General features: G+C 33.4%; 1 protein-coding gene across 2 annotated transcripts; it reads right to left on the reverse strand.

Annotated features, from left to right (window-relative positions):
* Positions 1-28,197: 28,197 nt before the first annotated feature.
* LOC145259935 (matrilin-1-like) lies at positions 28,198-94,484 on the reverse strand. Of its 2 annotated transcripts, none has more exons than XM_080117898.1 (8): positions 94,300-94,484; positions 58,029-58,059; positions 50,718-50,869; positions 48,046-48,484; positions 44,242-44,390; positions 40,074-40,512; positions 32,207-32,239; positions 28,198-28,843 (listed from the first exon to the last, which is right to left on the reverse strand). In XM_080117898.1, the coding sequence occupies exons 1-8, from the start codon at positions 94,366-94,368 to the stop codon at positions 28,305-28,307; spliced, it is 1,851 nt and encodes a 616-aa protein (XP_079974024.1). In that variant the 5' UTR covers positions 94,369-94,484; the 3' UTR covers positions 28,198-28,304. The 2 variants fall into 2 exon arrangements, with proteins under 2 accessions (XP_079974024.1, XP_079974023.1); XM_080117897.1 differs by having other exon boundaries at positions 44,242-44,393; positions 94,300-94,471.
* Between the last annotated feature and the right edge of the window lie 49,695 nt (positions 94,485-144,179).

Here is a 144,179-nt window from a genome sequence, read left to right on the forward strand (position 1 = left end):
CTGGAAAAGTCATTTCTCAAATGATTTGCAGCGATTTTAAATGGCACCTCTTCTTTTATCGTAAACTGAACTCATTAATAAGAAAGATTGAAATAAAATTGTGAGGTACACCTGGGATCGAATAGGGGATCGTTCGATTTGTAGTCGAATGCTTTACCACTAAGCTATATCTCCAGATTATAATAAATCTGTTTTTTAAGAAATGATTTGCTGAGGTTTTATTATCTTCCTTGGCCCGTATAACGTAAAATATTCCCCTGTAAAAATTCTACTTTTTATCTATAAGAGAGAAAAGCTATTTTTAAGATCGGATTTTTTTTTTCAATACGCATTGGATGAATTTCTGTACAAAACATTTGTAAGAACCCTGTCAGACATATAAATTAGCTTTGTGTACAATTTGCAAAAGCTGGGCCCAGCCGTTTCGGAACCTATAAGAAAGGAACTCACACACACAAAGTGACTTTTATATAATAGATTATATCTATGATAATAAGGTCGTCTGGTTGCTTGTTCAAAAGGCACACTGTTTAAAAAACTTCATTTTCATACTGTAAACAGACGTTTACAGACTTTCATTCCAGCATGATTTCTATATATACCAATTATTCAAATGATTTCTATATATACTAATTATTCAAATGATTTCTATATATACTAATTATTCAAATGATTTCTATATATACTAATTATTCAAATGATTTCTATATATACTAATTATTCAAATGGAAATCAACATTCAAAGCGGTACCTCATTTGCATATTAAATTAACGAAAATCTATTTTAATAATCAGCTCCATTTTGATAATTATAATTAATCAGAATTTTTTTAATACTTTCATGAGAAATATTAATTAAAGTTAATTTATTTAAATTATTGTTAATTCAATTTATATTTAATTTATTTTCAATAATTAGCTGACGCCAGTTGCGTTTAAAAACAAAAGTTTATTTATTTAATCTGTGACAGTTATTTGCACTTTAAGCTATGAGATTTTAAATTAATGTATTTTATAAAAAAAATTTTAATTATATTTTATAAATGTAATTTATAATCTATTTCGAATTTAAAACTATAGAAAAATATAATAATGTTAATAAACTAGGGAAATCACTTAGGATAAATAAATACTCACTTCCCCAAACCTTGAAAGATTGGGGGGGGTAAATAATTTTTAAACGTATTTCGAAATTTTTAAACGTGATTCGATATAATTAAAAAAAAAATTTTTTTTAAACTTTAAACGTATTTTTGGAAATTTTTAAATGTAATTCGATATAATTAAACGAATTTTTAAGTTTTTAAACGATACCAATACAGATTTTAAAGTTTTTTATACATAAGGAAAGATATTTTAAAATTAATTTGGGTTCAAATTAAAATCGATTTATATAAAGAAATTTTTTTTCGAAATTAGATCTTAAATTTTAATAATTCAAAGTTTAAAATTAGGTATTACATTATCCTATAAAAAAAGGGGGGATTAAACAAAACGAGATTTAAACGTGAATTCGCGAGGTACTTAACACTTCCGAAGATAGACGAATATTGGCTGAAGAGAGCTTGATAAGGATACCTTAAACGGGCCTTATTATCGGGCTTGAAACCGACGGTACCAATGATCTGTCTCAACAAACAACTTTCTGTACACAAAATATAAATACGCTCTTAAAATTTGGATTTTTTTTAATTGAGCACTCTGCTGGAATTCTTTTTCAAAAAAAACTAATCATATATATATATATATATATATATATATATATATATATATATATATATATATATATATATATATATAATTTAAAGGAGATTAGAACAATAGTCTAAAGAGCAGAGTGTATTTTAATGTAATAGTAAAATTACTAGTTTAATTAAAATATCAAAAATCAATCACATTACTAAATATATATATATATATATATATGTATGTATATATATATATATCATTTTTTTTGAGAGACAGACTGACTGAACTTAAAACTAATTATCTAATGGGACTAAATAAGAGGTGTATATATATATATATATATATATATATATATATATATATATATATATATATATATATATATGTATAAAACATAATAAAATTATTTTTAACCTTATTCCTAATTTTATTTTATGTATCAACATAAAATTAATAACTTCGTTTTCTTTATTTTGTTTTTTAAATATTTCCAGGAATATCTGCCTTACTCACAACTAAAATACTGTTTTATTTTCGTGTTTTCAACTTCTCCCCCCCCCTCCCATCTTTTTTTTTATTATTTTTTTTGCTGATTAGGAGACTATGTTTAAAGAACAAAACTTTTGTCAAATTATTGCCAATACTTATTGTCAATTTAAATAAAATGAACATCGTTTCCGAAACGATCGTACAATCGAGTTGATTTTGTTTGTTTTTTTCTTTAGAAACTGATTTTTAATTCACACTTATGAATCGTTTTACTCAATATTAATATAGCTCTAGGATACTTACACCTATTGAGCTCATTATATATCTACTGTACAATTGACACTGTTTTCTTTTAAAAGTATTAATACATTTACTATACATTGAAATGAACTCTGCTCGTTAGACTCCATGTCTAATTCCCTCAAAAATTATTTTATTATTTATATATATATGTGCACACACACACATATATATATATACACACCCCACACACACACATATATACACCCCACACACACATATCTATATTTATATATATATATATATATATATATATATATATATATATATATATATATATATATATAATATTATGTCTTTTAACATGTCTTTTAACATGTTTTATTAATTATTTGTTCATATACATATATATATATATATATATATATATATATATATATATATATATATATATTGATATATAGTACCCCTGTCTTTTGCGAAAAAATATTCTCAATATTTATTAGCTATTATTTCTTCTCTACTCTTTAATCACTTACTATTTGATTTAATGTTTTTGAATATTTTAAACATTTTTATCATTAAAATATGATCTATATTTTTCATCAGTCATTATCTTTCTCACCTCCAATTCTCAGGTGTATATCAAAACCTTAAGGAACTGAAATATTGTTATCTATTATATAAAGCTCAACTGTCTGTTTGTCTGTTTGTGAGTTTGCGTGTGTGCCTGTCAAAAACTTTCGACACACGCGACGAACACTGACAAAATCGGTATCGTTAGAAAGTCGAACTCTCGGACGACAAATATCCAAAAACATTATGTCAAAAACATTAATTCTGTGATGGTCAACTAAGCCGTTTTTTTCCAAGGAGGGGTCAGTTTTTAGCGTCGACATTTTTGCAAAGCCATTCACGCTTCGCAATCTCGACGTACACTTAAAAGAGGTTATTTCAACAGCCTGTTACGTCATGTTTTTGTTTTTTTTTAACTCCTTTTCCACTTTCGCGTTAGAGGTTCAAGCCTGTCTATTGCGGCTATTTTTTTCTTTTTTTTTTTTTTTGCTCGCATGGGTACTCGCGAGTATTTAATTATCTTTCGTTAGGATTTGGTTGCTTAATACCTATGCCCAAAAAGATTAATTATTTGACGGTCAACTGAGCCATTTTTCACAAGGAGGGGGTCACTTTTTTGTAGACATTTTTATAAAGTCATCATACGCCTTGCAATGACTAACCTTATTTCGAACGGCGGCGCCGTCGTATGTCACGTTGGGTGCGGCCACTAAACCGTTCGCTTTTATTTTTTTACTTCTTTTTCCTCTTAGCGTTACAGGTTCGAAAAAAGTTTTATTGAGCTATTTGAGGAAATGAAGATTGTTTGGAAAGTCATTAATTTATTTCATGCAGTTTTTTAGTTATTTACCGTATCTTTATTTATTTTCATTTCGTTTTTATCAATTTCCATTGTTTATTATTAATTAATGTTTTTTTTTTCAGTCTTCACTCGGTCATTTTAAGCTGGTTAATTAGGAATCAGTTTTCAGTCTGCATTTTGATGTAAGTTCTGCCCACTTGTTTAACACGTTTCTTTGTACTGGCTACGTGATTACATCTTATTTTGTTACATAACAAAATCAGCAAGTTTATGTAAAGCGATTGATTGACTGATTAGGGTTTAAGATATTGACCTTAGCGAGTGACTTGAAGTGAGGAAGTTACGTGATTTTCGGAGGAGGAGAATCTTGTTTTGTTCCATAATTTGTATTATAGTTAAATGTAATTTTACATGTTTTTGTGTTGTGCCGTTTAACTTCTTATATTTTTTACTAGTTGTATATAATCAACGTTACCCGGGATTCTGTAAAATCATTTCATTTTTTTTTTAATTAATGTTTTTATTTGCTTGTGCGTTTTAAAATTCATGGTATCTTACTCTTACTATATTCTTTGATTTAAAATTACTTACGCATTGCTGATTTTTTATTTTCCGTTATACTAAAACAATGTCAACATCGTCAGAGTTAGACGAAGATATTTTTTAGACAAATAGTCAATAACTCGATAAAAAACTTAATAAATTAAAATGCTTTAGTCAGAAGGAAAGTTAGATTTTTCAGCTTTAATGCTATTTGGGTCTGACTTCGAAAATCCGAAAAAACAAATTGATATGTTAGCTAACTCTTTATGTGCAAGTGTTAGTTACGTTTAAATGCGTCATTGCGCACCTTCTGCCACAAAAATTTCACGCGCAGGAACCCCTATGGACGGTGTGTATCCATAGTCTGTGAAAGACTGAAAGAGCCTTATATATATATATATATATATATATATATATATATATATATATATATATAAAATAAAACTAATGTTTATTTATGTGTTTTACTTATTCATCTCCATATTAATAAAATGGTACGATTCCCACCGGTAACTATCAACCTTATAGGAAAACAACGAAGCTATTCCACTGCAAATCTTTCACGTCATTCACCATCTCCAGTAAATACTGCAGCGTGTTTTCGCGTAAGAATACACACATTTCGTTGCAGTTTAATAAATGTTACAATTTACTCTCTCTGACTCACTCTCTCAAATACATAACCTCACATAGGTAGTAGAATTTTTTTTACCTCTTTAAACACTTTAAATTTAGTTCTTCCACGGAACCCGCAATCACCGGGTCTTTTTTTTATAGTCATACATAGTCATATGTCACGGAAAAAAGTTTTCGTCTTCTTACATTCAAACATTTACTAACGTTAGAATGAAACTTGAAATAACAAACAATGCACTTCATTCTTTGTTTTAACAGAATAACAGAATAGCCACCAATCAGCAGTTCTTCTTACACACTAAAATTAGAACCTGTCGTAATCTTGAATAGCAGTTTGTATTTTCGAACACGGAAATAAACATTCCCAGTGTCGATTCCAAATACACTTAAGCAAACAAAAATTTCTTACATTTCGTTTCATATTATTTCTAACTTTTATTTCAGTTTTATTTTTTTCAATATAAAACAACAACTTACGTTATTCATTTGAATTACTCATAAAAAACACATACACATTTGTTCGGTTACAAAACGCACAATTTCCCACTTCCACTTTGCGTCATTGATAGCTATGGAAGCACGAAACGGCAGAAACCTACATTTTTTTCTCTTTACATTTGGTTCATTACATTGAACGTTAAAACACGAATCTGTATCACTTCTTGTCATTCGTAGATAAACAATCACTATATTGTTTGCTGCCGCTATTTAGACTACTGCTATTAGTAGTATTGTTTCCCAATATCTCAGGAATTACCAAAACCAAGCAGTGTTTTGTGTGGTTGGTTTTAGTGGTTCTGGCGGTGGTTCTTATGATAGCAAAAAAAAAAAAAAAAAAAAAAAAAAACAACAGAAAAGCCATCGTTCATCTTTTATAAATTTTCTTGGCGGACCTGTAAAATCTTGCGACCTCTCTTTATTTTATTTTCATCTTTTCTTTTTAATTTTTTTTTTTTTTTTCAGCGGATTATTATCGAATAGACATCAGTCTACCAGATTATAAAAAAATGAAAATAAAACTCAATATTGAAATATTTGTAGGAGATATTTGGTTTTTATCAAACATTCTAGTGAGTCAGGCATCCATTTAAGAACTACTCGACGTTTTTAAGCCAAATTTCGAAAATCTAGCCATTTTTAAGCAGTTTAGCCTTTTTAAATAATTTAAAAATAATTTTTAAAAAATTTAAAAATTATTTTAAAATAATTCAAAAATAATTTTAAATTAATTTTAAAATAATTTAAAAATAATTTTTATAATTTAAAAATAATTTTAAAGTTATTTTAAAATAATTTTAAAAAGCGAAATTTAAATAATACATAATTTCCTCATCACCGTTCCCTGTTGATTGCGGTTGAATGATGGTTCTGTGCAGTTTTAGGAGGTTGACCCTCTCGGACTTTACATTCTCTCTTTGAGAAAGGGGTTAGTTTATCGCTAACAGCTCTTACCGGGAAATGCTGACGGGCTTCCCAGACACTTTTTGCAGGACATAGTGACCCTCCTCTGGGACAATGACTTCTCAATTCCACTTTCCGACCCTGGTGTTGCAGTTCTTGCTGGCAGGGGAAGAACTGAATCTTTCTATTCGTCGTATTTAGTAGGAATTTTGGGGTTAGCAAAAATATCATTTTTATGGTTTTATTCTGTTGCGCGGGAATGTTGCTTTAAAAGTGTTTCTAAATGCGTGTTTTGTCCATCGTATCCCGCGTTGAACGTTTTTGTTTTTGTTTTTGTTTTTTGTTTTGTTTTGCTTTGTTTATTTATATGTATGACCGCTTTTATTACTAGTGCTGATGTCAAGGTTCATGTGAGTGTTTGTATTGTGGGAAGACAAATGTCGGCAACCGAGAATGGGGCGATGGAAAAACAACATCATTTGCTGACGCATCTCCATTATTGCACTCGACTGATATTACCAATCTGTGTTCTAGTCGTTTAAAAAATAGTAAGAGAGTAGAAAGTCGATTTCTGGCTTCCTTTGTATTGTCATTTAGCCCTCACATTCCATGAGAGATGTTTTTGACAAAGAAGGAATAATTGCTGCTTTTTTTTTTTCGATCAAAATCTATCTATATATGATTTTTCTTTTTAGTTCCTTAAACCAGGCGGCTTCGTACCTTCTCTAAATAACTAAACAAATCGTAATCGTCCAGTGTGTAAGATTAGTTGATAAATAAAGAGCCTATAAATAATATATATATATATATATTATTTATATATATATATATTATTTATATATATATATTATTTATATATATATATTATTTATATATATATATATATATTATTTATATATATATATATTATTTATATATATATATATATTATTTATTTATATATATATTATTTATTTATATATATATTATTTATATATATATTATTTATATATATATATATATTATTTATTTATATATATATTATTTATTTATATATATATTATTTATTTATACATATATTATTTATTTATATATATTATTTATATATATATATATATTATTTATATATATATATTATTTATATATATATATATTATTTATATATATATTATTTATATATATATATTATTTATATATATATTATTTATATATATATATATTATTTATATATATATATTTTTTATATATATATATTATTTATATATATATATTATTCATATATATATATATTATTTATATATATATTATTTATATCTATATATGTTTACACTTGAAAATATCTGACGTAATAAAATGTGAATATTGTATTTTAAAAATAGATACGCAATTGTTCATTTTAATCCGTATACTAGAGGATGCGTTTGTCCTCATCTTTTTTTTTTTCGTGAATATGTAGGTGTGATAAAGAGATTAGATGAGATTCGTCCTCTTGGAAACTGCTTTTATTATGGATGCTCGTAAATGCGTCAAAGACCAGAAAGCGATAACTTTGTCATCTGTGATCCCACGATCATGTGAATCGTTTTAGATCGGACATCCTTCTTACGATAAGAGGACAAGGAAACACTTATCAGCAGACTTGTAGAGAGATCGCAAATTCCTATTTTAGAAAAAGTCGCCTTGTAACCGCATTTCTTATTACCAATCCCATAGTATCGTTTAAAATATATTGCCTTATTCATTGCCATCTGCATCCTGGCGTCTTTTGTTACTATCCGTCTTTAACAGAAAGCAATGAAACACGAGTGTGACGAGAAGTTAGGTGGTGGGCATTGAAAGAGACAATGTATGAAATAAAATAATACAGGGAGGTACGGTAAAATTGCAACCCTAAATAAAACAAAACTACAGTTTAATTTTAAAACTTTTATTAAAAAAATCAATTAGGTAACTTGATCATGTAGTAGAACTGACATCTATTCAATACAGCCGCCTTCAGCCTAATCACCGCCTCAATATAGGTCCAGAACTAGGAGCATGCTTTTTCCACGAGCGCCGGCGGAGTTCGGCGAATACTCGGCGATTAGGCTGATTTTTGTGTCGGTGATGTTCTCGACGTATGACCAAACGAAGTAATACAGCAAGTTCAGGTCGGAGGAAGAGGGGCCAGTGGGAGAAAGGTACAAAATCCCAACACTGCATCTGAAGCCAAGCCTAAATCTCTTAGAACTTGTGGGCCGGCGCCGAGTCCTGCTGCCACACTGGGGGTCTGCCAGCGACCACCTGGTTGCACCAGGTGATCACCACACCAGGTACACTTTGGTATTGACTTATGGTCCTGTTGTCATAACTTGGATCAGTAGAGAGCATGAGTTGTACAACGGCGCATCTCCTATCTCGCTTGTTAAACATTGTGTCACTTTCAGACATTATAAAAGGCTCCTATCGTTCTTGGGATTTGTACAAAACTCGCCAACTAGTAGATGGTCTGCAACAACCAAAGAAAACTGGTTTTCATTAAACGGAAATGGAATCGTGTATTTTTTTCTAAAGCGAATAATATTAGAGAAGGAATTGTTTATTATAGAGTTATTTTAATCTATCTATTTATCTATCTACCTATCTATTTATCTATCTATCTTCCTCTCTACCTCTCTTTCTACCTCTTTCTCTCTCACTATATATATATATATATATATATATATATATATATATATATATATATATATATATATATATATATGTTCAGTTTCTGTTCTGTCGCCTCTTGGATCTTCCGACCACTCTGTTGTATCAATTCAGATAAAAATGAAATGTAATAAGTCCCCAGACGTACCTCTCCATCGTACAGTATATCGATACACTAAGGCTGACTGGGATAGCTTCCGTACATTTATATCTGATCTACCTCTGCATTCCATGTTTAAAAAGGATGTGTCCTCTATAGTATTAGACCTGACGGAATGGTTAATTGTAGGTATTGACCGTTTCATACTCTCAAAAAAGTTTAAGCAAAAACCTAACAGCCAGCCATGGTTCTCTCCAGAATGTGCTGCTACCATTGCGCACAGAAATCACCTTTTCCACTGTTTCCAACGTAATAGATGTATGAAAACAAAAGCCGCTTTCAGGACTGCCAGCAACCATTGTAAGAAAGTAATAAAAAATGCAAGAGAGTTGTATGCTCAATCTGTTAAGTCCAAAGTAGCTGAACAGCGGCTTGGTTCCCACCAGTTTTGGCAAATAGCTAACAGAATCCTGAATAGAAGCGTGTGCTCCATCCCAACTATTATCAATGGACCTGAGGTAATCTCGTCAGCATCAGACAAAGCCAAACTCTTTGTCAAGAACTTTGCAGCTAATTCTACCCTTTGCGATCAAGGCCGCCAACCCCCAATATTTCCTCCTGTATCAGAAAACACGCTATGTGATATACGTATATCTGTACGTGGTGTTGCCAAGCTAATCAAAAACCTTGATTCCAGTAAAGCAACTGGCCCTGACGGTATTCCAATTATAGTACTCAAAAAACTTCAACCTGAACTAGCGCCCATACTTACAAAACTGTTTAAACGTTGTCTTAAGGAGAATAGTTTCCCATCTCCCTGGAAAATTTCATCAGTATGCCCTGTATTTAAGAATTCAGGTGATCGCTCATCCCCCTCTCAGTACAGGCCAATAAGTCTCCTGTGCGTCATGAGTAAGTTGCTGGAATCTGTGTTAAATACAGAAGTAATCAACCATCTCAACAAAAATAACCTTCTTAGTGACACTCAATATGGTTTCCGTTCTGCTAGATCTACAGCAGATGTACTTACAGTTATATCTCATAGGATTAGCAAATCTCTCGATGGAGGCAACCTTTCTAGGGCAATTGCTCTTGACATATCTAAGGCCTTTGATAGGGTATGGCATAAAGATCTCTTTCATAAGATCTCTAGCTATGGTATTGCTGGAAATGTCTTCTCAATTATTAAATCATTTCTTTCTGATAGGTTCATAAGAGTAGTAGTTGAGGGGCAAAAATAAAAAGCTCACAGTATTAATGCCGATGTCCCTCAGGGGTCCATCCTCGGTCCAACTCTCTTCCTGATCTACATTAATGATCTTCCAAATCACATCCTTACATCATTTGTAGACATCTATGCTGACGACACTACCATTTATGGTACCACATCTAAGACAGTAAACGACCAAGTTCTCTCCAATTCTCTCTCCTCTGATCTTGAGCACGTAGTACAATGGGGTAAGGAGTGGCTGGTTACTTTTAATGCATCTAAAACCAAGCTTCTCTCTTTACATCATCAACATTCTGATCCACATCTGGCATCAATTGAAAGGAATGGCTCTCGTGGTGGGATCTTTCTATCGATCCGGTAGATATCTCACTGCTGATGCTATTCTCTATCTATATAAGAGCCAGGTACGTCCAAGGATGGAATACTGTTGCCACATCTGGGCAGGAGCTGCTAGAAAGGACTTGGCCTGCCTTGATAGAGTTCAAAATAGACTTCGTAGCCTCGTAGGAGATGTCCTTTTCTCTTCCTTGCAACCTCTATCTCACAGAAGAGATGTTGCGAGTTTGTCTCTGATGTAGCGTTATTTTCATGGAAAGTGTTCGACTGAGCTTCAATCTATGGTCCCCCCCTCGCCAAACTTTCACAAGAACCACTCGTCTAGCTGTAAACACTATCAATAATTCCCCCCCACTCTTTATCTGTGCCTAAACCTAAACGTAGATTCCATGAACAAAGCTTCTTTCTTAGAACTGCACGCCTGTGGAATTGTCTTCCGTTTTCCTGCTTTCTGGCTGACTACAATATAGTTGTCTTCAAGTCTAACGTAAATAAGCTTTTGATGAGCCGTTCCATATAAGTTATCAAATTTACCAAAATTTTCATTACTAATGATTACTATATTGTCCAATTTTTACTGTACACTCTTTAACCCTTATCCTTGAGTGGCCTCTTGACCTTGATAATGTGGTGATGCCTATGTAAATATATATATATATATATATATATATATATATATATATATATATATATATATATATATACGAATGGGGAATAATAATCCGTGCATGAATATACGGGGAGAAAAAAAAAGGAGGAAGAAGGGAATGGGGAAACATTTAAATATCTCTACAATTTGCTTAACAGGTCCAGGGTGTTCACAAACCGTTTCTGCCTGCAGAGAGAGGGTTTAAGGCGTGCAATAGAGAGGATTCGAGAGTTTTCAAATGATTGCTCGGTCGGCCTCGAAATAAAATTGAAAAAAAAGTCGTCCTTATAAGCCTGCCCACATTTTGGGCTATCCAATAAATGATTTCCAATAGCGGAATCCAAATTATTGTGGGTGGAGTTGAAGATAATGTTATTTTTATTTTTATTTTTATTTCGAAAACCTGAAGGAACATGTCGTCGAATTCTTGTTTCAAAATGGACACTGGTTACTATTTGCTGCGATGCGCTCTATCGTAGTGAACTTATTCCTCCTTTTACCGGAAAAGTATTTTATTGAAATCCTTTCTCTCTACACTAAATCCGTCGAGTTTAGTTTCATTAACGCGATGTACCCACAAATTGATGGGGTCTCCATAAGCAGTCTCTTAGATCCTATCCTTACCGATATTTTCGTTGGGTTTTACGAATTAAAACTTTTCAATTCACTACATAGCAGCCCGGCTTTATATTTTCGTAATGTGGATGATACGTTTGCGGCTTTTCCTTCTCATAACGTTTAGATTTTTTTTAAACGTCTCAATGCCTTACACCACGCTTTATCTTTTACTATGGAGATAGAAAAGGACAAATCTTTCCCGTTTCTCGACGATTGAAAGGTCCAAAGGAGGTTTTCTTACTTCTATATATAGACCTACCTTTACCGGTCTATATACTAAATGTTGTTCTTTTACTCCTAAAACCACTAAGTTGACGTTAATGCATACGTTGGTACATAGGGCCTTGGTTATTTGTTCCTCCTGTAGACTAGATACTGAAATTACTAAAATTAAGGAAGTTCTAATCGATAATAGTTACCCAGAATTCTTGATTGATAAATGTATCAAATTCAAAATCAAGCAATTTAATACAGATGTAACCTTTGGTCCTTCAAAATGTCATGTTTATCTTAAGTTGCCGTGGGTTGGTGAAAAATGTGTCCCGCTAATTAATCAACTTAGACAGACTATTAGCAACTGTTTTCCGTCTGGTTTACCTAGAGTTGTCTTTAATACGAAACCTGCATTTTCTTCTTTCAAAAAGGACGGTTTGCCTTGTATTAAACTTAGTAATATTATATACAAATTCCAATGTCAGTGTGATGCTGTCTATGTCAAGCGAACCAGTGTCCATTTTGAAATAAGAATTGGACAACATGTTTCTTCAAGTTTCGAAATAAAAATAAGAATAAAAACAACATTATCTTCAAGTCCACCCACAATAATTTGGATTCCACTATTGGAAATCATTTATTGGATAGCCCAAAATGTGGGCAGGCTTATAAGGACGACTTTTTTTCAATTTTATTTCGAAGCCGACCGAGCAGTCATTTGAAAACTCTCGAATCCTCTCTATTGCACGCCTTAAACCCTCTCTCTGCAGGCAGAAACGGTTTGTGAACACTCTGGGCCTGTTTGGCAAATTGTAGAGATATTTTATATGTTTCCCCATTCCTTTTTTCCTCTTTTTTTTCTCCCCGTATATATATATATATATATATATATATATATATATATATATATATATATATATATATATATATAAAGGGCGAATGAACTCTTTTTCTGGGTCAACGGCCAACTAGCACCGTGTATATTTGTGTGTGTGTGTGTGTGTGTGTGTGTGTGTGTATATGTGTATTGGGGTGGAGAGGACTCCCGTAAGCCGTGATGAAGGCAACCTTTCTAGGAGAAGCAAATCTCTGATTTAAAAAACCATAAAGCGGGAGACCAGTACCCGCATTAAGCTGGTCTGCAGTTTAATTTGTTGCTGGCTATCTTGCTCTTGCTTGTTGCTGGATCTCAACATTTTGAACCGAGAGAGAGACTTAGCTGTCGTACAAAGCTAAGACTGTGACATCATCTTTGTATAGATACTCCCTCAGGCATTTGGGCTCATGGATTTTAAATGTCTGAGGGAGTGGAACTCGTCTGACAAGACGTTGCAATCATCATATATATATATATATATATATATATATATATATATATATATATATATATATATAAGTGACCTTGTCTGTCTGTGTGCGGAACTGTTTCTACCAGACTACTATGTCAATTTTTGGTCTAAAACTTGAAACTTGATATATGGGAGATTCAGACTCGTGGAACAAATTTGATTTTGTTTTAGCCGGTAAATATAGCTGCTAAGCGGTTAACTTGAATAAATCGAACTTGGCAGGCGTATTCCGACATAAAGTGCTTATTTTCGCGTGCGTAAATGTGCATTCATACTTTAAAATCTGTTAATTTCTAAATGTTATCATGCACATGTCGTTAACTCAGATAACAACGAATAACGTTAGAGTGCTGAATGTTTTGGTTTCGAATCTCGCAGACAGCACCCAAATCATATTTTAATTTAAAATTTTTGGAATCACTTCTATGTATTCGATACAATATGATAATCAATAAGTTAAAATAATAAATGCAAAATTGGAATAAATTTAAATACCATATTTAACCATATTTTATGACTGGGCTACGTCAGGCGTCGATCTAGTCTATAATATAAATGTCTGCGTATATGTTTGTATGTCTAGATAAAAGTAAAAAAGACAAAACAAATACTCACAATATTGTTTTCTTGATTGGCGTTTCTCCAGATGAATTATATAAAAACTTTAGAAAAAATATACATCATTTGACCCTAAACTGGTGCAGATTATGTTGGGGGCAGGTTTATTTTTCCATCTAGATTATTATTTACTTAAGCGAAGGCTCTCTGATTTCATAATCAATTATGCTGAGGAATCAATAAAATTGAGTCGCATGTATTTATGTATGTATGTATGTATGTCAAGAAAGAGGAGTGGGTTTGGCGGAGAAGAATGACAGAGTGAGTACAGGGCGGGGGAAACAGGTGAGGAAAATAGGAAAAAATAAAGACAGGAAAAAGTTTTACACTTTCGTCTTGGAAACTTCCTGTATACATAACCATATATATAAAGCAAAAATTAAATGTACATTAGACTTTGATCCAGTTACAAACGGACAAAGTTATATTTAGTGCTTTATGCCAAATTAATGAAAGATTGGAGCACTTGATATAAGGAGATAAAAAAACCACTGAAAGATCAAAAACTTGCCAACGATAAGTGATAGATGAATTGATTCCGACTTAGAAACCAGCAATTCTCTCCTCTTTGTCAGAAACCTCGCTCATTTGCGGGCGCCGCTCCTGTGGGTGGATAGGAAGAACTGCCGATTATCAACGCGATAGTTCTAGATTCAAGCATTGGCTAGGGAAAGGTGCTAGCCACACTGCTGCAACGAAACAGTACTGTATGTGGCGAAGTGGCGAAAGCTTGTACGTGAAAGCTGTGATGCTCTAGAGAAAGGAAGCAGGCCCACAGCAATCTGAAGCGAGAGCTTCGCAAAGGTTTAATTGATGGTCTTAACCATGACACACAGAGCTGGAAATGCCACACTTGTGAACGAGTGCTTTTGTCAACCACCTTGTTTGAGGTGAAGATTCAATAAAAAAAAAACTAAGGTCAACTTTGCACCTATTAGCCCGAACCAAACGATTTGTTTAACATGCAGCAAAGTTTGCAAGTCTACCGCTGGTTTGAGAAGACATGTGATTGTTCATAGGAATACCCTTCAACCTCCAGAGGAAGTCAACTCAGTGGAAATGGCTCAATTTGTATGTCACATCTGCTTCAAGATGTGCAAATCTGCGGCGGGAGTACAGAATCATCTAACATGGCATGGACGACAAAATTGGAAAGATGCAGCAATCATCATATATATATATATATATATATATATATATATATATATATATATATATATTAGCAAAAACAGCCTACAGAAAATGGACTCTGATTTATGAAAGTATAATAGGTTATGAAAAGGAAGGGTTGTAAATTTGAGTTGAATTTGGGGGTATCAAAACCAAAGCAAAATATGATGAAAGTAAAAATAAAATAGATAAACGCCATAATTTATTATACCATACCTGTTCACACTAAAACACTTATCACAATATTCTGTGGATCTATATTAAAAAAAAACCTTGTTAAACTGTGTGACATATTTCCATTCTATGAAGGTCAGGCGCGAACGAACACCCCATAATTTTATTATACCATATTTTTTCAAACTGAAACATAATTATCAAAGTATACTTACGCAGATAGATATGAAACGTCTTTATTAAAGTTTGCGCCTATTTCCATTCTATGAAGGCCAGGCGCGAACGCAGACCCCACAATTTTAATGAACCACCATTCTGCCAGATCAAACATACCCATTTCTGTGTCTCGATACATATTCTATCATTATATGTAATCAGTTTTTTTAAAATAGTTAACCACATAGGAGCCTATTCGTGACCAGACACACACATATTCAGCTTTATATATATATACTAGACCACCCGTGACCCGTTGGGTCAGTACGTTATATTAGCTATGGAATTCATGTATGAGCGTGACACTTGTGGCATAAAGAAAATAGTTTTTTTTTTACATAACAGAAGCATTTCTATGAAAGTATATTAAAATGAAAAAAGAATATAGATAGATTTCTATGAGTCATTCTGTTTATTATAATTGTTATTTTTTTTTAAATTACAGTTACTGAATTATAAGTGGTTGGTCATACTTATAGGTAAATATGCACTGAACAGGTATCATAATCCTTATTATAGTTAAATTCAAATTTTGATATATCATCTTTTAAATGAAACTGTTAGTTGAAAGTACAGAATAATAAAAAAAACACTCTCCACATGTTAATAATGGCTTTTTAAATAGAAAATGAAAATAAAATGTAACTTTTTTCATTTAATTTAAGCAAACATTCAGTACCCATTGTGTAAAATATTTAATTTGTATGTTAATAATAAGGTCAATAAAATTAAGACAATTCTTTTCTATTTACATTTTTTGTACTATTAATTTTTTTTAAAGAAAACTTTTGTTATCCTTTTGCTTAATTGAGACTTCTTATCAGGTTCTAACTCTCTTATATCCAGATTAATTATATTAATCAATTTATTTTATTGAATATGTATCGCTGAAAAGCACGGGTGCTTAAGCACTTATTGTACAGAAAATAAATATTGTATTCATATGCTAATAATAAGGTCACTAAAACTAAGACAATACTTTTCTATTTACAACATTTTTTGTACAATTTGAGTGTTTTAAAAAAAACTTTTATGTTTTCCTTTCGCTTAACTATCCAGTTTTACATCCCTCCCTTTTTCTCTCTCTCACACATACACGTAACTATTTCTCGCGTACGTAACGAAAACAGAGGGAGTAGGAGTGTTGAAATCTATGAGAGTGAAAGTGAGAGGTGTTTTCTTTCACCGCCGCTGTTTCTATTAATAATGAGTGTTGTTTTTTAAAAGGGAGAAGCTTTTTTGAAACTGCGACAGACTTTACGAAGTTGAATGTTTTTAGCCGTTAAAAAAAAAAACTACGGTTGATTTTATAAAATTATTTATTTATAATGACATGAATTAAAGATTTCTCGCGTACGTAACGAAAACAGAGGGAGTAGGAGTGTTGAAATCTATTAGAGGGAAAGTGAGAGGTGTTTTCTTTCACCGCCGCTGTTTCTATTAATAATGAGTGTTGTTTTTCTTGTTTGTTTACTTTTGTTTTTTTAAAAGGGAGAAGTTTTTTTGAAACTGCGACAGACTTTACGAAGTTGAATGTTTTTAGCCGTTAAAAAAAAAAAAAAACTATTTGATCAAATTAAATGAAATTGTTTGTATTAAAAGCGATATAAAAATTCCGGAATTGGAATAACGGATTGAAGACGTTGCTATTTACGCATGCGCAACCGGATGTTGAAAACCGGAAATCTGATTGCAAACATACAAGATCCATAGACTTTTAGTATTATATATATATATATATATATATATATATATATATATATATATATACTTGTAGGCATCTCAGCATTTTTCGGTCTTAAAATATGCTTAAATATTTTATACATATTTCGAATTAATTATCATAGATCCAATTTACTATCGATTATTATATTGCATCTAATATATAGTATGGATTTCAAAGCTAAAAGAAAAATTAATTGTGTAACGTCAGCTAGAATCGCAACCAAAACATATAGTACTCCAGCCTTATATATTACCGCATAACCTACACATATATAAAGAGTACAAAAAATAACGATGTTTAACCTATAATGTTTAATTGGCGTATGCACAGAAAAAATGTGTATTGTTGACTTACGCGAGGCCGTGGTCAATGCTTTTTGTCAATTTTGACTATTTTAGTAGCGATTTTATTGGCTAAATACCAAAGCGAACGAGTGCTTCAGGTGAAATACCCTATATGCCAAATTTCAACTCTGTTGACCAAATATTCAGTAAGGAGTTTGGTAGAAACTTTTCGAACATACACCGACAAGGGTACTTTTCTGTCTGTCTGTCTGTCTGTCTATCTCTCTCTCTCTCTCTCTCTCTCTCTCTCTCTCTCTCTCTCTCTCTCTCTCTCTCTGTATCTCTCTCTATCTGGCTCTCTCTCTCTCTCTCTCTCTCTCTCTCTCTCTCTATATATATATATATATATATATATATATATATATATATATATATATATATTCCCGTAGTCTATAACATTTTTATCTTAAATTCTACGCAATTGTATATACATCAGAAGTGCATTTTAAGAGGCTTTATCACTGCACAGCAGAAGGGGCCAGCATATAAAATCAACAGTAGATTCGTTGATTAGACAGTGTCACATTCGAAATTAATGTTTCTGTTTAGAGCACATTTTAACGATGATACTTGGCTTTTGCAATTTAAATTTTAATGCAAGCCATTATATAAAAATAATTTATAAAATAAACAGTAGGTTCTCTACAGGCCAATGTGGTCTTGAAGGTATTGTGTACTAAGTCACTGTGGAGAAGCATGTGTAGCTTTCTCCCGGTGCAGCTCAGTTGGTCCTTTACTAGAGCAGGTAATCAATCGATTTGATTGAAAATTGGCGATTTGGTAGATTTCGTTGTCCCGGGGCAATGTCAAGTTTGCTAGTATATATATAAAGGAAAAGAAAAATCCAAGCAGAAAGAAAGAGTTAGAGAGAGAGAAACACAACACCGGTGTGACCACAACCCAATAAAACAGTAATAAAAATTGAACATTCCAATGAATAGTAGACACTTACACGTTTCCATCCCTTGGAAACACTTCAAATGAACTACGAAAATGCTATTTTTACATCTCCAACACATTTTGAAAATAATTTCTGAAGAGGACGCTTCACAGAACGTCTGAAACGTGTTATAAACGATTTCAATGATTTAAAAACAATATTACAATGATCTAAACATAATTCTCAATGAAAAACCAAGACACGGAATAATAAAATAATGTTAAAAATACACATTGTTGGTGACTACCCCCTTATTTAAATATACATCTTTCTTTTGTTGGAATTTCTTAACCCATTATATATATATATATATATATATATATATATATAACTATTTCATTTATTCACATAAATTTACTATACGAAAGTATAGATTTATGCGTAAACTTTAAGTATTTACTTCAAAAGTACTCAATACGTAGGTAGAGCTAGTTAGTATTTTATAAATTACTATATATATATATATATATATATATATATATATATATATATATATATATATAATGGGTTATGTCAGCCCATTTAAGAAACTCGTTTCTTATCCTTGAAAACTTTCCGTTGAATTAAGGTCGGTCAATAGCTCTTAGCGCAGATCAACATACAATGATTAGATCACTCTGACAGACGTAAAAAAGCATTTAAAGAATAAATGTTCAAATTTCAACTATATTTCTCGCGGTTAACGGTAGCTGAATGGATTAGGACCTTGCTAATGAAGCCAGAGGTGGCTTATCTCACTAATGTTAATCTTCTATCGGCTTGTGTTAATCGTGACTGCTGATTCCCGAAAGGATGAAACACTAATGTCTGTAGATATTTAATAATTATTATAGTAAAAATATATATATATATATATATATATATATATATATATATATATAATGTTTTTAGTGTTTGAAAGCTTAAAATGAAATGAAATTAACGCCAAAACCTGATATTTGTCCAATGTAATGGCCATCCATTCACATCCATTGTCTTGATATCTATCGCTTCACACCAGCGATTCTAAGATATGTTCATCTTCAACTTCCAACCATTAAAAACAGCATATGTTAGGTTCATATTTGACGTCATAAACCACATCTCTAACGACATTTTCCTTTTTCATTCGTTTACCGAAAGAACACCAAGAAGCTTTGATATTCTTCGCTGCTCACCGGCACTTCCGAGGGATGTTCAAGTTTGGACGACTAAAACAACATAAAAAATGTCCCTGTTTTACATTCCGTGCGTTGTTTCTAACGGACTTTTCTATTGGCCAATTATAGTGATGCAAGAACAAATTGTTCTTATAGTCATTGCTCATCACTAGCGCTTCCAACGGTGTTTTATGTTTAAGTTTCCATCGCTGAAAGTAACAAGCGCATGTGTTACGATTGTCCTTAACATTGCCATTCGTTCACGTGGTGCCAGATCAAAACATTTTGATATTCTGTCGCTTTTGTGCAGCGCTTCTAACTGATGCTTATCTTCAACTTTCGATTATTAAAAACTAGCGGGGGTACCCGGCGTTGCCCGGGTGGAGAGAGGTGGTGTAGTAAGGATATTGAGCAACCTTCAACCGTAAAAACATCAAAAAATAGCAGCGAGCGCAAAATAAAAATAAAAAAGTAGACACAGTATGTAGCCCGAATAGAGAGAAGTGTTAAAAAGACGAAAAAAAAGTAGTAGGCAGGCTCGAACCTGTTACGCGTAAAAGGAAAAGAAGTTAGAAAAAAAGCCAACGGTTTAGCCGTCGTACTCACGGCGACTTACGACATTGTAAGCGTTCGAAGTAAGCTTAAGGATTGCAAGACGTATGATGATTATGCAAAAATGTCGACGTAAAAACTGACTCCTTGTAAAAAATGACACAGTTGACTCACACACAATCTTTTGGGCCAATTTTTACATATTTTTCATACGAGAGATTGCTCTTTCCAACGATACCAATTACATGGTGGTCCAATACTGATGACAAATGTTTTAGCAAGACATACAAACGTACATACAAACATAATATATACATAAATTCACACACACACACACACACACACACACACTAAAAGATTGGTGATATTTATATAATAGATAACACCAGACGTTTTTAATGTTATTTTTTCTTCAGCATTCCTTATATATATGAGTCCATCAGTGGTTCCGAAAAGTTTGGCTGGCTACAAAAAAGGTTTTTCTACCATAAACAGCTCATTTGTGTGCATTTAAAACTACTTAGTTGCTTAAACCTCCTACGTCGGTATTCGACGGGCGATTCCATTTTTATATGTTTATATACAAGGTGCATTTTAGAGGCTACGAAATTTAATTTGACAACTCTATTTTTTTTAATCGCCAACTAACCGTTAACTTTGAGTTTAGCTTGGTTTGGCAATTCATCATGTAGATCTGACACTCGAGCAGCGTTCGCAAATATTGCAAATTAATTTTGAAAATCATTTTGGAACTATTGATGAAGGAATAATTACACAAAATCGTGTAATTTGATTTTCTTTCTAGATATATAAAGTCCCATGTCTACGTTGATAAATCAGATACAATAGAATAAGTGGAAAACAACATTGGGAGTGTTATTGCTGAAATACAGTTTAATTTAATGCGTAGAGTTTGTGAAAATTGAACCCCTAGATTACACCATATACGCGCGAAATGCGAGAAGCATATGGCCGAAATTATATTTAAATTATGAATGCCAAGTATTAACCTTTGGAATAAGCAAAATATTTATATGATTAAAGTATTTTTCTGGAATTTATTATAATTTAAATTTCGCCATCTCTAAAATTATATATAGAGAGAGGAAATGAAATGCAGTTGTTGCCATTGTTGATATGAGCAATTGTTGAAAATCCATGGATTAAGGAAATTAAAATAACCCCTTCTATATATTCCTTTTGTCAAGCAATAAATTCTTAAATCGAATATATATCTCTATCTGTTGTTTTTTTTTTTTTTTCAGAATTAAAATTTCACCACAAAACTTATATATTGCTCTATTCTTAAATATTGAGCTTTTCCTTTTTGGCTAGGATCTCCTTGAAAATATTACTTCAAGTAATATCTATCAGGATTTTTCATCTGAATTCTATCAATGTCTTATCTCGCTTACACACACACACACACACACACACACATATATATATATATATATATAAAACAACCTTCATATCTATATGTTTAAAATGTAATAAAATAAATAATTTTAATCAATAAAATAAAATATGTATATGTATGCATATGTATTTGTGTGCATGCGCATGTGTTTATGTGTGTGCTTGTATGTATGTACGTATATATATACGTATGCGTGTATTCGTATAGATAGTGACGTAAACACTTTAGCAAGGGTTCCACTCTACGTACACATACAGTTATCTCCCTTAGATCATTCTCATTACCCAAGACGAATAAAAACACAACACAAACACAGTAGGCATTAACACTCCTATGCACACACTTATAAGTGTACGCAACAACTTACCATTTGTATACATAAAAGAAAGCTATCATAATTCCTAACAACACTTAATATTCATCACAGCAGTAAATTGATTTGATATCTCGACTAAAGAAAGACAGAAAGGAAAATAAATAAAATAGACAAAGGAAAGCCTCGCCGAACAGTTGCAGATGTTTCTTTGCTCCCCCTTATGAAGAGATTCTAATCACGAAAATTTAGGGATATCAACACCTACCATCTTGTACGACACTTTACAGTAGAAACCTGGGATACGACATTGATCCGTTCCAGGGTTGGGATCGTACGGTGAAATCGTCGTATGGCGGGGCCTAAGCAAAATTTTATACAGTGCATATAAAAAATTAGTAAAAAGATAAAAAAAAAAAAATACAGTGCAGTATATAATACACACGTATATAATAAAATAACACTTTTATACACTAATTTGTGCCTACGATTTTTCCCACAATCTGCATTGACATAACATTTACACACAGCTCCTTTCAATGCTTCAAGCAAACAACAAGATCCTTTATATATATATATATATATATATATATATATATATATACTAGACTACCCGTGACCCGTTGGGTCAGTATGTTATATTGGGTGTGGAATTAATGCATGAGCGTGACACTTGTGACGTAAAGAAAATAGGGTTTTTTTTTGACATAATAGAAACATTTCTATGAAAGTATATTAAAATGAAAAAAGAATATAGATAGATTTCTATGAGCCGTTCTGTTTATTATAATTGATTATTCTTGAATAAAAAAATTACAGTTACTGAATTATAAGTGGTTGGCTATACTTATAGGTAAATGTGCACTGAACAGATACTATAATCTATATAATACTAAAAGTCTATGGATCTTGTATGTTTGCAATCAGATTTCCGGTTTTCAACATCCGGTTGCGCATGCGTAAATAGCAACGTCTTCAATCCGTTATTCCAATTCCGGAATTTTTATATCGCTTTTAATACAAACAATTTCATTTAATTTGATCAAATAGTTATTTATATATACAAATAATACATAGATTCATAGATAATTATAATATATATTATAAAATCTATTTATCTATGAATCTATTAATAATATGAAATATTACCCTATACAATTTATGGAAAGAAAACACCTCTCACTTTCCCTCTAATAGATTTCAACACTCCTACTCCCTCTGTTTTCGTTACGTACGCGAGAAATAGTTACGTGTATGTGTGAGAGAAAGAAAAAGAGAGCGATGTAAAACTGGATAGAGTTATCCCCCTTAACTAATGCAGACCTTTTTACTAGAGGGCGTTATTACAAAAAAATTTCTTTTTCTTCTTCCCATGTTTTTAAAAGTCGTCTGCTTACATTTCCAAACGGAAAGCTGAATCGGTAAATGCACACATTTCTATTACATTAAATAGTGTTTTCCTTTACACAATGGGTACTGAATGTTTGCTTAAATTAAATGAAAAAAGTTACATTTTATTTTCATTTTCTATTTAAAAAGCCATTATTAACATGTGGAGAGTGTTTTTTTTATTATTCTGTACTTTCAACTAACAATTTCATTTAAAAGATGATATATCAAAATTTGAATTTAACTATAATAAGGATTATGATACCTGTTCAGTGCATATTTACCTATAAGTATGACCAACCACTTATAATTCAGTAACTGTAATTTAAAAAAAAATAACAATTATAATAAACAGAACGACTCATAGAAATCTATCTATATTCTTTTTTCATTTTAATATACTTTCATAGAAATGCTTCTGTTATGTAAAAAAAAACTATTTTCTTTATGCCACAAGTGTCACGCTCATACATGAATTCCATAGCTAATATAACGTACTGACCCAACGGGTCACGGGTGGTCTAGTACTTATTATAGTTAAATTCAAATATTGATATATCTGCTTTTTTTTTTTTTACATCGTTCATTTCTGTATTACGTTTAAGTTATTTTAAACCCCACTCTTCCCATGTTAAATAATAATTTCGAAATAATAACGTTAATATTTCAGCGTCCCAATTGTTCTTTTGTTTTTTGTTTATTTTAAAGCCCACTCTTCCCATTTTAAATAATAATTTCGAAATAATAACGTTATATTTCAGCGTCCCAATTGTTCTTTTTTTTCACGTTTAAATTATCCAAATAAATAATTATTAATACTGACTGCTTTTTTACATCGTTCATTTCTGTATTACGTTTAAGTCATTTTAACCCCCACTCTTCCCATGTTAAATAATAATTTCGAAATAATAACGTTAATATTTTAGTGCGTAGGTCATGCGTGCATGCGCAACCGGATATCGTAAATCGGAAAATAGGTTGCATACATCGTTACAATGTCATTTGAGTTATATATATATATATATATTACAAAGGAGTTCCCACTTATCAAGGCCCAGAGGCCACTCGAGGATAAGGGTTAGTAAGTGTACAGTGGTCAATGGAACAATGACGTGGTAATTGTTAGTAGTGGAAATTTGATAAATTGGATTACTTTAGGGTAACGGCTCATCAAGAACTTGTTTACATTGGACTTGAAAGCAACCTTTTTATAGTCAGCCGGAAAGCAGACAAATGGAAGAGGGTTCCACAGGTGTGCAGTTCTAAGAAAGAAGCTTTGTTCATGGAATCTACGTTTAAGTTTAGACACAGATAAAGAATATATATATATATATATATATATATATATAGAGAGAGAGAGAGAGAGAGAGAGAGAGAGAGAGAGATATTAATGTATACACAAACATATACAAATATATTTGCATATATGTTTGCATGCATGTGCCAACACTGCCATAAAAATATAAATAAAAACGATCAAAAACACAAGCTTTTTTATATACTTTATTTTATCTCGTGCGTTTACAAAAAAGAGTGGTAAGTCTCTTTTATTTAATTTGTTTGTTCATCATTCAATGGATGCTTATAATTTTGTTTAATAATAATTAATATAGCAATAAATATTCATGCAACAACGTGTTTTAATGTGAAATTATAAATCAACAAAACCAAATTATTGAAAAAATCTGTCTGTTGAAAAAAGCTGTTTATATGTGAAATGTGCGTTGGGGAAAAATATATATGATAATTCATGTAACAATGTCACTTTTTTATAGCATAGAATATAAATAAAAGCAATCGCTTTGACAGGAAACGTATAATTATGAACAATTTGTACGCATTGCAAATCACTTTAATTTATTCTTGATATTGCTAGCAATTAAAGTTTAACGCATCAAAACACTTAATTAAGCACGTGTTATGCTGCCACCGGTTTGTGAGCGAGGATGTCATCAGTTCTTGTCTAGTTTCCTATTTAATAAGTTATAATATCAAACGGTCAGTAACCTAAGGCGAACTATAGCTTAAAGATTTAATGAGGATGTAATCCTCTGCTTACTAAGGGCGTTATTTTTTTTTCAATAGAATAAGACCTTAATGCTATCTGAATACTAATGTAATATAAATACAACATTAGCACATTGCGAATGCATACTATTCTTTTGTTACTTTTATTATCGTTGCGGTGTATATAATTTCGTTATGATAATAAACATAATGTCAAGTTCCAAAGTATTTTTCTTTTTGTTTTCTAATTGTGTGTTAATTTTAATTGTATTTTAATTATTTACACAAAAAAAAAACAAAAGATAGACATACATATTTAAAATACAAATAAAAGCCAGTTGGATTCTGGGAATTAAATCAAAAAAGCATTTCATTTGAGAAATCGATATTTGATTCTGCCTGGTCAGTGATTTATGGATTATTGCAATCTGTGCGTTTTACAGAAAAATAAATTATAATCGCTTTCATCGAGTACATATTCTATCCGTGCTGATAATATCTCTATAATAGACGCGCCCTTATATTTAATAAGATGATTATCTAATGAAAATTGCAAATGACTGTCAAAATAGAATTCCTACTGTTTTTATTATTTTAAACACACCGTAAATTATCCTTTTGTACGTTTAAATGAATAGCAAATATTTTTTTTTAATTAACAAAATAACTTGCTCTTTATTTGGGGATTCAGAAATAAATAAAATAAAACATTAAAATATAAAAAAATCGATCTTTTGTTTGTTGTAGTTTAAAGAATTATAAGAAGTTTTTTATTATCTTAAGCACCAGATAACCACCAGGCACCCCACAGTAGCAGATAAATAAAAATAAACAAAAAAAAAGAGGCCAACAATTTCGTTTCACACCAGTTATTGCAATTAAATATGTGCGTCCTTTGAAACTGAACTTTTTGAAAACGGAATAGGCATTTTGATTGTGAAAATTTTATATAACATTAAATGCACTTGCTTGGTGTTCCCTGAGAGCTGTGTGGGCGTCCTTGTATTTCAGGGGTTTTTTTCGCAATTAATTATAGATATGATGTGTGAACTTGAAAAACTGTGGCTATGTCGTGTTGATCAATTGATATTCCCTGTTAATTAGGCTAATATCACACAATATATTACCGGTTCGTATAACTGTAATTGTTATACGAACCGGTAATATATTGTGTGATATTAGGCTAATTAACAGGGAATACACAGCATATATAAGTTAACTGTAATTGTTGTTAACTTATATATGCTGTGTATTTTTTTAGTAAGAAATAACATGTAATTAACTTTATCCTTCAACTTCTAAAATCTTGTCCATAACAGCTGTTTCAACAGTTCTAAAATTATTATTGAGGATGCACAAGTACAGTATGATCGTCAGAACATGTTTCGTGGAAGTACTTATAAAACATGCATATGGAAGCAAAATTGAGGTGACGAGACAAGGGTTGAAACTTGATAAACGCTGCAGAAATTTATAAGATTAGATATTCTACGACTTGCATCTAGTCGGTGCTTTCTACGATCCGCACTTAGCCAGTGTTTAGTGAAGGACTATTTTCTGTCAAATTTGTTTCACACATTAACCCCCTCCTCACAAGCACAGGGATGCAATCTGGAGGCTCTGAGACAATAACCGAATCCTTGATAAATATATATATATATATATATATATATATATATATATATATATATAAGAAAATCTATTACGTTTACACCTAGTCGATGTTTTCTAGGATATAGAGGTCCTTTGCTTTCAATTTTATTTCGTACATTAATTCCGCTAGGCTGTTAAAATTAGTGGTATGAATTTTCAGCTTCTATTTTCTGTGTATTTTCGAATGAAAGAAACTTTATATTAATTTTACTCTTTCATTTTCTGAAATCCGTTCAATAGTTGCAGTCTCTGAAGTTTAAAATCTACTTGATTTGTTTCGTACACTGTTTGAGACTGCAAGTGATTGAAGGTTTTAATTTTCTAAGATCCTGTCCGTAATTACAAAAAAATAAAAAGCGAACATTGCACTAATGGAGCGGCATCAGTAGCATGAACTTGATAAACAATGCGGGACTGTTAGATATTCTATGACCCACACTTAGCCAGTGTTTCCTGAAGGTCCATTTTCTGTCAATTATGTTTCACACATTAACTGTTAAATATATATTTTTTTTAATATAAGAAATTATTTACATTCGCATTATTCGTACTATTGTTTCCTATCTTGAGTATAATGTTCACATATTTTCGACCAATGAAACCTCCGGCCTTCTTCGGATGTATCTTGTCGAACTTGAAACTTTTCTATTGAATCTGCACGGAGTTCGACAGAGAGATTCCCTGTTCGACAGAAAGATTCCAGAGTTCGACAAGATAAGTTTGAAGTAGGTCGGAGGTTACATCGACCGAAACACTGTGAAAATAGCACTGAAGATGAGAATAGTAGTCCAAAGTATCCAAATAATAATAATAAATCCTAATCTAAAAAAAATCATATAATCAAAAATTCGAATTATAGATATAACTTGTCAAATTTATATTCTGAACATTTTTAAGGCATAAAATGTGTACTTATGTTTTGCCTTCATCTTCTAAAATCCTGTCCGTAATTACAAGTTTCGACGAGCATTTTTTTTTTATTGGTTTTAAACAACTAGTGTAAATCAAAACATGACCGTTTGTATTTCTTTTCTGAGTGTGTGGGGTGCCTGCTGGAGACCTGATCCAACAAGTCTCTTTAGATAGGAGACAAATATATGGTGTTTACTTTTTGCATACTGTTTCAATGAACATTGAAGGCAGGTACTTGCTGAGGTGATCGTAAGAAGCAATTCTCAACACGGGGTATTTCAACGACAGTGCAGCTTCAACATGAAACGTATCGATATCTCCAACGGCTACAACATAGAGATCGATAAGATTGAAGTTAATCCGACTTATTTCATCAGAGAGCTCGGGTGATTTTAGATCGATCGTATTATCCAGAAATAGCAGACCGATCCGTCGTACGTTATAAGACATATCCGAAAATGCATCGATCCGTAGTTTGTTCATCAGATCAACAATGGAACTAAAGTGGATCTTGGAAAGTTGTCTGTGGCTGGAGTGATGGGGTCTTATCATTGACGCGCCTGTTATGTCCTTGTTTAAGGGGCACTTGTCAAAGATTACTCCGAAGCGGAAATTATTGCTACGTCCAACCTTACTGATGACCTCATCGGATGCTTCTAGCAATAATTTTGTCTTCTTGGGACCGAAGTGGATATGATGAATCATGAAAAGCACTTCTACGTTGTTACATTCTGAAAAAACAAAAAAAAAAACAAATGGCGTCGAAATTATATAATTTTAAATTCAGTACATGTAAGCATTTTGATATTAGCGTTCTGGCAACACAACTTCCGGCCATGAGTGTGACACTATTATATCAATCAACCCCCCCAAATATATATATATATATATATATATATATATATATATATATATATATATATATAAGCGAAAATGTGTGTATGTATGTTCGCTTCTTGTGTATGTCCAAGAAAGGCTTTTTTCAGAGAAACGATCGGTCGGCTTGCAACTTATTAAAACTTTTTATATCACATACAAATTATAATATCTCCGAGTTAACAACGGAGCTCGCCTGTCTATTTAATTTGCTCGACTTCGGGAAGATAAATATTCAACAGTTTTCGCTCGCCGCGTGTAGATTCGGCTTTTTCCTATAATAACAGCGACACTAATTCTGGCGGTATTTTTTCCGGTGGCGATCGTCGGAAATGTCCAAAAGCAGTCAGCTTTGTGGACAAGGGGAGCTGGTCCCCCCCCCAACACACATCTTGGGAAAATAAAAATAAAAAACCCGCAGTCAAAGTTGACCTCATTAAGTCATTAAAACGTGCATCTGCCAAATCTAAGTAATTAAATAAATTCAAAAGTGTTTATGTTTGTATGTCGCGGTGGGCCAATGGTTAACATCGCACTTTTTTTTCACACTCATACTCACCTACCAAAACTTTTTTTATTTTACCCCCCCCCCCCGGAGTTTTGATTTACCTCCAAACACCCGGGCAACGCCGGGTACCCCTCGCTAGTGTAATTATAAAAGAAAAAAAAAAGAAAACAAAAGAAGGAAATAAGTGTATCAGCAGAACAAGGTTATAGGAAGTTTTTCACCAACACACACAAAAACAATTAAAATGGGATACTTAATCAGGATGTTGTAGCAAACAGGAAAAATAACCAAAAAGTTTTATGAGTGGAATGCGTTTTGCGACAGTTTACTACAGTTATGGACAATCTTGAGTTTGTTACAGTTTCGAATTTTGGCACAGTTGAACGCAAATTATGGATCGGAGCAGACCGAGATGGGCTGACGTCAACTGACGAACACGACAAAAGACGTAGAGGCGGACTTTACCGTCCAGAGGGACATTAACTGCATCGGTTTCGTCTATGACGGAAGTTGCTTCATTAAAATCTCACACCGTCAATATCTGCAACAGATGTTACATGAAAGACTTCCCTTATCATGTAAGTAAGAAGACATACTAGATAACTGAAAAGATATTAAGACAAGGTGATAATTGAACCCTGTAGGCAAGTGGTAAAGATAATAGAAAATGGAATGTTAAAAATTAATCCTATTGTAAATTCTATTAGAAATAGTTAAATATTGTTTATATCGGAAAAAAACTGTCAATTCTCCATTCTTTAAAAATCTACATATTAAATAATGTTAGTTAAATGTATGCACAATGCGAGTTAAATCATATTGTTTAAAAATAGGTTAGATTAGAATTGAGGATTCTTTTGTTTGTCAAAAGTGTGTTGGACAAACATATGTAAAGCCACGTGAAAATTAGTCACGTTTGGTAAACACACATCTGACGTGATAAACAAAGACTTTTTCTCAATATAGGAATCTGGGAGTTAGAAGTCAGTAGGCAGTTGATGAGTCGAGAGCTTTTTTTAAGGTATTCAAATATTATTGCTAAATTCATAACTTAAAAAGTAGTTTGCTAAAGCAGATACTGAAAATACGTGAGGCAGATTTTCAATTTGAAGACTTTTTTAATTAATATAATTTTTTATCTAATAAAAAGACATTCCCTAATTTTAAATACTAAAATTATCTGCTTTCTACGCTTATATTCAAGCAAATCTTGCAAAAGTGAGGAATTTTCAGTATATTTTTGTCTACGATCTTTGATGTCAAACGTTCCAAAAAACGGTTAATTTATTTGATCTATGTTTTTGCGTCAGTATTTAATAGGTCCATACACAACTTGCGGTAAGTGATATTTTGTAATATTTTGAGAAAAGTGAAAATCGACCTACCCTAATATATATATATATATATATATATATATATATATATATATATATATATATATATATATATATATATATATATATATATATATTAGACCCTATACACCTTTTTACATCTTACTATATATAATACGCTCCTCCTTTATTAAGAATTTGATTTTATTCCACATTTCCCGCATCGGCACGCGTTACATTCGGTATAAACAAAAAGCGAAACTCGACTCTAATTACTGGCCGAAAGCCAGTGGTCTCTAGAGAGCTAAGTAACGTTTGGTCAATGCCGACTTCATCATATCAGACGGTAGCTTTCATTTCGAGACGAGACGCTCCCCCTAATAAACAGGGGGCAGGTTTCTAAAAACAAACAAACCGATTTATTGACCTCATTAAAAACTGTCCCGCACAAAATGCTAACTGCTGAATACCTATCGCCGTCACGTCAATCAAAAACGCGCACCTGTTTTTTTTTCACACTTTACTATTTTCCAACTGCGCGTCGTAAAGGCTTCGTTTTTTTTCACGGGCACTTGTTTTCTTTTTCACACACACACCTACAAACACCCGGGCAACGCCGGGTACCCCTCGCTAGTCTATATATATATATATATATATATATATATATATATATATATAAGCGAAAATGTATGTATGTATGTACGTTTTTCCTCGATGTCCACAAAAGGCTTCTTTCAGAGAAGCGCTCGCTCGCTTCACAACTTCTTAAAACTTTTTATATCATCTATAAATTGTAATATTTCACACTTAACCACGGAGCTCACCTGTCTATTTAATTTTATTGACTTTCAAACGTTAATTATTCCACATTTCCCGCATCGGCACGCGTTACATTCGGTTTTCGGTATGAACAAAAAGCGAAACTCGACTCTAATCCCAGGTCCAGAGCCAGTGAACGTTTGGTCAATGTCGACTTCGTCATATCAGACGGGGGAGCGGGTTTTTAAACACAAACAAACCGATTTATTGACCTCATTAAAAACTGTCCCGCACAAAATGCTAACTGCTGAATACCTATCGCCGTTACGTCAATCAAAAACGCGCACCTGTTTTTTTTCACACTTTACTATTTTCCAACTGCGCGTCGTCAAGGCTTTGTTTTTTTTTTTCACGCGCACCTGTTTTTTTTCACACACACCTACAAACACCCGGGCAACGCCGGGTAACCCTCGATAGTTAATATATAAAACAGATATAATGCATTTGAATTTCTGTTTGAAAAAATTCCATAGAAACGCTTAAATATTCGTCCCCATTGTATGTATTTCGTTTTAATAACAATTTTGGCAATGTATAAATAAGAATTAAATACTTACGTGGATTTGTTGGTCCTGGGGGGCGAGGTGTAACTGCAAGATGTAAGAAAAAGAGGGCGTCAGTTTTAATAAAGAAAATTATCGAAACTCTGTGGACATTGCCGAGCTCGTCAGAAAGATTGCCGAGTTTGATAAGATACACCTGAAGAAGGTTGGAGGTAACATCGTTCGAAACGTTGTGCAAATAACCCTAGAGAATAATAGTCTGAATTATCCAAATAATACGAATTACACAGTAGTGACCCTTAATCAATCCCGAACAACGTCGAGTCTTCCTGCTAGTTCCTGATAAATACAGTATAAAATCTATATAAACTTCATACACTTATTAAGCTGTATTACCGCAAAAACCCATGTAATACATGTATATGTCGAAAATAAAATTCGCTTGTGGGTGTAATGTATAGATTTTAGTTTTACTGTTAGTTGATATTTAATATATATATATATATATATATATATATATATATATATATATATATATATATATATAGGGTGGGCCAAAATAAGGGTCCTATTTTTAAAAATTCATAAATTCATGTAAGTTCTAAGAAGTGTTTTTCGGCCAAAATTTGTTTTGTTTATTTCAAAAAAATCTCGGAAGGGTCAGTCTACACACACATAAAGTTTGATGAGTTTAACTTTTATTTTGTGGAAGTTATTCAAATTTAAAGATAGGACCCTTATTTTGACCCACCCTGTATATATATATATATATATATATATATATATATATATATATATATATATATATATATCCTGGCTTGAGGTAGTTGCTTGTCTAGCCGCACTGAGGAGCTGTGAAACAGCGAAACAGTACTATATGTGGATGACTAAGTCACTTCCAGTGATTTGGAAGAAAGATTTTTCATAGATATATTTATTTGTTTGTTTGTTTGTTTTTTCAAGTCGGTTTCTATTTAACCCATAGTTGGGATCCTAAACAGGTACTACCACTCCGGGTCAAAATGGACCTGGGAGCAATGGCAATTAAGGGGTGGTTCCAAACTTCCAAAAGCCCGCAAGCTGGGGCTTCATCATCGGATATAATTTTATGTCATATCCAGGACCTGTGTGTGTGTGTGTGAGAGAGAGAGAGAGAGATAGAGAGAGAGAGAGAGAGAGTTTCCAATAGGTTCCGAAACAGCTGCGCTTTTCTTTTTCAAATTTTATACTAAGGCAATTTATATGTCTGGCAGTGTTCTTAGATATGTTTTGTACAGAAATTAATCCGATAAGTATCGAAAATCGAAAAAAAATCCGACCTTAAGGTCGGATTTTTTTTCGATTTTCGATTTTTTTTTTCGATTTTCGATTTTTTCGATAGATAAAAAAAAAAATAATAATAATTTTTACAGAGGAATATTTTACGTTACTAAAAATAGGGAAATACTAAAATCTCAGCAAATTATTCATCTGGAGATATAATTGAGTGGTAGACCATTCGACTACAGATCGAATGATCCCTGTTCAAGAGCGGGTGTACCTCATCATTTTATCAAATTAATGAGCTCAATTTAGGATTTAAAAAAAAAGAGGTACCATTTTTAATTACCGCAAATTACTTTTTCGTTTGCATATTTAAAAACTAAACATTAATCAGAAGTGACTTTTCCAGGGCATTCATCGTCAAGCCCAAATATCAGCTGACAAGATATTGTAAACAAACACATACTTTCATGAACGACATTATCATTATTATTTTTATTTTTATTTTTATTTCGAATTAGTTCACCGAGCAAATTATTCCTCGTAATCTATCTATATATCTATAAAAGTGAACGTGTCTGTGTCTGTGTGTCTGTGTGTCTGTGTATCTGTCTGTCTGTGTACATTTCCCTACACAATAATTCTGTCATTTTTTTTCAGACACACACACACAGACACGTTCACTTTTATAGATATACTAGCATTTCAGCTCGGCGTTGCCTGGGTGTTTGGAGGTGTATGCTGAGCAAAAACAGCCAAAGAAAAAGTCTTATTTTTTTTTACTTTCACCCCTCCAATAAAGTTATTAAGTTAGATACATGTCCAAGGAACCTATATCTAAAATTTCAAGTGCCTTGGCCCAAAATTGTCGGTGGAGTTTGGTAGAGATCTCAAAGGTCAAATCGTTGAACTTTGGCCCCTTAATCGCCAAATCTCAGTATCCTGTATATCACATTTCGAGTCTGTAGACTAAAAATTGACAGAGTTATTGCGTAGGGAAATGTACACAGACACACAGACACACAGATACACAGACACACAGCCACTTTCACTTATATATATATATATATATATAGATAGATAGATAGATAGATAGATAGATAGAAAAACAAAAATATATACGTATAGATAAATATATATGGAAACAATTTTGTGTTTACTGCACACTTTTTACGCAAATATTACGCAAGTATAAATCATGTAGAATATCTGTATGAATATAATTACAGTTGACTAAAGATGATCATTCCATAAGAAAACCGAAAAAACTAATAGGGAATTAATTAAAATGAATGTTTAAAAGAATATGCAAATTAGCTAGATCTTTTGCTAGTGAATGCAATTCTACGACCCATATATAAGAACATTGTATTTTCTTTTTAAATAAATAGAAAAGAGGGGTTTTAATATGAATATCAATATACACAAAAGAGAAACGAATTTATAGGAATATATATATATATATATATATATATAGAGAGAGAGAGAGAGAGATTTCCGAAAAGATGAAACACTAGTGTTTGTAGGTATTTAATTATTATAGTAATAAAATAATTTATATATATATATATATATATATATATATATATATATATATATATATATATATATATAAATGTTTGTCTCATGTCCAGGTAACCTATATCTAAATTTCAAGTGTTTAGACCCAAAATTGGCGGAAGAGTTTGGTAGAGTCTGCAAAGATCAACTCTTTCAACTTTGACCTCTTGGCAGCCAAAGTTTCGCCCAAAAACTGATTAAAAAGCTTGTTGCATGTCTGAATACACTTTATGTAAAATTTCAAATGTTTAGATCCAAAATTTACAAACATTTTTAACTTTGGCCCCTTGGCAACCAAACTTCGGCCAAAATCAGATCAAAAAGCTTGCACTATGCTTGAATACACTTTATGTAAAATTTCAAATGTTTAGACCAAAAATTGGCTGAGTAATTTGGTAGAGACCGCAGAGGTCAATCTTTTTTCATTTTGATCCCTTAACATTTATTATTTTGGGCTCAAATTAAATTAAAAGTTTGATATATGTTCAAGTATTCTACATCTAAAATTTCAAGTGTTTAGACCCAAAATTTGCGGAGGAGTTTGCTAGTATCTGAAAAGGTAAAATCGTTGACCTTTGACCCCTTGACAGCCAAATTTCTGACCGAAAAAACGATTAAAACGATTTCCCCAAATCTCAATACCCCTTATGTCAAATCCCGAGTCTGTAGACTGAAAATTGACAGAGTAGTTTGGTAGGAAAATGTACATACACAGACACACACAGGCAGACAATTTCACTTTATACATATACGACGTCGCAGTTCACAGGAGCGATGAAAGCCAACAAACCGGAAGTTCAAGAATTGTGTTTCGCTGTCAGTTAGACACATCTGAACTCAGGTTTCGAATCCTGAGTTCGGATGTGTCCAACTGATCAGCCCACATGAGGGTGAAACTCGGTTCTTGGACCTTCGGTATGTTGGCTTTCATTGTTCTTTTGAGCTGCGACGTTGTTAGCCCGTGGAAATAATTCTATATTCTCTCACACATTCTAAAAATTATATATGTATATAACTTTTAAAATCTCCAACAAACATTCGAAAACCATTCAGTTTTAACAGTTCCATATGAACAAAATATCAACGTCTTAAGAAATTCTAATAATATTTATAAATATATTATATTGGCATCCATAACAAGTCTATTGACAATTTCAGCTTACTCAAATACTTTAGTGAATGTTCTCGAATACTAGATAAAATTACTACATATGAGAGGCCCTACGTAGATAGCGATTAAGTCAGCTAGTGTACATTTTTATAAGGGTAGTATGAGTACATGCCAGGATAATCTGCCCGCAAACAGAATTGTATTCAGTCGAATCATGTGAGGATATGATGACGTCACGTTTTTTGAGCGAGAGAGAAAAAACGATTTCAAATTAGTCTTTTCTTTTCGGCAATATTATCTACTGGATTCGTATTTATGATGTAGTTAACATTTTACTTTATTTTATATATGTTAAACACTCATATTTTAGAAACTGTAAAACATTTATAATTTATTAACTGCTGAATTAACAGTCATTAATTTCTTTTTGTAAAAATGTGCCCGTAAATTAATATATTAAAAAAAAATTGTAATAAACATTTATTTGAACAAAAGTTATACGCGAAAAATTCGTGAAAGTAAATAAACATATTTATTTACAAAAAGTTTCTGAATGTTCTTATTTATTATACTTAACGAAAATATCGAAATGAAACAAACAAGAAATCGTGAAACATTATTCAGTGGTGGCTTTGTAATGATATACGATGCTCTTTCGTATGAATAAGTTCTTATTACGGTGGAAAGATGCCGCCTTTGGCGATATTTTTAATATCACTAGTTTGAACACAAACATTAACTATTCATATAATAAGAAACACATATTCTAATTATAATAACTAGCAGGACCTGTGGAAATTCCACAGAGGGCTCATTCATATGTAATATATCGATATGGCATTCTGTGAATTATTGTAGGTATTTTATTAAAACTGTACAAGTATTTATCTAAGATAGCAGGGACGCTCGGCGTAGCCCGGTCGTAAAGTACGCTTAAATGTTCTGTGGTGTGAACATGGTTTCTCGCAACTCTCTGAGACTCTCTCCGATGTTGGTGCTTCCATATATTTGGGGGATCTGATCGATTTATTTTATTCATTTATTTTATTTTATTTTACTTAAGGCGAAGTTCTCATAATTCCAGTCCATCTACCTTAGGTGAACATTTGATCTCCATATGAGATGCATAGATATTCGAATATTCTATTAAAGCTCTATCCATTTCAAACATTGAGTTAGTAAAGAAGTTGAGAACATAATTTTGCTCAATTGACTATTTTAATATGTTTATCTTTCTTTTTTTTATGTCTTCGTCTTACTGGATTCCAGGACAAGAATTTATTTAATCTGGTGGAGTATCCAGTTTCATGTTTCTATTTAAGGTAACATCACTTGGAGAAGGGGCACCATTCCTCGCAAAAGGTAATGTGGGTTAGCCATATCGTGGAGATCTTATTTGTGCTACGAATACTATGTGATTTTGAATATTTGGTCGGGGTTTACTTCTAAGGAAAAGGATATTCATGCCAGGTTGTTCTGACAACCGCTTGTACAGAAAGAGCTTAGACACTCGAGGATAGTGTCTAGTAGACATTCAAGCTCCTCTCTTCTTCCATGTACTGTGACGTGTAAGGTAATATACCTCTCCTAACAATGGAGGTATATATAATACAAGGATTGTTTTTTATTATTATTATTATTATTATTATTATTATTATTATTATTATTATTATTACATCTTTTTCGGTCCACAGATCCATCATGTTGATGATTGTTTCGAACCATAAATGTTTCACTTCAAAGTGCTCTTTCAAACCTTTCTATACATTTCTTCCCTCAAGTCACCATTTAGGAGTACAATGGTCCTATACACTTGACGTAACTTTAGATCAAGATGCCATAACAGTTCACAAAAGATCTTGTAAATAAACTAATTAACATTGGCCTTTCTTTTCTTCTGTCGGGGAGGAGCCTAGATAGTTTGTTTAGTCGTACGATGATCAGTCAGACCCCAGTGTAGAGTAAACTTGACCAGAACTTTTAAGAACTCCATCCAGAGACTTCTATGGTTTCACAAGGGAATTAGAGATCTTCTATGCAGCCACAAACAAAGATCATTTTCCGCAACAGGGAGAAAGTATATATAACACTTACTCAACTAATTGTTTATCGTCTTAAAGCAAAGGAAGAAAATAAAACACATTTAACAGAGTTGTAGAATGTCACTATATAATAAATGACTTATGGGATCGGTCGGTGATATTTTTGGAGGGTACAGATCGTCAGAATACACCGGTTGCCATCACGCTTCCGAATCAGACTTAATAACAGAAGTGATAGCGAAAAAGCGGTACATTTGCTTATATTTGACTTTTTCATAATGATATAAATATATGATATAATCACGTTGACATCACCAGTTTCAGTTGGATATACAAACGCATATCGACAGATAAGTATCCTTTATATAATAGATTTCTTAAGAATTAGTACATAATAGCAGTGAAAAAAAGCGTCTCCAATAATGAAATCCGTCCTAGTTGACCGTCAGAGAATGAAGATTTTTTTTCCTAAATTTTAGACATTATACATATATCAATCAAAACAATTCGAACCTTGTGGTAGTCCATTTTGTATTTATTTACTTTGAGTTGGGCATACAAACACGCATACACACGGATGCTTATTTATTAGAGTAGCAGGGCTAACCGGCGTTTTCCGGGTTCATGAAAAACAAAATAGAAGTAAAATGTGTAACATTTCTTTTATTATACTTTCTCTCTTCCTGTTGATCCCCCCCCTCTCTCTCTCTCTCTCTCTCTCTCTCTCTCTCTCTCTTCAACCGTCTCTTTCTCAACTCCTTAGCTAATTCCTCTTTTAATTGTTGTTTAATATTTTCTAGATTTTTGTTCCAGCACACTTGTATGTCTACAATAATATAAATATAATATATGATTTTAGTAATGGCAAGAGTCCAAAGAGATTTTATATATACAACTTACCAAATATAATATTTAGTGATGGGACGATTCCAATATTTTTTCCGATTCCGATACAATTACTGATTCTGATATTGATCCTAAATATTTAACTATAAAGTGTTTACTTTTCACGATTACCGTAAAAGCAAATGTCCAGTGTTCAGATATTTTCTCAAACGTAAAAATCGTTTTTGGCATCGGAAATTTGGCACAAATTTTTCTGATTCCGATATCCTCAAAAGTTTCGATTTTTCGATTCCCGATTGCGATTCTGATTGATAGTCTCCACACTAGTAATACTGTAATCTTGTATGTAGATTGTGGTAATAGAATCAAGCCTATAGTTTTATAAAGTATTAAACTTCAAATACAACGTGTAAGCCCAATACTTTTATTAGTTTACGAATTACTGTTATTTAAATGAAACTGCTCTTGCAAGTTTCTAAAAGATTGAAAACATTTTAATTTTTGTGTATTAATAAAGTATTATCAACTCATTGTCAACAGCATATTCGGTTCAGAGTCGATCACCTCCACCCAGCCTAGTCCTCTCTCTTTTTTTAATGCATTGAAAATCATAACAATGTAAGTCAGTTATCTTTCCTTTATATATTAGGTAACATTAGAAATGGCTCACAAATCGCCCTCTAACAAAATCTGGCTCATATGACCCACGAAGAATGAATAATTATTATTGCTTTTTAGATTAATGTTATTCATCCAGTGCAATACAGATCAAGAGTATACCAGCTTTGTGAGTGTTTCTTATTTTTGTCTTTTAGTTGGACATACAAACATACATATAAAAAACTGTTCTTTATAAAATCGATAATATGTTATTGTGATAAGTAAGGCTATGACAACAGCATATTCTTTTCATTGTTTTGACACTCGTGTGTGTATCCGTGTATCTTTTATATGCTTTTATATAGAGTGATGTGGTTCTCCATTGATTAACTGTGTGTGTCAGATGTATACTCGAGAATCAAAACTGTGAAAATAATATGCTGTTGTCATAGCCCTAATTATAAGTAAATATTGGATGATATAGAAAAACAGGTGTTACCTGCTTCGCATGTCTTGTCGATAATATTCTGGCTGACCGAATTCAAGGTTGTGTAGGACGGTGCATAGAACACATGCTTCGACTTTGGTTTGCTAACGATTCCTCTCAGTTCTGACTTACTGATATAGTTGCCGATTCCAATGACCCACAGTTCGATATTGGCACTGCGACACTCCCTTGCCTCCCTTTGTGTATAGGAATGGTCTTGGGATGATCCGCCCGTTAGGATGATGGCAACATGTCTAACGTTGGGTCTTGCACCATTCTGTGGTGTGAACATGGTTTCTCGCAACTCTCTGAGACTCTCTCCGATGTTGGTGCTTCCATACATTTGAGGGATCTGATCGATTTTCCATTTTATGATGTGTTTCTCAAAGATGTTATTCAGGTTGATATAAACACTGGCATAGTCACTGAAGGCTTCGACACCAATTCGAACCTTAAATAAAGAATGAAACAAAATATTTCTATAATTTATTTAACTATTTGGACTATTATCCTCATCTTCTAGTGTTGTTTTCGCGACGTTTCGGCCAATTATTCTTCTGGCCTTCATCAGGTTATGGGATAGGAATGTCGAATTCTCCAACTACATCTACAGCAATTACTGCCTTCAATAGCCGTTGTCATCTCACCACGGTTTGATCAACTAATCCTCTGACCGGCTTTGGGTGGGATTGAAACCGCTACTGGAATCGTGAATATTCCGCATCTCTATCTACTGCGCCATGGGCCCAGGTGTGCATTGTCTGGGGGTAGCGGTTTCAATCCCACCTAAAGCCGATCAGAGGATTAGTTGACCAAACCGTGGTGAGATGACAACAACTATTGCTGTAGATGTAGTTGGAGGATTCGACATTCCTATCATGTCGCGGTTAACCTGACGAAGGCCAGAGGAATTATTGGCTGAAACGTTGTGAAAAAAAGCAACTAGAAGAGAAGGATAATATTTCAAATAATTAAATAAAAAATTATACAATTTAATCATCTCCAAAATAATTCCAAATTAATTCAATAAAATATTTCTATATGTTTTTATTTTTTTCTGAATTTTTTAGATGATGGTGGATTATTTTTATTATTGGGAATCTTCAGACTACTGTTTTGATCTCGAAAGTTATTTTCACGTTTCTCTCGATGTAATAACTTGTGACATGGTGCATAAAAGTATTTGGTATATTTCAATTTTTAAAGTTACACTCTTCTGTAGGTTAAAGGTTCAATCTCAGGTGCGAGAGACACTGAAAATACAATTGTGAATTATTTAGAACTTCTACCCGTCATGGTTAACGGAACCAGATCATGCTATCCTCCCCATAGATTAAATAAAGGGTTGCATTCTAAATTCCCTGTAGATTACCAATCTCGATCAGATACACTAAATGAAGGTCGGAAGTTACATCGACCGAAACGTTGTGAAAATAACAGTCAACATGGGAACAGTAGTTCGAAGAATTCAAATAAAAATATTGTTTTTATTTGTTATTTTTTTACTAATTATATACTACGTAGAAAGGCTAAAATTCCACTCTAGGATCCTTCAGTGGCTTTTTAGCCTATCAACATAGTAAATCATTAATAAAAGGTATATATAAGGTATCCATTACCAAAGCTAAAAGTGAAGCTAATAACAAAATTACTGACTTATTCCTAGCCTAACAGAATGGATTTCTCATTTCTGTCGAAACCGCCGGCTTTTTAAACTCTAAATCTTAAACTTTTTTTACTTTAAAGTTTTGCAATTAAATAGACCATTCGCGATGAACACCTCAGCGGATTACTAACCACGAAACTTGTTTTTTTTTAATCTCTATCGGAAAAATGATTAAGAAAAAAATGTTTTATTCATTTCACCAATCATTTTTTCAACATAAAAAATAAACTTTTTCCAGATCTGTTTCGTTAACTGGGAACAATAAATATTTTTTTTCAACATTGAATATTTCCATCCATAGACTGATCAGAAAGTAGGAAACTTCTGTTGGTTCTTTTAGGGTTTTTTTTCTCAATTTTCATCCTCATCTCCATACAAAGAACTTGACTAGACGAAATCCAACTGATTCTTAACTACGACTTAATCATGTCTGCAAACGTGTAGCAAAAAAAAAAAAACAACAAACATATTTAATGAAAAAAATTCACTTCTAGCAATTCTACTTCTGCGCAGGTGCTCGACGTAATTTCATTCCATGGTCACCCTATTCACAACAAATACTCGCATAACTATTAGGTGGACAAGAAATTTATAATTTTGATTTCAAATAATGTATTTTCAAATAATTTTCCGTTATTAAATCTTTACTTTATATATAATTTTGAAGAGAATTTTCGCTCGATCTAATCGTTTAAATTACAATCGTTTTAAAACAAGTATTCCTTCTTTTCATTACGTTGATGGGCAAAAAGAAAATTCGCACATTTTTCTTTTTTCAATTCAAGCTAGGCCGAAAAGCTGCTGAAACAGTTTGCGATATCAACGAAGCGTTTGGCCCAGGAACCACTACTAAACGCACAGCACAATGGTTGTTTAAGAAATTTTGTGGTGGCGACGAGGGTCTTAAAAATGATGAGGGCAATGGTCGGCAACCGGGTGTTGACAACGATCAATTAAGAGCCTTAGTCCAAACTAATGCACGCAAAGCTGTTCGAGAACTTGCTTCTGAATTAGACGTAACGTATACGACGATTTCCAACCACTTGAGAGATTGGAAAGACAAAATCTTGATAAAGGGGTGACTCATGAACTGAACGACAACTAAAACAAACGCTGTTATGAAGTGTTATCTTCCCTTCTTTTACGCAACAAGATCGACTCGTTTCTCGACAGGGTTGTGACTTGTGATGAAATGTGCGTTCTTTACGACAACCCGCGACACTCAGCTCAGTGGTTAGACGCCGACACTTTCCGAAGCCAGGGTTGCACTAAAAGAAGGTCATGCTGACTCTTCCGTGGTCTGTGACCGGTATCATCCATTACAGTTTTTTTTTTTTTTTTACTGCAGGCGAAACTTTTACGGCGAAGAACTACTGTCAACAAATGGATGAAATCCATCAGAAAATTGGCAACAACATCCAGCATTAGCCAACAAAAAAGGCCAAATTATCCTCAACGACAATGCTTGGCCACACGTTTCTAAACCGACCCGGCAGAAGCTGAACAGATTGTGATACGAAACTCTGCCTTATCCGCTATACTCTTCAGATCTGTCACCTACCGGCTTACCATTTTTTTCAAGCATCTCGACAACTTTCTGCGTGAGAAATGCTTTACAAATTTAAGCGATATCAAAAACACCTTCAGCGATTCCATCGCTACCAGAACGCAACATTTTTGCTTTACGTTACATAAATGCACTTGTTTTGATGATGATAATACTTATTTCAATCAATAGATTTTTGTTTGAGTCGAATTATGTTCATCCGAATTTAAAATTTAAAAACCGTAAGCACTTTCTTGTCAACCTAGAATTTCCCATTTGTGGAACCCAATACCGCGGAGTTGCTTCTCAGCTGACTAACGTGAGACACTAAGTCGCTAAACGTTTAGTGGTGTCCATTGTAATTGAGTCGGTGTTTGAAATACGATTCAGATAATTTGATCTTACATCGGTGAGAATGTGATATGCAAAGAAATAACTGAGAAATAAAACCCTGAAACGGTGCGTATCCTCTCTTGGTGCATAATATCGAAGCGACTGCATTACCGTTTGGTAAATAGAGCCTGGATCACGCAGTACCTGGTGGGAAATGTCAATACCATAGCTTTTCTTTCTTCAATAGTTTTCAAAGAGAATCTGTTTACTTATGTTCTGCATTCAACGCTTTCACATTTCCCAATTCCAATATGAATCATCTGGGAACAAAATACAAGCTTTAGTACCTCAACCCATAACGGGGGTCTCTACTAAATTTTCCAACATCAGGAGTCTGCGTTCCAATCTTTTAGAGATTGCAATCCATTTACAGGAGCCCGCTCTAACTTGATATTTCCATAAATAATAAAACAAAGTTCATACAATTGATCAATGGTGTTTCTCATCTTTCGGTTGACAATCATTCCGTCTCATTATCCCAAGTTTATCTTGGCCTTGATAAGTCGCGATCCTAATACTAATGAAAAAGAAAAATGGACCGTGTTTTTGCAATCAAACAATTAATCAATTCGTACCTGGTTTGGTCCGCTTCCGATGTCAAGGTAATCGACCATGTTTTTAACAAAATTCAACTGTTTCTGGAAGTCCTCTCTCAAAATACTCAATGACGTATCAAGGACAAACACCAAATCCATCGGTCTGTCTGTGCAAACTACGTCCGGTTCTGCTAAAATAAAAGTAAGATTGTTTAAAAAATAAAAATTAAAAAATAATAATAATAATAATAATAATAATAATAATAATAATAATAACAACAACTAGTGGGGCATGTGGAAATCTCACAGCGGCATATTTTATATATAATATATCGCTGCCAGGCATTCTGTGGACGTTCAGCGTGAATGAAAACCCCGTGATATTATTGTAACCCTTTTGTTAAAACTGTAAAATTATTTATCTAATTAATCTGGTTAATGTAGTGTCCGAATATATCTTGTTATTACGGTTTATCTCCTTTATAGGAGTCTGTGACATATTTCTATAGTATGGACGCCCGGCGCGAACAGTAATACCAGACTATCATTTTAACATCTTTAGACAGAACAGATACTACCTTTGTATCCTAGCCAGAAGACAAAGAAGGTATATTTTAGTTTCACGTACGGTTGAAAGTTACATAATTTTATTTATTGTTTATTTTTTTACATTGCGTTCTCGGTGATCGGGAGATCCTTTTTATTAAAAAGAGGATAAAAGGTTATCACATACTAAGAACATTAAATTAGCGCATCTATATACTAATAATTTAATGATCGTAATATTGTATCAACTATCCTCCTTTGTAATAAATAGGATCTCTCGATAGACTAATTTATAATCTGGAAACAGTGACACACGTACGTACGTACGTTAAAGATATTACCCTATTAATATATATAGATGATGATGATGATATGATGATGATGATGATGATGATGATGATGATGATGATGATGCTGATGATGATGATGATGATGATGATTATGATGATGATGATGATGATGATGACGACGACGACGACGACGACGACGACGACGACGACGACATGTACTGTAATTTATTAATTGTGAGAAACTGGATATGTTCATATAACAAATTTCAGCTCTCGTGATTTGAGCACGAATACGTGAAGTTTTAGCGTCGCAAGGGAGAAAGACAAGATGTTCTTTTTCCCTGTGAAACAATTGATAAGACCAGGCGCGTTACAGTGGTTCTCTCTAAACTACTATTGCGCATGTATGTAACGACTACATTTATAAAAAAAAAAAAAAAACATTTCGTGATTTGAGCACGAATATGTGTAACTCTGACGTCACACATATTCGTGCTCAAACGGAAAAAAATAGATGTTCAGCGCATGTCATCCATCATTCCTCTAGGATAATCAGATGACCCTCGTCATTCCTACGGAAAAACATTCTTATACTAGCAAATATATGCTCCCTCAAGTCGTATAGATAATTATTTTCGCTGACAGTCCGATATCATTACAATTTTATAATGTATTAGATTCTCGATGAGAAGAACTACGAGGTGCCTTCAAAAAGTTTCCAGATTTTTTTTTTTTTGTATGGGCACTTTAATTGATAGTATACACTTGAAACTGTAGTTCCCTTTGAAGTAATCTCCATCAACTACAATGTACTTGTTATGCTGTTCAAACAACTCCTGCAAAGCACCATGGACGTCCTTTTGTGTGAGCGTGTCAATGCCCCTTATCATAGCCTCTCTCATCTTCTCAATTGTCTCATAAAGACAGCCTATAAGCTTTTCCTTGGACTTGGAGAATAACCAAGAGTCACAAAGAGCAACGTCTAGACTATAGGGAGGGTGAGGAACTGTTTTGATGCTCATCTTGGTCACATAGTCTGTGATCTTCTCTGAGAACCCTTGGGACAATCTTTCGCATCTTCCGTTCCTCGCGAATAATTGTGTATACAGTTCCCACACTGACATCAAACTGTGCACTAATTGTCTCTGTAGACACACGACTATCCTTATCCATGAAATTCTTTATTTGACCAATCAGCTCTGATGTTCTGGCTTCCTTATGCCTCCCACAAATCTCACCATCCCTTACAGACTCCCTGTCTTCCTTGAATCTTTTATGCTACTCAAAGACTGATTCTCGATTCATGCAAGATGGTCCACAAGCAGTCTGTAGCATTCCATATGTTTCTATGTTATTTTGTCAAATTTAAAACAGAATTTTATTGCATATCGTTTTTCTTGGGTGTCTTCATGTCCAGATTTCAGCTTTGAAATTCACCCGCTGTGACAATCAGGCTTTAGTAGGGTGTATTCCAATTCCTGCTTTAGCTGTTTATTTGAACCTGAAATCATAAAAATTAGTCAGTCATCTCATAAGATGTATAGCAATAATTTTAAATGCCTGTACACAAAAAGTCTTGAAACTTATTGAAGGCACCTCGTACAACAGCAGATGAAACAAAGAATAAACTTAATGCACCCCTTAAATGCACCCCTTAAATGTACCCCTTAATCGAAATGCACCCTGATCTACTTGATTAGCATCAAAAGTCCACCTCTTTACTGTAAAGGTTTCTAAATGCCTGAAGATTTTTTACTTTTATAGCTTACTAGCATTTCACCCCGGCGTTGACCGGGTGTTTGACGGTGTATGCTGAGCAAAAAAAAAGAAAAAAAGGTCAACTGTTTAAAATTAGAATGACCCCTTAAAATGTATTGTTTTGGGCTCAAATCGAGTTAAGTTAGATCCATGCCAAGTAACCTATATCTAAAATTTCAAGTGTTTGGACCCAAAATTGTCGGAGGAGTTTGGTAGAGTTCTCAAAGGTTAAATCGTTGAACTTTGACTCCCTTAACAGCCAAATTTCTGCCCGAAAACCGATCACGTAGATTTTTCCAAATCTCAGTACCCTGTATATCAAATTTCGAGTCTGTAGCGTGAAAATTAGTAGAGTTATTGCGTAGGGAAATGTACACAGACACACAAACAGACAGACAGACACACACACACACACAGACACGTTCACTGTTATAGATATATAGATAGATTTTCTTAGACCGCTAATTTTTGGAATTCCCTTCTTGTTCTCCGTGTTCCTGCTTGTACGAACATGCAGAAATGTAAAGGCAATGTGAACAAACATTTGCTCAACACCCCACCCAGACTACCCCATTATAAATCTCAGATGATTTTAATGTTGCTTGCTGCTTCTGTTGCCTGGTGACTTGGATAGAAAGTACCAGTCAACACTCCGTTCTTCACCATCAACCCGACAGGTGCGAGCCAGAAACTGGCTCACTACTTGTCGGACTGAGATACGTCGTCTGGGTATTATCTAGGAGGTCCAATTCCCCAGGCCATGCCACCCGGCTTTCGGGTGGAGCAAGTTTATCGCTTGTTGCCTGAGGCACCTCTACAGGTGAATGTTGATGGAGACGCCCAGGTAGTTTTTGCTAGGCAAGCATGACTCTCCTTTAGGGGCACTGGCTTGACATCTCCACTTTCGAATATTGTGTCACTGAGGTGGGCAGCAAGTCAATATCGAACCCTTGTAAATCTGACCTTTATCACAGTAGTCTTGAACTAAATAAAAGTGAATGTGGACAAAAATGCGTTTGTAAATCATCGACGAAAAATCCCGACACCGTAGCAAAATCTCACCATTTCCTACTCTGATATCTTCTTTAGTCACACTACTTTTGGAATTCCCTTCATGCTCATAGTTTTCCTGATAGTACAAACATTGATTTGTAATGTGAACAGACATCTTGTTACTTCCCTTCCCACTCAGTATGCCTTGCTAGAGGTGAATATAAAAATAAAATGAGATGAAACAAAAAAGTCTTACGTTTTGAGCAGGTATATTTCAGGACATCGTCGCGTATGTGGTCCAAGGCAGCGTAGGTCGGTGTATAGAAAAGGTACTTTGATTGCGGCCTGCTGGCGATCCCTTCCAGCTCCGATCGGCTGATGAACTTGCCGATTCCAATGACGACCAGTTCGATGTTGTCATAACGAGCTTCCGCAGCCTCCCTCTGTGCCTTCTGTTTGTCTTGGGATTCACCGTCTGTTAGGATGACGCCCACATGCTTCACATTTGGTCTCGCGCCATTTCTTTGCGTGAACATTCTCGCCCGCATCACGCTCAGCGCATCGCCAATGCTGGTGTTCCCGAGGATCTGCTGAATATTTGCGATTTTCTTTTTGAGTTCTTTCTTGTTGAAAAACTCATCCAAGTCGATGTGAACGGTTCCAGCATCATTGAACGTTTCGACGCCAACTCGAGCCTTAAATGAAAAAGAAACAGTATTCTTATGTCATCTATTAACTGTATATTTCAATAGAAACTGAAAAGGAAGCTGGCCAGTGTAATCTCTCGAGTTGTTGAAATTGGACCCAGGGTTTCCTTGCAGGCTATCTGTATCATATTCTATGCCAGCTTGAATATATTCTTGTAATATTCTACAAATAACACTTTCGATTATTTTTAACAAAGGGGGTTACCACATATCCAGGCCTGGGGGCCTTTTAAGGATAAGGTTTAATGTGTGCATTATTGTCATTGAGAGTAATTAGGTATAATTAGATTATTTACGAAGACGGTTGAATAAGAACTTGTTTGCGTTGGACTTGAAAATAATGATATTGTAGTCAGCTGGAAAGCAGCCCAGTGGAACAGAATTCCACTGGCGGAAAATTTTAGGAAAGCTTTGTTCATGGAATCCATGTTTAGGCTTAGACACGGATATGGAGCGGGGGGGTGTATTAATAGTGATTTTTACTAGGCGAGTGTTTTTGTAAAAGAATTGGTGAGGGCGACCATAGGTCAGAGCTCAGTGGAACAATTGCCAAGATAATTGCAATAGCGTCTCTTCAGTGAGAAAGAGGTTGCAGAGAAGAGAAAAGAGCGTCGTCTACTAGATTACGAGGTCTTGCATTCAGGCAGGATAGGATGCTTTGAGTGGCTCCTGCTCAGATATGGCAACAGTACTCCATCCTAGGACGTACTTGGTTCCCATACAAGTAGAGAATTGCATCAGCAGTGAAATATCTACTGGTGCGGTAGAATGCTACAGCCATTTCTTTAGCGACCTTGGCCCCGGATTTGATGTATGTGCTCCGTTTTAGATCAGGAGTTAAGGTCAGACTAAGAAGCTTGTCTAAACATGGGGTGCCCTCAAGGTAAGTGCCATCCATTTTAATAGGGGCCAAATGTGGGTCAGAGCGTTGATGGTGGAAAGAGAGAAGCACAGTTTTTGATGCATTAAAATTAACCACGTTTTCCCCCGTTTGCAGCGCGTGCTCATAACCAGAGGGAAACCTGAGATCTTGGCCGTTTCTGGTCTTAGAAGTGTTGCCATGGATGATAGTGTCGTCTGCATAAATGTCTACGAATCATCACAGTTTAAATAATAAACACTGAAAAGTAAATAACAAACAAGAAAATTACTACTTGTCAGATCGTTTCCTTGAAAGCCATCAGGTACGTGTGTCGATATTGCAAAAAAAAATAATTGTGCTTTGGCAGTGTTAGTCTTTCTTTCAACGACACGTCAGCAGTCATCAGCCAACGAACTTAAATAAACGTGTGGTCGTGAAAGATGCTAAAAAAATAGTACCTTTCGAAGTTTTACCTTGATAAAGTTATAGCCGAAACATGTCTGCATATATGTAGCCAAATTTAGTTCCATTAGACATTTATCCTTATTTCTAAAATTTTTAAGAACTAAAAGTCGATACAAAGCTTATGGGAGCGTTATGACGTCACATGCCTCTCCCACTCGACAAAAATCGCTGACACCAACGCTGCTTCCGTGGTCTCTTTCAACTTCATTTCTTTTAGTTCTGCACATGTCGTTGTCACTCACACTGGAGATTGCCGAGGAGACGAGCAAGGGTTCACAAGTATAAAAAAAATTAAAACATAAACTCGATAAAAATAAAAGACGCCAATACATTCTCTATATATCGATTAGGTTCTGGCTGTGTGGATGACACCATCGCGGAAACAATGATCTAAGCGCTAAGATCCACATATACGTCTTCTATCGAGGCCGTGTGCGTTTATTGACATCAGATCGTGTCGATCTGCTCCGAGTCATAACTTGCGTTCAACTACCCTAAACAAGAAATTGACTCAACGCGCCAAGCCAAAACTGTCCTCAACTGTTCCTAACTGTCGTAAATCGTCGCAAAATTCACTGCGACTCCTAAAATTATCTGTATACTAACTCTAAATATATCGACCTGTATAACCAATTTTTCCCCAGTTACATTTTACACCTTGATTAACAATCCCATTTCAACTTTCGACTGTGTGTCTTCGTGAACAACTTTCTCTCCATTGTCTTTTTATCAGGCGCACTTATCATGACCTTTGTTCTAGATTTTCTTTATTTTTTTTCTCCAAACACTTATGGAAGGGAGTTGACAGCGTCTAATATAGAAATTTATTATTGTTTCTTTCTTTCTTTCTTTTTTTTTTTTTTTTTGTAATCATTCCAAGTTTAATATATTCACCTGTTTGGGTCCGTTTCCAATGTCGAGCTGATCGACTAGATAATTGACAAAATGTAACTGGCTCAGGAAATCTTCTCCCCAAATACTGGACGACGAATCAAGAACAAACACGACATCTACTGGATTGCCTTCGCATGTAAAGTTGGGTCGGACTGAAAAGATATAGAATTGATATGAAAAGCAAGTGCGTTTCTAAACACCTACGAGTGCGGTTTTTTTTTTTTTTTTTTTTTGATAGTCTTGTCCGATATAACATATTAGGATTGTTCAAAAAGAAAAGCGTCCCTTTTTTAATTAAAAAAATTGAAGAGCAATGACGACGGAAGTGATACCATACAAACGAGCGAACATTTATGTTCCAGAATTTATTTCTCTGCAAAGTTACCGCCATTTTCAGTGCACTTTTGCTATTGGATAATCCAGATCCCCGGGAAGTGACGTCAAGGAAAAGTCGGCCAGGAACCTGGATGCGGGTGCCCGGGTTTGACATCAAAGGAGGTCAAAATGTGGGACGTAGAATCCCCGGAGATTAGGTCAACGAGATTGATCCAAATTTCAAGACAATGCATGATTGGAATATTGACGCCATCTAGGCCAATAAGAGATGGTAGACAACAGAAAAATGGAGAGAGTGACCACGACAGGCGAGCTAAGCAACACATTTTACCGCACATCACCCCCCCCCCCGCCACGCATGCCGCCATTAATGTCAAAACTGTCATTCGAAAACTGAAAAGGTTCTTTTGAATAAACAAAATATTTTTATATCCAGCTGTGTGACTTTTGTCATCACAAACAAGTGTATGCATTGTGAAATGACAGAGGTTGATTTTTAGAACTTATATAGACTTTACAACACATTTGACGATTGGCCGCAGCGGATATACAACATTGCCAGAGACCAATTATGGTTGTGCCTGGGTGACATTTGTCGTACGAGATTAGTTCCAAAAGCAAGGCTTCTGATTTCTTTTTTAACTTAAAAGTTGAAAAAAACTACGAAGGCGGAAGTAGTATAATTAAAACGAGTAACCTTTTGTGCCCCAGAATTTATTTCTCTGCAAAGTCACTACCATGCTCAATGCACTTTTGCCAGAAATCCTATGATGCCTCTTAGCTTCTGATGCAGGTCTATGAAAGGGGTTAATTTCTTAGTCTCACACCGTCAATACCTGCAACACAGATGAAATTTTCAGGTTGTGACAGACATAACGATGAAATTTGAAATACATTTTAATCTATTTTGGGCAGTATAAAAAAAGGAGGCATTACTTTTCCTCGTAAAGTGTCACTTATGAATGAAAAATAGAAAACGAAATCCACTATCAGTAATTTACGTGATTCAATAGAAATTAGAGTGATTGAAAAGGCACGGTTAAGTTTTATCATCACCCCCACCCCCTCCGCCAAAAAAAAAACTTCCAAAACTTAAAATTCTACATTTTTTTTTTTCGATTACATGTAAACCGTCTGAAAAAAATCTCAACAAAATTAGAAAATAAACTTTTTAATATATTTTATCGTAGGGATTATTCTTCTATACAAATTAATGAGTAATGCCCCCCCTTTCTCGCCCAGTTAGCAGTAAACCCATATATATGATTGAATGGTTTCTCAATTTTAGGACGAGAAAATTGGGGCGGGTACATTTTTTTATTCATCCAAATTATTTTTTCAGCGTTAATAGAAATAGGGGAATTCATTTTTTTAACATTTTCGATTTTTTTTTTTGACAATTGATTGTGAGAGTAACAAATTATCGATTATAATAGAAAATAGTGTTTAAGTGAGTAAAAATGTCGATAAAGAACGTCATCGAATAATCTACATAACACGAACCAATTTTGCATATTTTAAAACTAAACATTAATCAGAAATGACTTTTCCAGGACATCCGTTGTCAAACCCAAATATCAGTTGACGTGATATTTTAAACAACGACGGAATTTGATGAATAATATTGTTATTATTTTTTTTTATTTATTCATTGAATTATTTTATTTCATTTATTATATTTTATTTATTTATTATTTTTATTTAGTTATTTATTTGCGAATTAGCCCACAGGGCAAATTATTCTTCATAATATATAACATTCGATAAAATTCATACGCAATCTGTATAAATTAAAATATCATGTTTAAGCATATTGTACGACCGGGCCATCCTTCCCCTCCTCACACACACACACACACACACACACATATATATATATATATATATATATATATATATATATATATAGAGAGAGAGAGAGAGAGAGAGAGAGAGAGAGAGAGAGAGAAAGAGAGAGATATAGACAGAGAGGGAAAGCGAAAGCGAGAAATGAAGAAATAGATAGATAGATAGATAGATAGATAGATAGATAGATAGATAGATATTTGCCGCTCCTCCACGATGGGCGTAGGAGTTTATGCAGATAGCATTAAAGAGCTTGTTGGGTGATTTAACCACAGCAGTTTATCCTGATAACATCTCTCAGTTCAGTTAAATGCACCGGAATTATCTTGTTTTATTTAGCGTAGCATTATAATCATGTTTATTATTTAGAAAAAAAAACAGCAAAAAAAAACAAAAAACAATCATGTTTCCTGTTACTAGCCGGTTTAACTGACGTTGACCGGATAGAGAAAATAACATTATACATGTACGGTATCTATTGGCGCATTAGTTAAACCCCCAATTTGCGATTCTAGCTAGTCGTTGTTTTCTTTCTTACGGCTTGTACCATCTACATAATGTCATGAATAATGCGTCATACTTAGTGTGATTGATATTTCGTCCAAATTTCTGGGTTCTTTCCTCTTTTTCATGAAAGGTTCAAAATATATTATAGATACTGTACAACGTTTTACTTTTATGTCCTTTATTAAATTTTTAATCCATAAGTTTGTTTAAAAAGTGCTTATTTGTACTCTACTTTTGGTTTTACAAGGAAGTCACCACTTATCAAAGCCCAAAAGCTGTTCGAGGACAATGATCAAAGGGTGATGAGAAAACACCGTGATGATAAGTAATGATGGGAACTTGGATAGAATTTTGATTATTTATCAGAAAAGTGCAATAAAAACGTGTTTACATTGGACTAGGGGACAACCATGTTGTAGTCAGTAAAGAAGTAGCCTCATGGTAATGTGTTCTACATATGGGCATTTCTCGGAACGAAACGTCGTTCTGTGAATTTTTAATTAGTTTAAGGCACAGATATAGATACTATTTACAGTGGTTTTCGTTTTCAGGCATTCAATTTTAATTAACTTTGTCATTATATATATATATATATATATATATATATATATATATATATATATATATATATATATATATATATAAAATCCCCGAAACAGTGTTTCATGATAAACAACTGATGATCCCTTGAAAAATAAATTATTGGTATGATAGTAAATTCGAGAGAGAGTTGATGCAGTGATTGCAGGTGATTAAATGACTTACTGACTAGATGGTTTTCTAACGAATGATAAAAAATATTTTTTTGTATAGTTTTTAAGGTTAAAAACTTCAAAGATTATATATATATATATATATATACTATTTACTTATCTGATATATATATATATATATATATATATATATATATATATATATATATATATATATATATATACTATTTACTTATCTGATAAAAAACTGGAAAGTCTTTATACAGTTAACATTTTAACATTTTGAAAAGATATCCTAGCCATTGTATTGCTACCCAATTCATAACTAAATAAATCTTAAATTGGATTACTCTCACACAATTATAAATATCTTCTGAAAATAAAAGAATTATGGAAAAAGAAATGAATTTGCAAGATAAATCAGTGAAAGGAAAGTGAAAGTACAAAAACTCCCAAGCATCTGCTAGTAACTGGCGAATCAAATTAATTCACGTTCTGCTATCAACCAATCAGAAACCAGAATAGCTCCATAAGAATTAAACATGTTTAGCAACGTTGCATATGTTTTCTTCGTGTAAATACGAGAAGAATCTTCTGCTCTTTTGTTGTAAAATTATAAAGTCCAAAACCTGTACAGAACCGCTGTCTATTGAGAATTCGTCATCTCCAGGACTTGTATAGAATAACTACCCATCGGAAACTCTTCTGAAACTAAACGTGACTTCTAACTCAAGAATATATATATATATATATATATATATATATATATATGTATATATGTATATATATATAAATATGTATATATATAAATATATATATATATATATATATAAATATATATATATATATATATATCTTATCAAACAATATATATTGGAAAAGGTAAAACTTATCAAGAAAAACCCAACAGAAATATATTAAATGAAAGATGAAGAATAAAGTTAAATATAACTTTATATCATCGGAACAATCAGGAAATATTAAAGAGGAATCAATAATATAAAAGCGAAAATGTGTGTGGGTTTATGTGTGTGCATATTTTTGTGTATGCCCGGCAAAGACTTTTGGATGGAGGGGGCGCTCGATTATTGTTTCTTAGAACCTTTTATATACTACCTAGATTATAATATCTACGTTTTACAAGACGAGCTCGCGTGTATCTTTAATTTGCTATTTTCGCGGTATTTCTTGGTTTACTCGTGTTTGTTTGGCTTTTCAGTATAAAAGCGAAAGTGAATCCATAGCATAAAGCAGCTCCCTTGCACTCGTGACATGGACGTCCAAAAAAACAATGAGGTTTGATCAATGCGGGGGAAACCCTTATATCAGACAATTCATTCATTGAGGGAAACGCAGACACTGGCTTGCAGCCAAAGTTAAGTTTCCCCATATGGCATGATATTTGACCTCATTAAATTCACACACCTGTCATTTAACTTTTTAATCGTTAAATTAAAATGTCTTTGTTCCTCTCCCGCCGTGGCCGAGCGAGTAAAATACCGGTTTTTCCCCCCTTTCTTTTCCACCTTCGCGTCAAGGCTTCGGGTTCAAGCCTACCTAACTACAATTTTTTTTTTACACCGACACACGGGTAACGCCTGGCACTCTCGCTAGTGTTAAATAAAACAGAAACCTCTTTAGACCATGGACAGTGTTATAAAAAGTTATGCAAGATTAATGAAAAATAATTAAATGTCAATAAAGAATTATAATTTACATAATAATAAATTTAATTTAAATTATAATAAAATACTGAATTGTATATCTAATATATAAAAGGCAAATGGGCGCAAGCGTTTGTGTATGTCCACAAAAGGCTTTTTGCCTCGGGGTTCTCGCGTCAGTTAGATTCCGGGAGAAGTTTTTGCATACTCCTCAGATCGTAATATCTCAGATTCGCAAAAAGACATTGCCTCTATCTTTAACAAACAATTTAAACAAAATTACCACCGTGCCGTCGTCTCCGGTGTCTATTTGTTTTTGTTTTTTTTTATAGATATAGCGAAACTATTCGAAAGCAACCCCCTGGCATCTTGCCTTCGGGCCGCGTAGTATCTTTTCTGTAATTGGCCCTTGGTCAATGTAGGAGAAACCCTTCATACTGAGATAATTACTATTTATTTGGATACTGCCAGAGTGCCCCCTTTTTGAGGGAGTTGCTTCCCCCCCCCCACCCACATTAAAAACGATCGTCGTGGGAGGTTTAAAAGCAACGCCATTTCTACAAGTAATCTTTTTGATTGACTACGTTTAATTTGAACGCTTTAGAGTTCCGGTCGCATCATGGAGTAGCGGTAAGATTTTCTTTCACTTTCTTTTCTGTCTTCGCGTCACAGGTTCGAGCCTGCCTGCCTACTACCACTTTTTTTTTGCTCAACACAAGCCTACACCCGGACAACGCCGGGCACCCAGGCTAGCTTATACATATAAAGGACAAAATGTGTGTGTTTGTATGTCTCGCAAAAACTTCCGAGAGACACGTTCGAACGTGACGAAACTGATATTAAAACATCAATCCTTCGGACGACAAATATCGAAAAATTTGGCCAAAACATTAATTCCTTCATCCTCAGCTTAGTAGTTTTGTACAAGGTGGGGTGTCTTTTTTGGCCGACATTTTAGCAAGTCATCGTCACCGTTGGATTGACTACACTTAATTCCAACGCTCTCGACCTCTGATTGTACGATGGAGACATCGGCTAAGACGTTACGTTCTTCCTCCCCCCCCCCCTTCGCGTTACGGGTTCGAGCCTGCCTGCCCTTTTTAACACCTTTCTCCACACGGGCTGCCTACTGTTGTTTTGCTCCCCCCACCCCGCCACTACTATCACTTTTTTTTCGGGGTTCCTTGCTACACCAGTTCGACACACCCGGGCAACGCCGGAAACCCCCGCGAGTATAGATATAAAACTCATATAAAATCAACAATTGGTATAACCGAAAATAGAATATATTGTAATTAGTATCGTCTAAAATTAAATAAATATATAGATATATGTTATATACTAAATAGAATATTGTTTTAGTAATGTTTATCAAAACTAATAGAATTTATTAATATGAATATTTAAATTTTAGTGATTTTTCTTTGAAAATTCAAAATGGCGTAATAAAAGATAAAATAAAAGGTAATTGCAACTTCTCTTCTAATTTTCGAACTCTGTAATTATGTCCAAATGCATTTTATTTTCTTTCGGTGGATCGATAATTGCTATTTCTTCTGAAAAGTTAAGGGCAAAATAGATTCATTGATTGATATAATAATTAAACGAATGATTTTGGGCTACAAACAATTACTGTCAAGAATTGCAAATGTCAATGTATTTAAAGAAATAAATTGCAAGATGGTCAACATCATATCATTTGGAATATAGACTTCTGTTATTTGTTTATTATATGCTCTTTAATTACATTGAGCTTCATAAAATAAGGATAATGTATAAAAAGTGAAATATAATAGAAATAATCATATATCCATAGAATGAATATATATATATATATATATATATATATATATATATATATATATATATATATATATATATATATGTGTGTGTGTGTGTGTGGTTTCTGCTTATTTTCCTCATTGTGGAATAGGAAATTTTCTAAGTCCTATCGCGATTTCATTTAAATATGAAATTATAAAAACTCGATAAAAAATGTAATTTTAAAAACACATTAAATTTGTTTGAAGTAGTAAACGTGAGTTGTTTTTAAATATCATCGCTGTATGTTTTTTTAAGCTGTCCAAAGTAAGAAATGCGTCGTAGAATCTTTAAAATTATTTATTGTGAATAAAACAGGGTAATTTTGCGATTTACAATTGTTAAAATATTACAGCGATTCTTCAACAAAAAAAAAAAAAACAATTTAGAAATTTGCAATGACCGAGTTTTTGAATAATACTTACATTGAAAGCTTTCTCCTGTTGGTGCCATTACCTGAGAATATAAAATGAATAATGTTATTTGCCTGTTTGCTCTTTTGCGCAAACATATACGTCGCATTTTAATAACAATAAACAAAAATGTGTATTTTTTTAAAACGATGGTTCAATCTACACACTTAATCTGGCACCTGGTATATGGTGCAGCATTCAACATGTTTGATTTGAGTTGATTTCTTTTTTTCGTTTATACGAAATATTTTATGTAACGTCTGTCCTCAGTCACCTCTGTGATTCTTTCTTTTTGTTTATATATATATATATATATATATATATATATATATATATATATATATATATATACACACGTGTGAGGGGGGATGAAAACCAATATGAAAAACATATAAATGTTTATATCTTTTCTGTATTTATTTCCTATATGTTGACGTGTAGGAATACAAAAGGTCTTTCAAAAAAAATGAAAATATTTCTTTCAATAGCACATATTTTCGACCGATCCTTCGGTCTTCTTCAGTGTGAATATATATATATATATATATATATATATATATATATATAGAGAGAGAGAGAGAGAGAGAGAGAGAGAGAGAGAGAGACAGACAGACAGACAGACAGACAAACAGACAGAGATAGGGTGTGTGTGTGTATTATTACCAGGCCATCCGGTATTGTCCGGTCGTAAAATACGCTTACACATATTTTAATTCATGCAGATTTCGTATTTATTATTATAGAGCAAATTCTCTATTGCTTATTATATTGTACCCAATATATATAGTAATGATTTCAAAGAGGAGTTCGATGCCATCAGTTGTAATCAAAACCAAAAATTTCAGTGCTCCAGTAACAGTCTTTATTTAACGTTTCAACATTTGTTAGCGTCAGAACTATCGCCAGATAGATATAAAAAAGGGGGGGCGCTAATAGTTAAGCGAGTTCAAGCTAAAAATGTATACGCATACACACTCAAAAATTAGTTGATGTACTCCTGTCATGGTTAACTGTGTTTTTATTTAAATTTCTGCCCCTTAACAGCTATTTATACAGGCTAAAATCAAAATCGAAAGCATTCCCGATGTCCAGATGCCCTATATATGAAGTTGCAAATCTGTAGACCAAATATTCATAGTGGAGTTTTGTAAAGACGTTTCGCACACACACTGACAAGGTCATATATATATATATATATATATATATATATATATATATATATATATATATATATATATATATATATATATATATACAGGCGGCAAAAAGAAAGTCCGCACTTGTAAGTAAAAAAAAAACTACAAATATAAGCTAAATTTAATGTAACTGTTTAAACAAACTATATCTCATTTTATTGACCTTTTATTCATCTATAATTTTACCTGTTCATATTTGACTTTTAATTGGAGTATTCTGGCGTTCACGTCAATCTAAAAAAATAACTTCAAACCGAGAAATCTAAAACAAACTCTGCAGCAACAAATGAGCTTACAACCAGCTTAAAATATCTACCTTTTAGGCAACATCCTTTGAAATATTTCATGTTTCCTTATATTTTGTTTGGTTTTGGCACAAGTGAAAATATAGATGAAAATCTCACAAGTTTATCAAAACTTTGGACAAGCAAACATTGAGAAGTTTGTTAACTTAAAAAAAAACTTTTATTTACAGTGAAAATACTCAAAACATAGGTAACCACTGTGCAAATATAAATATACTGCGTATATGAAATATTAATATGTACACATGTATTTATAAGTTGTATTAATAAAATTTCTCACCTGCTTCAGCTTGTGTCTTTACGTTACTTCTGTATTGTACCGCCTTCTACAATTCCATTTAACTACATACTATACAATGCTTCAAGCAAACTACACCCACCTCTTATCCCTTTGTCTGAGCCAGACAGAGTTTGCCATAACCAAAAAATTATTTCGACTTTCTGAAAAACGTGCTACAGTCAGCTGCCAAATTAATTTCCTCAAACGTTACCCACTAGTCCCGAGCAATGATTTGCTGCGGTATAGTTACTGCTTACAACAACACGTTTGTCAAAGTCAAGTAAATATCTGACGAAGAGATCTTTCTCGAAATATTATATTACACGGACATACCACCAGACCGACTTTCCCAAGTAGCCACTGTGTAAATATAAATATACTGCGTATATGAAATATTAATATGTACACATGTATTTATAAGTTGTATTAATAAATTTCTCACCTGCTTCAGCTTGTGTCTTTCCGTTACTTCTGCATTGTACCGCCTTCTACAATTCCATTTAACTACATACTATACAATGCTTCAAGCAAACTACACCCACCTCTTATGAGATTTTACTTTTTACAGCGATTATGTGTGAGCACACTGAAACGTTATTTTAGAATTTAGAATAGGGGTTCAGTTGTGCATATAATATAATGTAAACTGACTCCATTTCGGTATATTATAACTTTTTAAACCGTTAATAAATTTTTACCACTAATTATAATGTCGATCAGCAAAATCATAAAATCACATGTAATTGCTATATTTTTTGTATTGCCACCCATACTTAGGGTTAGTAGTAGGAAAGGAGCGTGGTTTTTATGACTTATACTATATATTAATACGACAGCGTGTGTGTTATTTATTTTGCATGTCACAATTACATCCGAGTGACTGTTGTTTAATTATGGATTCCCATTTCTTATAATAAATAATTTTACCAAGAATTCTTCATAAGTTTTTGGTTTCGGTTTAAATTATAGCTGATGGCACTTAAATCATCTATTCTTTATATAAATGATTTTACCAAGAATTCTTCCTAAGTTTAGGTTTCGATTTCAATTAAGCTAATGAAACTCCAGTGATCCATTTTTTTTTTAAATAAATAATTTGATCAAGAATTCTTCATAAATTTTGGTTTCAGTTTCGATTATAGCTGAATAAACTCAATTTGATGCACCAAAGTTATATGGATATATTTTTTTTTTATTTTTGAAATCGCAACTTTATAATATATAAAAATCGATAGAACATTAACTCTATAATAATAGAAAATAGGAGGCAAATGATGGACCCGATACTCGGACACGAGTGGGCGCAGACGACGATATATATATATATATATATATATATATATATATATATATATATATATATATATATCCGTGAGATAGAACATATTCATCTTAAATTCTACACAGTACATAAATAGAATCCAGCACAATAGTGAAATGAAACCAATAATCTAATAAGAAACCATTAAAAATACATAAATTATTAGTTAACGCTCGTTTTTTAAGAATTATGCAAATTAGTTTACCTTCACGTAGTCGTTCGCATGTCCATGACTGTGTAAATTAAGAAGTTCGTTTTAAAAAAATTTAAATAAAAAAAGGTAGGGTTTTAATATCAATGTCGGAACGAGAAAAACTCAACGTTTTAGGAATATATATATATATATATATATATATATATATATATATATATATATATATATATATATATATATATATATAAATAGTGTTATAGTGGAATAATTCCAGAGGAAATCCGGGTATGAGAGCTCAATGTGGTAAACAGAGCAATAAGATAAAAAATATAACACGGAAATTACATAATTGTCGATGCATCGACAATTATGTAATTTCCGTTTTATATTTTTTATATTATTTTTTATTTTTATATATATATATATGTGTGTGTGTGTGTGTGTGTGTGTGTGTGTGTGTGTGTGTGCGCGTGTGTGTATGTGTGTGTGTGTTTAAACATGTCAGTGTGTGTGCGCGCGCACGTGTTTAAACATGTCAATGTTCTTGAAAGTTTTCATCCTAAATTCTACGCAATCATGCACACTGTAGAAACTATGCACAAAAAGAATTTAGCGTAATAGTATAATGAAACTAATCGTCTAATTAAAACCATAAAAAAGAATAATTAATTTACGAACGTTCGGTTTTTAAAGGAATATGCAAATTAGTTGATCTTCATGAAATCGCTCGCTTATCCATGACTGAGTATATATGTTAATGATTTTTACATTAAAATATAGGCCTGAGGAAAAACTCAACTATATATTTATATACTAGCATGCTTCCCGACATTGCCCGGTTGTAAAATACCCTTAAATATATTTTGATTAATGTATTGTATTTATTCTTATATTATATTGGACCCAATATATAGTAATGATTAAAAAAAAATTACTCATGCGCCACCACCGAGAATCGAAACCAAAACGTTTAGCTTATGATTTACTTTTTCATTTTACATTATTGCCTGAGCCATGAAGACATGTTTGCTGCAAAGGCTAAAAATTAAAATATGAACCAATAGCTATTACGTCACGCATGCATAATCGTAATGCCGTCGTTCGACTTTCACCTGGCAAATTCCATATTTTAATTTTTACACTTTTGCACCGAATTTCCTCGACTAAAATCTAAACATAAAGTTTCGCATGGGTTCGAATACCCTATATAGTAAGTTTCATGCATGTAGACCAAAAACTTACAGAGGAGTTTGGTAGGCAAAATATTTTTTAAATATATACACGCATACATAAATAGATATAGAAATATACACGCATACATAAATAGATATAGAAAGAGGTTTGTGTTTACTGTAACCTTTTTACGCAAATATTTCACACGTATGTAGAATATTTGCATGAATATAATTACACGTAATAGTTAACTAAAGATGATCATCCTATAAAAACCAAACGAAAAAACGGACAGGGAATTAATTTCAGTGAATGTTTAAAAAAATATGCAAATTAGCTAGATCCTTTGCCGATGAATGCAATTCCAAGATCCATATATAAGAACGTTGTATTTTCTTTTTAAATAATTAGAAAAAATTATAGGAGTATAGATTTCTCATTACTTAAACATGGAGACTAAAAAATAGACTTTGGGTTTGCTTTCGACATCTTCGTAGCTTATGTTCTTGTGTTTATATATTCACATTCGACTCACCTGACAACAATGATAATGAGACAAGGTATGACGATAGTAATGCATCTGTAATGCCCAACTCTCGAAAGTCCAACCCGTCATCACTGTGTTAGAGAAGGTGGCAACATAGTAATGTCAAAGGTACGAAGCTAACAGGGCCCTGATAAAAATCTTGGAGTCAGCACCAAGATCCGCAGTTTTCTGGTCGTCCACATCTCTGAATAGGGCAAGTAAATATGTGTCAGGCGTTAAACTAAAAAACCGATTGAGTGGAAGAGACAGTATTGCTTCTGCACCATTCCTTTTTTTTTTTTTTTTGTGTTCTGGCTGAAACTTTCCCCGACTTCGTATGCAAGCATTGAGCCTTACATTCTCCGTCTTGAAGGTAAGCACTTGGAATGTTACGGTTATAACGAATGCTTACGACAGACGAGGAGGACTTCGTGCAGACCAGACAATCCTGAGGCACGATCTTAGTGAGCTCTATGCAAAATTCCGACCCACATTATTACAGTAATCATACAAGTGCATAAGTGAATGCATATTTTTCGTAAATTTGAAATCAGACGATTCCCATAATGGGGAAAGTTGGGCTTCATACCTTTCTCAACTATGTTACTGGTATCAGTGAACTTAATTCACCCAACTAAATTTGAAAGTGAATTTGCCAATTTTGTAGTCAGGTGAAGAAATTATCAAGCAATATCCACCTACATCATCCATACCTCGATTCGGTCGGTTGATATAATTTAAATTGCATCGGAATATTTATACTTCTTACGAATTAAACAAACCATCCAAGCGACACCAGTGAGAATAATTAGTTCGACTAGGTTATGTGAGTGCCGACGTACTAACATGGTACTAATTAGTAGATTGTCACTTAATTTATGCTTGCAAAAGCGCAAATGCTCAAACATTTTGCAAGTTGAAATTTTTTAAATGTATAACACTGATGAGGATATACTATTTAATTTACTGTTTTGCTTTTAACCCCCGCCCCTAAACAGTTAGGAACAGCTGATGATACCTAAATAAATATAAATATTAATGGAAAATGTTGGAAACAAACTAATACAATGATTGCAAGAGATTAATTAACTTCTCCAATGAAAAACTTGATTAAACAATTTTTTAACATTTATTTACCCTTTTAATGTTTTTTTAATGTATAAAATTAACATTAGGTTTTTTGATAAGATAGGGATGCATTCGAAATGAATGTTTCTGTTTAGAGGACAATTAAACCATGATACTTGACTTTTGCATTTTAAACTTAAACTTAAAATTCAAGCCATCATGTATAAAGTCATTGAAGCGAGTCAGGCGGAAGCAGCCATATTAGCAGCCCCAGTAGCCATCCACCTTTATCTGCATCGAGGGCGGCAGAGACTGCCACTTCAGAGTTGGACAGTACTGCCATTTCACAAACATAGAGCTGAAGTACTGACCACATCGTCTCGGATATATATATATATATATATATATATATATATATATATATATATATATATATATATATGTGTGTGTATGTGTGTGTGTGTGTGTGTGTGTGTGTGTGTGTGTACATTTAGACTTAAGCTAGTTTAATAGAATATGACAGAGTTTTTGTCGTTTTTGCTTTTCTTGGTTATGTTCTCGACGTGGCGAGCAATTTTTTTTTATGTTATGGTTAACAGATTGTAAAATGTAGCTTTGAGTGCTTTTTTTTATTACATTTTCATCCCAAACAAGGCACAGATCCACTTTGATGATATGTAGGGAGTTGAGCAGTTTAGACGTACGACCATCGAGGACGACCTGGATTGTTCTCTTACTTAAGAAGGATTTTAAAATTTATTTGTCCAGTAATACCATAGCATCTGATTTTCATGAGAAGACCATCGTGCCATACCCTATCAAAACCTTAGATATATCAAGGGCTATTACCCTACCCTACCCTGCCTTATCCAGTGCATCATATATACGTTCAGAGATTAATGTTAGAATATTAGCAGTAAAACGGGCTTGCTTAAATCCATATTGATGGTCGAATAAGATGGTGGACTGGAGCTTGATTAATTATGGACTCAAATATTTTGGCGAAAAGAGGGAGGAGGCTAATGGGTCGATAATTTAATAGGTCAGTTCTTTCACCAGAATTCTTGTAAAGTGGTACCATAGAAGAAGTGTTCCAGCAGTCAGAAAAACATGATTCGTTAAGGAATTTGTTAAAGAGTTTAGAGAGAACTGGGGCAATCTCAGCGGAGCAGTTTTATCAGTACAGCTGGGATGAGATCAGGTCCACATGCTTTTCCGGTGTCAAGGTTTTTTATGATATCATGTACTTGAGATGGGGTTATTTTCAGATCACCTAGTGTGGTTTCTGTCCACAAAGGAAAATCAGGGAGAGAGTGGTTTGTTGGGTTCAAAGTAGAGTTCGAGGCAAACTGACGGACAAGCATGTTAGCCTCCTCGGTTACTCTGCAAACAACCTCATGATTGTTGAATAGTGAGGGAATTGTTGATTGCCTATTATTTGCTACATTGTTGCAGATTTTAAAGAAATCACGAGTTCCTAATTTCTGCGCTTCAATGCGCTTTCCGGTGGTTTCACTGTATTCTCTCTTAGCTGTCGCTACTTCTTTCTTACAATTACTTCTAACTTCTATAAACTTTTGTCTGTTTGTGCTGGACTTATGCCGGATAAATAAGTGGTATGCATGTGAGAGATGGCAGCTGCTCAAGTAGAAGTAAACCATTGGGAATAGTGGGGTTTATTATAGAACTTCCAATTGCTGCTTTGAACCATTCAATGGCCTCATTTGTATGCTGTTCAGCAGGAAGAGAAAAGATATTTCCCCATGGGACATCTCTGATGTGATCTCTAATGGCATCCCAGTCAACTTTATTGTCGTTTTGAACAGTAGTTCTTCAACGTGGTGTCGACAGTTTAGAGTGATGCCTATCATTATCACCGCATGATCAGCATTCCCGGGTGGGTAATTGGCATTCGTTACACAATCCTCAGGAACTGTTGTCAGAAATAAATCCAGAAGTGAGGCTCGTTTCCTGACCATCTGGGAGACAAGTCGGGAATGCTACTGTCTGTGTCAAGGCACGGGATATAGAAAAATTCTGGATAATGCTATCAGCTGTATCTGTGTAGTTAGAGAAGCAAAGCCAATTATTGTGGTGAAAGGCCTCTCTCCCACGATTGGTGTCAAGACGTATAAAGTTATTAACACAGGTTTAACATCGGAGTTTTCCTTCCCCTATATGAATGACCTTACCAGATCTATGGGTCCATCAGCACCGAGAAGGTTTCCACCACGCCTGGTTTCAAAGCCAGGTATTTCTACACGCCTGCATGGGTAGTTAGGATTAATCGAATTAGTATAAGAGATAATTAGTACCTACTTTAAAGTTACACTCCTCATAATAGGATTAAGATTGGAAAATGTGGTTATTCACAGGTTCTGAGTGGAAACACGGGGAAGGGGCGGGTACGCATGCGTATGGGTGTAGATTTGATATGAATACTTTGAGTTCAACGAGGATCAAATGTAGTTTGAGGGTTAATATATACATTGGAAAAATCACAGTAAAAATGGTAAGGTACGATTCGAAATGAGCTTCAAGTGTTATTTTTCATGTAAATCATCAGTGTTTTGGTCCATCTAAGTGAAAGAGATATAGAGTTGCTATTTAATATAGACCACTTTGAGTACAACTACGGAATATGGCTAATAACTATCCATCTTATAGTTAATCCATAGAATATAGATATAAGTTATAAGATAAGGCACTCTTTCTTAGTAGATAACTATAGATGACTAGTATAGATTTTTAAAAGTCAGTCTTCTAGGGTTAAGGACTGGAAACTAAAAACCCCTTCCTCCCGAGGGATGTGCAAAGCATGAGATTTTTTAGGAGAAGAGCAATTGGTTTTTTGTCCAGCTGGGACACGGGAGATGATATAACTTATAAGGATACAGTATTAATATGCATTAGGATATGCAGGGATTTGAGTAGTGTTTAGTAGTATAAGGATTTGGAATAATGTTTATCATGCAAAACAGACACAGGAAGTCGTCTTGGAGGCAAAGTAACTAGTCCTTTAGAAAAGAATTCGTGCCAGCTATTTTAGTATCATATATGTAACCATATACGTACAGCCAGTATAGGTCTTATATTTAGACAACACATCGTCAAGGAATCATAATTTATTACTTTCAGATAGAGCGGAGAAATGTCAGTAATTAAGAGCAGTAAAGCAATTTAGGTGAATAAGCAATAACTTTACAATATTATGCATGCAAGTAATTTATTAAAAAAAAAAAAAAAGAGGCTTTCTTTCCACGAAACTTTCAAATTACACGTTCTGTTCTGTAAGGTTTCTATTTATTTTCGACCTGTAGTCAGTAATTCAGCAAGGAGGTCTTTGAGAGATTTTGAAAATTTATATTTTAATTTTATTTAGTATATCTTAACGGGAAACAAAGCTCGAAGATTAAATTTAAGTGCGTTATGAAACAAATTTACAATAATGGTCAAAAACAGGTGAACATCGGTAGCATGCTAGCAAAGTCATTTGCTCTGTTTGTGAGAGAAATATTTAGGAAATGGGGAGTCGGGATTTATGCTTCGTTCATTACTCTAACGATTTCGATCTCATGATTCTCTTTAAGAGCAAAGTATTTTGGAAAAAGGTTTTGCTTGTTCCATATATATATATATATATATATATATATATCGAGCGGGGGCATTTGGACTATGTCAAAAAATTGTTAATTCATTACCCACGCAACATCAGACGTATAGCGAAATGGTGAGAAACCTTGATTGTCATTAGAGCGGTCAGGTTTCGATCCTGGCTTGAAACAATTGCCTGTCTAGCCGCACTGAGGAGCTGTGAAACAGCGAAACAGTACTGCATGTGGATGACTATATATATATATATATATATATATATATATATATATATATATATATATATATATATATATATATATATATATATAAAATTCAAAGATAATTAAACTAAAAGAAAGCACAATTGAAACTTCTCTTCCGATTTTGGGATTTGTAATAATTTCCACATTCTTTTATTTTATTTTTATTTATTTATTTTTTTTGAAGTTGATGAGTTTCTATTCTTCTGATGAGTTAAGGGCGGAATAAATTCAAAAATTGACATAATAATTACATGAATTATTCTGCGCTACTAAACAGGTGTTGTCAAAAATTGAACATTATAACATGCTGAAAGAAATAATCGATAAGATGGACATCATCCTGAAATTTCGAATATAGACTCTTTGTCATACATACACACACACACACACACACACACACACACACACACACACACACACACACATATATATATATATATACATTCTAAAATGGTTTGGCAAACGTAGAATGATATATAAGAGGTGCGATTGATTATATTATTTATTTATTATTGTATTGATATATTAATTTTGTTTAGTTATGTTCTTCAATTATTTGTCTATGTCTTTAGTTATAAAATATGTGTAATAAATTAATTTCAATATTAAAATGCTGATTAGATGTATTTTTATAAGTACTGTTAGAAGTAATTTTAGCCAATTTTTAAAGCGAAAGATAACATGATTCACGGAAAAAAACATTTACTAGACTACAAGAATTTAACACCTGTGGAACTCTGTTCCGTCTGCCTGCTTCCCTCCGGACTACAACTTGGATGTCTTCAAGTCTAATGTTAACAAATTCCTAATGAACCGCCCCCCTAATTAAACACTTCATAAAATCTCCTCACTAACGTGATGTACTTGCAATAACCCTTATCCCTGAGTGGCTTCCGGGCCTTGATAAGTGGTGATCACTGTGTAAAAAAAAAAAAAACAAAAAAAAAACACCAGTAACCACTCGGTGTACGATTGTTTCTGAGATGATATAAATATTTTATTTGGATAAAGTATCGTTCATCAGCACCGGGATTAAATATCAAAGAGAAACCTTAAATACATGATTAGCATCAAAGACGGGAAAAAACAAAATAGTATACGGCAAATTGAAGCAATCGTAAATACTTCTTACGAATATTTACGATTGCTTCAATTCGGTTACCTTGCGTGTGGTATATACTACGAGACCTGCTTTTCCGTCTTTCCGCAAGGATAGTTTGCCTTACATCCAAAATAGTAATATTGTATATCAGTTTAGATGCCAGTGCGATGCTGGTTATGCTGGGCGAACATCCTTGCACCTTTTGACTCGTATAAACCAGCATGTTCCATCGAAGATCAGACAAGGGAGGATGGGGTTCGGTGGTCTCCCTCCTTCTGCAGCATTGGACTCTGCTATTGGCCAGCATTTGGTTGACAACCCGTGCTGTGCCGATAGATATAAAATAGATTGGTTCGAGGTGCTACATAGAGCGGACTCCAAAAACCATTTAAAGATTTTGGAGGCCGTCTCTATCGCGGTGCGTCAACCTTCTTTGTGCCGGCAAAAAAAAAACATCAAACGCATTGTTTCTCTTTGAGGAACTTTGAATTTTTTCTCCCACTTTTTTTTTTCTCCCTCGTTGTGCAAACATTTTTAATCGTTTTTAAACGTAAATAAATTTAATTAATGTCCCCGTACGTTGGCACATTAAATAAGTTCCCCAATAGAACTCTTCATTTTCGTTACAATATTATTTAGATTGCTATCGATTTACTCCTGAAGAGATGATAGCCGAAAGAGCTCTCGAGAAACTTCTGCCTAGTGTTTTATTTAAAACCATATACAAATTCTGTACCTCTAAACATTTATTTATTTATATATATATATATATATATATATATATATATATATATATATATATATATATATGGTTGAAACGATAAAGTTGTCGCCCTAAAGAAAACAACAATACAGCTTTATTTTAAACTTTTATTGAAAAAGATCAATTCAGGAAACTTGATTATGTAGTAGAGCTGACATCTATTCAATGTAGCCGCCTTCAGTCTCAATTACCGCCTCGATACGGGTCTGGGACTAGGGAGCATGTCTTTTCCACAATTGTCGACAGGAGTTCGGCAAATACTCAGCGGATGGCGGCGATCAGGCTGGCTTTGGATTTGTATGAGGTCATGTTAACCAATATATGACCAAACGAAGTAGTCCAGCGGGTTCAGGTCGGGGGAAGACAGGGACAAATGAGAGAAGGGTACAAAGTTGTTGCACTCCTAAAGCCAAATCTTTTGGGTGTCTTTGAACTTGTATGCCGGCGTCGAGTCTTACTACCAGATCCAGGGTCTACCAGCTGCTACATGATTGCACCAGGGGATCACCATACACATCGAGGTATACTTTGGCGTTGACTTTCAAGCCGACTTCGAAGATGTGAGGTGGCATGATGTGGCCCTGACTTGAAACCACACTAAAGACTATACCCGTGGCTGGAAACTTTGTTTTCATCACCCTGGGCACGTCCCTGTTATTTGTGGCAATCCAGCGATGCATTTTGAGCTTTCCGACAATGGTCATAACTTTGATCAGTAGAGAGAAGGAGTTGTATAGCGGCGTATCTCCAATCTCGCTTGTTGAACATAGTGTGATTTCCAGACATGATAGAAGATTCCTACACAACTATCCAACTAGTAGATAGTCTGCAACAAAATAAGCAAACTGGTTTTCATCAAACGGAAATGGAATCATGTGGTCTTTTCTAAAGCGATAAGTTTATCGTTCCACCCTGTATATCCTCTGACTGTTTACTATATATATCCACCGATTTTGCATTTATAGGCACTTAATTTCCGTCACCTTTCTGTTCCTGGTTTTTTTTTGGTTAGAATTTAAGGGTGATTTTCTTTTTTGACTGAGTTCGAATCCCCTGACCAGCAGGGAGTATCACTTCCTACACTGCTGATTGTGTAAGCATGAAAAACTAGTGTCTGCACGCATAAAAATAATGGCACATGTTTACGATTTTCCCCAGCGTATTATAAACACCCCACAACCTCCCCATGTTAAGAACGGCTTTCAGATTAAACACCCCCAACCTCGAAAACCGTTCTTAACATGGAGAGGTTGGGGTGGATGTTTATTCCGAAAGCCGTTCTTAACATGAGGTGGTTGAAGGTGTTTATACTACGCTGGGACAGGTCGTAAAAAAATACCAAAATAATTTTTAAATATTTCTTCTAAAAGTGCGTGCGTGCGCGCGTGTGTGTGTATGTGTACGCGCGTGTGGGAGAGAGAGAGAGCGTAAGTTTACGTTTACATATTTATATATTTTTCTTTCCACAGGGACTAAATTAGGCAATAGGCCAGTTTTTAATAAGTGTAACTATTTCAAATAGGGCACAGTCGATTAGGACAAAGATAAAGAAAAAAATTACATAAATCAAGGATTTGTGGCTGATGTCATATACAAAGTAAAATATACTAATTAGTGAATGAAAAAAAAGAAGCAATTTCATAATTACTAATAATTAAGTGTCGTCATTTCCCTAATTTACGAGACAGTAAATAGAAGTATCATTGTTTGTGGCGCCAAAATATCCATCCACAACCTATACCTCCACTCACTCTCTCTCATTCTGTATCTCTTCCTCTCTTGCCTTCGAATGTTTATTTAGAAAGGTTTATTTTTGTTGTGCGAGTACAAATAAACGTTATCAGAATGTTGAATTCTCATAATCAAATATGGCGAAACTGCATTTGTACATAATTAAACGGGTTGAAGTATTCGTTTAATGGATACGTTTTCAGACTATGTAAAATTCCAAATTCTATAATCATTTATTTCTCTGCTATATCCCTTTGATCATTTCCCATTTAAACGATAGTCTTTCTCTGCTCGATTTTATTTTACACGAAAGCTGTTACACTGAGTTTTAATTTGATCCCTCCTTTGTAAGACATTTAGATCAAGAACTCATCTTATTACCCCAGCTGAGAATAACTTTCTTTCTTTCTTTCCTGCATATTTGGTGTTACCAGATCAGGTTTTCTGAAGATAATGGTTTCCTGATCTAAAATGCACCAAACATTAATCTTTTTTATTTATTTATTTATTTATTTGCGGACTGTTATCTTTATCTTCATAATTTTTATTTCACGACGTTTCGGCCAACTTTTCCTCTGGACTTCGTCAGGTCGTTAACCACGACATGATAGGAATACTGAGTCTCTTAACTGTAACTTCAGTCTTGACTGCCTTCCATAGTTGTTTTGACTAACTATACCAGAGGAATAGTTGACTGAAACGTTATCAAACAACAACTATGAAGATGAGGATAATAGTCCGCAAATAAATGGATATACAAATTACTCATGTCGGAAACTACAAAATTTAAATGAGATTTTCTTATTCAGCATAGTCGAAAACCTTCAAAAGTCATCATTTTAAAGAAAATTGTGGAGGTTGACCGAATGTAAAATTTACCCTTTTTTATTATTAAATTGTTAGGTGGAAGCACGGAATAGTTTTTTTTACATGGGGGGGTCACCACTTATGAAGGGCCGAATGCCACTCGGGGATAAGGGTTATTGCGTGTACAGTAATCAGTGTTACAAAACACCAACCCTTCCCATGTTAAGAATGGCTTCCGAAATAATAACGTTATTTTAGAACTGTAGTAAATGTGCACAAGTACAAAATTTCCTTAGGAAGATGTTTTTTTTCTCATACTTTTGGATGGTAGCAGACGACGGCAAAGTGGACGGAGAACATGGTAGCGGACATGTAAGGAAGCTCTTCACCAACCGGGTAGCTTTCGGCGATGTGAGTTAATATGGAGACAAACGGATCACTGTGCGCTGATCCCAACCACATTCGCGCTGGGGGGGGGGGTATTCATAGCTGTATATCAGTTTGATAATGCACGCGATTTCCAGCCGTGATTTTGCGAAGAAGCTCCCAGTTTGGATTGCTGTCCACCATCGAGATTTAACATTCCCATATCTCCCGCCGTAGCCGTCGATAATGCTTCCCCTTTTTGCTAAGATGTATTAACTTGCATGTAAGAAATGATGGATTTTTTTTTTTTTTTTTACAATTGGTATCCAAATTCTCGTCTGTTGTTTGGGCGCACACGCGCGTCGAGTTGAAACTCAGCGCGCGGTGTTGTGATTGGCTGATCGCCATGTTACGTTAGGCAGCAGCTGAACCCGAGCTGTTGACGCCGTGTTCCGAGGAAAGCTGAGGCGAAACTGAGTTACATCTGGTTCAAAAGATGCAAAAGTACCAAATAGATTTGAATGTTTCAATATTATTTCTTTTCAATAGGTGATTCGTTACTTAACATAAAAAAATATATTAAAAACATGAAACATCTATATATTGTTTTTATAATTTTTTTTGTTTTGTTCTTCTTTGTAGTAAGATTGTATAAAAATCGGAGAAAAATTTGCACAAACTTTTCGAAAAGTACGAGTTATCGACCCCCTGCTTTTTGGCTGAGAAACGATCTCTATCGGCCCTTCTTGAAGCTAAAATACACACATTCGTTTCATGTTCCTGAGCTGCAGAAGTACTCTTTTTTACGAAGGGTATTTACAATAAAATGTCATAGTGTTTGTTACACAATGTTATAAGAAACCTATGCGGCGTTATTGGAGGTCGTATCTTTGATAGAGCAAGTATGTAAAAAAGCCCTGTTGCCCAGGAAGAGTAACATTAATATTTTGTTCGGAAGTACCCGGGATAAAAAGTGATATACAGAGTGTATTCAAACGAAAATTCATGTTTCGTTTTTATATGGTCAGGGCAACGCCGGGTAGCTCTGTCAGGATATATATATATATATATATATATATATATATATATATATATATATATATATATATATATATGTATATATATATATATATATAAGGAACTTTATCTGTGTGTGTAAGTTCGTTCTTAAACAGTTGGGTTGATTTTTTTTGTAAACTTCACACAAATGTACATTATATGCTTAGCAGTGTCCTTGGATAGGTTTTGTATTGGAATGTCTCCGATAAGTATTGAAAATCGAAAAAATCTGATGAAAGAAGAAACAGACGATTTTGATTCAAATTAACACCTTATACAGCCTAACATTACCAGTGCATTTGCGAAGTTATATTACCGCACAAGCAGAAAGGCCCGAGATATAAAATCAACACTAGGTTCTTTGATATGACAGGGGCGTTATGGAAATGAATGTTTCTGTTTAAAGCACAATTGGACCATAGCCTTGCATTTAAAATTTTTAAGTTAAATATGGGAGGGTAAAACATTTGTTGATCCTCATTCAATTCCCGGGCAACGTTAGTCTCCATGCTAGTATATATATATATATATATATATATATATATATATATATAACAACCCTGATAAACAACAATTTTACCTATAAAATTTTCGATAAGCATATAAAACTCTATTTAATCCACAATAAAAACATAAATCCTAACCCTGACATAAACGACACCATCAAAGTTATTATGAAAACGAACTACACATTAACTACAAAACAAACGAAAAAATAATAACAAACCTAATTAAAAGATACACCAGCCTCATCAATCAGAGCAAAATGATTAAACTAATATTATACTAAATTTAAAAGCTCCGATTTAATAATTAAAAACAATAATGATACTAACACCGAAAATACTCACTTTAAAAACTCATACAACGCATACATAGGCCACACCACAAGAACACTCTCCCGACGACTAACCTATCATTTAGCTGACAATAGCGCCACAAAACAACACCTAACATACCACCATAAAAGCTTACAGTCAATTAGCCTAATAGAAATATCTTAACTAACAATACTAAAATTCGATATCTTAATAATTGCACATGAAGACTAAAATTACAGAAGCCATACTAATTAAAAACTACAGCCCGTTCTCATTTAATACCGGGAAAAATATACTAACAGTATTCAATAACTAACAATAAACTAAATAAATAAAATAAGAAAATCGAAATTAAAAATAAAAATAATTCGCTCCTACCCATCCTGTGCCCACCTTTATCACCAATAAAATAAAAAAAAAAATTTTAAATTAAAATTAAAATTAAAAAAAAAATTTTTTTTCAAAGAAGCTAACTATAAATACACCAAGCCTCAATAAAGAAAAGGAAAACGACAACAACAATCGCTCCTGACGACGATCAGTAAGAAAGCTTGAGAAGAATATAGCTGAACAATAACTTTTGGGCGCCATAATATAAAACACATCAGTCGAAATAAAAAAGACCGTTCGACGAATTGAAAAGATATCCAACAAAATCGGAAGAAAGAATTCTGACGTATTCAATCAGACGTGCTTGAATAATGACTTGCTGCCAATATATATATATAATATATATATATATATATATATATATATATATATATATATATATATATATATATATATATATATATAATGTTATAATATCGACGATATATCTTCAAGGTAATGCTCAATATACGTACTTTGGTCTGGAAACGTTTGATATCAGTTATAAGCTCTAGAAACCAAAACTAATTAATATTTTTATTGTAAAAAATGTTACAGATGAAATTTGTGCGATAATACATTCTTATTCCTACTTATGGGATAAATAAACACTACCTCTGTGGCAGGATCACAGGGACAATAAACCTGTGTTTAAATTCGTAACATACTTCAACAAAACATGACAAGATTACACCAAAAGTTTACACTAAAGAAAATGTACGGCACTCATAAGAAAGACATGTGCCTCTTGAGTGTTAGGGTCTCTTGCAAAAGCAAATATGGGGGGGTCGGCATTCTGCGAATTTTGTCTAGTCTTATTCCAGATAATCGGATGCAGCATGCTATCATTCTAGGAAATAAATATAATCAGTTGAAATCAAAGACGTGATTCATAAACAAAACTAAATTATTAGTAAAATAACACCAATAGAAAGAAACTCTTTTGCACTTGGATTATATAATCCCGGATTTTTACCCGACTTACCAGACAAGCAGCAAAATTTCTGTTTTTACTGAAAAGATCTTTTAATGCCGGAAAGTTTTCCATCCTGAAAATGTTGTACCTAGAACTGCTAGGCTTTGGAATTCCCTCCCTGTTTCCTACTTCCCCTATTGCATGCAGAAATTTAAGTATAATTTGGACCGAAATCTCAGTGCTCAACTCCCTACTTAGGATGCGCCTGTAGGCATGGTTCCTAAAGTAGCTCTTACATCTCAGTAACAATTTGACCAGTTTTGTGTGAATGTGAATGAAAATAGATATCAACGATTGTCAAAACAATCTCTTGTGATGCGTTATGTAATAAATAATTTAATGACTTTTTATTACATTTAATGACACTTTGTTTGGTAATATATATATATGTTTGTGTGTGTGTGTGTGTGTGTGTGTGTGTGTGTGTGTGTGTGTGTGTGTGTGTGTGTGTGTTAACGTGTATGTATGCATAGATATATAGAGAAAAGGAGTAAGAGAGAACGTAGTGTGTCATTAAATTAAATACTGATTCAAAGAATGCATTCCAAAAGGTGTCACCGAATGCAATATAAAGGCACGTAAAGAATGTGTCATAATTATAGAAACGAATCCGTACACATTTTAAATTTTTTTCATAACACAATACCAATTCAGCTGCAAGTTAAAAAATTTAATTTTATAGATGAGACACATTAGTGTCAGATCACTGGAGTAAGCCAACGTTGAGCCAGGCTAAAAAGTTGATGCGTGACAATTTATAATTAATAAGCGATGTTAGCTTAATATTAAACCCAGGAGTATCGTGGTATAAACGTTAATAAGAGAGCATAGTCCTGTCACCGGAAGTGCCGAAAAAACTATTGAATCATTTGTCAGCTCCAGAAAGTACGTGTCTCGTCATACAATCCTCTAACTATATAACAGTCATATGAGTCATGAGTAGGGCTATGACAACAGAATATTCTTAAACATTGTTTTGAATCTCGAGTGTATATCCGACACAGTTAGACATAGTTAATCAACCGAGAACCACGTCACTCTATATAAAAGCATATAAGATATCAACGGATAACAGTCGAGAGTCAAAACAATGAAAAGAATATGCTGTTGTCCTAGCCCTAGCCATGAGATAGAGCACTGTTTCTATATTTGGGAAAGTGCCACTTAGAGTGCTCGATGTTTTGCCTTGACGTAAGACGCTAAAAATTACGTGAATATAAACACTTAACAACGTTAAGTGTTATGTGAATAGATTCTGATCTTTAAAAAAAAATTCTTCCCCCTTTGTCCGAAACATCGCTCATTGAATGTGAGAACTAAAAGAACAAAATGAGGGAAACTAGAGTAACTAGATTTCCGAAAGTAAACGCAAAGTCGATCTTTTACTTCCCTAAGATAACTACTCAAATATTCTCCTAAAATTTATGTATTATAATTATATTTTTTACAAATCTCTCTCTCGCTAGCTTTGCATATTTGTTCGAGTAATTATATTTTTTCAAACATAGTTACGTTTTTTTACGTAATTTATTTTAATATAGTTTATTTAAACCTGTGCAATCTATTAGGATCGTCGCTGATTTAACAATAATTGTTTTGGCAATATTATCTGCTGGATTCGTACTGATACTGTTGTTTGTATTTAAAGATTTCTTAACATTGGGTGGGGGAATTTGTACATTAGGTCCATTATACATTGTACATTAGAATGACGGCTTTAATAGGTATTCGACTATGCTGATTAAGAAAATATCTTTCAAATTTTACGGAGACAAGTACTTATAGAGATATAAAGACCAGTATTATGCACTATAATTAACTGTACGTACACGCGATAAACGAATCTAATTCTCTCGTGCCGTCGCTACCACTTTCCATTTTTTTTTTTTTTTTTAGCATTTGTGGGCGGGTATGCTAACAAATCACGGTTAAATTTGGGGAAATTATTTTTCCACACCTAAAAAAGAGGGTCGTCTACCCCGAAAGCCGTGGGGATATTGGGGGTGTCTATTCCGAAAGTCGTTCTTAACACAGGGAGTTTGGGATGTCTATTCCAAACGCTGTTCTTAAAATGACAATAAAAAGAAGTGAAGTGAAAAAGTCGTAACTGTTCTGTTTTACCGTGGCTACCGAGAGTAAGAAGGAGGCCAATACATATGACAGCGTAACGTCATTTCCTGATTAAGTTGTATGTATAGCATTTTTCACGGCAGTATTTTATTTTTATTTATTTATTTATTTTTTTTTTTACGATCGGTGAATTTTCAATATTTTAACACCGGGCGTAATTTATTTCTTTGAAATATATTTAAAACTTCAAGTTTTTGTTTTTTTTATAACATTTTAACTGTAAATAATTTACATGATAGGTTTGTTTTACTATACGCATAGATTCGAAAAAGTTGTCAAAAAGAAAACAAATATATAACAAATAAAATATATCGACAACATTGTATGATTTTCGAAGCGATTACACGTTTTAAAGTGAGTAAATAACTAAAAACCTTTCCAGATAGGCAGAAGAGTAACTTATCTTGCCTTTGATAACATTTATTTTGTATATATTTGATTTTTGTAACTTTTTCGAATCTATGTGTTATGTTTGCAAATAACGTATAAGGCAATACAAATGAGGACTCAACAAACAAAGGTAGATCAATAAGAAGTGTATTAGGAAAAGTATATTTACATAATGGTTGTCAGGTAAGAGAGTCTTGGCTGGAGAACATATCTGCTCTCGGCTCGGCCTTCGGTGACTTCTGGTAAACATGCACTAACCGAGTCTTTTTATTTATGTGTAATATTATCCACATATGTAAATGAGTGGGTGCCACTACAACACCCTCCTCCCAAGATTTGAAGTCACACAGATTTCAATATTTTTTTCTCTTGGGATTTAACATTAATGGTTCATTAAACTTTCTTTTTCTACCTGATCTTCGGGGTTCAGGTGTATATTGAGGCCGTTCCAAATTAAAGGATTCGTATATGATGTCCATGGTTTCCTCCTTTTCGACTGCTGTTGTATAATCACCATCTTGAATGTGGCGTTTTTTTTATTTAATTCAGATGCCTTTTATGTATATTTTGTGGACCTTTAATCATGTATGTACAATCACCAATGCGTTTATCCACAACTCCACATTCCCAGTTATTTCTGTAGCACTTGAAATATACTCGATATCTCGAGTTATATTTCTTTCTTGTCATGTGTGTAGTGTTTCGGACAATTGCCTGTCTTGGCAATAGTTTATCAAACGCCGATTTCACCTTTCTGGCAAACATTAAATCAGCTGGTGATATGTTTGACGGTGTATTAGGGTGCGGTGTTATCCTATATATTTGCAAAAATTGTTGCAAAGCTTTTTCCGTTGGTATCCCAATGGATATTTTCAACGCTCGTTTTAACGTGTCCACGAACCTCTCCACGAGGCCGTTCGACCTTGGATGGTACGGAGGAGTAGTGATATGCTTTACTTGGAACGTGTCACAAAATTCCTTAAAATCTGTTGATATGAATTGAGTTCCATTGTCAGTGACCAATGTGTCTGGTACACCAAATCGTGCAAATAACTCGTGTAGGAATCCTATTGAGTTGTTCGTTGTTGGATCCCTGCAACGCATTACCTCAGGCCATTTTGTGTAACTATCTACTACAATTAAGTAGTAATTTTCTCCTACTGGACCAGCGAAGTCCATGTGGATTCTCGACCATGGGTGGTCGGTTTTCGGCCAAAGTTTGTGTACTATAGGTGGGGATTTTGCCGCTAACTGGCATCCTTCACATCTATTTATTGTTGTAGCTATGTCGATATCCATGTTACGCCAATATACGTAGCTTCTCATTAGAGACTTCATCCGATTTATCCCCGGATGTCCTGTGTGGAAGTCTCTCAAAATCCTCTTCTGCAACGTTTTAGGTATTACTACTCTCTCGCTGTATAATAACACATCGTTACATATGGAAAAAATTTCCTGAACCTTTTTGTCATTTATAATTTTTTCTTTTATATCATTTATGTATTCATCTTTATCTGCTTCTCTTTTAATATCCGACAATGTTACCGGTAGTTCTTTAATGATGTTTGCTACCACATTTTTCACCTCGACATTTGTTCGAATTGCCGCAATCACTGATTCTTCCAAATTATGCTTCTGTGGTATCAGCCTCGAAAGTCCATCCGCATGGCAAATATTTTTCGATGCTAGATGTTGTATCTGGAAATCATAATTCAATAGGATCGTACCCCAGCGCAGCAATCTATTTGCGGTGTATACAGGCAATCCTTTTTTTGATCCGTAGATTATGACTAATGGTTTATGGTCGGTTTCAAGTATAAAATGTCTACCATATAAATATCGGTGGAACTTAGCCACTGCAAAGATTATACTCAACGCTTCTTTTTCAATCTGCGAATACTCCTTCTCTGCTGGAAGCAGAGTTCTCGAAGCATGAGCTATCGGCTTTCTAGATCCATTAAGCATGATATGTTGAATGCATGCTCCTACGCCGTAGGAACTAGCGTCACTAGCAACGACTATATTTAATTTTGTGTCATAGTGAGTTAGAAATAATTCAGATGTCAGTGCGCTCTTTATTTTGTCAAAAGCGGTTTTACACTCTTGCGTCCAATTCCAAGGTGTGTCCGTTTTTAGCAGCTCATTTAAGGGAGCTCGCAAATTATGCATCCCTTCAATAAACGATTGGTAATAATTTGCGAGACCTAAGAAACTCTGCAAGGTTGTTACGTTATTATTATTACGGCATGTTTTTTTTTATTGCCGCAGATCTTTCTGGGTCTGGACGTCGCCACTCTTTATTTATTATATGTCCAAGATACTTAATTTCACTCATACAACAGTCGCATTTATTTTCTTTTACTTTAAACCTGAATTCTTGTATCCGAGTGAATACTTGTTAAAACAATGACTATTTCGTTCATCTAAACTTGTATTCCTTAGAAAGGTCAATCGTTGCGTTGTACTCTTTTTGTTTTAGTGAGTTCTTTCCATTTCTTCGTCAAACTGTTATATTTGACGTTCATCTTCGTCACCAACTGTTATGTTTGCAAATAACGTATAAGGCAATACAAATGAGGACTCAACAAACAAAGGTAGATCAATAAGAAGTGTATTAGGAAAAGTATATTTACATAATGGTTGTCAGGTAAGAGAGTCTTGGCTGGAGAACATATCTGCTCTCGGCTCGGCCTGGAATTTAATATATTCTTATTGGTGGAAGAGTTGACCAGAAGACAAAGACTTGAACAACAAACGGAAACAGCAAGGACTACTACCACTGATTTCGATCACTTTAAACAGTTCATATACGGTAAGAACCCCTCACTTTTAAAATTTCTTTTTTTACTTTCTATTCTTATTCTAATGGACCATACTATGAGTGTTGTTTTTTTTTTGTTTTTGTTATATAAATCAGTAAAAATTCAAATAATAGAGAGAGAGATTATCATTGTTATCATCTCGTTTCATGAAGAAATAAAAGCTACTGTTGTGTCAAATGGCATGATGTCAGATGCATTTGATGTTACAAAAGGCACCAAACAAGAGTGTGCAATGGGCCCTGTGCTCTTTTACATTTTTCAAAGAATTTCATGACACTATTAAAATTTCCTTGCTTTTTGTGTACGATATTGAGTAAGTTGCATTCGCCCTTTCATTTAAAAATTCTAGAAACTATTTTTATTAAGTCTTTGAGACCTTCTCTTTGCAAGCAAAAAGAAAATATTTTAGGACTTAATTTAGTTTCTATGTAATTTTTCCCCCGTTTATTTTTAGCTTTTTTTTTCTCCCCCGCCATATTCATGACTTTTTTTTTAATCGTATTTTCCTCGATTTAGCTCTGTTGAGCGAGGAACGAAACCTGGTAAGCTAACCTTTATTTCAATTTTTTAATTTTTTTAAATCATCATGTTGATGGGTCTGTATTTAGCCATTATTAAATTCTGTACTCCCCGAAAAAAATTCATATATATATATATATATATATATATATATATATATATATATATATATATATATATATATATATATATATATATATATATATATATATATATATATATATATGGTTGCTGTCTACTCCGTTAGAGATTTTTCAGGTTTCGCCTTCTCTTGTATCAAGCATAGAATACACAGAAAATAACTGAAACTCTTAAAAGTGCCTGTGCGTTTCTTTCTTTACATTGAAATTAAGCTTGCACATCATGTAGTCCACATTTTGATAAAGGTACGGAGGATCCTATGACATATTGAATGAGACTGTCAGGTTTTTAATTAAAGTTTACCTTCTTTTCACACTCTCCAGAAGCCTCATCTATTCTGTTAGCTCTTAACAGGGGATAGTAACACTCCGATTATGGGGACCATATTCAGAGTTTGTTAGTTTCTCTTCTCTTGGATGTACTGCCTTTACTATGGAGATCCATCAACACGCGCGCGCGCACACGCACACATACACATATATATATACATATATATATATATATATATATATATATATATATATATATATACATATATATAGTTCGAAGAATAAGAGATTAGAGTTTGCAAACAGGTATGTAATTTTGACATATGAAAATTGGGCAAAAGTATTTTTCAGTGATGAAAGCAAGTTTAATTTATTTGGAAATGATGGAAAAAACAATGTAAAGAGACGTATTGGTGAAAGATTAAGTGCAAAGTGTACTAAGAAAACTGTCATGTTTGGGTGCGGAAGCGTCATGGTATTTGGAATGTTTTCTAGCCAAAGTACAACGCCTTTTGTCCGGTTACAAACTCATGTAAACGCACAAATCTATAAAAACATTGTTCAAGATCATGTTGCGCCAATCATACAGAATTTAGGTTTCGATAGGGCTACCTTTATGCAAGATAATGCCCCATGTCACAAGGCAAAGGTGTTAATGAGTTACCTTAGCGAACAAGATGTCGAAATTATGAATTGGCCAACGCAAAGCCTAACTTAAATCAAATAGAAAATCTCTGGAAGACCTTAGAAGTGAATGTTATGGAAAGAAATCCCACTAACACGGAGGATTTGTGGATGAAGCTTCAAGAAGAATGGTCTAAAAATAGTATCGAGGATTGTCAAGAACTGATTCGTTTTTGCAGTCGAAGATGTGCAGCTGTCATTCGATTTGCTTTTTTTTAGGGGGGGGCTTTCGATTTGCTTTTTATTTGTCGTTTTATGTTTCTAATGTAATCCCCCCCAATTGAATTTGTCATATTTTGCGGTTTGTTTTGTTTATTAAATTATCAGGTGAGAGTAGAGAATGTTCTCATAAAAAATAATTTAATTTATCGTTATTTTATGTTTCCAATGTAATTCTCGCTCCCAGAAAAAACAAATTGCTTTTGTCAGATTTTGCGCCCCCCCCCCTCAATCGCCAAACTTGAAAAATGCTAGAGGTTACATGTCTCGTTGAACACTTGGTGACCAAAAAGTGGGTGCTCATTTTATGTTAAATTTATATAGAAAAGTGGTCCCACACACTACCATGTTACTATTTTTTTCCAAAATTTCTTCTCTCATATTTATAAAGGCTGTTTAAGTGTATTAGGCTGAAAAAAAAGTAGATCTCCATATTTTATTTTTCTGTGTCACGTCGTATAAAGTTACCTTTTTAATTAGAAAATTAAGTTTGCAATCGATGAAATTAACGCGGAAAAAGAAAAAAAAGGTGTAAATTGTGGAATTTAGATGGGGGCAGCAGATCTTCATTTTTTTTAGGTATTAAACGACGCTGAATTATATGGTAAAAATTTACCGATTTCTGTATTGCCGTTTAAGGAATAAAATAAAACAAACAAATGAAATCTTTTCAGGTTGTTTTTTTTTTTGTAAGTGTTTTTTTTAATATTTAAAAAAAACAATAAAAGCCAAACATTTTTCTATCTACACGGAATTATTTTTCTAGCTAAGAGCTTAATGAAATTACCAAATGATATTTGGTGAACGTTTGTTTTTTATGCATAGTATCTAGGGGCAAATAACTTTTTAAAAAGTTAAAAAAAAAAAGGTCGCTGTTGGAAATATTAGTTCTAAAATAAATTAAATTAAATATATTATCAATATAATTGTTGTTAAAAAATTATTAAATAACAAGTTTAAATAGAATACTTAAAATAATTCTCTCGCTAAAAACATTAACTAAGATACCGCTATTTAGTAAAATCGATTTTTCTTAATGCCATATGCAAATAATGGGATCTCTTCATTGTATATTTTTGCAAGTATCATACTATATATAGAAATAAATGAAAGATTAAAGTAAGACATGTTTTGTATACATTAATCAAATTGTGAACAAACAAACAAACAAACAGACAGGAATACGAATTTATATATATATATATATATAACATGTTCTCGTTGCCTCTACCATGGTTGGGTAGAAGTCCTAAGTTATTTACAATCGTATTTTGAATGTTGCTCGCAATGAGGATTGAACCTTCAATCTACGACAGAAAGACTCCCAAATTCGACAAGATATACCTAAAGGTTGGAGATTACATCGACTGAAACGCTGTGAAACCTTTGTAAAGCATGAAAAATGTTACAGGTTGTGGTATTACATAACTCGAGAAGGGTTGCTATGCCATAAGACAACCAATTTTTCATGCCTGAGTATATATAGCATAACTGTTTATCGGTAACATTAAATTAAAAATAATATAGAATAATAAACACAACTCTTGTTGTTATTGAGAAAAGTGCGGACCGACGAACGGACGAACAGACGAACGGACGAACGGATGAACGGACGAGAGTTAACTCCTTTTGTCGGGGGGGGGGAGCAAAAACTGATGCTTTTAACATTGAACAGAGAGAATTAGTTCATATTTACTCATGAATAGGATCGGTTATGTTTCTTGACTCCGTGACTTCTACAATATCTAATATATAAACTTATAATGTTGGATTTTAAAAGTTAGACCCAAATAGCATTTAAGTTGACAAATCAAACTTTGCTTCTGAATAGCCATTGTAAATTGCCTTAGCTTAACGAGCACGTCTCCATTGCTACAGATCGTGGAAACACTTTCAGTCTGCTCTCGACCTGCAAAACCAGCAGGACATGGATAAAACTTCGTGATACATTTTTTTTTGGGGGGGGGGGTCCGACAAACAACAGCTAAAACCAATACTATTTCAATAAGACCGAAAATATTTAAGAATATCGGTAGGTCATACGTTAACATTGTTTCGTGACGTCATGCCAAAGCATTTTTCAAGCATTAAAAATTTTAACGTTGGGTGTACGATTCTGTCTTGTTTGAGTTTGTATTCAAACACAGGCATCGCCTTAGACTGCTTGATTAATGAGCTAGTAAAAAGTTGCCATCTGCATTAAGGGGTACTTATACGCAGTCCTGCGGACTAAATAATTTTAAATTATAGTTCCTTGCGAAAACATTATCATCGACCAAAAAGTTGCATAATACATAAAACACACACACACACACACATATATATATATATATATATATATATATATATATATATATATATATATATATATATGTCTGTCTGCCTGTCTGTCTGCATGTCTGTCTCCATATTTTCAAACTCTATCTCCTCTGAAACTAAAAGTCGCAGAGCGGCGTTAGGGCTCCAAATGATTGCATTTTTTAAGGACCATTCTTTTATGGTTCTTCAGCCGGTTAAAATTGCTTTAAAAGGGTCAAAAATGGCTCAAAATTGAAAAAGAATCGTTAAACATTTTGTACATTCATCTTAGTTTATTTTTAATTTTTAATCGGTTCACATGCGTGTCATGTTGGTACAGTGGTAACGTCACCAGCTTTGAATGCTTCGGTTTCGATTCTTGCTAAATGCATCCACATAGTTTTTTTTTGTTTTTTTAAAACTTTTCCACTCTATAACAATATATACAAAATCTAGGCAAATTAAAATATCATATTTAAGCGTATTTGACACACGGGCAAAGCCGGGTGTCCCCCCTCCGCTAATATATATATATATATATATATATATATATATATATATATATATATACTTCAGAATTATGTAATGCAATAAATCTACTGGTATGTAAATCCAGTGATTATCGGTCTTACAAAATATCATTGGCTATAATATTTGATAAAGACAATCCCAGGTAAATAAAAATTGCTCAATATACCAGATAGAGCAAATAAATCATAATTTAATCATTTAAATTTTATGATGTGAAACGGTTAAATTTCAAATCTAGAATTTTTATTATATACAAGACCAAAAGTACATTTCAATAAGTATAATTCCTTAACGTATAGGTTTTCGATATTTACCCATCTTCTAAGCGTAAAAAACATTAGCAAATATTATAATGGTGTATACCTAATTAGCTAAATGCACAGAACATAGAAAATCATAATTAAAAATTATAAATAAATATATTTAAATATTTTGAATAAAATAATTAAAATTATGAAATTAAATTATAATCAAATATTTACCGGATATTTACCGGATGTCTCATGTAACCAAAGGAGAAACCAAGGAACCATACTTACTTCGGGTTGTTACCTTGTGCCTTGGAAGAATTACGATACACATTGGATCCTTTTACCTTCCTGCTACCAAAAACTCTCACTTCAAGATTTACCATAAAATTTGGATATGAAGTTCAATATCCTTTTCATTCTGAACCAATATCTAATTTCCCTTACTCTATGATTTAAAAACTTTAAAAACTTTTAATTATGATTTTCTGTGTTTATTACATTAAGCAAATTAGGTATAAACCATTACAATATTTGCTGTTACTTTTTCCTCTGAGGAGAAGGGTAAACATCGAAAACCTATAGATTGAGGAAATATACTTATTGAAATGTATTCTTTGTCTTGCATGTAATAAAAATTCTAGATTTGAAATTTAACCGTTCCACATTATAACATTTAAATTACTGAATTATGATATACACACACACATATATATATATGTATATATATACATATATATATACACACATATATATATGTATATATATATGTATATGTACATATATGTCTATATATATATATATATATATATATATATATATATTTAAAGGAGATTAGAACAATAGTCTAAATAGCAGAGTGTATTTTAATTTAATAGTATAATTACTAGTTTAATTAAAATACAGGGAAAGAAAAAGTGCTCGTTGTAATTTAGATACATACAGTGATGATCATATTTATTGGCACGGTAAAATAAAAGTTAAATTTTGTCTAATAAATTCTAAAAAAGGGATTAAATTAAAGAAAATAACAAAGTATATTATGTATTTTTAACTGGCCTTTCCGATGCAGCAATCGGATTTTAGAAAAAATAAATAACAAAGGAACAACAAACATAATTGCAAAAAACCCTTGTTCAAAATTATTGGCACGGCTTTGTTTTTCTTTTAGTATCAGTATAATATCAATCAATTTCCGGTTTACGTGCTTTCTGAACTTTTTTATAGCCATATTATGCTTGTTTAACGCTAATTCAGTGAATAATTTTTTTCAGATAATTTTTAGATAGCGATTTATTTAAACTATTATAAGTGACTAAATTATAATTTTCAATCGCCATGGTTAAAACTAAGGAACACAGCGAAGACGTCAGGAAGCTTGTTGTAGCATGCCATACCAATGGGGAGGGCTATGATAAGATTTCAAAGAAGCTAAACCTTCCCAAATCCACTGTTAGAGCCATAATAAACAAGTTCAAATCGCAAGGCCACGTTATGAGTTTAGAGGGTAGAGGGAGAAAAAGGATTCTTTCCCCAAGAGATGAACGGAAAATTGTTCGACAAGTAAAACAAAACCCAAGGATCTCTGTTGGGGAGATTGTTGATGAACAGAGCACCTCTGGAGTGAATGTATCTCGACATACAGTTGGTAGAGTTTTGAAGAGAGCTGGTTTAAAAGCATGTCGTCCGAGAAAGACTCCCTTATTGAAGCCTATGCACCTGAAAGCAAGGCTAGCCTTTGCAAAACGTCATATTGATAAAGATGTTGCATTCTGGAAACGTGTTCTATGGACTGACGAAACGAAAATAGAGTTATTTGGCCATAATAAAGTGTCTTATATTTACAGAAAATCTGGCGAAGCTTTCCTGCCTAAGAACACCATACCCACAGTGAAGCACGGTGGAGGCAGTTTGATGTTTTGGGGATCCTTTGCTGCCTCTGGACCAGGGCGACTTGTTAAGGTCACAGGTAGCATAAAAAAGGAAGATTATGTTAAAATATTGGATGAAAACCTGAAAGACTCTGCTAAAGAGCTCTCACTTGGTCGTCGTTGGTGGTTCATGCAAGATAATGACCCAAAGCATTCGGCTAAACTGACTAAGAAATGGCTTGAGGACAATCATATTAATGTTTTGGAGTGGCCATCACAAAGCCCAGACCTTAATCCAATTGAAAATTTATGGAGAACATTAAAATTGAGGGTAATGCAAAGGAAGCCTAAGAATCTTATTCAATTGGAGGATTATTGTCAGGAAGAGTGGGCTAAAATTACTACTGAAGAGTGCAACAACTTGGTTGTAAACTATGAAAAGCGACTGAGGAAGGTAATCAAGGCCAAAGGCTATACAATTGATTATTAAATAAATCGTGCCAATAATTTTGAACAAGGATTTTTGCAATTATGTTTGTTGTTCCTTTGTTATTTATTTTTTCTAAAATCCGATTGCTGCATCGGAAAGGCCAGTTAAAAATACATAATATACTTTGTTATTTTCTTTAATTTAATCCCTTTTTTAGAATTTATTAGACAAAATTTAACTTTTATTTTACCGTGCCAATAAATATGATCATCACTGTATATTTCGGCCTTTTGGATTATTTTGGACCATCTTCCAATTACGTGATTTCCTTGGATTTTACTTGTGCAAATGGAGACTCAATTAACTTTCTTGGAGTTATATTTTTGGATTATACCGTCATTGGATTATTTACCTTTCACCAGACTATCCTTTCCCGTGTAATCACCTTTTTCTTCACCATATACCCTCTGCTTCACTTTTTGTTTTCAAGTAAGATCTTTGATTTACTTTCAGTTTCATCAAATACTTTTGTATGCAAAATCCGATCTCGCATTTTGCTAATTCCTACCCTCTGATGAGAAGGAAAGTATTTCTTCGAAACTCCGCGGATTAAGGACTATCCACTTATCAAGTGTTTCCTTTTCCGATTAGATATGTTTTTAACTCTTTTTCAAAGTGCTTTAACATGTTTTATTAACTTTTTGCTCATATATATATATATAAATATATATATATATATATATATATATATATATATATATATATATATATATATATATATATATATAGTGTAGCAGATTAATTCTCCAAATTCCAAATATCAATTTTTCTCAGTTGGTAAAAAGGTATCCAATATTGTTTCGCATTGCGAATATTGATATAAAGTATTTGTTCATGCATATTTATGTACAGATTCACTGCCAACCTAATTGACCGATTATTCTGAATTTTGGAACACAGCTGCTAGAAGTAAGGAATACAAACGTGGATTATATTTCATGCAAAGAATATGAAGAAGCAAAAACCCTCTATGAAAATTATTACAATAGATATAAGACATAAATTAAGAAGTATTCGCTAAATGTCAATTTGTTTGGATTATTTGAAAATGTTTTAGGGGTACAATACGGGTACAATTCACCATTTAAAAATTAATATATTTTAGATTTGTATCGTATTTGATGAATAGTCATTAGACACGAATTTAGTACATTTTGTTGAATTAAAATTTCTTCTAAATACCTCTTAAGCTTAAGCCTTAAATTTGACATTTTTTAGAATCAGAATCATTTAATGTGTTTTGATCAAAATTGGAATAAAAATTCCAAACATAAGGTTTAGTAGCGTTATATGTCGATTTAAATCTTCTTAGGTAGACATCTCTTCGAGAAATTAATGTTACATGTTCGAATGAGGCTCTTCTCATATATATATATATATATATATATATATATATATATATATATATACTGAAGAAATGCTGGTTTTGAAATTTTTCAAACGACATAATGCTTGAAATTGTCAAACTAGACATGGAAACAATTGTAACGTAAATTGAAATACACTTTTTGTTGCCACCAACACCTTGTTTTGAAGTCTTGTTTTTGCTTACACAGTATATTAATGCTCAATTATAAAATTTGATAATCTTGTAGCTTACTCTTTAAGTCAACCATTTTTGGCTTAAAACTCGTTGGTATATGAAAATTTACTGAATTTCACGAACTCAGTATAATTACATATATATATATATATATATATATATATATATATAGTAAGTTATATATATATATATATATATATATATATATATATATATATATATATATATATATATATATATATGTATAGAGAGAGAGAAGAAGGGAAAAAAAGAGAGAGAGTGAGAGAGTGAAAGATGGGGAGAAAATTCGTATTTATTAGAATAAAATTAATTTTTTTATTCCATATTATATTACACCCAATATATAGTCATGATTTCAAAAATAGAAAAATATGATTTGAGTGGCATAAGTAAGAATTGAAACCGAATGTAAAATGGATAACGGAAATCGTTTAAAAACTTATGACGATCATTAAAAAAAAGAAGAAAAGAAGTGAAAAGGGAAAAAGACAGAAAAAGAAAATGCTTAAAAATAGAAAGGTGATAGAGGAAAGAGCAGATAAAAAATACGGAGATAGATATAAAATATATATAAAAGGGATATATATATGTGTGTGTGTGTGTGTGTGTGTGTGTGTGTGTGTGTGTGTGTGTGTGTGTGTGTGTGTGTGTGTGCACGCGCGTGTGCGTGAGAAGTTTACGCGGATTGATTAGCGTTTCGACAGTTTTATATCGTCGTCAGGACTCCAAATGGCGACGGCACGGAAATGTCAAAAAGTTGAGCGATCCGTATAAACTCCTAATAAAGTTTGTATAATTTTATTTATTCATGACCTCTATGCAAGTCTTGAGCACTTTTAAAAGTGATTGGTATTTAGTTCACATTAACAATATACAAAAATTTAATTGATCAAATATATATAAATGTAGATATATAGATGTACATAATGTTACTTTGTTTTAAAGTAATGTATGAATTTTTCGAATAATTGAAAGCGTTGCGCGGTTTTAAGAAGTGCGCGTTTTTGTTTTGATTTTGTGTTTCTTTTTTTTTTATATTTTAGCAGTGTGCGTTATTTTTGTGCATTATTTTACAAAAAATTTGTTACTTTTCGTCTCTTACGAAGTTTAACGTGCTCTCCTATAAATACCATTATATGAAAGCTAATTACTTAGTAATATTTAATTCAACAGAAATAGCTTGGCGTTTTTAATATCATAATTTTCAATCAACAACAAAAAAAACGCACAACAATAATAAAAGAATAAATACATTCACTTATCAAAATCAGGTAACCCGATGATTATGGTTTATATAATTGTATTTATATTTATTTTTGTTTATATAATTTTATTTATAAAATTATTATATATATAAAATTATATATATATATATATATATATATATACATTCACTTATCATATATATATATATATATATATATATATATATATATATATATATATATATATATATATATATATGTAGCTCTCCATTTAGGGGGTACCAATATATGTAGCTCTCCATTTAGGGGGTACCAAATTGGTCAAAGGGGAAATTATTCCCAGCTCGCATTTAGGTAAAAGTGCACTTTCGTATAAATAATCGAATTTATTAAAAAAAAGTATCGCTAACAAAAACAAATAAAAACATATATATATATATATAATGTATATTACCACACAGACTGAAAGGCCCGACATATAAAACCCACAGTGGGTTCTTTGATATGACAGCGACACATTCGAAATGATTGTTCCTGTTTAAAGCACAATCGAACCATGATACTTGATGTTTTCATTTTAAATTTAAATTCTAACTCTAACCATTATCTATGCACAATCAGTAAGATCGGGCATATAAAATCAACAGGAGGTTCTTTGATATGACAGGTGCGCGTTCGAAATGAAAGTGTCTGTTTAGAGCACAATTAAAGCATGCTACTTACTTTTGAATTTTAAAACTTAATTGAAGCCATCATATATTAAAATATTTTTAAAATCAATAGTAGGTTCTCTACAGTGCAATGTTTTTTTAATTCAATTTTCACATCAAACAAGATACAGTGCTACTTTGAAGCAGAGGGCTACTATAAGGGGCATAAGTTGCAGGGATATTATGAAGGGAGATGAGTAGCAAGATGTCTGTTCACATTAAACTTGAACTTCGGCATATCAGTACAGTTGGGGAAGCAGAATCCCGGAAGGAAGTTCTAAAGTCTAGCAGTTCTGGGAAAGAAACTATTGGAGTTCAAGGCTTTCTTACACCTAGGGATCTCTACTGTATAGGGTGGGATTTAGCTGCTTGTCGGGTTTGTCGGGGGTATTTACGTCGAGGCGGGTACAAGTGCTTGTAGTTTGTCAGAGCATTTACAATTAAAGTACTTGTAGAACAGGCAGAGGGAGGCAACATTTCGTCGATGGGACAGAGACTGAAGCCTAGGTGTCAGTTCAGGACCTATCAGGTTGGCGACTCTATTCTGAACCCTGTCCAGGATGAGAGCCTAGTAGCAGATGCACCAACCCAAATGTGAAAACAGTACTCCATATATTGGCGAATGGTGGCTTCATAGAGGTACAGAATTCTTTCAGACGTAAGTAGCTTTCTAGCACGGTAAAGGGATCCCACCCTCTTTCGCAGCAGCCTTGGCAATCCTCTCAATGTATCTATTCCAGTTCATCTTTCCTGTGAACGTTAGGCAGAGTATTACTACAATGTATTGTGGCATAAGTCACTGTGGGAAGGCATGTGAAGCTTCCTCCCGGTGCACCACAATGGCTCCCCAATGCAGGCAATCAATCGATTTGATTGAAAAATGGGCGATTTCACCGATTTCGATGACAATAAAAATATTGGAGTGTGAAATATTTGTTGATCATCATTCAATCCCGGACAACGTCGAGTCTTCGTGCTATTCTAATTAAAAAGGCATTGTGTGTGTGTGTTTGTTTGTGTGTGTGTGTGTGAGAGAGAGAGAAAGAGAGATAGAGAGTTCTTTATGGATTCCGAAATGATTGGTTTTATTTTTATGAAATTTTACACAAACGTACTTTATGTATTTGGCAGTGTTTTTAGATAGATGTTTTATCGGAATATTTTCGATAAGTATCATTAATCGATAATCGAAAAATCCAATGAAAAGGAATAGGCGATTTTGACCAAATTTAACATCTAATAGAGCTTAACATTACAAGTGTGTTTGAGAAGTTTGATTACTATACAAATAGAAAGACCAGACAAATAAAATCAACATTAGGCTCTTTGGTATGACAAAGGCGAGTTTGATATGAATGTTTCTGTTTAGAGAACAATTGAACTATGATACTTGACCATTGCATTTTAAAGTTTAATTCATACCTTTATATATATAAAAATAAACAGTAGGTTCTCTACAGTGCAATGTAGACTACCATGACGTTTCTGAATTTTTAGATGATGATTTGTTGTTCGTATTATTTAGATTCATCGCACTATTGTTCTCATCTTGAGAGTGGTTTTCACAATGTTTCGGTCGATGTAACCTCCGACCTTCTTTAGGTGTGTCTTGTCGAACTCGGGAATGTTTCTGTTGAACTCTATCCTATCATAGCTGACGGAACAAGAACATGCTACCCATGTAAAGTAAATAAAGGGTTCTGCTCGAAAATCCGTCCAAATTTCCGAGTTGGGCAGAAACATTTCCGAGTTCAACACCAAAAGAAGGTCGGAGGTTACGTCGACCGAAACTTTGTGAAAATGACACCCAAGATGAGAACAGTAGTCCGATGAATCCAAATAATACAGACTATCATGTATTGCGAACTAAATCACTGCGAGGAGGCATGTGAAGTTTTCTCTCAATTCAGCGTGTTGGGTCCCCAACTAATTGATTTGATTCAAAAATCGACAATAAAAAAACACGAGAGTGGAAACATTTGTTGCTCATCATTCAATCCCGGGCAACGTTTGGTCTCCCTGCTGGTTTTAAATAATTGAAAGCAGTGCTCACATTAAAACGGTATGCGTTTTTTTTGTTTGTTTTTTGTTTGTTTTTTTTTAATCAGTGTTTGTCGTTTTATACAATACATTGTTACTTTTCGTCTCTCAATAGCTTAAACGTCTTCTCTCATAAAAAACAAGTACATAAAAATCTAATTGCTTAAATAAACAGAGACTGGTGGCGTTTTTATTAAAATCATAATTTTCTAATCAGGGCAAAAAGAAAAAACAAAAAAACTCACAACAATAATAAAACAAAAAAAAAATTCACTTACCAAAAACAGGTATCCGATGATTACGATTTCACTGGTTGTAATTGACTTCATTGTCTCGACTTGAACCATCAGCGGGGTTCTCTTTGTGAATCTTAAAGATAGATTGAATTTGCGTTTGTGGCAGCGAAACCCGTTTATCTTTTATATACGGACGAGCAGACGCTATAGCCGCCAACACCAACCTGAACCTAACATGCTGATTCAAAAGGAGTGGTTCATTATCTTTCTAGGCCGCTGTTACAAAATTAGCAGGAAACACCAACGTAAAACCATGTATGGCAGTTTGCTAATTATCATCTACATCTCCCGAAAAATAACCCAGTCTAATATCACGAAACCTTCTTATAATTCCATATAGTCTAGTGGGGAGTGATTTTTTCTTATCCTTACAATCCGTTGCAATATTTCCCTACACTTTCGTCATTTTTCATCGAAGATGCTCTACTGAGACCCAAAATTTGATTCTTTCCCCATAAAACATCCATAACAAAAACTCCAGTAAATAACTTTTTTTTCTGTGTATCTAAAAACATGGGGATTTCACATTCATTCAACACGAATCAGATGATTATTGTTGGCATTCGTTTCCCCGATGTCTTTCGAGTTAGAATTTTTTTAGAAAAAAAACGTCGGGTAATTGCAGAAGGTTGTCAAGATTTTAAGTGAAAGTGTTTCTGTGGAATGAAATTGATTCGAACTTGGCACACTAGGTTATCAATCTTTATCGTTAACCACTTAACTATCGTCAACTCACATGAAATTATTTTCTGTAGTTCTCTCTCTCTGTCTCTCTCTCTTTCTCTCACTCTCTCTCTCTCTCTCTCTCTCTCTCTCTCTCTCTCTCTCTCTCTCTCTCTCCCTATCTATCTATCTATCTATCTATCTGCATTTCTCTGTATCTCTCATTCTCTCTCCCTCTCTTATTGTTCGCTTTTTGTACTGGCTTTTCGGGATTATTTGGTGTTATTCACTTATTCATTTCGTATTAATCAGACGACACTATTGTTGGCATGCGTTTCTCCTATATCTTTCTTGTTAGAATTCTTTCTAGTAATACACAGGGGGACCACGTGAAGGTTGGCAACATCTTAAGTGAAGGTGTTTCTGTGAAACCAGCTTGGATTTCACATGTATAGCTTTTTTTCAGAACTTCGCATCACTGAAACACATTGACACACGACTGCTTCTCTGTAAGCTGCAACATGGTCGTCTTCAAATCTAATGTCAAACATACTTACATAACTGTCCTGTTAATTAATCAACTTTTATCCATTTCATCGTTTTCAATCCTCTCATAGCATTATTCACCATATAGCTGATGATCTTGTTCACTTATCCTCGATTGGCATTTGGCCTCGATAAGTAGTGTCTCCTTGCTATATAAGAATTAATTTAACTCTTGTATCCCAATCTTTTTAAGTAGTTCTTTTCATGCAGTTTTTTTCTCTTTGTTGTTTCTAATGGGTGTCTGACTGGCTTAATAGATGATGTAGATGACTATGGAACCGAATATATAGTGCCTTAATCTTACTTCATACTAGATTGATGGAAATATATTAATTCACAATCATTCGAAATTAATAGCAATTTTCCTCTAATTGCATACAATATACAATCGTTTATGATAAGTATTTCTTTCAATATTCAATAGCTTAAAACAGGTTGATATGCATTTTTCTCTGGACTCATTTACTGTTTTATTAACGTAACGTAATATAAATTTTATATTCTACGTCTACACTAAATTTGTCACTACTTTAAGGACCTGTGAATTGGTTTCGTTTGGTTATCTCACGGCATATCAACCTTTTCGGGCTATTTAATGGCGAATCCAGTTATTTTAGAAACAGTTTCTATGCTTCAAGTTCTTTATATATTTAAATATTTATTTGTAGAGTTCGGTTTGTTTGGGTTTTTTTTGTTTGTTTGTTTGTTTGTTTGTTTGTTTGTTTTTTGTTTTAAGGCATATTGTCAAAACCAAACAAAAATTGTATTCGTTCTTTCTTCTGTAACTGGTTACTTTTTGACACTAATTGTTTTTATTGCTTTTTTCTAACATGTTTACGGACACCTGTCCTCGGTGTTATTCATTTAAATCTATATTTTATATTCTACGTTTATACCCAACTTGTCACTTCTCTGATGACTATAAAATAACTCAAGTAAATTTGATATGCCGTAACTCAAATCAAACCAATTTTTGCCTTTTCTTCAACTACTGGCTTCTTCTTGACACTCATTGTTTTGGCTGTTTTATTTTATCTAACGTGTTCACAAACACTTGTTTTAGTGTTATTTATTTAGATCTATATTTTATATTCTACGCCTTTGCCCAACTTGTCATTACTCTGAGAACTATAAGATCAACTAAGTCATTTTGTACCTGACTTTATACCTCAACAACACCGTTTTAAAAAGGGTAACATCTCCGACATAACTTCAGAACAAATAACAACTTGTGTTCATCTTATCATATCCATGAATCGTTTACGAAGTGTATTCTTTTCAGTATTAAACAACTTAAAAATAATTGATGTTCCGTAAGGCAGAGAAACAGAACATAACCAAATAATCTTTAACCCTTTGCCTACTTCCGGCTTCTTCTCGGGACGGGACTCATTTGCTGTTATTTTTTTAACCTAACATAATATAAATTTTATATTCTACGCCTATACTAAACTTGTCACTACTTTGAGGACTGTGAACTGGTTTAGTTTGGTTTGGTTCTTTGTTTTTACGACATATCAACCCTTTTTGGGTTATTTGATGCCGAATCCAGTTATTTTGGAAATAATATTTATGTTGCATCCAGTTATTTTATCAAAGGTTTTTTATTCTTTAAGCGTTTTGTATCTTCAATCGCTAGTTTGTAGTGTTTGGTTTGGTTGTTTTATAGTGGATTTTATCGTTTTTGTTTCCTGTCCTGCAGAACATGAATGAGTTTTGTAATGGGAGAGAGAAAAGGTTACAGTATTAATGTTTTGTACATTTTAAGTTAGGAAACCGGTAAGGAAGTGGAGGAGATAGGAAGGGAAAGGGGAAACGGGAAGAAGAAAAAGAGAGAAACTGTGGGTTGGGTTTTTTTTTTGTTTTGTTTTTTGTTTTTGTTTTGTTTTTTGTTTTATTTTTGTTTTGTTTTTTGTTTTGTTTTTTTTGGTTTTTGCAGAACATGATTAAGTTTTGCAAAAGGAAGTAGAAAAACAAAAAGCATCAATGTTACGTGCATTTCGTCTTAGGAAGCCAATATTTTCAGACATCCTGATCTGGTAGCACCAGGGGACTGTGCAATAACTCAAAAATGGTGGTATACCGTAAACCAGACAAATCAATTTTGGGACCTTTCTTTGCTCATTGTTCTTTGCTGTTTTTATTTAACGCGTTTACTTTTGTCTTAACGCTACTTATACAGATGCATATTCTATATTCTCTGCCCTCTATCAAACTTGTTATTACTCGGGAGACTATCAGTTTTGTATTTAACCAGTTAAAACCGTTTTAAAAGTATAGACAAATAATTCATATGTACTTTTCGGATTCTTCGAACTACTGTTTCTCTCTTGTGTGTTATATTCACAACGTTTCGGTCGATGTAACCGCCGACCTTCGTCAGGTATATCTTGTCGAACTCGGGAATCATTCTGTCGAACTCGGATATCATTCTGTTGAACTCTGAAATCTGCACAGAATTTCGACGAAACTATTTATACGGGCGTAATATGCTCTCTTTCGGCAGTCAGGATTGGGTATAATCGAAAAAAACATCCGATTAAAGAAGGAATTCTAGTTTTGATCAAAGTTAACACCTTATACAGCCTAACATCACAATTGCATTCGAGAAGTTTTATCACCACACAAATACAGACTTCCAGCGTATAAAATCAACAGTGGGTCTTTTGATAAGACAGAATCGCCTTCAAGCGAAATGTTTCTGTTTAGAGCACAATCGAACCATGATACTTGACTTTAGTATTTTAAACTTCAATTCAAGCCATTATATAAACATAATTTTATATAATCAACAGTAGATTCTCCAAAGTGCAATGTAGACTACAATTATTGTGGACTAATTTAGTGCGTGGAGGTATGTGAAGCTTCCACCTGGTACATCGTGGCGGGTCCCTGACTAGAGTAGATAATCAATCGATAAGATGGAAATATGGGCCATTTCACCGATTTCAATGATTATAAACGTATGGAAGGGGGGGGGGCATTTGTTGATTTTCATTAAATCACTGGCAACTGTGGGTCTCCCTGACAACATATATATATATGTGTGTGTGTATCTGTGTGGGTGTGGGTGTGCGTGCGTGCGTGTGTGCGTGCGTGCGTGTGCATGTGTGTGGGTGTGGGTGTGTACTATTATTACTATATATATGTGCGTGTGTATCTGTGTGTGTGTGGGTGTGTACTAGTAGTATTATATATATTTAGTAGCAGACTACCCGGCATTGCCCGGTTGTTAAATACGCATAAATATTATATTTTAATTATTGCACAATTCTTATTTACTATAAACAGAAATACCGTAGATATTAAACGTAAAATTAAATTCCTTTAAAAAGTGAAGTAAAAAAAATGGAAAGAAACTGAGACATGTGCATGCGAGTATTATGCTTGTAAACAAGTAAGTAAGAAAAAAAATACTCTGAACTGAGATCGAAACCAAAACCTTAACACAGCGAGTCAAGTTCGATAACCATTAGGCCAGTTTGAGTGTTTTCGAATCTACTTATTCTTAACATAAATAATCTGCTATGTGAACGATTCACACATGCGCATTCATGAAATAGTTGACAAACTAATAAAAATCCAATTAGCCCCGTGTACATTTGTATTTTTTTTTTAAATTTTGACTCCTTAGCAGCTTTTTTTCCGGATGAAAGCCGATTAAAAAATGTCCACGTGTCTGAATACCCGATATACCAAATTTGAAGTGTGTAGATCAAAAATTTGTTAGTGTATTAGAGTATTGCCCTCACACATTCTCACTTTTATAGATATATAGATTATTTATTATTATTATTATTATTATTAATTATTAATAATAGTTTGCATATTGTTAAACTGTGTACTAGATCTGCTTAGTAGTTGATCGTTGTCCAGCATATGCGCTGCTTGTTTCAGTTGACCGTTGTTATGAAATTAGCACTCAAAATGAGAAAAGTAGACCGAAGGATCACAAGAATACGAATAACCAACCATCATCGCAAAAAAGCCCAAAACGTAAGTTTTATGTATTCCTCTATTCGATGTTATTAACACCTAACACCGGCGTAAAGGTATAAATCTACAATTTCCCCAAACCAGCCTTTAGATAAATGGTCACTTAGGCTTATCTAATCAATTGCCTACAATAAGAATCGTTGTTCGTAGTATTAAATAACCTAAAAAAAAAAAAGGCTCGATATGCCGCAGATAAACCAAACCAAACAAATCTTCGTCCTTTCTTCAACTTCCGGCTTCTTCCAAGTGACAAGGTCAAGTTTTAATTGAATTGGGATAAATTTTAAAATTGCAGAATGATTCCTCTCTCACTGACCGAGTACATAAAAGATGGCGTGTAATATCATAACAGAAACTACACTTTGCTCCTAGCCAAAATATTGAGGTTGATTCATAATACAAAACAAGTATGATTCATTAAATAAAACAAAACACAACCTGTATTCTATATATGTGGGGGCTCTAGAGCCAGCATTCTGCATAGAGAGCATAAGAGATAGCTATGTCGACAAAGGGGGGGGGGCGGTGAAAATACACAACTAACCCGGTTACGAAGCAGGTTAATAAGAAACTTATGATTATATGCGCCGTTTTTCTTAGACTAAGTGATACGGTGATCTATTTAAAAACCAAATGTTGAATTCTTGATAAACGACCCCCGTAATCTCAGTAGATTGAACATGACTAACAAACGTGAAGAGTAAAAGGTCAACAGATGAGAATCACTTGCTCCAGCCTCTGTAAACTTGCTTACTTCTTAGGTTCTAATTCTTGTATTTATTTATTTATTTATTATATTGTCGAGTGCGTGGGTTAACAATACACAACGTTGCTTTTTAGTGGAGACATCTGTTTGCGTAGGCAACTGCCGTATTAAGAGAACGCTTTATAATTATTAACAGGGTTCTTATTGTATAGTTTAAATAATGACTTCTATGCATGTGATTATAAGTTGTTCATTTTGATTTGGGTTGGTTTACGGTGGATCAACCATCTATGCGTAATTTAATTCCAAATAAAGATGTCAAACATAAGAGCAATTTTTTGTTTTCTCTGAACGTATTTCTCTCAAAATATGTTACCCTGAGAATTGCTCTCGGAATATATTTTTCTAAGAAAACATTCCATTTAGAAAACATTACTCTCAGTATACACCGCTCTTAGAAAACATTGCTCTGGGAATACATTGCTTTCAGAATAGATTGCTCTCAGAAATTGCTCTTAGAATATATTGTTCTTAGAATATACACTTAAAATACATTGCACTTAAAATACATTGCGCTTCGAATTATTTACTGTTAGAATACATTCCTTTCAGAATATATAACTTTAAAAAACATAGTTTTTAGAATGCATTATTCTCAACAAATATTGCTCACATAACACATTGATCTTAGAATATAGTTCTCTTCAAATACGCTCCTCTGAAAATAAATTGCTCTTAAAATACATTACTCTCAGAATATTTGGCTGTTATACTATGTCGCTCTCGGAATATATTGCTCACAGAATATATAATGCTCTCAGAATACGTAGCCCTCATAATGCATTGCTTTCAGAATACGTTGCTCTTGGAACATATTTCTCTTTAAAGACATTGCCCTGAGTATAAATTGCTCTTATATTACATTCCTCTCAGATATTTTACTGTTAGAATACATTACTCTCAAAAAACGTTACCCTCGGAATACGTTGCTATTAGAATACATTGCTCTCAGAATACGTTGCTTTTAAAATCCATTGCTGCCAAAAGACATTGCTCTTAAAATGTAGTGATTTTCAGAAAAATATTCTGAGAATACAACGCTCTCAGAATCTATTATTGAAGGAATATATTGTTCTGAGAATACATTGTTCTCGTTATACGTTGCAACCGAAACTCCGAATACACTCAGCTTAGAATGAATTGCTCCCAGAATATATTACCTGTAGAATATATTGCTCTCCGAATACATTTCTTTCAGAATATTTGCTATCAAAACACATCGCTCTTAATATACATATCTTTAATAAAGTTTTGCTGTTAGAAAATATTGCTGTCTAAATGAATTCGTTTTATAATCCATTTGTCTCAAAATATATTGTTTTCAGAATATCCGGTCTCTTAGAATATATAGCACTTTAAATACAACGCTCCCAGAATATATTACTCTTAGGATACATTGCTCTCAAAACTCATTGCTCTTAGAAAACATAACTTTCAGAATAAATTGTTCAAAATAACATTGCTCTTAAAACACATACCTCTAAGAGTATATTGCTCTTTAATTATATTGCTCTGAAAATGAATTGCTCTTGAAATACATTCCTCTCATAATATTTTGCTATTAGAATACATTGCTCGCGACATCAATATATTGCTCTCAGAATACATTTTTCTCGGAATATTTTACTGTCAGAATACATTGATCTTAGAATGTATATCTCTCAGAATACTTTAGAAGTCATTGCATCAATAATGCATTGCACCTATAATCAATTTCTCTTCAAATATATTGCTTTAAGAATATCTGGTCTCTTCGAATATACTGCGTTTCAAATAAATTGCTCTCAAAATACATTGCTTTTAGAATTGAATTGCCCTCTGATAGAATACATGACTCTCAGAATACATTGCCCTGAGAATAAATTTCTCTGAGAATACATAGCTTTCAAAATAATTTTGTTAGAATACATTGCTGTCAGAATATATTACTCTCAGAATACATTGCCCTTAGAAAACATAGCTTTCAGAATATATTGTTCCTCAATAGCATTGCTCTCACGACATATTGCTCTACGAATATATTGATCTTCAAATACATTGCGCTGAGAATAAATTTCCCTTGAAATACATTCCTCTCAGAATATTTTGCTGTTAGAATAGATTGCTGTTAGAAGATATTGCTGTTAGAATATATTGCTCTTACAAGACATTTCTTTGGGAATGCATAGCTCTTAGAATACATTGCTCTCAGAAATAATTGCTCTTAGATGATATTGATCTCAGAATAAATTCCTTTAAAGTACATTCCTATTTGTTCAAACATAATTAAAACTGAGAATTAAGGTATACTTTAATATATATTTTGTGTTATTAAATATATACATGTATATATATATATATATATATATATATATATAACTCCACACTTTGCTACAAAATCTACACCCAAAAATAAAATTCACACTAGAACAAAGCCCCACAGAACTACCTTTCCTAGACATCCTAGTAACAATAAAAAACAACAACATAATCACAGACATCTACTACAAACCCACAGACATTAAACAATACCTCCACTTCAAAAGCCACCATCCTAAAAACTGTCTAAAATCAATACCATACTCCCTAGCACGTAGAGTCTGCATCATAGTAACAGACAGACACCTCCGTTCGACTAGACTGAATGAACTACAAATAACACTGCGCAAAAGAGGATATCCACTACCACTAATACAGAAAGGTATTGAACTGGCTGAAAAAATTCCAATAGACCAACTAAGAATCCCAAAAGAACACAATAAAGAACAAATTTTAGCATACGTCTCTACACACAACACAAACAACCCAGAACTATTCACACAGAAAACAAAAAACCTTACCCTCCTCAATCAGAACGACAAACTAAACAACATACTTAAAACAACAAAAATAATAAAAAGCAAACGCCAACCCAAAAACTTAAAACACATCCTAACTTTCTCAAAACTCGTTCTACACACTACAAAAGGGGTTACAAAATGCAACAAACCGCGATGTGGAGTATGTGACATAATAATAGAAGGAAACACATATACATTCAAAAACCCAGCACAAACATTCAAAATAAAAAAGGATCTAAATTGCACCTCCAGAAATGTAGTATATACACTAAGATGCACAGCATACAACCACCATAAATTTCAGGAATAGAATGGCCTTACATAAGAGCAACATCAAAATTGCAGATAACAGACACCTCTATGTTTCAAAACACGTACACACATGCAGTGGAAACAAATTCAAAATAATACCAATCTTCCAAACAGAAAATTATTTTTATTTACTTACACAGGAAAAAAACTTCATCACAAGATTCACTCGTGACTTGACAGAGCCTAATATCAACACACAAAAACATAAAATGCAAGGCACACTCGTATGCAGATCCATATACATATACACACCCACACATAAATCAGAACCGACACATTAGAACACACACACGCGCTCGAATATAACCACCCACAGACATAACACCCCTATCTCTAATACAACATACTGAACAATACCAACCCTACTTAACCTCAAAACCAACAACACTAGGAAACACCTAGAACCATAGTATAATATCTGTTCCAACACCTCGCTCCCCCTCAGTCACTGGAGGAGAAATCCTTCATGACTGAGACAACTAGCATCCCTTCTATCATCCCCCTCCCATACCTATACCCCTCCAATTAGCCCCTCCCCTCTGGGGAACAAGATCTTCCCCACACTAGGAACCGACCCTAGGTCTGGCCATACCCACATGGGGAGACAAATAAACAGAAACATTAAAAAATCCCCTATACATATTTTTAAATACACCCCTCTATCTAAACAAACATAATATAAAGAATACCCGAAAAGACTGAAACGAAAAATCACAATACTAAAATCCAAGAATCCCAAAAATAAATATGAAAATAGAATGAAAGCACCCCTACCCTTATTTCAGAAGAGCTGGTTCTCCCCTCCCCCTCCTCACACATACACATTAGTAAAGACCTTGGATCACAGTCACCTTCCTAGGGAAGCAAATAACCTCATAATACTATAAAACAGTACATACATTCTCAAACCAATAAAAGAAAACACACACACACACACTACCCTAAAGGAAAAGAAAAAAAAGAAAAAAAACACAAGTAGAAAGAGAGGGTGAGCGAGAGAAACACAATACAGGAGTGACCGCAGCCGAGGTCGGCGGCCTCGCCACAGCCCAATAAAAGAGTAATAAAAATTGAACATTCCTATGAATAGTAGACACTTACACGTTTCCACCCCTTGGAAAAACTTCAAATGAACTACGAAAATGCTATTTTTGCATCTCCAACACATTTGAAAATAATTTCTGACGAGGACGCTTCACAGAACGTCTGAAACGCGTAAAAACAATTTCAATGATTTAAAAACATTATTACAATGATCCAAACATAATTCTCAATGAAAAACCAAGACACAGAATAATAAAATAATGTAAAAAAATACACATTGTTGGTGACTACCCCCTTATTTAAATATACATCTTTCTTTCGTTGGAATTTCTTACCCCATTATATATATATATATATATATATATATATATATATATATATATATGAAAAATAGAAATTGGAAAAATAAACGTTGATGAATTCAAATCTCTATCTAGATAAAGATGTTAATATGTTTAGTAATTTCTGTGTATATCTTTCACTATTTAACTAATTAATCGATCATTATGATTTTTGGAAGATGACTGTTAGAAAGGGTCAAAATGCGGGCAATATTAAGTTGAATTCTATTTCATGCGAAGGTGGTAAAATGGAGGTCATCACTTTTCATAAAAAAATCAGATGCCCCCGATTGTTATGAAATCTGTGCGACACGTAAAAACTAGTCGTGGGACGATAAATCGGGAATCGGGGATCGGAAAAAATCCGAATATTTGAGGGTATCGGAATCGGAAAAATTTGTACCGATTTTCTAATGTCAAAACGATTCTTTTAATTGTCCTTTTTATTTGATTTTGTTTAAAGCTAAATCTTCCATTGCTGGTAAGAATCATAAAATGATAAATATGTATTGATTTTTAACGATCTAGTATATTTTTACATTTACAACATTTGCACATTTAATATGTGTGTTTTTATCGTAATCAGAGAAAAATATAACGATATAGTAAAATATTTAGAGATTTATACAGAATCGGAATCGGTGATTGTATCGGAATCGGCAACTGTATCGGAATCAGGAAAATATTGGAATCGTCCCATCATCAGTATTAACCAATAATCAATAAATACTAGCAGGATCTGTGGAAATTCCACAACAGCATCTTTCATATGTATTGCTACTGGGCATTCTGTGGACGTTCAGCATGTATGTAGATTCCATAATAGTATTGTAGCCCGTTTGTTATAATTATAAAGTATTTATCTAAGTAGTCTGGTTAATGTGGTGTCAGAATATATCTGGTTATTACGGTTTATCTACAATATCCTTCTTTTTTTTTTTTACTCTTTTTCATCTCGGATAAGGAATATTGCCACTTGATCGTAAGGGGTTACTATCTGGGATCATATCTAACAGAGAATTTGTGTGGAGTTGAGTAGTGAGATGTTTGTTCACATTACATTTAAATGTTTGCATGCCAGTACAGTCAGGGAAGCAGGAAGCAGGGGAATGTAAGAGTCTAGCCATCCGAGGCAATAAACAATGGAGTAGAACAACTTTCCGCTATCGAGGTAGCTTAATAGTGTCGGGGTGATATCTGGTTGGTTGTCTGGTTGGTCGGGAGTAAATCGAAGGAGGAACACATTCTGATAGTTCATCAGAACATATCCCATGAAAATACTTGTAAAACTGGGGCAGGGATGCAACATTGCGGCGATGGGACAGAGGTTGGAGCTTGGCCGATAATGCGGAACCTATTAAATTTGACTCATTTTTGGACCATGTGTAAGAGTGAAAAAATAATGGTGGATGCACTACTTTTCTTGTTAGCCTTCGGGCCAAGATCAAGGTGTAGTATCTGTTCTGATATTACACTCCATTTTTTTGTTCTCGGTTGGTGGAGGAGACATCCTTCACGACTGGGACAATTTTTATTTTTGTTCCTTTTTTTTCACATTAAAAAACTGCCTTAGTGTCTAACTCTGTCCTCCTGGGGAGGCAAAGTAAAAAGGAACAATATTTCATACGTGGGCGAATGGTGGCTTTGTAGAGGTATTGGATACTCTCAGGTGTGAGTAATCTTCTAGCACGATAGAGGGAGCTCACTGTCTTTGCAGCAGCTTTTGAAATGTCCTCAACGCATTCGTTCCAACTCATGTTGCGTATAAATGTTAAGCCGAGGAATTTTTAACCGTGAGATCTCAGGCAACATGCTGTTTGTAATTGTTAAGAAAGATGGTATTATGATATCGTGGGTTTCTATTCGTACTACACACGACATTAACCAATTATCAAATAACCTACTATTTGATTTTATCAAATTATATTTACATAATGGTTTGAATTAAAGTTTAAAACACACAAGTCAACTATTATGGTTCAGTTATGCTCTAAACAGAAACATTTACTCTGAACGCGCCTTTGTCTTATCAAAGAACATACCGTAAATTTATTCTGCTTATGTGAAAAAACTTCTCGGCTGCGATTGTGATGTTAAGTTTTATATGATGTTAACTGTGGTCAAAATTTTACTTATTTCTTTAATAATTGAACTGTTTTGATTATCGATTTTCGATACTTATTGGAGGCACTCTAATACAAAACCTATCTAAGAACACTCCCCGATACATCAATTACATTTGTGTTGAATTTACAACAAAAAAAGTGCCTTATATATATCCGAGATTAGAAATATCTTAACTAACAATACAAAAATTCGATACCTTAACAATTGCACACAACTAAAATTACTAGAAGCCATACTATTTAAAAAACTACAGCTCCTTATCAACTGAATCTAATTTAATATCGGGACAAATATACTAACCGTATTCAACAACTAACAATAAATAGCTAAATAACTATATACATCTATAAAATTGAAAATATCTGTCAGTGTGTGTGTGTGTGTGTGTGTGTCTGTCTGTCTGTCTGCATACATTTCCCTACACAATAACTCTATCAATTTTCGATCTGCAGACTCGAGATTTGGCATAAGGCGTATTGAGATTTGGGAAAATCTTTTTCATCGGTTTTCGGGCAGAAATTTGGCTGTTAAGGGGTCAAAGTTCAACGATTTGACCTTTGAGAACTCTACCAAACTCCTCCGACAATTTTGGGTCTAAACACTTGAAATTTTAGATATAGGTTCCTTGGACATGGATCAAACTTTATAATTGGACATGGGTAAAACTTTTATAATTCGATTTGAGCCCAAAACAATAAATGCTAAGGAGTCAAAATTGGGGTCAAAGTTTTAAAAAAAAAATGACCTCAGCGGTCTCTAAAAAATTACTCAACCAATTTTTGGTCTAAATATTTGAAATTTTAGATTAAGTGTATTCAAAAAGAAGGCTTTTTAATCGGTTTTTGGCCGAAAATTTGGCTGCCAAGAAGTCAAAGTTGAAAGAGTTGACCTTTTGCAGGCTCTACCAAACTCCTTCGCTAATTTTAGGTCTAAACACTTGAAATTTTTGATGTAGGATATATATATATATATATATATATATATATATATATATATATATATATATATATTGTTGGGCCATATTTTTCTCAAGGGCTTTCAATCGGTACATATGATCGTCGTTAGGAACGATTGTTGTTGCCATTTTCTTCATTGAAGGTTGATGTATTTATAGTTAGTTCCATTTTAAAAAAAAATAGATTGGTTATAAAGGTGGATGGAGGATGTATATTGACATGAGTCAAACTTTTTAATATATATATATATATATATATATATATATATATATATATATATGCATATAAGATTATGAACAGTTCATAGGGCCCGAGCAAAGCCGCGTTAAACTGCTAGTATAATATCAAATAAGAAAATCAAAATTACAAATAAATAATTCACCCTTACCCTAATCTTAACCCTTACCCATCCTGCATCCACCTTTATAAGCATTCTAATTTTTTTTATTAGAACTAACACCAACCCTCAATGAAAATGACAACAACAACAATCGCTCCTAACGACGATCAGATGCACCGATTGAAAGCGCTTGAGAAGAATATGGCCGAACGATAACTACATATATATATATATATATATATATATATATATATATATATATATATATATATATATATATATATATATATTAGCAGGAAGATCTGACAATGCCCACGACTGAATGAAATGTTTAAATCTCCTATATTATATTGTCATCAAAATCGGTGAAATCGTCCATTTTGCAATCAAAGTAGATTATTTGCCTGCTTTAGTCGGGGGCCAACCACAATGCACTGGAATAAAAGATTCACATACTTTCCCGAAGTGACTTAGTTCACAATACATTGTAGTTTCTGTTGCACTGTAGAGAACATATTGATTTTTTACAATTATATTTATATAATGGTTTGAATTGAGGTTTAAAATGCAAAAGTCAAGTATAATCGTCCAGTTGTGTTCTGGACAAAAACATTTATTTGAAACGCGCCCCTGTCATATCAAAGGACCTACTGTGGATTTTATATGTAGAGATATTCTGCTTATGCTGTTAGGCTGTGTAAAGTATTAATTTTATTCAAAATTACACGCTTTTTCTTTCATCGGATTTTTTCAAATATTGATATTTGTCGAAGATATTTCGATACAAAACTTATCTAAAAACATTGTCAGGTATATTTAGTAAATTTGTGTGATATTTAAAAAAAAAAAACATCGGCCTAACCCTTAAGGAGTCCATAGTAAACGAACTCACACACGCACAAAGATCCTTATATATATATATATATATATATATATATATATATGATGAAAATAATGGAAATAGTATTCCGACGAAATAGAGAAAATAAAAAGGAACAAACCGTATTATGTGTTCATCAACGTTTCGTTTTTATTTCGAGACTTCCTCTGGATGGAGGAAGTCTCGAAATAAAGACGAAACGTTGATGAACACATAATATGGTTTGTTCCTTTTTATTTTCTATCTCTCTCTCTCTCTCTCTCTCTCTCTATATATATATATATATATATATATATATATATATATATATATATAATACTACATATATATGCGTGTGTGTGTGTGAGTGTGTGTGTGTATGTGTTTGTGTGTGTACATAATAGTAGATATGTATTGTATAATTTTTAATATATTTTTGCAAACAATATTAACTTCAGATTTAGAGTACATTTTCATGTTGTGATTTGTGTAAAAATAAAACGTCATCAGGCCAGATGTTATAATTATTACATTTGGCCTAATGACGTTTTATTCCTAAACAAATCGCTACATGAAAATGTATGCACATCTGTAGTCAATAACGTTTGTATAAATATAAATATAATGATTATACGATAATAACCCTCTGCCTTTCATTGAATATATATATATATATATATATATATATATATATATATATATATATATATATATATATATACTAGAAGATGTACCCGGCGTTGTCTTGTATAAAACGTGACGTTAAATTCCTTTAAAAAATGAATTTAAAGGGAACGGAAAGAAACTTAGATATGTGCATACGAGTATTATATTTTGTTTAAGCACTTCTTGTAAATAAAAAAAATACTCGAGCTAAGATCGAAACCAAAATCTAAATACAATGAGCCAAGTACGATAAGCATTAGACTAGCTTGCCACGATCTTTAAAAAGTGTTATGAAAAGTATACAAATAGATAGAAATCCAATGACCCCCAAGTACCAATTTTTCAATTTTACCCCTTAGCAGCCCTTTTTCCGAATGAAAATCTGATTAAAAAGTTGTCCACATGTCTGAATACACTATATACCAAATTTCAAGTCTGTAGATCAAAAATTCGTTGAGTATATAGGTTGAGAAGCGTCCGCACACACACACACACAAACACGCAGATATACTAGCGGGCCATTCGGCGCTGCAGGGTCGTAAGATACGCATAAATATATTTTAATTTTTACAGAAACTGAGACATATGTATGTGAGCATTATGTTTTTTGTCTTACAATTCATTTCTTGTAAGCAAGGAAAATATTCTAGCTGGCCAAAACCAAATCCTGAAGACAATTTGCCAAGTACGATAATCAATATATCAGCTTAACACGTTTTAAAAAAGTGTTTTCAACCCTACTTATTCTTAAAATAAGGAATCTGTGATGCGAACCATCTACGCATGCGCATTCGTGAAAATTTGACAAAGAGATAAAAATTTGAAAAAGAGATAAAAATCCGATGACACCCCCACGTACCAATTTTTCAATTTTTACTTCTTAGGAGACTTTTTTTCTGCATGAAAACCGATTAAAAAGTTTTCCGCATGTCTGAAAACCCTATATACCAAATTTCAAGTCTGTAGATCAAAAGTTGGTTGAGTATATAGGTTAAGAGTATTTCACTTACACACACACACACACACACACACAAAGATATATGGATTTGATACGTTTCTGTGCTCTGATTCGGCGTCGCCGTTTTGGCTTGACCGATACGGCATAGCTGATTCGACACGTGACCGATTCGGCGGGAGTACGATTCGACATCAAATTAGCACTTCGTTGTTTGCATATATTTTTAAAGTTAATTCAGTAAACGAAGATATTTTTCTTTGAATAAAATGGAAATAACATTATTTATAAATAAAAGTCTGAATGAAAAAGTTAAATTTAAATACCGTAATGTTGAAAATGTTTTAAAATGTAAACTCGGGTTAAATTGTTCTTAATTAAAAAAAAAAAAGTATTTGAAATAATTTTTGAGTTTTTAATCCTTAAAACTTAATTAGAAAATAATTAACTAAATAGGGTTTTGCAAAAACATTACTTCCTTTAAAACCTTAAAAGGGATGTAAGTATTGAAAACCTCGAACCGTTTATATTCAAAACACAACACAAACATAGACAAAACCACTCAATCATCAACAAAGAAATTATATTTTCATATTGGTTTTCTTAATTAAAAAAAACTTTTAAATATTTTCTAAGTTTAGAAATAATTAACCAAAAAGAGTTTTGCAAAAAACATGATTTTTCTTAAAAACACTGAATTTGCACATTGTTTTCCTTACTTATAAGATTTTAATAAACATGTTGACTGGCATGGTCGATGTCGAATTGTCCTTGAGCCGAATCAGCTAAACCAAAATAGCGACGCCGAATCGGCCACGCCTCATTCCCAACGCGCGTACACACACACACACATACAAACACACAAACACACACACACACATATATATATATATATATATATATATATATATATATATATATATATATATATATATATATGACAATTTGATAATTTAATAATTATTATAGCAAATAATTATGCAAGCCCCTATAAGTAACTCGTTTCTTATCGTTGAGCACTTTCAGTTGAAATAAAAGTCGGTCGATTTAGCTCATATGGGCAGATCATCATAGAATGATTAGATCATTCTGACAAACGTTAAAAACACATTTAAATGTTTAAATTTCAACAGTATTTCCCGCGATTAACGGTAGCCAGATGGATTGGATCCTTGCTAATGAAGCCAGACATGTTGCCGAGTTTGAATCTGTCGACTCGTGTTAATCGTGAAACCCTGCACTGATGATCCCCGAAAGGATGAAACACTAGTGTCTGTAGGTATTTAATAATTATTATAGTAAATAATTATTAAATATATGCATGGTATCATAAAAACTTAGGAATCTCGAAAGAGGATTCGATCTCATCCCGGCTCTAGTTCTCTCCCAACTTAACAACAGATACCTCAACTAATCATGTTTTCCTGCCCGTTGGAAAACTGCTTCTGTGGTACCAGTGTTCAAAAATTCTGGCGAAAGAACTGACCCATACAATTATCGCCCCCATTAGCCTCCTCTCACTTTTCGCCAAAATATTTGAGTCCATAATAAATCAACCTCTAGTCCACCACCTTACAGCTGCTAAACTTCTGACCGACCATCAATATGGATTCAGGCAAGTCCGTTCCACAGCAGATATCCTAACTGTAATCTCTGAACGTATATACCGTTCACTGGACAAAGCAGGGAAGAGTAGAGCGGTAGCCCTCGATATATGTAAGGCTTTTGACAGGGTATGGCACGATGGTCTAAGGAAAATTAGATCATATGGTATCATTGGAAGAATACATAATGTAATTAAATCCTCCCTAAGTAAGAGAAGAATCCGGGTTGTCTTCGACGGTCGTACATCTAAATAATATGATATAAATGCGGGATTGCCTCAGGGGTCTATCCTGGGACCTTTACTATTCCTAATATTCATATATGACCTCCCTGATAAAATCATCTCTGAGATGAGCATATTTGCTGATGACACCACGCTCTAGAACAGCCACGAAGGGAAAACTAATGGGCACATATCTAAGGAAATGGCAGAAACATTCGAGGAAGACCTCCAATCCATAGTGGAATTGGGACAAAAATGGATGGTCACATTCAATGCTGCACAGACTAAGTTTGTTTCTTTCAATAATTACAAGAAATCTTCTCTACCCTACCAATAATAGTGATGGCTAAAAACACATTACCTAAAAGATCTGCCTTTAAACGCCTCGGCCTAACATTCACAGAGAACATGTATTGAAACAGATACATTTAAAGCATTGCTAGATAATTTTATTCTGAAGTATATATATATATATATATATATATATATATATATATATATATATATATCGGTGTGCGTGTGTGTGTGGATTTTGCGGAATTAATAGAAAATATGGCATTGTTATTACAATACGAGGCAACGTTCTCCAAATAATTTTCCTTACAAAACCGAAAACAAGCAAACGAAACTACTTGTAAAACAGTCTCACATTTGTTTTGTACGTATTATACCATATCAGGAAATGCTACAACCATTGCTGAGTAAATCGGCCCATTCATAATTCTGGTTTGAGAAAGAAACGAAATGACGTAAATTCGCCCGTTTTACACACGGGTTTCCACCCATTCATAAAGATGGCATAAGCAATACAAAGAAAATTGATTGTCGACCACAAAGACAATCCCACACGTAAGATATATTTCCATAATGGAACCAACAGAAAGTAAATAATAATAATAATAATAATAATAATAATAATAATAATAATAATAATAATAATAATAATACATCGCCATGGTGCTAACATTTTTTTCTGTCTTACTCGTTCCCATACTTATCTATTTTTTTTTTTCTATTTTCTTTATTTTAATCTGATCTTTCTTCTCCTACTTACTGGTATGTAATTGGAGCATAACGAGTTCTTATCTATATAAACATCTCTTCAGAGTTTAGCATGCTTTGCAGACAAAGCTTTCTCCCTTATATATATATATATATATATTATAATACTAGCTGTACCCGGCCACGCGTTGCTGTGGCTCAGTTTGTTAAAATGGAACACATGTGAAAGTAGAGAAAAGTTTGATTCTTTTTTTCAAGAGAATGTACAAATTATTTATTTTTTTTAACAGATGTTAAGAAAATAAACAGAAAAATACTTCCATCATTAATTATGCAAAAAAATAAATAAAATGTTGATTTAGTGTTTCAATATGCTTATAAATTACGATAAAACTTGCTGAGTATGCACTGTTTTACGGTTGTTGTAAAAATGGAACGGAAACTTAAATTTCGCTTCATTTTAATCTTTCTTAATTTTTTAATTGTGCCCCCCAAACGAATATAATCAAAACAGTAACATTCAACAATTGTACTTTATGTATATAAAACACAAAGTGGGTGTTTGTATTACTGTACACATAGATTCGAAAAAGTTGTCAAAAAACAAATATATAACAAATAAATGTTATCAAAGGCAAGATAAGTTACTTTTCTGCCAAACTGGATATATTTTTTGTGTTTTTATTCAATGTAACATATTTATTCAGCTCGAAAAACATACAGTGTTTACCGATGTATTCGAAAATTCAAGATGGCGTCTCACACCCTCTTTAACACCGTAAGTATGGAAAAAGGTGTTATAAATAAAAAAAACTATACAAAATACTATTAAAAACCCGCCGAATATATGTCAACCTATGTCACGGTAACATATATTGAGCGAGTTTTTAACAGTATTTTATCCGGTTTTTTTTATTTATAACATCTTTTCCCACACTTACCGTGTTAAAGAGAGAATCAGACGCCATCTTGAATGTTCCAATACATCGGTAAACACTGTATGGTTTTCAAGCTGAATAAACATGTTACATTGAATAAAAACACGAAAAATATATCCAGTTTGGTAGAAAAGTAACTTATCTTGCCTTTGATAACATTTATTTGTTATATATTTCTTTTTTGACAACTTTTTCGAATCTATGTGTACAGTAATACAAACCCCACAAAATATTTATTAAAAAAAATGTTTTAAAAAAAGTTAATAACGAAAGGGAAATAATTCCATTTTTAAACGAAAAAGTCAGTTTACCTAACTTACTGTATTAATGCTATTTTTTTTAAGCAAGAAAAAAAAAAGGTAAATATCCAGATACGCTACTACAGAACACCGACCACTCTAATTTGTTTTTTATAGGTAATTGAGGTCGCTGACAACGAATCTGATAGTCAAACTTGGGGCAAATTTACCGTTTGCATGGTATTTACCCCTGAACCCACGAACTTCTTTCCACCATTTTGCAGCATCCGTTTATGCTACGCGCATGCACGCTGTAGCATAAACGACGGCTTCACTAAGCAAACTATGTTGGGGGGGAGAGGATTTTTTTTCCAGGACATAGAATTTTCTAATTTTCAAAAATACATTATAGCGCTTTTTGGGTGGAAAATTTAAAATTAGCTGAAAAAGAAATAAAATAAGAAAAGGAAAGCACACCAAGTTGGAGTAGGGGGGTGATTTATCTGGGGTTTTTTTTACCTGGAACATCGAATTTTCAAATTTTCCGTAAGTAACGCACCGACATTTACCAATTAGAACACCATTTAACATTTTCCGAAGATTTTACTTTGTACATTGGGGGCGCGAGCGGGGGGGGGGGAGCGGATGTGATGTTGGCGCGCGCGCGCCCCAACATCACATCCCCCCACCCAAACAAATTAGAGTGGTCGGTGTTCTGTAGTAGCGTATCTGGATATTTACCAAAAAAAAAAAATATTTAGGTTTGGCTATAAATTCCTAAACTCATTTCACCTTAAATAATTTAGGTGACTGAAATAGGAATCTAATTGAATCTTTAATTTCCTGAATAGTATGCGATAATTCATTTTTCTTCGAGTTATATCGAATACATTAATACGGACTTTAGGGGCTTTTTTCGTAATGTTACTGTAAAAATTATTTTTTATTGTTACAAATTACGATGCTTTAAAAAAAAGCAAAAATAAATTCTTGCGTTTTTTATTTACTACTGAAAACCATAACTTTAGTAAACGTATTTTTTGTTTAAACAAAATAAAACATTTTCACTAAGAGTTAAGTAAAAATAATTAGTTCATTATATTCTGCGATCATTATTTGAAAAATACTGCAATTTTCATTAAAATTCGTTAATTTCCTGATTTTTGGTGAATTTTTAAGTAAAGGGAGGAGTCAAAATGTGTATACACTTTGAGCGTCGGCATTCATTTTTCGACCACGTGTGGTTAATTTAAATTAAAGTTCAATCACATGGTTACATTATCAATAAACCCATTGAAAATTTACCGATATTGTAAACACATTCTGTTTACATTAAGCCTGTGGTGTTTTTTTAGTGATGCAATGTTGTCAACTGAGATTTTAAAAAACCCCGCGAGATCAGGAGAAAGAAATGTCCAGAAAATCGCTAGCCAGTTTGGCAGAAAAGTAACTTATCTTGCCTTTGATAACATTTATTTGTTATATATTTGTTTTTTGATAACTTTTTCGAATCTATGTGTACAGTAATACAAACCCGTGTACAGTAATACAAACCCCTTCGGGGAGATTGGAATGCCCTCCACCCCACCTAAAATGTACTTGGAAGAATCGATTTTATAGTGAGATTTAAGAATGGTTAGTCGAAAAAAAGGTGAAAAACAAAACAAATAATCAATAAATAATTGTTACCAAAGGCAATAAATGCTACTTTTTTTTACTTACATGAATGAGTTTATTTTATGTTTTAAAGTATTTTCAAGCAATCTAATGCGGGTGTCTCTGGGTGCCAAATACCTCCAGATTTTCTAGAATTTCCCGCTAGATTGTAAACGAAATCTCCAGATCTAGCAGGAAAACCGCTAAATTGTAACACTGGTCACGTGACAGGAAGCGGTAATAAATAATTGTCCCTAAATAAAAAAAAATGGCCTCTCGGTAAAAAGAAATCCACCTATTTATAATAGAAAAATTAAGTATAATGTTATAATTAAAAGGGAATATATAAAAACACACATGGATATAGTAAACATATTATAACAAAACGTGGAAGCCATGCGTCCAGTGGTTTTTTAGACAATTAACTCCGAACGAACCAACATTTACATTTTTATATATATAGATAATATAAAGCTGAATGTGTGTGTGTGTGTGTGTGTGTGTGTGTGTGTGTGTGTGTGTGTGTGTGTGTGTGTGTGTGTGTAGTCACGTATAGGCTCCTATATGATTGATTATTTTAAAAAATTGATTACATATAATGATAGAAGATGTATCGAGACACAGGAAGGGGTATGTTTGATCCTGCAGAACGGTGGTTCATTAAAAGTGTGGGGTCTGCGTTCGCGCCTGGTCCACAAAGTATGGAAATAAAAAAATTTAAAAATGTAAAAAAACGTTTACAAGTGTTTTTGATATAGATGTACATAAGAATACTTTGATAAGTATGTTTTAACTTAAATAGGGATGGTATAATAAAATTGTGGGGTCTGCGTTCGCGCCTGGCCTTCATAGAATGGAAATAGGCACAAACTTTAATAAAGACATTTCATATCTATTTGCGTAAGTATACTTTGATAATTATGTTTCAGTTTGAAGAAATATGATATAATAAAATTATGGGGTGTTCGTTCGCGCCTGACCTCCATAGAATCGAAATATGTCACAAAGGTTTTTAATATAGATCCACAGGATATTGTGATAAGTGTTTCAGTGTGAACACGTATGGTATAATAAATTATGGTGTTTATCTATTTTATTTTTACTTTCATCATCATATTTTGATTTGGTTTTGATACCCCTGAATTCGAAGCTATCTCTTTACAACCCTTCCTTTTCATAACCTATCATACTTCAATAAATCAGAGTCCATTTTCTGTAGGCTGTGTTTGAACCCAGTTTTGCTAGTATATATATATATATATATATATATATATATATATATATATATATATATATATATATATATATATATAAGGAAGTGAACCATCGCGTAAATTCAATAAACTAAAATAAGATGGAAAACGGGGTGAGGAAAAGAAAAAAAAAATAATAATGGGGCAAGTTATATGTACAATTCAATAAAATAAATAAGTCGATTAAAAACAAGATCGTTAAAATACACCCGAAGCGCTTTTTAACGATCTTGTTTTTAATCGAATTATTTATTTTATTGAATTGTACATATAACTTGCCCCATTATTTTTTTTTTCTTTTCCTCACCCCGTTTTCCATCTTATTTTAGTTGATTGAATTTACGCGATGGTTCACTTCTTTATAATTATTCTAAAATTTTGCCAATCGAATAAAGATATATATATATATATATATATATATATATATATATATATATATATATATATATATATATATATATATACGCAGAACACACAGGCTCCTTCAGTCTTTGACAGACTATGGATACCCACATAAGGGGTGACTGCGCGTGAAATGTTTGTAATAGGTGGTGCGCAATCTCCAACAACACTTCTCATGAGTCGACATTGTTAAATACCAGTGGCAAGTGAAGTGCATGTACAGGACGACTGTAAACAAATGTCGAGATAAGCGGAGAGCACATACAGCGCTTAGAATTCCCAAATGGTCATCCATCTGGTACAAACCAGGCTCAACGTTACTTAACTTCGGTGATCTGACGAGAACCGGTATATATATATATATATATATATATATATATATATATATATATATATATATATATATATATATATATGTGTGTGTGTGTGTGTGTGTGTGTGTGTGTGTGTGTGTTAGGTTTAATAGAAAGTTCTTGCAGAATTTTTATTTCTGATTTCAAATGATGTATTTTCAAATAAGTTTTCGCTATAGCACCTTTACTTTATATATCATTTTAATTTTAAAACGCGTTTTTCGCTCTATCTAATCGTTTAAATTACAATCGTTTTTAAACAAATATATCTTCTTTTCAGTACGTTGAATACTAGATGGAAAAAAATTCAATTCAACTAAGACTAAAAACTGCCGAAACAGCTCGCGATATCAACGAATCATTTGGCCCAGGAACCACTACTGAACTCACAGAACAATTGTGGTTTAAGAAATTTCGTGGAGGCCACCAGGGTCTTGAAGTTGATGAGCGTAGTGATCGGCTATCGGGTAATTAACGAGTAATTAAGAGCCTTAATCGAAGTCAATTCACAACTGTTCTAGAACTTGTTTGTGGAAAAGGCATGCTCCCTGTTTCGGACCCGTATCAGGTATCTACTACAAAATCAAGTTACCTGAATTGATTTTTTCAATAAAAGTTTTAAAATAAATCTATAGTGTTGTTTTCTTTTAGGACGAAACTTTTATTGTTCCACCCTGTATTTCCATAACCAGACGTGTTCTTTCTTTTTTTTTTTTTTTTTATACGGATGTATTTTTTTATTTTTTATTTTATGGATCGCTTGCTTTCACTTTTAGCTTTAACTTCTCGCGTCTTTGATGTCAACCGGTGTTATCATTTATGCCGTCTCTCCCCACCTCTCGATAATCAAAGGAGAAAAATTAAAGGAACAAACCTTTGTAAAAGCAAAGTCACTGTTGATGTTTGTTTTCTGTTTCTGCTTTATGTCATCAGAAATGACCGGGACTTATCGTTAAACTCGCGATATTTTAGCCCTACTCTTTTGAAATTTAGTAAACAAAAATTATGAGCATTTGAATATCAATGTGAACATTGACAAATGTACTTTCTCATTATTTTTCACGAAAGCCTTATATCAGTTAAGAAAATATTCATGAAAACACAAATAACAATTACATGAACACATTTGCTTACAAAAATCATTTAACTTATATCACTTCATATTTATATGTACTTATTGACTGAATGTATACTTCACTCGAACGAACAGCAAACAACCGCAAGACGTGACTCACTTATGATGATGCACCAGATAATTATAGTCTAAATCATTCTGGGAAATTTTTTACCGAATCTCTTTTGGTTTTGTGTCTTATTTCCAGCGGGCACCGCTGGTACACAGGTATTTTGTAAATCAAAAAGAATATTTCGTAATATTTTTTTTTACTTAATATTCTTTTATATCTGCTCGAGCAACGTAGAGAAACTGGTCCTGCTAGTATTTTTATGTGTGTTTTTGCAGACTTTATATATCTCTATTTCATTTTTCATTCTATAATAAAAGATTTTTCGACAGTTTTTTTTTAAAGAAACATGCATTTCTCTTTGAGTTGTTTAGTGATCTTCTATTTGTCAACGAAACACGTGGAAGACATACTTAATAGAAAATTTAAATTTAACTTAATTTGATCACGACGCAAATGTATGCTTTCTTTCTTTTTTATCTCCTTTTTCATATATATATATATATATATATATATATATATATATATTTCTCTCGGCAAAAGGGGGGGAACTGTAAATTCATCCTCATCCGTTCGTCTGTTCGTCTGTCCATACTTTTCTCAATAACTACGCCTTGTTTTTGTTTTTTTAATTTTGCACAAACATGATACGAGTAAAAAAGTAACAGAATTGATTTTCCGGGAAAACTCCGGTTGCCCCTCCCCCTCCTAGGGGTGTCTTTCGGGTTTAAATGGCTAAAATTTACACTTTTAGTGTTTATTAAAAAAAATGATGCCTTGGATTTTTATAAAACTTTCTTAAAAGTTCTAACTAACTGATTTCTGTATAATTTTCTTTGTCAATACACCGCGATAACTCTTGGGTGTGCCCAAGGGGCTCTTTTAGGCCTAATAAAAACACTCCATTTTGGGGACTATTTTAGCATATTTGTCCAAAGTTTTCAGTGTGTGTCTATTTAGCAGTTTTGCATGGTGCTGAACTCAAATTTAAATATGTTAAGACCTTGGGGACTTTTAGGGCTAAAAGGAGGGGGGGGGGCAAATGATGGACTTAGTCATTTCTTTTTTTTTTTTTTTTTTGCATGGTGCAGAACTCAATTTCAAATTAAGGCTAAAAATTGCACCGTTTAATGAAGCAGACGGTAAGTTTTCTGTCAGTTGAAAGAATTGTAATGTATTAAGTCAATACCTGAGTTTGTAAAATAAAAAAAAACATATTCAGTTCTACTAACGTATTGAGCATCTTTATCTTGGTTTTTACCATTTCTACCTCTGAATATATATATATATATATATATATATATATATATATATATATATATATATATATACAGAGTGAGATAGATAGATAGATAGATAGATAGAGAGAGAGAGAGTGAGAGAGAGAGAGAGAGAGAGAGCTCACATTTTGGTCAATGTTATAAGTTCCAAATCTCAGCGACTATTGATCAGAATGTAACAAATGAAGGCTCGTTGGAAAGATAATGACCTCAATTTAATGGTATATGTGACATTTGCCATTAAGGTTGCACATTAAGGGGATCATCCATTATCCAGGGCCTATTTTTAGCACTTTTTACAGCCATAAAATGTTTCAATCAGTCATTTGTTTTATTAGTTTTTCATATGAATTACAACATATCTGATATTTCCCCAAAAACCTCTGCCCTTGGTTGATAGGAGACTAAAACTTACTGCTATGGTTTCAAATGGTCTGACATAAAAGCAAATGGAGACTTGATTCCAAATATTTCCCATATGTTATATCTCCCCTCTTTTGTTTCCATACATAAAGTAAATTTCACAGTGTTTAAGGATTATTTGATACTGGAGATATTCATAATCGTACCCTATTTCTACATACAGGAGGAAATATAACATATGGGAAATATTAGGAATCAAGTCTCCCCTTGCTGTTATTTCAGATCATTTGAAACCATAACAATTTTTAGTTTCCCCACCATCAAGGCCAGAGATTTAGGGTATATATATATATATATATATATATATATATATATATATATATATATATATATATATATATATATATATGGGAGAACCGCCGACTGTCAACACAGATTCAATCCTTGGCTTGGGAGAGATGCTGGTCTAGCGGCACTGATGAGTTGTGATACACCGAAACAGGACTGTATGTCGATGACTACAAATATATTTTAAGCCCCCCTCTTTGGGTAGAGCACTGTCGTAAATAATCTCACCCGCTACTTAATTGGCTGAAAATGCGAAGCTCGTTGTTTGTTTGATTACGAACATGCGATTTGAGCACTATAAAAGTGGTGGCGGGTGTCTATTTAAATAGACATTCCGACGAGTTATTTACGGGCGTCAATTCCAATTCTAACCGCCGACTGTCAACACGACGGTTCTAGGTTCAATCCTTGGCTTGGGAGAGATGCTCGTCTAGCGGCACTGATGAGTCGTGATACAACGAAACAGGACTGTATGTCGATGACTACAAATATATATATATATAATTATCTTACGTAGCTACGTAAAATTTTTCAGTGTGTACTTCAACGGGGCTCGATACTTAAGTAGTAAGTTTTGAAAACATATATCGAAATTAAACTACATAGAATTTTCCGAGGAATAAACGGAATTTTACGATGAATAAACACGGAAAAATCTATGTATGTAGCTTAATTATACTATATATACATATATGTATATATATATATATATATATATATATATATATATATATATATGCAAATACACCCGGCATAATCAGGTCCACGCTATTTCTCGTAAGATCATCAATGTTAAGCAAGAATGAATCCTGCCAGTATTAAATGGGTGAAAATGTGTAAACACTAGGCGCCGTATGTATTATGCCAGCGGGTAAAACTTTTTCGCTAAACTCTGATGAAAATTCTTAGGTCTATTGTTTGCAATCATTTGTACCGACTGAGTTCATCAATGGTTCCAAAAAGTGTGGATGTTTCTACAAAAATACTTTACCATTATAAATAAATCATTCGTGTCAATTTCAGATTAGTTACTTGACTGAAGCTCATACGTCGGAATTCAACAAAGATCCCATTTCTATGTTCATATACGAGGGTATATTTAGAGGTGGCGAGCTTTAAATTGACAACTATTTTCTTTAATCTACAACTATCGGTTATCTTTAGTTCAGCTTGGTTTGGCAATTCATCATGTAGGGATTGACATCCGAGCAGCGTTTGCAAATTGTGTAAATCTATTTGGAAATCATTTTGAAACATTTGATGAGCAAATAATTTCACGGTATGGACCTTTCAACTGGCCACAGCTCGTTTGATTTTACTCTGATTATTTTATGCGGGGATGTGTAAAGTTCCATGTCTACGCTGATAAATTAGACACAATAGACCACTTGGAAGACAATATTTCCTGCGTTATTGTTGAAATATAGCCTAATTTAATGTGTAGACTTGTTGTAAATTGAACCCCTGGATTATCCTACATACGTTCGATTCGCGGGGGTCATATGCCCGAAATTGTATACAAATTATAATGCCCAAAAAATTATTTTGGAATAAACCACATGTTTATATAATAAATCTATTTTTTTCTATGATTTATTTTAATTTAAATTTCGCAGTCTCTTAAATATACCTTCCATATGTAAATTTAAATTTTAATATATAGGTTTACACATGTGTGTTGGTCATCAGTACCATAAATAAATATTAATAAAAACAACTAAAAACACACTATTTTGTGTGTGATGCTTTATTTTACCGCATGCGTTTACAAAAAAAAGATAAATAAATAAATAAGGTGGTAAGTCTTCTTTTTTTAGACATGCATCATCCAATAGATTTTTATAATTTTGTTTAATAATAATTAATATAGCAATAAATATTCATGCGACAACGTGTTTTAATGTGAAATTATAAATCAACAAAAAATTTATTGAAAAACTTGTCTGTTGAAAAAAAAGCTCTTTATATGCGAAACGTGCGTGTGAAAAATACATGGTAAATCATATAACAATTTCACTTTTTTTATAGCATAGAATATAAATAAAGCAATCGCTTTGACAGGAAACGTATAATTATGAACAATTTGTGCGCATTGCAAACCACTTTAATTTATTCTTTATATTGCTAGCACTTAAAGTTTAACGCATCAAAACACATAATTAAACACGTGTAATGCTGCCACAGGTTTGTGAGCGGAGATTTTATCAGTTCTTGTCCATTTTCCTATCTAATAAGTTATAATATCAAACGGTCAGTAACCTAAGGCGAACTATAGCTTAAAAAATTAATGACGATTTAATCAGCTGCTTATTAAGGGCGTCGTTTTTCTTTTCAGTAGAATAAAACTGTAATTTTATTTTAATAATAAGGTAATCTAAATACAACACTATCGCATTGCGAATACATACTATTCTCTTGTCACTATTATTATCGTGGTGGTGTACATAATTTCGTTATTATAATAAATATAGTGTCGAACTCTAAAATACTTTTCTTATTGTTTTCTAATTGTGTGTAATAGATTTTAATTGTATTTTAATTGTTTACACACACGCACTTGCACATACGATATATAATTAAAGATCAGTCGGACTTTGGCAATTAGACCAATAAAGCACTACATCTAATAAATCGATATTTGATTTTGCCAAGTCAGTGACTTACATATTGTTCAGTCTGCATTCTTTACATAAAATAAATTCCAATCGCTTTCATCGAGTACAAATCCCATCCAATGTGATAATGTTTCTATAGGCTATAGACACGCCTATATATTCAACAAAAATGATTATCTAATGAAAATTGCAGATGGCTGGCAAAATAGAATCGCTTTTTTTTAATTCATTGAAAATTATATTCTTGCACATTTATATGAATTATCAATATTTTTTAAAAAGTAAAAACAAAATGGTCTTGATTTTGTGATGCAGAAATAAATAAATAAAGAATTGAAAAACGAAAAGAAAATTGTGATTTCTTATTTGAAGAATTATAAGACAAAATTGTGATTTCTTATTTAAAGAATTATAAGACATTTTAATCTTATGTATCAGATAACCATCAGACATCCCAGAGTAGGAGATAAATAATTATAAATAAAAAAGGGGCCAACAATTTCGTTTCACAACAGTTATTTCAATTTCAAATATGTTCACATTTCGAAACTAAACTTCTGAAAAACGGGGGAAAAGTTTATACTACAAACATTTTATATAACATTAAATGTTTCTACTTGGAGTTAAGAGTTCTTTTATTTCGCTTTTTGTTTCGCACTTAATCACAGATATGACTTGTTTGCTTAAATAAAATTCGGCTAGATTCTGTTAATCAATTTAATATTCCTTATTAATAAGCCTAATATCACACCAGATTTTACCGGCTTGTATAATCATAATTATTATTAACTTCTATATTTTGTGTAACTTTTAAGAAAAGAATATTTGTACTTAATTTTGTCCTTCAATTTCTACGATCTTGTCGGCTGTTTCAAAAGTTTCAAAATTATTGATGAGAGGTATAAGTGTATATCCTCGTCAGAAGTACCTGCAAAGCAAGCACAGGTATGCGACATTGCGGCGATGGTACAAGAGCTGAAACTTGATAGATAGTTGGAAACCTATTGGATTAGATATTTCACGACCTGCATATAGTGGTGTTTTCTTTGCTTTCAATTTTTGCTCATACATTAATTCCGCTAACCTCTTAGGATAAGCGGTGTGATTTTTCAACTTTTATTTTCTGTCTATGTTCGAATGAAATAAATTCTGTATTAATTTTAGTCTTTTATCTTTTGAGGCTCTATTAATACTTGCCGTCTTCAATGTTTTAAATCTATTTGTGGGAGATTAATTTAACTTTTCGAATTATAGATAGGACTTGTTTACTTGTATATTCTGAATAGTTTTAAGAAATAAAGATTTGTACTTGCTTCTGTCCTTCAACTTTTAATATCCTGTTCGTAATTAAAAAAAAAATAACACGTATGCAACATTGCAGCGATGGACGGCGGGATCAGGAGCTAGATCTTGATAAACAGTGCGACCTGTATTTAGTCAGTATTTCCTGAAAGTCCATTTTCTCTCAATTTTGTTTCACACATTAACCGCTTTTCGCACATTTTTATTTTTATTTGTTTATTTATTTGCTTATTTATTTATTTTTTTGTTTATTTATTTATTTACTTTTGTTTTTTGTTTTTTTTTTAATTCTTGTTGTTTGGATATTTCGGGCTACTATTCTCATCTTGAGTATTATTTTCAGATCGTTTCGGTCAATGTAACCTCCAGCCTTGTGTATCTTGTCGAACTCTTAAATCTGTGTCGTACTCGGGAATCTGCGCAGAGTTCGACAAGATAAGCTTGAAGTAGGTCGTAGGTTACATCGACCGAAACGTTGTGAAAATAAGATTCAAGATGACAATAGTAATCCAAAGTATCTATATCATATGATATAATCAATCCTCATCTAAAATAATCTAAAAACATAACTATTTACATGATCGTAAATTCGAATTATAGAAATGATTTGTCAAATTTTTAATATTTTAAAGACATAAAAATCTGCACTTATGTTTGTACTTCAACTTCTAAAACCCTGTTCGTAATTGCAGTTTACACAAGCTTTGTTTGTTTATTCGAAACAACTAACATTTTCATTTCTTTAGGAAGCCTGCTGGAGACCTGCTCCAATAAGTTTCTTGCGATAGGAGACAGCGATGTTGTTTTTACTTTTTGCACACTGCTTGAAGTAACAGTGAAGGTAGGTACTTGCTCAGATCCTTGTGGGTAGCAATTCTCAGTAGAGGATATTTCATCGACAGTGCATTTCAACACGAAATTTATCAATATATACAATGGCTACAGTATAGAGTTCGATATGACTGTATTTAATGCGATCTACTTCCGCATGGAGTTCCGGAGATTTCAGATCGACCAATACGTGACGTCAGAAATAGCAGACCGATCTGCCGCACGTTGTGTGACAAGTTTGAAAATGCATCGCTCCGTAGTTTTTTCATCAGATCAACAATGGAACTAAAGCGGATCTTCGAAAGTTGTCTGTTGCTGGGGTTATGGGGTCTTATCATTGACACGCCTGTTAGATCCTGGTTTCGGGGGTAGTTGTCGAAGATAACTCCGAAGCGGAAATTATTGCCAAGAAAAATCTTACTAATAAACTCATCGGATCGTGCTAGCAATAGTTTTGACATTTCGTGGCCGAAGTGGATATGATGAATCATGAGGAGTACTTACACCTCTTTACATTCTGAAAAATAAAACAGCGTCGATGTTATAGAATTTCGAATTTAGTATATGTAAGCGTTTTGATATTATCTTTATGACGATACAACTTCCGGCCATGAGTTTTGATACTAGCAAGTAAAAAGTGTTAGGAATTAAAAAGAGAAATTACGATTTTTTTTTAATATTTTATTCGCAGTTTCGTGTTAGGGGTGCAAAAAATTCCTACAGAAATTTGGATACACCTACCAATTCACTATTGATTATTATATTGTACCAAATATATAGTAGTGATTTTTAAAATTAAAAAAGTATCACTTGGGTGTCATCAGCTAGAACTGAAACCAAAATAATTAGCGCTACAGTTGTATTTGCTACGATTTAGGGTAATACGAGGGGCGTGCAATAAGTAATGCCCCTGACCCACTTCCCATAGCAGTAGAGCAACAGAACTTGGCACAGTTATTAGTCTTTCTCTACATAGGAACCACTCAGAGTTATGCATTTCTCCCATTGTTTGATGCAGCTCTGGAGACCGTTTTTGTAGAACACCCCAGGTTGGTCCTCCAACCACGACGTGACTTCAGAAATCAAGGCTGCATCATCTGGAAAACGCTTTCCTTTCTAAAACAACTTTATGTCTGGGAAGAGGTGAAAGTCAGAAGGTGCAAGGTCAGGACAGTAGGGAGGATGGGGCAGGATTTCATAACCACACACCTGTGCTTCTGATCTGGCGACATGCGAGTTGTGGACCGGAGCGTTGCCCTGCAGGAGGAGGGTACCTTTGCTGATCTTGCCCCGCCTCTTGATTTTGATAGCTTCCCTTAATTTCCTCAAAAGTGAAGCATAATAGGTTCCTGTAATTGTGGTACCCTTTGCCAGGAAATCTGTCATCACTACTCCATCCTGGTCCCAGAAGACTGTGAGCATGGCCTTGACAGTGGAGGGCTGCACCCTTGCTTTCTTTGGAGGTGGTGAGTCCAAGTGCTTCCACTGCATTGACTGGGCTTTGGTCTCTGGATCATAGTGATGGACTTAGTTTTCATCCTGTGTAATCAATCTTTTGAAAAACTTTGACTCATCTGCTTGGCACATCTCCAAATTCATCCTCGAGCATTCGACGCGTACTTGCTTCTGGAATGGTGTGAGCAACCTGGGAATCCATCTGGCAGACACCTTATGCATATGCAAATGGTCATGAATGATAGTTTCCACAGACCCTGTACTAATCTTGACATCTTAGGCTATTTGGCGAATAGTAATGCGCCGATCTTCCAAAATGGCAGCCTCAACTTGGCAGACAGATGCCTCATCAAGAAGGGGGGCGACCAGGTCTGGGAGCTGTTTCCACAGACTTCCGGACATGTTTGAATTCAGGATGCCAGCGTTTTACAAGGTCATATGATGGGGCATTATCACCATAAGTTTCTTTCATTTCATCAAAAGCCTCCTGTGGTGTGCGTCCTTTCAAATACAAAAACCGGAACACTGCTCGACATTCAACAGGCTCCATTTCACACCTGACTCAGTTCAAACACCTGTAAAACAGAAACCACAATTAGTTCAGAGCTGCAATTTGTCACATAACCCGTAGAGATATAAATCATTGCCCATGCAAAATTTCAGCTAGATCAAACCACTGGAAGCGGGCCAGGGACATTATTTATTGCACGCCCTACGTAACAGGATATCCGAACTTAAATTGACTTTACCATATAAATGTATATTTTCGCATGCCTAGAAAGTACACGTTGCCAAGTTATAATTTTTTTATAATTTGGATCTCTTAGCAGGTATTTTTATCAGCTAAAAACTAAATCGAATTTGTTCCATAATCTACACACACACACACACACACGCGCGTGCGCGCACACATACACACACACACATACACACACACACACACATATATATATATATATATATATATATATATATATATATATATATATATGACACAATCACGTGGATATACCAGTTCTCGCCAGATCATCGAAGTTAAGCAACGTTGAGTCAGGTGGGTGATCATTTGGGAAGGTGCGGCGCTTTATGTACCGCGCCGAGTCGTAGAAATTTCCAGGTCAGTATCTGGGGGCACATTAATTCACTGGGAGAGATGCACCCCCAGTCTTCGTTAAGATATGCGTCTAGGAGAAGGAAACTCTGATGTAAAAACCTGCGGTCTACTGTATACTCTGTCTGCACCGACAAAGGTTAGCAGTAATACCAACAAGGGTGGTTGGTTCTACAGAAAGCCTTCACCACTATAAAAAAAATCATCTGTGTGGATTTCCAAACAACTTAGTTGTTGTGGTGGAAGCTCATATGTCGAAATTGACGGGAGAGTCGATCATATGATCAATACATTTTCTTCGATCATTAAAAATGATTCTTTGTTTTGGTAAAAAGCTGATTGATGAGAGGTATATGCTTATGTTTATTTGTTTCGAAATTTATTATCGTTTTTATTTCAATATTATTGTTTTTTCATCACTTATAGAATGTAATTTTTATTCTCATTCGTATTGTTTTTGTTATTACAGCTCCGTCGTAAAAGTCCAGAGCGTGCTTTATCACCCAAATCTCTGTTGCCACTCTGAAATTAACAAACCCATCTCCTAACTTTGCTGACATCAACTCCATCGCCTTCGCAAACGTTCAACAGGCGCCAGTGAATGTTGATCGGCCCAATATTATATGCATGGAGAGAATCCAATAACGCATCTATGCTTCTGACGCACGTCCATGATAGGGGTTGTTGTCTTAGAATCTCACACCGTAAATATCTGCAACAAAGAGATGAAAATATTTTACTTTGATTGTGATACCCCCGAAATCGAAGCTATCACTTTACAACCCTTCGTTTTCATAACCTATCATACTTTAATAAATCAGAGTCCATTTTCTGTAGGCTGTTTTTGAACCCAGTCAACGACGGGTACTTTTGCTAGTATATATATATATATATATATATATATATATATATATATATATATATATATATATATATATATATATATATATATATATTGTATATGCAGGACACGTTCTTTTATTTAAGCAAACATTGCATTGTAAAAAATAACAGAATACTCTCGCTTATTTATATTTTTCCGTTTATTTCGTTTGGTCTTTTTTATGTCATGATCAAACAAATTAGTGTATGTTCTCTAAGTATCACGAACGTTTTCGATTCTCCGTGGAATCATGTTCAGATGGCGTCAAAAAAAATTAACAAAAAACGCTGGATAAAAAAAGAATTTCAAAATATAGCAAGAACACGCATGCGTACTTAATTAGACTAAAAAAATGAACTCACAATTTTACAGGAAAAACGTCGAAATTTCCCTACGCAATAACTCTATCAATTGTTAGTCTACATACTCGAAATTTGATATACAGTTCACTGAGATTTGATAAAATCGATGTGATCGGTTTTTGACCAGAAATTTTCAGAGTAAGGGGTCAAAGTCCAACGATTTGACCTTTGAGAACTATACCAAACTCCTCCGACAATTTTGGGTCTATGCACTTGAAATTTTAGATATAGGTCCCTTGGACATGGATCTAACTTAATAACTTGATTTGAGCCCAAAACAATAAAGGTTAAGGGATCATAATAGGGATCAAAGTTTTCAAAAATTGACCTCTGCGGTCTCTTGCAAATTACTCAGACAATTTCTGGTCTAAATATTTGAAATTTTACATAAAGGGTATTCAGAGATAGGGCAAGCTTTTTCATCAGTTTGGGTCGAAAATTTTTAGTTACCAATACATAAATGTATACATGTATGTCCGTTTGCATGTCTGCCTTAAACTCTCAAAGAGGGGACGGATTTTACCAAGATCAGTATCGTTTTAAAATTCGATCTTTCATACGAAAAATATCGAAAAATTGGCTAAAAACATTAATATCTTCCCCTTCAACTAGGCACTTTCTACAGGATGGGGGGGTCATTTTTTTTCGCCGATATTTTTTAAAGTTATCGTCTCTTTTAGATTGTCTAGCCTTAATTTAAAAATGTGTTACTTCCGGATTGGCGGTGGTCGTAACAGCAAAAACGTTAGGTTTTACCCCGGTCTTTTCTTCGTTGCGGTACGGGTTCGAGCCTGCCTTCCTACTACCACTTTTTTCTTTTTTTTTTTTTTTGCTCAACATACACATCCAAACACCCGGGCAACGCCAGGCGCCCATGCTAGTATATCTATAAAAGTGAACGTGTCTGTGTGTCTGTGTACATTTCCCTACGCAATAACTCTGTTAATTTTTAATCTACAGACTCTAAATTTGATATACAGTGTACTGGGATTTGGGAAAATTTTGTAATCGGTTTTCGGCCAGGAATTTGGCTGTTAAGGGGTCAAAGTCCAACGATTTGACCTTTGAGAACTCTACCAAACTCCTCCGACAATTTTGGGTCTAAACACTTGACATTTTAGATATAAGTTCCTTGGACATGGATCTAACTTAATAACTTGATTTGCGCCCAAAACAATAAATATTAAGTGGTCATAATAGGGGTCAAAGTTTTAAAAAATTACCATTTTTTTTTTATTTTGTTTTTTTGGGGGGTGGGGGTGCTCAGCATGCACCTCCAAATACCCAGGCAACGCCGGGCACCCATTGCTAGTATATATATATATATATATATATATATATATATATATATATATATATATATATATATATATATAATCATTGTAAGACGTCTACACGGATCGATTAACGTTTCAATATATATACATTATATATAATTTCGAAAGCTGTTATTTATAGAATTTTTTTAATTTCAGAGGATTCCTTATAAAATATTTTGTTAATAGATAAATTGCGTCTGGCTCGATAGATGATATTTTTCACTACGACATTTCTGTAGAGACATTCACTTTTAAAATTAAGGTGGGATTCTTCGTTTATTAAAAACTAGTAATGTCGTAATTTTTATCAAATGTCCCATAGAAGAATGTATCTCTAAAAACAATGCATGTGTCAGTGGATTGATAAACGTTTCAACGTTTCCATGTCGTCGTCAGGGCTCCAAATGTTACTTTATTACTTTCCGTCTTTTATTAACTTTAACGTCCTCTTCCATAAAGACAATGAGTGCTTGCTTAATAATATTTAAATAAACAGGAACTGTTGGCGTTTTTAATATGATTTGCAATCAGAGCCAAAAAAAAAACACACACACACACAACAATAATAAAAAAAAATTATCTTACCAAAAACATGATTTTACTGATTGTAATTTACTTCATTATTTCGACTTCGACAATCAGTGGGATTCTCCTTGTGAAACGTAAAGATAGATTAAGTCTGGACACGTGTTATATATAGGGGTTTCATTAAAAGAGAGTCTTAGAGAGAGAGTAAGAGTCTTATTACAGTGAGGGATGTTGAAAGACTCTGAGAGAGGTGTATGTTGTTGTATCTTATAGAGGGATGTTGAAAGTACTCAGAGAGAGAGAGAGAAGTTGTAAGAGACTAGATAGATATTGTTCATGTTAGGAGAGATTCTTATATATTAAAATGTTCATTACTTAATTGTGTTGAATGGAAGAAGAAGAAAGCTCTTTGAGTGAGGACATATAGTGTTCAGACAGTTCGGACATGATGATGTTGAGACGTGTATATAAAGACATATAACACAAATATATAATACAATTCCACTTTACCTTTTTGTAAGTATCATAAGACACAAGACGAGCTTTACAAAACACATAATGGTTTATTTCGTCACACGGCCGTGTTTCCAGCACCAAGAATTCAAAGTCTCACATTTTTTCCTTGAAGTGACGTCTCGCTCCCTAGAAGTCTGACTGCCTCTCTCCGAGTTTCTTCACTGACTGACTAACTCTTAAGTTTTTTCTCTATTCCTAGAACTTTCTATTTTTCCGTGACGTCATACACATGTTAAAACATGTGCCTTCTTTCACGTGTCCTGGACATACGTGTCCAAAACTTTTCCTATTTCTCAGTAACCTATTTATCCAATATGTTAAAAACATTATCTTATAAGCTGCATTCTTTCAATTTAAAATTTCATAAAAAACTTGATAGTTAACATTCTTTCCTTGAAATATTTATCTATATTCTAAACAAATGTTTGTTTTACATTTTTAAATTCTCACGCGTAATCTATTTCTAAACTAGATTATGAGGTTCGAATTTCGCCTATGCTATTTCATTTTCATTTTAAACTAAATTCTCCATTTTTATACTTACATGAAAAGGGGACAGCCCTTATCATGTAACATCCCTCCCTTCCATAGTTCACAAAAAAAAATCTGCATTTTTAAATTTAGTACATTTTTTTTATTTTTACATCTACACAACCACACGGCTAGAAAGATCAGGCTAAAAAACAAACGAAAAAAAATCTCTTTCAATCAGCCCTTCACGACCGACTTCACAATTATTTATTTTTTTATAAGATCAGAACCTTTCTGATCTTCGTGACATTTACTTTTTGGGTGTAGGGTCTTTACCCATGATTCACATCAGCTATTTTCCAGCCACCCATATGCCGCAGATTAGAGGTTTTCACCTTTCTCGAGATGGACGACTTCCTTCGTCTCAAAAGTGTTCTGATCTCTCTTTCCGCATGGTTAGTCTTATCAAGTATGGCTTTGTTTTTTTGTTTTTTTCTATAACTATCTTATACAGGACATACCAAAGCTCATATACTTAAATCTTTGTGGTTGGCTTCAGAAGTTTAAGATATACCTTTTTTTCTCTCATACGGATTCACTCGGATTTCCTTGCTTGGATTCTTGAAACTTCGACGAGGATTTAGAAATATCACCCCTAACTAACTAACACCTTTCGCGCCCAACACCTTAATAGCGCTCTAAATACTATCAATTGTTTTGTTATTTTTCTTTTCTCTCACCAGCCTCTAGGATCCAGTAGATATATCCCACATTCATGCTTCTCTAAAAAAAAATACAAGGTTATATCTTTCTTACGTAATCTACGGCATATTTTTGCTTGTCTCTTACTTCATTATTCTATATATGATTGCCTCGGGACTACCTCTCATCAGTTTACTGGTCCCCTTAAGAATTTTCGTATTCTTTCCAACGCCTGTTTATTAATAAAGCCAAGACTTACCACTTTGCTTGGAGTCGTTACGTGCAACCAGCTTATTTTAAGCACTTAATTAACCAGGTTCCCAAATTTTTCGTATAGGGGCACATCTTGTGCTTATCAATCCCTACCAAGTCACTTTTCTTGGAGAAAAATTTTTAGGATCTCTAAAAAAAAACAACACAACCAAATGCTAAAACAAAACATCTTTCTTACGGTTTATCACATCTAAAAACTCTCTAAATACCCGTTTACGTAATTTTAATTCTTGTCCCCCTTCTAAAATTCTAACTGAATCTGTAAGCCAATCATACGCCTTAATCTTATTTTCTCTTTAGACTGTTTAAGTCTAATGTATATTTACTGCTGACTTTGAATTCTTGCTGTGAAAATCAATACATTTACATACATAAGACAATTTACAATATTTGTTCAACATCATAAAAACATTTTCAAAAAAAAAATACCTTAATACATTTAAACATTTTGCAACAGTTATAACTTTTTTTCAACAACAAAAAAAAATCATCTGTAACAAAAAACAATTCAACAGTCTGTCCAAAACAATTGTCCCTTTTTTTTTCAAAAACAAAACAAATGAAACACACACAAAAAAAGCCGAAAAGTTCAACTATGAACACAAAAATGCATTTCCAAACTGAATTTACACGCTGTTTCAGAGACTACATGCGACCTTTGAAAAATTCCCGTTTGATTGAAATTCAACAATTCGTCCAAACGATTTCATATTGACACAAATTTCAAAACAATACTGGGTGACCCCCAATCTCTGCATTTGCGTGTGTGTGTGTGTGTGTGTGTGTGTGTGTGTGTGTGTGTGTGTGTGTGTGTGTGTGTGTGTGTGTGTGTGTGTGTGTGTGTGTGTTTTAACAAGCTAATTCATTTATCAATGAATTACGCATGGTGACTTGTTTACTATATTTCCATTCATTACTACGGATTTCTTTTACGGCATATCGGCCTTTTCTTCTTTTTCTTTTTAATATTTCTTGTATCTTTTGTTCTCTGTGTGCGTATGTGTCCAATTTTTTTTCTTTTTTTTTCGCATTTCTGTTATCGTGTAGTTTTTTTCCGTGGTATTATTCATTTATTTATTTTTAAAATTATGTTGGACCCTTTTAAAACGTTGTGTTTTTTTAATTTTTTTTTCGTGGTATCGACCCCAGGTTCGGTCTCTGCATCACTGATGCAAACTGGTTCACGGGCACCAAAATTACTGTTTGTTATATATAGGGTTTCATTAAAAGAGAGTCTTAGAGAGAAAGTAAGAGTCTTATTACAGTGAGGGATGTTGAAAGACTCTGAGAGAGGTGTATGTTGTTGTATCTTATAGAGGGATGTTGAAAGTACTCAGAGAGAGAGAGAAGTTGTAAGAGACTAGATAGATATTGTTCATGTTAGGAGAGATTCTTATATATTAAAATGTTCATTACTTAATTGTGTTGAATGGAAGAAGAAGAAAGCTCTTTGAGTGAGGACATATAGTGTTCAGACAGTTCGGACATGATAATGTTGAGACGTGTATATAAAGACATATAACACAAACATATAATACAATTCCACTTTACCTTTTTGTAAGTATCATAAGACACAAGACGAGCTTTACAAAACGCATAATGGTTTATTTCGTCACACGGCCGTGTTTCCAGCACCAAGAATTCAAAGTCTCACATTTTTTCCTTGAAGTGACGTCTCGCTCCCTAAACGCCTGACTGCCTCTCTCCGAGTTTCTTCACTGACTGACTAACTCTTAAGTTTTTTCTCTATTCCTAGAACTTTCTATTTTTCCGTGACGTCATACACATGTTAAAACATGTGCCTTCTTTCACGTGTCCTGGACATACGTGTCCAAAACTTTTCCTATTTCTCAGTAACCTATTTATCCAATATGTTAAAAACATTATCTTATAAGCTGCATTCTTTCAATTTAAAATTCCATAACAAACTTGATAGTTAACATTCTTTCCTTGAAATATTTATCTATATTCTAAACAAATGTTTGTTTTACATTTTTAAATTCTCACACGTAATCTATTTCTAAACTAGATTATGAGGTTCGAATTTCGCCTATGCTATTTCATTTTCATTTTAAACTAAATTCTCCATTTTTATACTTACATGAAAAGGGGGCAGCCCTTATCACTTAACACACGACTTGTGTTTGTAAAATCTGTTTACCTTTTATATACAGATAAGCAGACGCTATGACCGTCAACACCAATTCGAAACTACGAAGGCAGTATGATGATTCAAGAGGAGTGGTTCTGGTTCATTTTCTTTTTACGCCGCTGTTTTAAAATTGAGCAAGAAACACCAACGCCAAACTATGGATCGCAGTTTGCTAATTATATCTTCAGACAATTCTCACCTGGAACCGTAGAGATTCAAATCTGTAGACTGAAAATTGACAGGGTTATTGCGTAGGGAACGTACACAGACACAGAAACACACACACACACACACATACACACGCACGCACGCACACGCGCGCGCAGACACGTTCCCTTTTATAGATATATAGATAGATACTCTATTATTTATAATTAATGGTTCCTATATTGCTTTAAATCCTCTATTAGGTCTTCCTAGTAGTTGATCATCGCCCACATATGCGCTGCGTATTTAAGTGGACCGAAATGTTGTGAAAATAACATTCAAGATGAGAACAGTAGTCCAAAAAATTAAAATAATACAAATAACCAATTCCTATCGCAAAATTGTATTTCTTTATCTCATCCTATTAATACCGAACACCGATGTATAGGTATAAGTCTACAATTTTTCACAAACCAACTTTCAGATGAATAGGCATTTACGCTCATCTAATAAATTATCTAGAATAGGTATCGTTGTTCGTGGTATTAAATAACCTAAAAAAAAAAGGTCGATATGCCGTAAACGAGATAAACTAAACCAAACAAATCTTCGTCTTTTTCTCAACTGCTGGTTTCTTTCAGGTGATGAGGTTGATTTTGTACGTCGAGAAAATCGAGCTTCCAAAAAAGAGCATACTGGATTGGGATAATGTTAAAAGTTTTCTCAGTTTAGAATGATTCGTCCCTACTGACCAATAAAAGAAGGGGTGTAATATCAGAACAGATACTTCACTTTGCTCCTAGCCAAAAGAACGAGGATGATTCATAAGACAAAAGTATGATCCTTTAAATAAAACAGAACACAATCTGCATTCTATATATGTGGGGGTGAGGCTCTAAAGCCAACATTCTGCCTAGATGATGAGAGAGATAGAGCGACAGAGAGGCCGGGGGAAGCACGCAACTAACCCGGTAACGAACCAAGTTAATAACAAATTTATTATATATGCGCCGTTTTCTAAGACCAATTGATACGGTGATCTACTAAAAACTAATTATTGAATTTTTGATAAACGACCGCCGTAATCTCAGATAGAACGTGAGTAACGAACGTGAGAAGTAAAAAGGTCAACAAAGGACAATCAAGTGCTCCAACCTCTGTAATCTTGCTTACTTTCTAGATTCAAATTCTTGTATTTGTTTATTTGTTATATTGTCGAGTTTGGAGTTAACAATACACAACGTTGCTTTTTAGTGGAGACATCTGTTTGCGTAGGCAACTGCCGTATTAAGAGAACACTTTATAATTATTTAGTGGGTTATCTGCAAAGGTTAAAAATCTTGACCGTTACACAGATAATTATAAGCAATTAATTTAGTTTAGTTTACTGCATATCAAAACAATGCGTTATTTAATTCCAAATAGAGATTTCAAATATAAAAGCAATTTTTTTTTAAAAAAGAATACATTACTCTTAAAATATATTACTCTTGGAATACATTGATCTCAAGTTATATTACCCTTAGAATGCATTGCTCTCGGAATTTATTTTTCTTAAAAACACATTTCATTTGGATAATATTACTCTCACTATACATCGCTCTTAGAAAACATTGCTCTAAGAATACACTGCTCTTAGTGTTAGATAATAGGCTGCCTATGTATCTATGTATCTATAAATCTATATATATATATATATATATATATATATATATATATATATATATATATGCAACAGAGAATATGAATCGTAACAGTGTTTTGACAGGTATCAAACTCATTTGACTTGTGAATTGCACCGGAAGTATGCGATCCGGGACCGGATGTGACGTGTCGGTCAGGTGTTTCAGTTTGAGTAAGCTTAGGTGAGTTAGATCTTACACGCCAAACAAACGAGATGGGTTAAGAGGGTCTCCCCATTAGGGAGGCGACGGTCTCAAATAAAGAACCTTCAGTTCTGCTGTGATGAAAGCATTGCTTAATACGCTAATAGCAGTTTGTATATCACTTCCCATTATGATCAACCCAAGATAGGGAGCATTATAGTCATTCAGTACTCTGTCGCTGTATCACAGTTCATCAGTGCATCTAGACAAGCAACTACCTTAAGCCAGGATCGAAACTCAACAGTCCGAACGACGGTCTCCGCTTTTCACCATTACGCTATTCGGCTGCTACTACGTGGGTAGTGAATTAACAATGTCTAAATGCCTAAGCTTGATTTGTTTACACAAAGAGCATCGCTTAATACGCTAATAGCAGTTTTTATATAACTTCCCAATATACTCAACCCAAAATAGGGAGCATTATAGTCATCCACATACAGTACTGTTTCGCTGTATCACAGCTCATCAGTGCGGCTAGATAAGCAACTACCTCAGAGAGGAATACTAAACGCTGTATTGTAGGAATATATCGACACTTCGAACTGCTAAAACCCTAACGTACTCTAACAAAATATACATGCGACTAGAAACCGATTGTGAATTTGAAATTCCCATGAAACTTTCTTCTTTGAAAGGAGCTGGTTCAACCCGCCTAAGGTTAGTGCCACTGTTTCCCTCACAACCAGTCCGAGTCTGACTTTGTTTGTATCAGGCTCAAGTATTATTCTATTCACTTCTAGGTGTGGACTTTCTCAGACGTTAACTTTTCTCTCTGAAAAAGTGTTAATTTATTGCTAATCGACTGGTGCGCGCGTACATAGAAATACCGACGGAACTGCTCAGATATTTTTGTAGGTCAGGGTGCATTTCACTTAGTGCGCTGGTTTTTATTAGGTTGGTGCAAAAATAATGTCGTTTTTACACATATAGTTGAACGTCAAAAAACGACATTGTTTTTGCGCCAACCTAATACAAACCCCTTCCCTGACTTTGTGTCTCAACTACTCCAGAAGCTATAAATAAGTTAAAGAAAGAATTTCATTTTCTGACAAAGCAAGATTATCCAGTGAATTATTGAGTCATATACGGCATAATCTCGTTGACACACTGTTTTTACTTTTTTTTCTTTTTAGCATTTTCACCCTAAACAAGGCACGTTGCCTCTTTGATGTGGGTGACTATTATCAGGGACATAAGCTCCAGTGGTACTATGTAGGGAGCTAGGCACAAGATGTCTGTTCACATTACATTTGAACTTCTGCGTGTCAATACAGTTGGAGAAGCAGGAACCCGGAAAGGAGTTCAAATTCTAACAGTTCTGGGGAAGAAACTACTGGAGTAGAAAGCTCTCCTACATCTAGGGATCTCTACTATGGTGGGGGTGGAATTTAGCTGCTTGTCGGGTTTGTCGGGGGTACTTACGTCGAAGGGAGTACAAGTGCTTGCAGTTCGTCGGAGCATTCACCATTTAAATACTTGTATAACAGGCAGAGAGTTGCAAGATTTCGTCGATGGAACAGAGGCTGAAGCTTAGATTACAGTATAGGGCCTACCAGGTTGGCGACTCTCTAGGAGCGAGAGTTTAGTAGCAGATGCAGCAGCCCAAATGTGACAATACTCCATACATGGGCAAATAGTGGTCTTATAGAGGTACAGGACACTTTCAGGCGTTAGTAGTTTTCTAGCACGTTAGATCACCTAAGTTAAGCAAAATTTAGCCTGGTCAGTACCAAAAATGAATCAATCACACACACACACACACACATAAAAACAAAGCACATATATCCATAAACACATATACTTTGGCTCTGTCGGTGGGGCATTAGAATGCACCGACTGCCCCCCCCCCGCAGAGGGTAAAAGTCCCTCAATAGGGGTCCTGGATATGTCCTTAAACTATATCCAGTGGTGAGGCCCCAGCTTGTGGGCTTTGGGGAGTGTGGAGCTACCCTTTAATTACCATTGCTCTCAGGTCCACTCTGACCCGGAGTGGTAGTACCTGTTAGGGTTTCAACTATGGGTTAAATAGAAACCGACTTGAAAACAACAAATATATTCTATTAAATTTTTTTTCTTCCAAATCTTTGGATTCGGCATTAAATAACCCGAAAAGGGTTGATATGCCGTAAAACAAAAACAACCAACCAACCAACCAACACATATACTTATAAATACGAGTACAGAAAGTTGCAACCAAATACACTTACGTACGTAAACAGGCGGTATGATCCACACTTTCATGGGGTATTTATTTTTCAATACGCGTATATATGACTATCTTTAGATTTCCTCTACCTCGCATATCAGTCTCTCACTGGTCACTTTTGCTTTATCGCTTCAGTTATCTTTTAATGCAACTAAAGGTAATAATAAATATGTATCCATTATTTGTCATTAAACATAAGTAACGCGATCTATCTGTCTACCTATCAATCTATCTGTCTATCTAATTGGGAGTAAACAAAAGATGAAATGTAAAACTATGTTTTGATAAAAGTTGTCAAAACATGTTGCATCGGAGTACGTGTCTGTTATCGCGTGTTCTGGTTAGCATAAAAAATAGATGAGTTGAAAAGAGGACGTCAAACAGAGCGGACGGTTTAACAGGTCGCCCCCCCCCTCACCGGGGAAGAATCTTATGTGTCTCAGAATGGAGACTAGAATTAACTACTCAAAGATACTCACTTCTTATTCTTCTGCGATTACACCTGGGAAGTAATAAAAAAGACTATATAAAATCAATCATTGTCTTGGAATTTGAAATGCATTCTTCCACAGGTTCTAGCTTCTATCCTCTGATGAAATTCCCAGGTGGACCAACGACGCGTGGAGGGAGGGCTACCATTTGGAAAGAAAATATCAATTTATTCCTTAAAGAATATAATATACATGGTTTATATTCCACGTTTTATATTTGTGGAACACAAGAAATTATCTATTATTTATCTGTCTGTCTCTATATATCTATCTATCTATCTATCTATCAATCTATCTATCTATCTAACTGGCAAGGCAAACAAGAGATGAGATGTGAAGCTATGTTTTGATAAAAGTTGTCAAAACATATTGAGGTGTAAAATGGACAAGTTGCACCAGAAGGTCTAAAAAAAAAAATAGCTGACCGGAAGGACGTGGTGTTGTCACATGTTCAGGTTGGCTGGACATAGAGTCAAGTTGGAATTTGGACGTCAAAGAGAGTAGGCAAGTTGTCCCCCTTGCTTGGGAGGGAGATGATGTGTCTCCAAATTGGAGATTAAAATTAACTATCAGCAAAAATACTCACTTTCCATTCTTCTGCGATAGACACCTGGAAAGTGAATAAAAACCAGTCATCGTCTTGGAGTGAAATGCATTCATTCCCTCCAAAAACAGATGAATTCCAGGTGGACCAAAAGACCAACGACACAGTTGAAAAGTAGATGAGGTATGTTGAAATATATGTATGTGTTTGTGTTATGTTTGACATATATGTACTCAACACACAGACGATCACGAAATGTAAATAGACTGTAAGAGTGACAAAGAGCTCAGATACTAGAGAACTCCGTTATTATAATAATACGACACACAATCACAAACCACCCCACACAAAGTAACAAATATAGATATTCGTTCATAAATACTAATATATGCAGGCAAAATCCAAACAAGATAGGCCTTTTAATAATAAATTTGTTTTAATGTTTGATCACATACACAAACTTTTTAAAGGTAAAATGGGTAATCTTTACCGAGAGCGTCAGTGGGTCGCATTGTTAGAGTTTAAGTAAAAAGTGGAACTGAAAATGAAACGAAATAGTTTTTTTTTAATAATTATACACATTTTAATTTTTATTTAATTTTATAAAAATAAATTACAAATAAAAGTATTGGGGATTTAGTTTGTTTGTTTTTTTAATATTTTATTCAAAAGGAAATTGCGTTGTCAGCACGGTACGTCGTGAAGTCTTTTCCCTCATATCTGCAGGAATTCATGTGAAGAGAGAGATTTGGGCGAAATAAATTTGGCGAGGTATCATGCTTCAGTGTTTCTTAACATTAAATGAAAATATTTTTCTCGCTTCAATTGTTAATAATTTCACGGGAAAAGTGTTTTAAATTAAAGCGTTATATAATTATTTAAAAGAAACTACGCTACTTCGCGAACAATTTTTCTTCTGCAGCAAGTCGTGTGGAGGCAGAAAATTGGGCAAAAAAAGGCGATGTGTACAATCGTTCTCGTGTTTAAATTTAAAATCATTTCACAATGATTTCAAAATAATTTCTCAATGATTTCACACTAATTTCAGAAAAACTTCACAATGATTTCACAATATCTTCCCAATAATTTCGCAATCATTCCCCAAAAATTTCATATTAATTTCACAATGATTTAATAATAATTTCCCTTTTATTTCACACTAATTTCACAATAATTTCCCAGTGGTTTCATAATAATTTCCCAATGATTCCACAATAATTTCACAATGATTTCACAATAATTTCACAGTGATTTAACAACAATTTCACAGTGATTTCACAATAATTTCCTAATTATTTCACACTAATTTTGAAATGATTTCACGATAATTGCAAAATAATTTAACAATGATTTAACAAAAATTTCACAATCATTTCACACTAATTTCAGAATAATTTCTGTAATGTAATTTAACGAAACATAAATAATTTTGTTCTTTAAACCTGGTAGAAAAATTTAAAAAACTCCAAGTTAATTCGTTATTATATGCCCTCCTGCAATCAGCCATGGGGGTTTAGCTATACAATCATTAAAACGCAAGAGTAGAGAAAGAGACTGAGGGGGAAAAGAAGGGGATAGAGACAGAGCGATGCCACTACACACCCTACCACCCTCATGATATCATTACGTAATAACAAAAAAATCTTCGACAATTTTCTCTCTCGTCCTCATAGACCCTAAAAGGTAAGGGAATGAGAGAGAAAGATAGAGAGAAGAAGAGAGAGAGAGAGAGAGGCAGATAGCATTGTTCTACCACCCATTCCTCAACACCCTCGCAAACACCATGACGAGGTCATCTTCGCTTATCTTTCCCATGTGCGGCCATTGTTTTAAAAAATGAGTGACAGGTAGACATTAAACATTTCTACGAGTTAAAAAAAAAAGAAGAAAATAGAAAAACAATCTTATTTTGAACAATTTTGTAAAATACATTCTAACACAAAACTTTCATATTATCTAACCCCAATTTTTTTTTACCAGTAACATTTTTTTTCTTTTTAAACAGACAAAACATCAATAAAAGAAACACTATCAATTAAAAAAAAATGTCCCCTTATGTTTCAGCTTTAATTGCTACCTAACCTGAAAAATAAACACATCAACTGTTCATGGAATAAAATGTAATGTAAAAGTTCTATTTTTTCAAATCTGAATCTAACACTTGCAAAGTCAAAAGAATTTTTTAAAAAGTCCTATATTTTTATAAACCTGAAATAAAGATCAGATAAAAAATGTTAGGTATCCTTTATTTTCTTTCCTTTTTTTTTTTAAATTTATTTTTCGAGCTTCGTGTTTGAAGGATTTTTTTTCTTTTTTTTTTGTGTGGGACACATTTCTTACTTTTTTTTTCGAAGGGTTACTTTCAATACTCTTTTTTTTTTAAATCGATCTTTTGCAAACCGTTTTTTTTTTTTTTGTAGGTGCAAGACAATTTTTTGTTCAGGTTCTAAATTTTCTTTTTTGAGTGCGTTTTTTTTTTTTTGTGCGCGTGTGTACTGGTCTGCCATTTTTTTTAAATTTTGCCAGAAATAATAGTTTTTTCCGTTTTTAAAGACCGTGGACCATTTTTTTCATTCGATTCGTCTAGTGGTCGTTATTTTTGGTTGTGCCGTGGGTTTAAGGGTCGAAATTATTTCCATGCTGGGAAACAATATGTTCTGGTCATAGTGCATCATTTATACTGCGACACAGATGCGACGAGATCCGTCTGGTAATTAACCAGGGTCAATCCTGGTCACGGTACCATTTATACCTCAGTCAGCCGGTCACTGAGGTGTGACCGACAGACGTGTTACAGTAAATGTCTTAAAGCGGTCTCATGAAGATATGAAG

Source organism: Euprymna scolopes, chromosome 35 (assembly GCF_053919585.1).
Source record: "Euprymna scolopes isolate OS-2025 chromosome 35, ASM5391958v1, whole genome shotgun sequence".
NCBI lineage: Eukaryota > Metazoa > Mollusca > Cephalopoda > Sepiida > Sepiolidae > Euprymna > Euprymna scolopes.

Excerpts from the sequence above, each read along its gene's own strand:
- LOC145259935 (XM_080117897.1), bottom strand. The coding sequence starts at position 94,368 with ATGGTTCAAGTCGAGACAATGAAGTCAATTACAACCAGTGAAATCGTA. Across the intron at positions 48,485-50,717 it reads TTGGAAACGGACCCAAACAG|GCTCGAGTTGGCGTCGAAAC; the intron begins GTGAATATATTA and ends TTTTCATTTAAG. Across the intron at positions 28,844-32,206 it reads CCCAGGACCAACAAATCCAC|AATGTAACAACGTAGAAGTG; the intron begins GTAAGTATTTAA and ends TTGTTTTTTCAG.